We start from the raw sequence: 144,179 nt of genomic DNA, 5'->3' as shown, positions 1-144,179 counted from the left end.
GGCTGAGGGGGAAGCAGATAATTCGAAGGTGAAATACAGTTCTTGGCAGAGAATAGGCTGATGTCAGGCTTCGTGAGCCGCGCAGAGAATGAGACAAAGTTCATGGTCACAGATGCAGGCTCAGACTGGAGCTTTCAGAGGCAGAAGGCAAGAAGAGTTTGATGACAGAATCAGGGCCTACTTGCCTGGACTGCAAAATGGAGTAACTGAGCCATATAAAGCCGGTGGCCTTTCATATTTAGGAATGGAATATCCGGCCTATTCATGGCGGATCTGACAGAGGACATGTTGACGGTGGACGCACATGTGTTTGCGTCTTCATGACTGGAACTGGAGGGAACATACATGTACTTGTGACATGCACATGGAACCGTTGGGGTCCAAGATAGGGGACATAACTGACCAGAAAAATCCATATTTCCACATTCCCTCCTTGTCCCCTACTTGCCCGTTAAGAGATATCAATCTTCATTAATCCATTGATCTGTTCATATAGCATCATTTGTTCTTCTTTCTTCTTCCGTGACGAATGAAAATCTTGATGTGGAATGCACGATGTGGCACACAGACCACAGATCGCTGGTCCACATTGTAGACATAGACAGCAACTGAATAGTATGAGAAGGCCAATACCTAGGAAGGATAGAACTCTCCATCCCCAGGCTGATATCACACTCCAAAACCAACTGGACCAAGTCCAAGTGCCTGGGTTCTGGTGTATCTGGTTTACAATCTTATGAAGGCGAGTTATGGCTTTATATACTGATGGCGAATTTTCTGGTATGAATATGCAGCAGCTTGATCCGATGACCCTACAAGCTCCGCCTCTATCAGCCAGGATGACGTCAAGGACAAGACGATTTTGAAGCACAACAATCCGCATAGCAGACTGCTCTTCTGTTAAATTGCCTAGGGCGGAAATAGTTTCATTCACTACTGCTTCAAGGGTTCTAGTTAATCTACGTATCAGTTTACTATTAGTAACAGTACCTATATAGGGAAAGATGCCTTTATTGAAATCTGTGTATTTTTCCCATGCTGTTTCAGTGTAATCGACAATTGGGAGATCTCTCCGCTCTCTGTTGTGTACTAAATGAATATTTCTGTAATAATCAGGAGGAGCTAGGAAAACAGGTGGCAAAAGGAATGCAATGTAGCAGGTACCATCCCAATCTAGAGGTAGACGCATATATGCAGTCTGACCACATATAAAGTAGGAGTGGCGATAAGCTCTAAATGAAGATTTGCCTTGATCACTGAATTCTACTGTAGTAGTGCATTTACTATGGCCCATATGTATGGAACCAACCTTTCTTACACACAATTCACCTTTCGCTGGGAATACTGACATGGTGGGCAAAATTAGTTCAACTTCGGATTCGACATTCAGAATCATGAGATTAGGTGTAAAATTACCTAATCCATATACTTCATTTTCTAGATCAGTTCCTGTTCTTTTGGGGCGACCCTCCTTGTCAGGGTAGCAGACTTTGAATAAAACTAGGTTCAGGTTTCCCCACACCCACTGATCTTGGTAAACTGCCGTGTCTGAGTCTATGGAATTGATTAAACTAAACCATGCTCCACAGGAGCCATTATGTGTAAATGGGTGTGGAAAGAATGGCAGGACTCCTTCATAATTCTGATAGGGAGGGAGCCGACCACACACCCAACAATTGGTGGCATTACTAGTCTGATGGGAATGATGTAACATACTAATGAAAGTGTTATTGCGCAGCGCGAGTCTATAAGACAATTCATGCGGAGGTAAGTCACTAAAAGAATGTTCTGCGGTAACATTGTAAACGTTTCTGGCAATAGGGTAATATATGTGCAACAATATACTTGCAGTAATTATTAAAAGACTTAAGGAAAACAAGATTATTAATGTCACTATGCAATGGCTACGCAGTGATTTACAATACGCCTGTCGTTTCATCATTTTTCGCGACTGTCCATGATTCAGGTCTAGAGGATACATGTCAGAGACAAATTCAACCGCTTCACCTTGGAGAGGACTTAAACAATCAAATTGTCTGACGTTCTAGGCCTCAATTTTACTTTATAGAGTTCGGTTTTAGTCCTTTCAATCAAAGGAAGTTTTGAATCAGTCTGTGAGGGAGTGCAGGGCACAATGTCTATATCCGAGGATAGTCCATGAAATTTCTTGATATGACTTGAATGAATCCAGCCCTTGCGGCCCTCGATCTTCACGGCTGTCCTTGTGGTCAGCAGAACCAACTTGGGTGTCTTCCACCTGGGCTCCAGCTGAGTCTTTCGGTCGAAATTTCTCACAAATACGAGATCACCCGGAACTACGTCATGGGGTTTCACCTCAGTGTTGTCGGGAAAGGCTGCAGCTACCTGTGAACGACAAGATTGTAGTGCAGACATCAAGGAAGCCAAGTAATCTGTCAGCATATTACAGTCAACATCAGTTATTTTGCGTGGTACAGGCGTCCCCCACATATTTGGTGGTCTGCCGAAGATCACCTCATACGGGGATAGCCCTGTTCGAGAGTGTGCTACCATTCTCATGTAAAAGAGTGCAACTGGTAACGCTACTACCCAGTCGACACCTTTTTCTCGGCATATTTTGGACAATCTGATTTTCAGGATCTGATTATGTCTTTCTACGAGACCTGCTGCCTCGGGGTGTCGGACACAGTGGAATTTCCACTGATATCCTAACAGAAGTGAAACGTGTTTCATTAATTCGGATGAGAACGGCTGGCCGTTATCTGAGTAGACAACACGTGGTAAACCGTATCGTGGGAAGAATTCTCGAACCAACTGTTTGGCAGTAGTCGGGGCAGTGTAATCTGAAACCGGGTATGCCTCTGTCCAACGGGACAGAGCGCAGACAACTACGAGAACATATTTGAATCCTCGACATCGTTCCATCTGGATATAATCCATCTGGAGGGCTTCAAAAGGGTGATCAGGAGGATGAAATCCACCCTGTTCTACGGGAACGCTTTTTCCTGGGTTGAACTGGCAACAGATCATACAGGTACGGACTTTTTGTTTGGCTGCTGCTCGTAAATGTTTATTGAACCAAATGTGTTGAATGCTGTCTAGCATAGCTTTTTCTCCTAGATGCGCTGGACTATGTATACTGTTAATTATAACTTGGACCATTGAATCAGGAAGGAACCACACAGACTTTTCCTTCATCATCCATCCTTGGTCCGTTTGGATCCCTCCTAATTCAGTCCATTTCTTTATTTCATCTGGTGTAGCATGTGTCTGTATGTCAATTACGTCAAGAGTAGGATCTTTAACTGTCATACACTGTGTCGGTGTCAGGACTATTGTCTTTGTCATGTCGGATGTTTGAGTTTGAGCAGTCTGTTTAGCTGTTCTGTCGGCTAGATCATTGCCTTGGGAAATGATATCAGTAACCTTCGTATGAGCCTTACATTTCATAATTGATATTGCAGTGGGTAGATGTATTGCATCTAATAAGGCATGAATGAGGGGTCCGTGCTGAATGTGGGCACCGTGGGAAGTTAAATAACCTCTCTCTCGCCACAGCACGCCGAAGTCATGTACAACTCCGAATGCATAACGTGAATCAGTGTATATGTTGACTTTTTTATTCGTGGCTTGAATACAGGCTTGTGTCAGAGCGATGAGCTCTGCGGCTTGAGCTGACAAAGTATTTATACGATTAGTTTCAATGACTTCAGTATCTGTGGTGACTGCGTAAGCGGCCACTAACTCTCCTGTACTTGTTCTCATACATGAACCATCTACGTACAACGTCAGGTCTGGATCTGACAATGGGACATCTGTCAAGTCCTGTCTGGGTTTCGTCGTGATTGTAATAACTTCAATACAGTCATGAGCTAGTGGGTCTGTTCCGATTACTGGCAAAAGTGTGGCAGGATTCAATGTGTTACAGCGTCTGATTTCTATATGTGGCTGAAACAATGTAAGTTCGTACCCTGTAAGTCGCGCTATAGTCAAGTGTTGTGTTTGCGTTCTGTTTACAAGAACCTCTACTGCGTGTGGCACTTGAACTGTCAATGGATGTCCTAACACTATGGCATCGCTTTGTCTGATTGCTAAAGCTGTCGCTGCTACTGATTTTAGGCATGCAGGCAAAGCCTGAGCTACGGGATCTAATGTACTAGAAAAATAAGCACATGGTTTGTGTGCTCCTGCTTGTTCCTGTGTGAGTACTGACAAGGCAGTACCTTCGCGTTCTGTAACAAAGAGTGTAAACTGTTTTCTGTAACATGGCGTTGCTAAAACAGGTGCTTGACATAAAGCTTTCTTTAAGCTTTCAAAAGCTTGTGTATGTTCCTGAGTCCAAGGGAGAACAGTCGATGTGGCTGCCTCCTGTGTGGTTAACTGAATGAGTGGTTTTGCTAGAAATGCGTACTGAGGGATCCACTGCCTGCAATATGAAGTGAGACCTATGAAAGCCCGCACCTCCTTTTGTGTCTTGGGTGTTGGCATGTTAGCTATTAACTGAATGCGGTCCGGTGTAAGCTGCCTTCCCTCCTTGGACAGCGAGTGTCCAAGATAAACAACTCGCTGGACACAGAATTGCAACTTAGAAGGGGACACCTTGTGCCCCTTTTCGGCTAGAAATTTTAAAACTGTCAGTGATGCTTTTTCACATTCCGGTTCGCTTCTCGCGGTGATCAGCAGATCATCGACGTATTGAAGCAGAGCAGTGTTAACTGGCATGTGAATACTATCGAGTTCTCGTTTCAGTGCTTGGCTATAGATGCTGGGGCTTTCTGTAAATCCTTGAGGTGCGCGTGAGAATTTAAAGCTACGTCCATTTAAACTAAATCCGAACAAATATTGGCTCTCCGGATCTATTGGGACGCTGAAAAAAGCATTCTTGAGATCAATTACAGTAAAGAATGTTGCTTCGGAATCAATGGCTGTCAGTAATGACGAGATATCTGGGACCACAGGGAATTGTGGCACAATGCATTTGTTTAATTCGCGCAGATCAATAACCAATCGATATACTGGCGGGGCCTTTGGATCTGTTCGTTTAAGAATCGGAATTATCGGTGAATTACATACATTGGAGTCTGTTTCCACAACTACTCCTTGGGCAATGAGCTCGTCAATGATTTGTAGTAAAGCCACCACAGCATCTGGTGGTAACTTGTATTGTCGCATTCGTGGTAGCACCACTCCTGCCTTTAATGTGACTCGATATGGTGTAATATTCATGCAACCAACATCAGTAGGGCCTTGTGCCCATAGGTGTGTAGGTAAAGTCTGCAGTCGGGGATCCATGTCTCTAGACACATAGTGACCTTTAAAATCACGTAAAAACAACCTTACTCCTTCCGGAGAACAACATATTATGGCTCCTAGAGCTTTCAATGTTTTTATTCCTAGCAAGTTTTCTGGACATGATTTAGTAAGCAATAAATCTGTAGTTCGGGTCAGAGGTCCTATCGTAAGTGGAAGAGGCTGTGATACTTCATTAACAATAGGTTTTCCTGAAAAACCAAGGGAAAAATTCTGAGAGCCTGAGAGGGGTGCCCCTGGAACTTCACTACGTTTTATAGTTGTTCGACTTGCCCCTGTATCGAGTAAAAATTTTCTATCTTGGCCTAATAATTCACTATGTACATAAGGTCCTTCTTGATCTACAGGAATCTCGATAAGGGGTAAGTCAACTTCCCTCTCTAGGCTAGTTCATGCGTAACGCTGATACTCAGGATATTCATACTGGGCGGTCTGATACATTTGTCGTGTTGTTGTCTGTGTGGCAGCAACAGGCAGCGCTGGTGCAGCTGGCACAAACTGTATAGACTGTTGTGCGGCTGGCATGGCCTGGGCATGCTGCAGAGCTCCTTGTTCATACTGATCTTGTCTGAGTGGCTGTGATCTTTCTTGTGTTTTACCTATAGCGATATTATGTTTTAAAACTGGACAATCGTGTACGTAATGACCTGGCTTTTTACAATAATTGCATGTCCCTTTTACAGGTCCTGTTGAATCGGAATGTGTCATACCCTTTTTATGTCCTTCAGCTGGAACTGTCTGGGAAACTAGCATTTTCATTTTCGTGTCTTTCATGCGTCTGTGTTCATGTTCTTGTTCCTCTCTAATTCTATTGTGATGGTACTGTAACATTTGTAACATTTGTGATGGAGTGTTACCTTGCCAGGTACTCTCGAATTTTAATACTCTATTCTTTACTTGGGGCAGGGCATTTTCTACTAATTTTGTTACAAACAGATGCGGGTATGATTCGCTACTTGCTTTTATGCCGCTATTAATACCAAAACATTTTTCAAATCGGGCATAGTAATCACTAGTGTCTTCATCTTGCTTCTGTTTACAGGCTGAAATTGTACCCCAATCTTCCTTTTTCGTAGTTAATAAACGTGGCAGTACCTGTACTAATAAACCTGGTAGTGCTTTAGTTTTATCCCCAAGTCCTGCTCCTGCAGTTCGGGCCTTTTCTTCCGCTTCTAACACTGACCATTCTATCTTTTGGTCTCCTACCTCCCACTCTTTTTCCTTGAGTTTCTCATAAATACCAGCAGGCATCAATACCTTTAATATTGTCATAATGTCGGGATAGGTATACTCTCCCATGAGTAACATGTCTTTTATTTCTCGGTGAAAACCCGCTGGATCTTTGTCATGACTGGGTACCACTTTCTTCATTTGTAACAATTCTATTTTCGATATGGGCGTATATACAAATACGCGCTTAAACTCGTTGTCCTCGCCTTTTATTGGGTGCACTTCTCGTAAGGGATTCTGTCTATCCATGTGATACGTGGTTCTTTCCTTGACGGGCAATGAGACATGGTCTGAACATACAAAAAGAATATACTGCTTTCTTGATTCTAGAATTTCTTTAATTAATTTAGTACCTGAACCTCTCCATTTATTCATAAGCAATTCAGTCAATATGTCAGGTAAGGGACCAGGGTCCGAACGCTGACTCCGATATAGTATAATGAGTTGTTGAATCATATAAATCCCAACTAACCTCTGTTCATCTGGGGTGAGATTCAAAAATGTGCGTACTACTGTATCATCACTATATTTTCCGGGACTGTCCACCCAATGGACAGCTGCCCTGGCTAAATCTTGTTCATCCATAGAATCGAGAAAATGATAACCCCTTCGTTCTCGGAGTAGTTTGTCGGCGGTTTGGAACGAATGCTCGTTAGACCTTATATTAATTATAGGTATTTGGAAATTCCTGTTATTATCTGGACATATCGGACGTATCGGGTCAATAAGACATCTATTACTATTACAAGATCTTCCTCTTCCTACATAGGCTATGGTGTCTGACTGTCCTGTGGGCAGTCCTGACCCTTCTTCCTCGCTTTGTTCGAACTCGTCTACCTCTAATCTCTCTTCGTGTAGGCGTTCTATTTCTTTACGGATCTTTCGGCACATGGCTATTATACAATTTTGCTTATCATGTCTCCCTTCTGATATATTCTGGCTCCATCTGGTAAGAATTTGCATTGCTTCCGGGTTTACCCCCGGTCGGTCTTGATTTCTGATCACACAATTTATGAGGAAACGTAACAGTTCCCCCTGTATCTCTACTTTCTGGTATTCCATAGCTCTGTTAATACATTCTGGATCTCGCCCTGTTTGGACAAAATGATATATTTTATCTAGATGCGCAGTCATTCCCGGTAACTTCCCTAAATACACTGCGGCTCGTCTGATACGCAATGATGCCAGGGTCATTTCGTCCTCTTTACCGGGCACAGGGTCATATCTGCAATCTATAAGAAGTTCCTTAAGCGTACGGGCACTTATGAGTTTGGGTGTACGTGAATGTGCTGACTCTTGAAAAGTAAGTTTATTCATTCTGGGTGGCGTAGAAAAAATATTGGTAGCACTTCCCGTGGCCCCATCTGGGGTGTCGGGTGTGAAAGGATTCGTCGAACGTGACACAGCAACTACAGGTGTGGACACAGCTATAGAAGTAGCTGTAGGAGCGGATGCAGAAACAGATGTGCTTGCCGGAACTTGTGACTCGATTTGTTGCTGTAGGGATACGGGTACTGGATCTTGGCGTTGGATCTCCCTGGTATGCGGTCTATGCGGGGCGGAATTAGCATACTCGGGAGCTGCGTCATCTAAATATGAGGAAAGAAAAACATCTTCTGCGGTTCTAGGATGCCCCTTAGGATGTACCCTTATTGGGAACAATGGGGGTGGCAAGTCTTTCGGTTTTTCTGGAGTAGCCTTAGGTAATCCTTCGGCCAGAAGGGGATACATACCATTCATAAGGGCATTTCTTTGTCTGTCTACTTGTTCTGATTTCACTCGGATACCTTCCTCAATTAATAGATTTTCTCGAACTTTATTTGAACTCTCTTTATTCTTTTCTTCCTGTCTACGTGCTTTTTCTGTGCGTCTATGAGATTCTTTACGCCATAACTCAACGGCGTCTTTCTGTGACTGTCTGACTTTCCTTTTCCATAACTCTTCCTCGACTTTCATGATGCACTCCGCATCCCAGGTTCCCGCTGTGGGCCACCTCTGACTTTCTGGTAATCCCTTGGTGTAGTCTACCCATAAATCAAGAAATAATATAGCGTCTAAGCCATGTTTGTGATACATGAAGTACCCTGGAGTGTCCCTAGGAGGAATAGGAACGGCTTCTTCGAGTACCCCTTTTCTTGTAGTGATCTGTCTTAGTTTCGAAAAGAACGGCGTATTGAGAACTGACCTTATACTTGATTTTGACCAACTGACCTGATACTTGATTTTGAACAGACTTAATACAATAAACACGATAAAGAACAGTCATTCATACCACAATATGCAGGAAGTTTTTAAACACATTAAACATTAAACATTAAACCTTTAACTGAAACAACAATGATGATCGTCTGCATAACTAATCACCAAGCTTAATTCTTGACAATAACTAGATACTTCGGAATACTTGATATACTGCTAAACAGTACAGATACACTGCTAAAACAGTGCAGACCGGATTTGTGTACCCAAACCCGTCTTGACCGGCACAACCTATGTGCACGTCAGAAATGCCTCCCCAGTAATGGTACTCACCGGGTAGCTTCGGAAACGGAAGGCCTCGGTAACTTGAACTTGAACCGGACTGGACTCGACTCGACTCGTCGGAAACTGGGCTTGACTTCGAACTGGTGGGTCTCTGTATACCTCGGATCTTGCTCTCTCAGCTAGGCTCTGGTCGGGATACTTCGCACTTCTCACCGCCTCGTCTGGGTGTTGATCGCAGCCTCAGTCGCCCCCGCTTGACCGGAGGGAGATACAGGAAATCCTGCTGGTACGCGTTATTGTCCGTCCAGCTGTGGCAGGAGACCGGGCCTGCAACTCACCGCCGGCGCGTGAGATGAGAAAGTGTCCCTGTTCGGGCGCCATTCATGTGGTAAATAAAATTCCTTTACCTGGACTTAATTTGATACAGAAACATAATAAAATAGCTCAGTAAAATGAGAGGCAGAATCCGTGGTATTAGAGGTTCGGAATGGGCTTTATTCCAGTGATCGATTATAATCGGTTGCTCCAAGTTCCATCACCACGGGGGTTCAGGAAGTGAAGTACATACATTATTGACATGAAGTAACTTTTATAGTACATACATTACAATGAAGCGAATGCAGTAGGCGTAACAATTGATAAGGAAAATGACGATTTATCTGCGTAACCAAAAATGGGTGTAATAAGGAGTAAAAAGGAACGTAATTGGTTATGATGTCACATATAGGTGGATCCATAAGATAATACTTGGCATAGATGCGCGCGCAGCAGTATGACGTGTGATTGACGTGCAACTAGGGGGTGAAGGGGACTTGACATTTAGCTCTACATGTGGAGACAAAAAGTCTGGGGGGTCAAGTCAACCTAATCCCAAATCATATCTAACATCCTATGTTTAAAGAACTATGTTATCCACGAAAGAAGGACTCTCGGACAGAATCTATTCTATACTGACTGTGCGTGCGTGTACAAGCGTCTAAGTGTCTACACTAAATGCGAGGGGGTAGAAATATTCCATGGTAACAGGACTATGAATTACTTGCATGAGGACAGAGAAGCCGGGCCTTTTGCTTGGTAACTGGAAGAATGTTTACTTAAACTACTAGGCAGGAATGCATCGGCTGAGGGGGAAGCAGATAATTCGAAGGTGAAATACAGTTCTTGGCAGAGAATAGGCTGATGTCAGGCTTCGTGAGCCGCGCAGAGAATGAGACAAAGTTCATGGTCACAGATGCAGGCTCAGACTGGAGCTTTCAGAGGCAGAAGGCAAGAAGAGTTTGATGACAGAATCAGGGCCTACTTGCCTGGACTGCAAAATGGAGTAACTGAGCCATATAAAGCCGGTGGCCTATCATATTTAGGAATGGAATATCCGGCCTATTCATGGCGGATCTGACAGAGGACATGTTGACGGTGGACGCACATGTGTTTGCGTCTTCATGACTGGAACTGGAGGGAACATACATGTACTTGTGACATGCACATGGAACCGTTGGGGTCCAAGATAGGGGACATAACTGACCAGAAAAATCCATATTTCCACAGATCCCCTAGGCCTGGTTGGACTGGTCATAGAGCAACCCGCCTGGTGCTAAAAAACTGATTTTTTTTAACTGTACCGCAGTACCGTGGATGTACCATGGTACAGAGGTAAAACGGAGAATAAAGGGGTGGGCTCCCTCCCTTCTGGATTAAAAGCCCCAGGGTGGGTCAGGTCCTGGCGGGTTGGCACAGATGTTTTTATTCTTTAAAAATATTCGCCTTACCTTGTGTGCCTTATTCCTGTGTCCTAAATGTGAGAAGGAGAAGACGAGAGGGCGAGGAAAAAAAAAAGACGAGGGCTGATTGAGAGGACGAGAGAAAACGAGAGAAAACGACGATGCAGCACGATGTAGTAAGAATTACGACCTGCAACCACAACTGACGACTTGTTTTGCAACTGTTTGTGTTGAAAGTTACTTGCTGTTATGCCCCTGAGTCTGTCTCCGAGCCTGAGCCCGCATCTAGTCACCCGCCCATCTGTCCGTCTGTAAGCCATCTGTTGGCTGCCGGTCATCGTCTTTTTTGATATTTTTTTGACATGTGCCATCTACTGTCTGCTCTTTGCTGTCTATCATCTACTATCTGTTTTCCATATATTGCCTACCTGTAACTGTACTGGGATCTCAAAAAATCTCGGAGGTCGCAGAACGGTGAGATCAGTGACTGTTGAGCTTTAATACGACCACGAGGCTGACAAGATGTCAAAGATGGCAGGCCTCTAAATGTAAGACAGTCTGAGTTGCGGAGTGAGACGTTAAAAGGACAGCGGCACAGCGGAGCTACGGAACACGATTCGTGTAATTAAAACCACAGAGAAACTACGTACAGTAACTTACATTATGCAGCTGCTATAAAGGCTTGTGAAAAAAACTCTTGTGTGGAATCCTTGTGGAATCTGTGGTTCCTAGAATCTCCCGGTTTTGAGCGTGGCCGAGTATGGTTAGTGGTGTTGTGCCACTCGTATTCGCGCTGTGGTCACTCTCTTGGGCGTCATCTGCAGACTCAGAGCGTCCGCATTTATTACCGTGCAGGCTGCGTATTACGTGCTACGCGTTACGCACATTCACGAACCTGGTATTGCTTTGAGCGTTGCCAAGGGAACTCCTCGGCGTCCGAGTACTTCTGAATGCTTTTGAAAAACTTAAGGAATGGGGGAGAGATAACGAGGGAAAGAGTGGGTTTGAGACAGCAACAAGGAGCTGAACCTTTTGAACCTCTTGAACTCTCTGAGCCCTCTGAATACACAGTGATAAAAAACAGTTTCAGCAGTTTAAGTTTCCTTATAAAAAAATTACATAAAACCAACAAGCAGAAAACAAAAAGGAAAGTCTGGCTAAATTGGATAATCGATCAGATAGCCCCTAAGTCTTTCTTGCCCGTTGTGGGAGGGACCGACTCACCTACATTATTTTCAGCAAAAGTGAGAAAAAGGACAAAGAAGACAAAGAAGACAAAGGGGGCTGAGGAAATTTTAATATCAATAAGCTGTGCCAGTAAGGTACAGAACAGCAGATCCATTCGGATACAGATCAAGATACAGATAAAGACACGGTTAGTAAGAGATATGGCAGCAGCAGCAGTAGAAGAAGATGATACGAGCACTCTGACGCAATTCGAGCTCATAGAACCTGCTGAGAAACATGTCCCTGTAATGTTTACTCAAGTGATGGGCGGCGAGCAAAATTCACAAAAGAAACAAAGTGAGGTGGATACACAATTATCTGTAAATACTAAAAAAAATCTGGATAACATAGAAGATGCATATAATGTTCATGATGCACATGATGCAGGGAATTCTATGATTATTCAACCGGCGTTAATATCGCCAATAACGCAAAAAAACAATGGGCGGCTAAAGGGACCGGAAACAAGAGGGTCTAAGGCTAAAGAGAATAATGTTGAAAGAAACACAAGACATAAGGTCCAAGAAGCTCAAGAGCGAAATAAAAAGAAAGAGAAAAGTAAAGAGAAAGAAAAAAACCTACTAAAAGAAAAAGAAAATGAAAACGAAAAGGTAAAGGCGAAAATAAGACAAAAAGAATATATGGATGAGAAAAGGAAAGAGGCTAATTCCGACACGGAAATGTCGGTTAAGAAAGCACAAAGACTCCAAACAACCATAAACCTAAAAGCCGCTGCTAAAAACACTGGTCAACCGATAACCTCCCAACCTAGAATATCTACTATCTTTAGCCCTCTACCAAAGGATTGTCCTAGTAAATCTGAAGATAACGATAAACATGACAAAAATCCTAGCGATCCAAATAGCGATATGAATAGTCTCAGGGTCGAATATGTGGGATGTGCTGACACTATAGGTCTTGGACCTCTAAACCCAGAGAAAGATACTGTTCAACATCCCGCCTCTGGCAGATTAATCCCTGCACATATTCAGAAAAAAGAAGGGGCAAAGATCACAACAATGGAAAACAAAATAAGAATCAAACATCAAGTACCAAATAATAGCAACAAGGATCAGCCAACAGGATTAACAATACAGGAACTTGCCTCCGATCCTGCCTCAATTGAGATTCAAAAACAGTTAACAAATAAAGCAACCACGGAGGAAGACTCGGATTCCGATATATACGAAACTGGGTTGTCTACATCAAGCGAATCTAGTGCTATTACAGATATAAGTGATTTGAGCTCTGGATCAATTGATGATGATTTAAACTCCCTTGATTCTCGAAAATCTGGCAAAATCAATTCAGGTACAACCCCTAGGAAAAGATTAGGGAAAAAAAGATCCAAACATCAAAGAGATAAAAAAGCAATTCACGATGAAACTAACGACCCCGGCATTCATACTGACATGGCCAAAGGAAAAATAGGCTCTACATGGAAAAATTCCCTCTCACAGAGTATGGATGAAATGAAACAACAATATTCAGACCTGGAAGAGATAAAAGGGGGCTTCTTTAATTTGAAAAACTCTGGTCCAACAGCAGAACCCTCGCTTGGTGAAATTTTGAGTACAATTAATCATTTTCATAAAGATCTTAAGAAAGACAACCAAAGAAATCATGCTGCTATCGAAAAATTACAAGGTGCAATTAATAAAGTTGGTAATACATGCACTGAGATCTCAGACAGATTGGTTTCTGTAGAAACACGTACAGAAAACTTGGAAACCGATGTTATCGATCTGCGCAAAAGAGAAAAAGAACATGACGGGATCATAAAAGACCTTATGCTTAAAATCGAGGATCATAAAAATAGATCAAGAAGAAACAATCTGCGGTTTCTTGGAATTCCCGAAGGATCTGAAGGAAACGATGCAAGAGGCTTCATGATCAAACTTCTTAAATCCACCTTCCCGGAACTTGAAGGTTGGGATATGGACAAGGAAATACAGAGAGCTCATCGATTCCCCTTGATGTTATCTAAATATTCTCAGAAACCACAACAATACCCTAGAGCAATGCTAATTAACTTTGGGAACTTCCTCCTCCGTGAATCCATTTATAAATTAGCCAGACCAACATCTCAGAGGGAATACAAAGGGTTTAAATTCTTTGTTCGACCAGATTTCGCACATTCCACCATAGAGAGACGGTGGAAGATGCGGCAATTATTTACACCCTTTGAAAAAATCGGCGCGACTGTTTACCTTCAAAATCCAGCGAGACTAAAAATAATTTATAAAGGCACAACGAGAAGCTTTATAAGTGAGATTCCAGCACAAGAATATTTAAATGAAATATCTGAGTCCGGGCCAAGAAACTCTGATAATCCAATCAAGGGAAAGAAAAATACAGACAGAAAATGACATTTGTGTAATAAAGCACTATATATCTGATTGTTCAAAATACAGGAGAGACAATCTGTAGGGGGTCTGCTACTGTAAACAATCTAAGAATCTATATTACAATAGAGTATACTTAGCCAGTCGATAGAGATGATTTATTATACTTTTCGTAATTAGCTTCTCTAAGGGACACAGGAGTGGGCCACTTGGGGACTGAATCGGGTGAAACACTCAGACGCCCACACTTGGGTACCTCGGCACCTAGGATGCCTCACTTGTTGGCCTGGGGGGAGTGGGGTGGTGGGCTGGGGAGAAGGAGGCAGAGAGAGAGGGGGAGTGGGGACTCACTCCAAGGGAAGGAGAGCAGGACTCATTACTATCATCAAATATATAGTCAACATTTAGAGATAATTAAAAAAGAAAAATCCAGTAAATCCAAGCATGTCGGGAGAATAAAAAACTATAATGGCTAGACTCAACATATTATCAATGAATGTCTGTGGTCTTAACGATATAAAGAAAAGACAGAAAGTTTCAGAGGGTCTTAAAGCTACTGGGGCTACCATTGTTTGTCTCCAAGAGACTCATATCGAGGGAGCTCAACAATATTTACTCAAAACATTAGGATATCGAATTATTGCCGTACAACACAGGGGACACGCACTAAAGGGGTCACTATCTTAGCGAAGGGCGGGGGAGTACAATTCCCGCGAGTTGTAGCAGATACACTTGGACGATTTGCAATTTTCGAATGTCATCTTAATAATGGGGAAGAAAAACTAACATTATGTACAATATATGGTAACACTAGTGATGATCCAGAGGTATTGATCCAGATTTTGAATGAGTTAACGCATTGGCCTCTACCTATGATTATTTGTGGAGATTTAAACATCCATTTATCTAATGGATGGCTAACGGAACAAAGGTTTATCTATCAGGGTAGGAAACGTAAAGTTTTTAATGCTCTAAAAGAAATGTGCATGCTTCATGGTTTAATCGATGGGTGGTCAACAAAATATCCTACAGATCCTGGATATACTTTTTTTTCATTCCCTCACTCAAAACAGGTAAGACTCAATTATATACTTATGTCTAAGTCTTTGAGATCAAATTATCAAATCGACAGATTACCTAGAGTACTGTCGGATCATAATCCTCTAATGCTCAGCCTCACGATTTTTCCAATGAGATCTAAAATTAATACATGGACATTTGAAAGAGCGTTGCTCTATAATGATGCATATTCTCAACAAATGAGTACATGGATCCCGGCCTTTTTAGAAGATAATGTTGGATCTACTACAATCGACGTAGTATGGGATACATTGAAGCCTGTGTCAGGGGCGAAACTTTGAAATTCTCTTTAAAAAATAATAAAAAGGAAAAACAAAATATGCCATTGTTAGAGCAAGATCTACGAAGAGCTGAAGAGGATTTAATTAAAGCAATACAGGAAGGCAGAGCAATAGATAATGAGATGGGTAAAGTGACAATAGCTAAAAATTACATATCCGAAATACTAGTTGGAAAAGCTATCGCTCGGGATAGCGCTAATATGAAAAAAATATACGAGTTTAATGAAACAGTGGGGCACCAGCTTGCTGTTAGAACTCGAGATGAAATTTCATCCGCATTAATCAAAGAAATTAGAGATCCAGATATGGGCCTAAGATCTGAACCCGCTGAAATAAGACTGGCTTTTCAGAAGTTTTATAGGAAACTATACCATGAAGATGATAACGATAGCGGGGACCCTAAAACATACTTTGATCTGTTAACCCCAGAATGTTTGCAATCAGACGATCAGGAATTTCTAGATAGTACAATTTCTTGGGAAGAAATTTTAATGGCAATAACTGGCCTATCCAAGGGAAAAGCATCGGGCACGGATGGAATCCCTACCGAATTTTATGCTAAATTTGCCCCACAATTAAAGATCATTCTAACATTACTTTTCCAACATATCTTTCAGGGAGGGAACCAACCGAAATCTTGGACAAATGCTAAAATTATTGTCTTCCCGAAGAAAAACAAAGACGTTAAAGAAATGGGCTCTTATCGCCCGATTACTTTGATTAATGGGGATTCAAAAATGTATTCTAAAATCTTAGCAGCCCGACTGGCACCAATTATCCACAAAATTGTTTCGGATGAACAACACGGCTTTATCCCCGGGAGATCCACAACCGATCACATCCAAAGAGTTATTTCCCTTTTTGATTACACTGGTGTGACAGGAGACCCTATGTCGCTTATACTGTTGGATGCAGAAAAAGCTTTTGACAGGGTCTCCTGGAAATTCCTATGGGCAGCCATGGCAAATTGCGGGATTGGAGAAAAATATATACAGGCAATAAAACAACTCTATATAAACCCCACTGCCCATGTTTTGATCAATGGGATATTGTCTGATAGCTTCACCATTCATAGGGGTACAAGACAGGGATGCCCTTGTTCACCCCTGTTGTTTGCCATTTATATTGATGTATTTATACAAAGATTAAAATTTAAAACTTCAATACCTCCCATTAAAATACGAGATCTAGAAATAAAATGTTTGGGCTATGCAGATGACATTGCTATTGTTACAGGCGATCCCACCGAAGCGATGAAACATATAGAGCAAGAAGCATTGCATTTTGGTCGAATTTCCGGGTATAAATTGAACTCCAGCAAAACCCAGATAGTAGTAAATAATAAAATCATTATGAATGATATGAGGATTGTTGATAAAGCAATATATTTAGGGGTAAGCATTAGTGCTAAAATCGAAAATATTGTGGATGATAATATTCAGCCCCTAATAATCCAAACTAAAAAAGAATTATCTCGGCTGCACAATCTACATTTAACTATTGGTGGAAGATGCAATGTGGTTAAAATGTTATTTTTTCCTAAATTTTTATATTTTTTTAGAACCATTTGTCTTGAATTTTCACCATTAATTTTCAAAAACATCGACTCTATGTCTTCACATTTTATTTGGGGATACAATAAATCACGTAGAGCGCTTAGATGGATCAGATTACCTAGAGAACGTGGGGGATGGTCATTACCAAACCTTAAACTATATTATTGGGCCACTGTACTAAAATATAGTAATAGTCTCCTAATCGAGAACTCAATGGGTCACAATACACCCACCCCGCAAGAACTTATTCTGGGTGATGACAGTATCGGCTGCCTGTGGCGCCATATCAATGATGATTATTTAAAAAAAGTAAAATTTAAAACTATTTCTAGCATTTTCAAAGTATGGAGCAGTATAAAAAAACTAATCGGTTTAGGTCGATATTCATACTATACCCCCGTATTTCAGAATGCGGATCTTCCAGAAATATTTCATGATATATATATACAAAGATGGGCCGAACTAGGTGTTAAACGACTTGGGTGTTTTTTTTCTGGTAGGGGAATAAAATCATTTGATGAATTAAAAATTGAGTTCCATTTGACAAATCGGGATTTTTTAAAATTTCTTCAGGTAAGGGATTTCTTATGTAGGAAAATGGGTGGCCGCATTAAATTTCATCGGTGTGATATTATAGAAAAATTGAGATTAGTCAAAACCCGGAGAATTGGGGAGATATACGCAGGACTAAATGCTTTATTACCCGATGATATGAACAAACATCTGATGACATGGCAGACCAGATTGGGGGTTACATCTCAAATCCCTTGCGACGCCTATGATATGTCATTAACTCATTTAATGTCTATGAAACTTCAGGCGCAATTCTTCAAAACATTTTTTTCACTTTATTACACCCCAGAAAAAATAACAAAATGGGGGACGGGTAAGGGAACGTTATGTCCGCAATGTGCTCTTCTAGCAGCAGATATAACGATATGTTTGCTTCATGCCCCGTTTTAACCAAAGTCCTTTCTGAAATCTCCAACTTTCTATCAAGGATTTTATACTGTAAGATTAACATTGCAAATACAGAAGTATTGCTGGGTGTTTCTAACAACACTCGATCCAGTGAGCAACAGGGGCTGATTTTTGTTGGTATGGCCATCTTCAGGATGTGTGTCGCCTCAGCTTGGATAGATCCAATACCCCCTTCATTCTTTGAATGGCGAGTTCCGCTATTGGCGACTTGCAGTCTGGAGGTTGCCATTTATAAGAATAAAGGGAGGGATAAGAGGAAGAGGGGTATGAAAATTTGGGCACCATTGATTGCTTGGACACAAGGAAATTGATTGTGGAAACTGGATATTGATATTTCGTATATCGCAAAATTTTGTTTGCCTTTCATGTTTTTTTATGTATAAATAAGCTCACTGTTGGTAAAATATATGAGATACCTGTTCCCCGGGTGAGGGGGAGGGGGGGGTTGGGGGGCCAATGTGATGTTTTGAAAAAATAATAAAAAAAATATTTTAAAAAAAATATATATATTTGGGGAGGAATTGTGTGTTGTGTCCCCTCCTCAACCTTGAAAAACTCCTGGGGCCCCCAATCTCTCCGTGAGCATGACTTATATATTAAGTGGTCGCAGGATCTAAAGCACATATTACATCAATTAGGGGATGGGGTGATAATATGGCCCCTCCACTAACTTTTTTCAGCCCTTGGGGGCCCCCCATCTTCCCGGGGTGCACTCTATGTAGGCGTCCTGGGACCAGATCCCCGAGACCCCAATAAAAAAGGATGGGGGTACACCACTGCGCACTTCCCATTATGGTGTGCACTCCCGGTCCCCATCACTGGGAAAGCAGGGGCGCACCAGACTAATACTCCCTGCTCACAAAAATCAGGCAGGCAGCAGAAAAGTGATGGCTCCTGTGCAGTCATAGGCTATGCTGATCAGGCGGGGAGACAGCTCGGCAACGCGGGAGTGAGCTCCCCACTCAGCACTTCTTTATTTTTTTTATTTTTTTATGCAAAGTTCTGGGTGCACTGGTTAGGACCGTAGCAGCCCTGAAAAGAAAATATGTGTGCTTCTTTCTGGTGTTGTGACCCCATACATTAATTCACTAACTGGCACATGCATCAACCAAAAATGAAGTCGCAAAAATACCGAATCGCTAAAATTCCCCGTTAGCGAGTGCCAAAAGAAGAATCCCAATGCATCAACACAAATCGGTAAAAAATAATGAATCGCAAAATAATTCCCCGCAAAAATAAAGAATCGCTAAAAGAAGCCCCGTCAAAATAACGAATCGCAAAACACCAAAATCGCAAATACCGAAATCACTAATAGCGCCCACCAAGTGCCAATCGCAAATGACTAATCGCTAATGAATGCATCAAAAATCTCAAATACCGAAAATCCCAAAAATCGCTATTTAGCATGAGCAGATTAAGGGGAATAAGAACCTGGAGGTAAAGTTTATTTAAAAAAAATATTAAAAAAAAAAAATACTACATGTGCCACAGATGCTACCAATCAGAAAGCTATTCAAATAGGGCCAGAAGACCCTGTTTCCTTGCACAAAATGGCAGCCCTCTACGTGCTTGCAAGAAGGATGCAAATTAATGCAGCAGGACAGCGCAGGAGAAGGGTCCAGGAGAGAGTCTTCAGAGGGCGCATCACATTGCTAGGACAAAATGAAGATGAGGTTTACAACAAGTATCGTCTCAATCGTGCCATGATCATGCGCCTAATTGCAGACCTTGAACCACTACTGCAGCACCAGACATGTCGGACCAATGCAATTCCTGCGCACGTCCAGGTCCTATGCAGCCTGCACCTACTGGCCTCTGGAAGTTTCCAGGGGGTCATCGCCGTAGCTGGAGGCGTATCCCAAAGCGTACTTTCACGCTTCTTCAACAAATTCATTGATGCCATGCTGACAATGATACATACTCACATCAGCTTCCCCACAACCCCACAGCAGTTGGACCACACCAAACAGGCATTCTACCAGGTGGCCCAATTCTCCCATGTCATAGGATGCATCGACTGCATGCATGTCCCCATCTGTCCACCCTCAGCCAATGAGTACATTTTCCGCAACCGGAAGTCCTACCACTCCATCAACGTGCAGGTCGTGTGCGATGCCAAGCACATCATCACGGATCTAGTGGCCCAATTTCCAGGGAGCACACACGACTCCTACATATTCAGACACAGTGGCATCCACAGACACCTACTCAATGGAGAATTTGGAGAGGGACTCATGCTTGGTACGTATACATACCTCTTCAAAACATGAGCATCACACATGTATATTCATTACTGTTGCTAAGCCTTTGGTTCCATCTTGTAGGTGACAGTGCATATGCCCTGCGTGAATATATCCTCACCCCCTACATCAATCCAGCAACACCACAGGAGCAACGCTACAATGCGGCCCACATAAGCACCAGAAATGTGATTGAGAGGACCTTTGGGATTCTGAAGAGTCGCTTCAGAATCTTACATAAGACTGGTGGTGCCTTGCAATACAAACCAGACACCTGCTGCAGGATTGAAGCAGTATGTGCCATGCTGCACAACATCGCAACCAGAAGGGGGATACCCATAGAGGTGGACAGGAATGACGACTACCGGGATGACCAACCACCCGCACAACACCGACAGGCACACGTTCCCAGCACAGCTGAGGGCCAAAGGAGGCGGACATACATCACGCAACATCATTACTGATCCAGGTAAGAATGATCCATGACAAAATCATTTGTGGTGCTACTGTTTAATGCACAGGAGCACTGATGTATGTGCGGGCACACATTAATGCGATTTAGAGCTCCCACACACAATGAGGAACTAAACATGCCTGTTGTAGTCACGGGTGTGCAATTGTACAATTGGAGAGGACCATGGTTACCCCACCATGGTCAGGGATGGCGTACTGTATGTCTAGTGGCGCTTGCCACGAACGCCCAGCCTCCTATCACCTGTCTCCTCCACCTCACCACGGCCTGTCCCTGTGGCTGTGGAGCAGCGCGAACTGCGCCTCCTGGTGCTGGTCTCCACCACGGATACGCTGCTGACACTTGAGGCAGCCTCACTGCCGTCCTCCCCTCCCAAGGTGCTGGCACTGAAAGTTCCGCTCTGCAAGTGTTCCACTGCAGTGGTCACCTGGCCTAGGGCCTTTGCGACGTCACCACAATAATGGCCCAGGTCCACCTGCAGTGACACGGAGCGTCGGGACAATACAGCAGTGCTGTTGCATAGCCTAGTGATGGCCTTGGTTGAAGCAGTGGAACGGAGCAAGTTCTGTCTGTGCCTCCGTCGCTCACTGTGATGCCCTGCTCTGATGGCACGGGTGAGTTCCTGGAGGTCCTCACTCAGTTTTCTGTTCCCCTCTGCCACTACAGTGGTCATGTCATGTCCCGCACTGCCTCTGTCAGGGTACACATTTCTTTGCAAGGCGCGACATGTGTATGCTAATGGTCCCAATGTGTCTCCCCTGCAGGCGCTGGACACGCAGCATCTGTGCCTCGATGCCACCATATGGGGAGCTTGCCTGGTCTGCTATATCCGAAGTGTTGCGCAGGGACCTGCGCCGCTGCGTGACTCGGCCACGTGCTGATGGTGGTGCTGGCGGTGTGTCAACTGTTGGACTTTGGGGAGATGGTGTTGCAGGACTCGGGCATGCATCCATCACCTGCATGGAGGGGACTTGTGCCCTGCGTCTTCGTGGTTTGGTTGCAGTTGGCACAGCAGGTGGTGGTGGTGGTGGTGGTATGGTTGCTGGTGGAGGTGGGGATGGACCCTCCTGCGGAGTGTCGCCATCAGAATCAGCTGGTGTCTCCGAGATGACGAGGCGGCCGCTGTCATCTGTATCGCCAGGAGATGCATCTGTGTGTGAAACAGTGCATGGTTAGTGGGATTATTACGACATCAGTTTGTAAATTTTCATACATGTCCTTATATTAATTACAATATTTGAGTCTATGTTTGGCTTCTACTGCTGTTGGGACATATTTTTGCTTTTATGACTATACTTGCACACCGGGATGATATGACTATGACTCCCATGATGCACTACTGATATGAGGGAAGATGGGTGGTGCACTTCTGCCTGCACGCTGTGATCGAGCTGGGGGGATGGGAATGGGTATACGATATGCAGAGTATGGGCGCAGGCATGCATCTTACCTTGTTCAGTTGTGGCTACGCCGGAGGTGTCCATCTGCGTGACTCCCACGACCGCCTCTGGCTCGATGGTCCCCTCGACTAGCTCCTCCAGGGCAGTGTTTGCAGGCACTGTGGATGGTCCCCCTCCTGTGCCAGCTGCCTCCCTGACCCTTTCTGCGATCCTCTCCTTGGCCCTCTTCCTGAGGTCATACCACCTCTTCTTTAGTTTGTCTATGCTGCGGGGCGTCACTCCCACGGCATTGACCCTCTCCCTGATGCGCAGCCATATGCGTTGTTTTTCTGCCTCTGGCACCTTGAGAGACAGCTTTCCGAACAGCCTATCATGTTTGCTGCTCACCCCCTCGATAAGGTGCTCCAGTTCCCGGTCTGAGAACTTTCGCTTCCTCTTCCTGGCTGTTTCAGCGCTGCCTGGTGCATCCTTGTCCATCCTGGTGAGGGTAGGGTGGAAGTCTTGTGTGTCTGGATTCTGTAGCCTCAGGCTGTGTCCTGTTCCTCCTCCTGTGAGCTCCTCAGGCGAGTGAATGAGGGTGGGGCAGCTGTACTTCCTGGTAGTGATGTCATAAGCCCGTTACCATAGCGATTTTTTTGCGATTTCGCAATTACCGATTTCGCTAATACCGATTTCGGTATTATCGAAATCGCTATTACCGATTTCGCTAATACCGAAGTCGCTTTTTGCTAATCGGTGTTTGCTCTACTCGCTAATGTGGATTCGGTAAATATTAGCGATTTTTTAGGATTCGCTCATTTTTACCGAATCTGTTGATGCATTCTGAAATGCGATTCCTTAATACCGCTTCCTTATTTATCGCTATTAAGGAATCGCTTTTCACAATGTTGATGCATGTGCACCAATATCTCTAAGTTAAAGCATGTTTTTCTGACAGCAAAACTCCTTGTAATTCCGATCACTGCTGTTAAGAAAACATGCAATAACTCAGAGGTATTATGAGTTAATGTAGGCGCTCAAGTAACTAAACAGAAGCACACACAGATCCCCTCTGCATTGGCGCTGCAAAGAAAGCAGCATTATGACATGACCCCAGGTCTGTTGTGTCCTCACTGGAGTTGATTAAAAACACACAGAGCAGCTCACTCTACCGTTTGCCGCTGTGGAAACCTGGCTTAAGATACATATATTGAATGTTTGGTTCTCAGTGTCCTTGTATTTGAAGCCCATTAAGTTTTATAACTCACAAAATGTTCAATGATTGAGACTTTGAATAGATACATTTCAAGCTTTTAGGTCCTGCTGCAAGGCTATTACTCACTGCCATGATACTGCATTCCACAGCACTGTGATGCATTGCCATGAACTGCGCCCCCCTATACTCAGAGAAATGGTTTTAAGTATTTTGATGACAGCAAAAAAACCTCTATGATACTATAGATCTGCTCCACTGAAGAGCCACATCTGCAAAAACAATATTCTTTTTTGCTTTAATCATTGTGCTAACTTCAGAAATATGCTTCTTACGTTTGATTAGCATCTAGCGACTGGTTAAAGTTTTCCTATGCTTCAAAGCTCATGACCATAGTGGGCCTCTTTCCAGAAGGAGTGGTAGTTTTAGAGCTGGTAACAAATGAAAATACAGACTACATCAATATTCTGCCATTTCAGAAGGGAAAATAATGTTTGATCACCTCTAAAATACAACCAAAGGTAACATTACCACTGGTTTCAGCATTCCAGGAAAGATGACCATTTAAAATGGCAGTGTTTATCACCAACAGAAATAAAGTCTGAGCTGTAAGAACCTACCAAGGTAGGTGTGGCAACTACACACTCAGACAAATGGAATTTGTCACAAGTTCCTGTCACAGCCTCTTCAAGTCGCACTTTTATTTTAGTACAGAATCATTGTATAATGCTGCCAAAGTAAAAAAATACGGTTCATGGTAAAATATATCGCCATCTTGATTCCTGGAAGGCAGAAGGTGACAAGCACTCTGCTGGTATAGGTGCCTCTCAGTGTAATTGCCAAACAATAAATCTACCACCAGCAGGAGTTTTTTTACTGGTAGTGCCAATATGTAATGGATGTGAATGGACGTGGTAATATGTAATACAAGTGAATTACCAGGTAATACATGTGAATTTAAATGCATGTGAATTAACATGGCCTGTTAAACTACACGTAAAGAGTCACTAATATGTCAATTAGGAAAAGGCCCCCCCATTAACGTAGATTAGAGAGAGCTTTGAACGATTTGGTGTTGACCAGTTGGCTTTGATAAAATATCTTTACATGATTGAAAATCAGCAACACATAGGCCTTCATTACGAGTATGCCAGTGTTTGGTGTAGGGTACCAGAATGCTGGAAATCCTTGGATCTCCACACCAAATTCTGGTGATTAAGATTTTTCTCAATGTCATTGGAATAACTGCACTGATCTGATAATACTGGGAAGTTTTTTCATGCAGTTTTCCCTTACAAAATTTCAGAAAGTTTCTGCCTGTGCTGAGCGATGGAGGTGTCAGAGATCGAGGTTGTGTGGGACTGGGGTATGGGATTCAGGGAAGGGGGCTGGCAAATGCCTGGCTGTGATCCTATCCCCCACTCCTGGAGCTTCTAACAAAGTTCAGTGTCTATGGACCTGGAACTTGCAGATCTGTACCCAGTAAATTCAGGCCACAAAACACTGGGAATTGAAGATGCTGGAATTTCACCCAGAGTTATCACTCCTGGTAAAATTCCACCACTTGAGGGCGTTAGTATATTACCGCTGTCCTACTTTATATATATATATATATTGGACATGAGCGCCTAAGGAGGACAATTTTGATTGATTATCTTACAGTAAGAAGCAAGTAGCTATACAACAGTTCATGTTAAACTATCATAAACATAAAATGGCACGTCATATGTTTATCTGAAATGTTTATCTGAAATGTTTATCTGAAAAATGCAAATATTACAACGCTCAAATTATTTGCAAGGAACACTAATATCTCACAGTGTATCAGAGGATCCATTTACAAATATATAGGTACCCTTTGTTATCATTGTGGGTCCAGGGAAATAAGGACAAATACACATAGTGCCCCTATATAGAGCCTCATAGGCTAAGAGAGAACATATATCCACCCGATGACATTGTATAAACCAGTATTTGTGAACTCCATTTATAGATTCAAAGTCACTTACAGTCAGTGCTTAATTTGATCCAGTGGTTTCCATTGCTGGCACCAGAACTTAACTGTAGGCACCGGTACTTATGACAGTCGCCCACATGGTAGTGGTGTATGCCTAATTTTGTAATAAGCACAACAACAATTTAAGCAGTATTTAAACATTAAAAATGACTAATACCAGCCACCAAGCCATTCTTATAACTTTGGGCAGCCTGGAATAGTTCAAATTGTCACCCTTGTAGAAGTGTTATGGTCAGTAGTTGTTATGGCCAACTCAGGCAAAACAATGAATTGCCCATATACCCATAGACAATTTAATCTTCTTGCTCTTTGTGGTTAACTGATGTATTATCTATTCCATCAATATTGTTTGTTAACTTTTCAATAGTTTTGGCTAGGTCACTTATTTCTTAATTTATATCAATTTCTACAGTGCACTGATTGTTCAGTGTGTTGGTGCAGCATTTTGGTTACTCAGACATTTCATTACAACTTTTATCACAATACAATTACTTCCATCAGTTACTAACACTATGACAGGTATGTCTGGAGTTGGGTGAATACGCTGATAATTCTTCCTTTATGCGTTCAATTGGCTTTTGTTTCGACTAATGAGACCTTTTCCAGTCAATATCTATTCATATTTAGTTCTGGTGGCATTCTCAACTGTCCCTTTAAATCTTTGAGGATGCTCATGTTTTTTTAGCTTCACAGCTCAGTTTAAGATTCCTGACCTGTGTTCATCTCAGACGGGCCAAACACCTCCCTTTGTTGGATTCATCCATGCTTGCACATGGGCAAGTGCATGCGATTGTACTTATCTGAGGTCCAGTAATTGACAACCTCAAGTATGTCAAAGGGGCATCTCTCTTTTTGAGGATGTCCTGTATTTAAAGACCCTTATTTTTTGTGTCTTTAAGGGGAACCTATTATATCATGGTATTCTATCCTGAAATGGCGTTTTTTCATTTATAGCCTATGAAGGGCTTTTGTGGCAGGGTTTCTCCTCGGTTCGTCGATGTGATGTGTTTGGACTGCAGGTTAAGGAATACTGCTCAGGTCTTTCCTAGACCTGGATGGGTTCTGTTGGGGGATAATATAGACACAAATGGAAGAGTTGCCTTACTAGTGCTATGTTTGAGCAAATTCGTATAAACCTTGTATAGATCCCTTACCTCATTAAGGGCCTCATGTAGGTAGCCAAATACCGGTCGGTAACGGACGATTTTCGGTAATTATACCGTTACCGACCGGTATTTAGGCTTTTGGTATGTAGGGGGACAATTTCTGTATTCGGAATTTACCGAATCGGTAAAATTACCGAATCGGTAATTTTACCGATTCGGTAAATTCCGAATACAGAAATGAGATGTAGGGGGAGTGTGTGGGTGTTGTTATGAGTCGGTATTTACCACCAACTAATAGTTGGTGGTAAATGAAGAATGGATGTGGAAATGCATTTCAAAGCGCCTACAAGTGTGCAATGTGGCAGACATACATGCCCTTAGGGCATGTATGTGTGCCACATGTGCACACATGGCCGATTCAGGGGTGCAACAGGGTGTCAATGTGACACCCTGCCACCCTTGCATGTGTTCCCCCCATTACCGAATCGGTATTTACCGATTCGGTAATGAGGCATACCTTCCCATCAATGGGAAGGTATGCCTCATTACCGAATCGGTAAATACCGATTCGGTAATTACCGAATTTTACCGAATCTGTAAAAATTACCGACTCATTACCTACATAGCATTTACCACTTCATAAATACCGAATCGGTATGATTCGGTATTTATGAAGTGGTAAATGCAAGCCCACCTACATGAGGCCCCTAGTGCACAAACCTGAGCTTGTTGTAGCACTTTAGATCAAATTCAATGATTCTTGGTGGCAAATGGAAATTGATCATAGAAGATAACTGTAAGACATTTAGTTAATTATATTGGGGAGGGTGGAAGTCACAACTTCTCGAGCCATCATTCTTGCGTTAAAGTGGAGGATTATTTTCCAAAGAAGAACATTCTGTTTAGTCTGCATTTAATTTTAGTCAGTTTGAGCAATCCATTAAGCTAGGTCAGATTTATTTTGCTGACCTATTAGTGTGGTGCTGCACAGATGTTCAGTGATAGACAGGAGCATAGCTCTAGGGGGATGTTTGGGGTGTGACACCCCCCAAAAAAATGGATTCTGTTGTGTGTAGTTGGGTCCTGGAGCCTCCAGTCAAGCTAGCAGTGTCTCTGGTCAGGGTTTCAGTTGGATTAGCATTCCTCATGCTACAGACACACTTCTCTATTAAACTTTTCAGAGCTTGTATACAACCACCCCTTCACTTCTCTCTCACACAAAACAGACCAAGAACAAACAAAGGACTGGATGGCTCTTATCTGGTGTTGAGAAGCCTTTTAAATGTAAGATTGTTTTCATTCATCTTGTCATTTCAATGGCAGTGATTGTTAGGAAATCTCTGTTTCACACCCACCAAATCTAACAGACTAAAGGCCTCATTATGACTTTGGCAGTCCTTCTGTAGGGTCGCCACCGCTGTGCCCACAGGAGGACCACCAAGGCTGTGATGCACCTGCCCGCTGAATTCCAAGTTAAATTCAGGCGGGTGGTGTGGCAGTGGTCTCATGGCGGTGGTATGTTAGGGGCTCATAGGAGAGCCCTATATGCAGACCGCTGCAGTAAAAGTGCTGACTGCACATTCCTACATTGTGTGACATGCACCATGTCGTGCATGCCATACTGTGCAGGTATGAAGGTGCAATTGTAGGGGTGCACAACATGTGCCTCCTCGCACTCATCACCATGCCCAGATGCGGCCGGGTTCCCTGTCCGAACCACCTTACCTGCATCTCTACCATACCTTTCATGGCAGGCTCCCTGCCAGGAAAATGGCAGTAGAGAGACAAGTCGTAATATGCACGGCGGTGCTGGCATCGGCACCGCCAGCATATTACTTTCCCTGTCTGCACTGCCACCTCTGCAGGATCCTGGGTCCCGGCAGAGGTGGCGGCCCTGTGGTAGTCCAACCACCATACTCAGAATACTGCAGTTGGACCCACAGTGGTGGCAGTAATCGGTCTACCATGCTCGTAATAAGGCCCTATGATACGACCCTGGTGATAGAATCAATGAGTTGTGCATCATCTGCATATGAGATAATACTGAAACCAAATAATGGAACAATTAAAGCAAGAGGAGAGATGTAAATAACAGTGTGAGAATAAGTTAAATATCATGAGGAACTTTATGACAAAGGAGAATATTGAAAGGGGGCAAGAGAGACGATTTCGGTTCGGTCAGATAGAAATGGGAACCACAAACCAAGAACCTTTCTGCAGATACCATAGTCAGTCTGTTAAGCAGCACTGCTTGCGGCACACTATAAAAGGCAGTGGAAACAACTATACGACTAAGTTGGCTGAATCCGTGTGGTCCAAAATGTTTCTAAGATCATCCAAAAGAGACAGCAGAGCAGAGTCGGTAGGGCAGTGATCTGATCCATATAGACCTGAATTTTTGTTTGATTATATTGGAAGAAAAGGCATAGGAGCAATTAGCCTACCATTGACAAGATGGTAGCAGTCCGCAGTGTTTTTTTCTGTTAACAGAGAAATTCTAGGTTTTTTCCCATGATAGGGTAACTAGAGCTTTTTCAAAAGGAATGGTTACATATGTAAGTTTGAGTGCAGACACAATTTCGTACATTATTAGTCTGAGAATATGAGGGGGAGGGGCAAAGAGTTGACCCAGGCAAAATTTCCATTACTCTGGCGTAATCTAACGTAATTTTGTATTTCACTTGTTACACTATGTTCACAAAATAATGCTACTACCCCAAATTGTATAACTATGGGCCTTCCGCCATCGGACCGCGATTTTCCCCCCCCAAATTAGGATGGCGGGGGGAATCCGACCACGACAATGGCAGGCACAAAGACCACCCGCCACGGATCCGCCACAGGCAATCGGTCCGATTGCCTGGCGGAGCGGCCAGCATCCGTAAAATGGTGGCGTGCCTAGCAGGCACTGTCCACCAAATTACAATGCTGCATGCCCGCCAGCCGGTGTATGGTGGTGAAACTACCATTCACAGGATGGTGGGGATTGTATTTGGGGGCCCGCTGTGGGCACCCCTGGGGTGGGGGGTGAATGGGTGCACTGGGGGGTACCCATGGTACCCCCCTACATGTGCCTGCACTAAATGGCAGGCATGGCGTGGTGCCTGTCATGTAGTGCAGGGAAATGTAAACAGTGCATCTTTAACATTGCAGTGGGTGCTGCAGCTAGCAGCACCCGCCGCAATGTTAAAGATCCGTCGATGCGACCGCCAAGGTGGCTGTGGCATCGTAATACTGCTGGTGAGACTGCCGCCTTGTAGGCGGCAATCCCAGTCCCTGACATGATTGCGGACAGTCCGTCTGCCATCATAATCACCCCCTATGTGCTGCTCACAGCAATAAGTTATCATGACCACAAGAGAACAATGTGAACGAAAAGAACTGCATGACTGCTGTTTGTGGAGCTTGTGCTTTTCCCACTATTTTTAGAGCAAAATGTGTCCTTGCATTCAAAATGATCAAAAGGACGCATTTTGTGCTAAAATATATAACTAAGTGCCAGAATTGCACCTTGTGTACCTATACATAATTTTGTGTAGCTGACGGAATGGGTCATGCAATGTTTGCAAACCTATAATATTGGAGATCTCTATTCGATCATGAGGAGCACACTGCAAAATAGAGGATAGTTATCTGCCCACCAAAAAGCTGTGGGTTTGCACACTTTAGCATTTATGATTCTGGTGATTGTAAATAGTGAAAACAGCTTAAACAAAAGCAACACAATATCAAATCAATCAGTTACCATACAGTAACTGTGAGTCTCCAAGCTCCAAAAATGGACTAAAGATTTAGCATGATAAATACATTTCATAGTTTAGTGTTAATACTAGTTGTCCTTTAATTCTTAACATCTCATGACCGTTGGGGGGGGGCGGGGCTTATAGGCCCGCTTAGTAGCCACACACTCTGGTCTGGTGAGAGTCAGGGTGAAAGCTGAGAGGAAAAAGTGATAAGACAAGGGCAGGCTGCATTCTAACCCAAGGCACGGAAATAGCTTGTGGAACAAAGGTCTTTCTCAATCCAGCTGGTGTGCTAGGCCTCCGCAACAAAGTATGGTCAGGAAAAAACTAAATATATACAAGTCAATGCAGAAAGGGATGGTCCTTAACACTCAATTCATGAGCACTTTTAGCAATAGATTCATATGGAATCCCTCCTCTAATCTTCTGTCATGTATAGAAAGTGCCTGCATCTCTGTCTTCCCTCAGATGGCTAGGGGTACCAACATCAGCAATGGGATCTCTGGGGAACACATCAAACCAACTATTTTTTAAATTGTATTCTTCCACAATAATGAAAGACAAAGTCACTTTCTTCAAATAAGCGTAGTGTACACTCATAAATGCTTCATTGAGAGAAGGGATTTTCCCCTATGCTTTGAAAACTAGTCAAATCAGACACAGACCATAGACCTGAATAAATAAATAATTTATAGACCAGTAACGAATCTCCGATGGCTTGGTAAATCAATTGAGAAAACTATAGCTATTAAAATCCGGTCGGCCATTGCCAAAGAAGTACTGCTACGTAAATTCTAATCCAGATGCATGATTGACACACCATCAAGAGTCCAACGCTGACAGTCCTAAGTGATATACTGGACAGAGGAGATACAGTTTTACTTGTATAATTGGACCTATCAGCATCCTTCAATACAATAGTCCATAGTTATCTTCACAGGAAAATTGGGAGGGTTTCAGGGTCAAAGATTTAAGATGGTTCTCTTCGTCCCTGAAATACAGATAAGCAGTGATAAAAATTGAAGACAAATGCTCAGAAAAAGAGTCCATCAATATTTGGGGTACTAGAAGGAAAAACCCAATTCCCTGTTTTATTTGAACCTATGCATGGAGCCAATTGGACTCGTTACCCTACACATCATTGCACCAATGAGATATATGTATAGTGTGAAACATCTACAATAAAAGACATTACAAAATTAAGAAACTGCCTTATCCAATAGCAGAATTGAATATAATTTTTTTCTCTTTCTGGCTCCTCAAAATGTTGAATTTCTAATCATACCGAGCTCTACCAAAATGAAAACCAATCCACTGATGCACTAAACCTTATAGATTTCTCACTATCACCACCCTCCAAGCAAAATGTTTAGGTTTCACAGTGGCCTTATTATAATTCAACATATTACTAAAGTAAGCCACCAATAATCAAGTACATACAGTGAAGAAAGTCCAGATTCTTATCTTACAAAAGCATCTCAAAACTGCCATTCATGCACTGGTCATCTCCAGATTAGATTCAGATAGCAAAGGACCACTTAACACCTGTGCTGCTGGAATTACATTGGCTTTCAATCACTGCCAGATGATCTTTACATAATGATGCTTATCCCATAAAGTCATTCACAACAACATCCCATTTACTTAACATCTCTAATGGATAAAGAGGCCTGAGAAGTAGAAATGTGTTACTCCCAGAAATATTGAACTCCAAATCTGCAAATGTACAGAGAAGCAGATCCAGAGACATCTTGGAATTCCATTCCACCCAAATTGAGGACACTAACTCCACCTGAACATTTAGATAACACATACAAGCACTCCATTTTTAATCCATTCCAAACATTGATAGCAATTAACTTGAAAAACTAGTGCTAGAGAAATAACTAAAATAAAAATCTCAGCAGCAGCCTGGTAGGTTAGCTGAGCATCAGCAGGGTTTTTGTAAATCTGTGTTGAAGTTGTTCTCTGAGAGTGGGAGAGGGCCATCAGTTCATATTCCCAAGTACTGGCAATTGGGAAGAAACATACTTCCAATAGAATTAATGCATCCATTGTAGTTCAACAGCCTAGCCAATCAGGTTTGGGCAAGGCTTCACTTCTCAGCGGGGCTTCAGGCAGTGCTTAATTTGTAAAATATTACGTGCCAGGGCTCTGACCAGGAGGCCACTGCAGCTTCACCACCCATCGCCCCTGTCATCGCTGCCAAAACAACTACTAACTTGCTCTCTTGCATGTAAATGCGACAGTAAAGATTATTCCAGGTCCCCAAAGCTACAGGAATGCCTGGGAAGGCAGGTATTAGTAATTTTTTTATGTATATTGTTCCCCTAAACAGCTGTAATACTGCTCCTCTCTAAATTACATGAGCAGCGCCACCTTGTAACAGACTGCCCTAAGTGTAGTGTTAAAAATTAGGTGCCGGTGCCGAGCACCAGAAACCAATTAACTGCCGGTGCTCAGCACCGGAAAGCTCCGGCTCAAATTAAGCACTGGCTTCAGGGAAGCAAATCCATTCCTCTTTCTTCTAATAGTACTGCTTCTTGCATAGAGCTACAATTGCCCTACTTCCTGCAATCAGCTGACTATGTTCCATCTACAGTGGGATGCTTTGTTGGGAATACTTGTGTGATCACCCTCGACAAATCCTGGCGATAAATGAATAGGAGACTATGAAGGAGTAGGGGGTATGCATGGTGTTCTCATGGGCAGCGTCCATTTTCGAGCTTTCAATTGCCATTCTCACTGTAAAGGTAAGTGTAACCATAATGACAAGTGTACAGATGATGATTGCAAACTATTTCCTATTTTTATCCATTCCTAATTCTTAGGTCAATTTTTCAAACCCAATGCACATAATCACTGCAAACATTCCCACTCATGCAAAAGAAATATGTAAATAGGTATACATGATGGTTACCATCATCACCGCCAGTGTAGCAGATTTGCTGGCACAGTCCTGAATTTTAACCCTTGTTCCTGGCAAATTCAAGTCAATTTAACACATATTCCAGTTTTCAGGGAAGGTACACTCTACAAAGGGGTAGGGAACTTTTAATGTCTTTCAAGTGCTGAATTATTAAGCAGCCTTATCAGAAAAAAAAGTTAAATGAGACAGATGATACTGTGTTTAAAGGTGAATGACAAGAATATTGTCTCAAAAATATCATCAATACAAAAACATTGAGGAACAGAATGTAGAAAGAAAGAATATAATTGATAAAATGTATGTAATAATGTTTTAAAAGTATTGTTATATATTATCGTTTAGTTTAATATTGCTGTATTAACCCCTTCGCTGCTAGGCCTTTCCCCCCCCACGTGCTAAGCTTTTTTTTGGCTATTTGGGTTAGTGCGCACTTAGGCCCCTGTAACTTTTTGACCACATAAGTTATCCATGCCAAATTTGCGTCCTTTTCTTCTAACATCATGGGGATTGTAAAGGTTCCCAGGGTTTGTGGATTCCCCTGGAGGAGTGCCAGAAATTAGCCAAAATACAGCAAAATTTTGTTCTTTTTGGGAAAAATGGGCTTCAAATGAAAGCGTCTGGGTTTTTCTCTGCAAATGGGATCAAACAAGGGTTTGTGGGGCTGAAATCACCACTTTCCCAGCATTTAGGGAATGACAGACTTTTGTCAGAAAGCCAACATTTTTTACACAGTTTTGGCTTTTTTCAGTGACATAGCTTATTTTTGCTATTTTTTGTGTTTTCAACCTCCTTCCAGTTAATGGTAGAAATGGGTGTGAAAGCAAAAATGGATCCTGGAAAGCTATACATTTTGAAAAAGTAGATAAAATTCTGAAATTCTGTGTCAACGTCTTTACCTGTAACTTCTTCTAATTATGACAGCTCTTTGAAAGCAATATACCGTTACATCCGCTGGACCTTCCTGGTTGTGGAGATATATAGGACTTGTAGGTTCATCAAGAACCCGACGAACCCAGAGTCAAAAACTGAGCAGCAATTTGCAATGGTTTTTTATTATGTTCCGGGTATATAGCAATTATTGTGGGAAAATGTATACATGGAAAAATCGGTATGAAAGACACCTATGTATTTCTGAAATGGGAACAAATTATAGAGTTTACAAACAGTACATATTTGCACATTTTTTAAATTGGGAATACTCATACTAGCATGAGAATTATCGGTCATTTTTCAAAATGACTTCTTTTTTACACATGTCTTTCATTTGGAAGGCAGAAATGCATCAAAAATCAATTGGTAATAACAGCTGCTTTACAAATCTGAATTACCCTAAGTCTCCCGATAGAAATGGTACCTCACTTGGGTGGGTAGGCATAGTGCCCACAACAGGAAATAGCTCAAAACCCAACATGAACACACCACATTTTCACAATGAAAATGTACCCTTTTTTTGCGAAGTGTCTAGCTGTAGTTTTTGAACACTAGCTCTGCCGGCACCTAGGGAAACCTAGCAAACCTATACATTTTTGAAAACTAGACACCCAGGGGAATCCAGGATGGGGTGACTTGACTGCCTTCCACCAGGGTCTGTTACCCAGAATCCCTTGCAAACCTAAAAAATTGTAAAAAAAAACCACATTTTCCTCATATTTCTGTGGTGGCAAGTTCTGGAATTTGCGTGGATCCACAATTTTCCACCCACCCCGCTTTCCCCAAAGTTTTCAGAGAAAAATGGTACCTCACTTGTGTATGTCGGCCTAGTGCCCGCGACAGGAAACGGCGCAAAACGCAACGTGGTCACACCTCAATTTCGCAGTGAAAAATGACACTTATTTGGCAAAGTGCCTAGCTGTAGTTTTTTAACCCTAGCTCTGCCAGCACCTAGGGAAACCTAGCAAACCTATACATTTTTGAAAACTAGACACCCAGGGAAACCCAGGATGGGGTGACTTGACTGCCTCCCACCAGGGTCTGTTGCCCAGAATCCCTTGCAAACCTAAAAAATTGTCCAAAAAACACATTTTCTCCACACTTCTGTGGTGGAAAGTTCTGGATTCTGTTTGGATCCACAAATTTCCACACACCCCGCATTCCCCAAAGTCTTACGAGAAAAATGGTACCTCACTAGTGCGGGTCGGCCTAGTGCCTGCAACAGGAAACAGCGCAAAACCCAACGTGGTCACACCTCAATTTCGCAGTGAAAAATGACCCTTTTTTGGCAAAGTGCCTAGCAGTAGTTTGTGAACCCTAGCTCTGCCGGCACCTAGGGAAACCTAGCAAACCTATACATTTTTGAAAAATAGACATCCAGGGAAATCCAGGATGGGGTGACTTGACTGCCTCCCACCAGGTTCTGTTACCCAGAATCCCTTGTAAACCGAAAAAATTGTCAAAAAAAACACATTTTCCCCACATTTCTGTGATAGAAAGTTCTGGAATCTGTGTGGATCCACAAATTTCTACCCCCCCTGCGTTCCCCAAAGTCTTACGAGAAAAATGGTACCTCACTTGTGTGGGTTGGCCTAGTGCCCGCGCCAGGAAACGGCGCAAAACCCAACGTGGTCACACCTCAATTTCGCAGTGAAAAATTACCCTTTTTTGGCAAAGTGCCTAGCTGTAGTTTGTGAACCCTAGCTCTGCCGGCACCTAGGGAAACCTAGCAAAACTATACATTTTTGAAAACTAGACACCCAGGGGAATTCAGGATGGGGTGACTTGACTGCCTCCCATCAGGGTCTGTTACCCAGAATCCCTTGCAAACCTTAACATTTTTCCCAAAAAATACATTTTCCCCACATTTCTGTGGTAGAAAGTTCTGGAATCTGCGTGGATCCACAAATTTCTACCCACGCCGCGTTCCCCAAAGTCTTACGAGAAAAATGGCACCTCACTTGTGTGGGTTGCCCTTGTGCCCGTGACAGGAAACGTCACAAAACACAACGTGATCACACCTCAATTTCGCAGTGAAAAATTAGCCTTTTTTGGCAAAGTGCCTAGCTGTAGTTTGCGAACTCTAGCTCTGCCGGCACCTTGGGAAACATAGCAAACCTATATATTTCTGAAAACTAGACACCCGGGGGCTTCCAAGGAGGTATGGCTTGCATGGATCCCCCAAAGTTTCCTTACCCAGAATCCCCTGCAAACCTCAATTTTTGCTGAAAAAATCACTTTTTTCACACATTTTTGTGTGGGAAAGTTGTGGCATCACCGAGCTCACACAAATTTCCCACCACCCAGCGTTCCCCCATGTCTCCCGATAAAAATGGTGCCTCACTTGTGTGGGCGGCCCAAGTACCCGTGACAGGCAACGGCCCAAAACGTAGTGAAGCGACATCAAAATTGCCCATCTCAAATCCACCTGGTTTTGCAAGGGGGGTCACCTGGGTTTTTGGCCCCGTGCTCGGCGGCGATCTAGGGAAACCTACAAAACCCACACATTTCTGAAAACTAGACACCCGAGGACTTCCAGGAAGGTATGGCTTGCGTGGATCCCCCAACGTTTCCTTACCCATAATCCCCTGCAAACCTCCATTTTAGCTGAAAAAATCACTTTTTTCACACATTTTTGTGTGGGAAAGTTGTGGCATCACCGGGCTCATACAAATTTCCCACCACGCAGCATTCCCCCAGGTCTCCCGATAAAAATGGTGCCTCACTTGTGTGGGAGGCCCAAGTACCCGCGACAGGCAACGGCCCCAAAATATTTATTGATAGGCAATGTTGATGTCGCCTCACTACGTTTACCGGCTGTCTAGTTTTCATAAATGTTTGGGTTTGGTAGTTTTCCAAGATGGCCACCGAGCCCGGGGACAAAAACCCAGGTCACCCCCTTTGCAAAACCAGGTTGATTTGTGATAGGTCATTTTGATATCGCCTCAATAGGTTTTGGGCCCTTGCCTGTCTCGGGTACTTGCCCTACCCACGCGAGTGAGGTATCATTTTTATCGGAACACCTGGGGAAACGCTGGGTGTGAGGAAATTTGTGGATCCACGTAGATTCCAGAACTTTCCCACACAGAACTTTGAGAAAAAAGTGAATTTTTCTGCTAAATTTGAGGTTTGCAGGGGTTGTGGGTAGCAAAACGTTAGGGGACCCACGCAAGCCATACCTCGCTGGACTCCCCGGGTGTCTAGTTTTCAGAAATGTGAGGGTTTGGTAGGTTTCCCTATGTGCCGGCTGCGCTAGGGCCCAAAATCCACAGGTAGGCATATTGCTAAAAACAACCCTGTGCCTAGTTGGCTTTCTGCCACCCGGGAGGGTTATCGGGGGAGAGGGGGTTGCCCCGATATGTCCCCAAGGGGGGGCAGAAACACTGTGGCTATTTTTTTGGGGGGTGGGGGCATTGGTATGCCCATTCTGGGCAGCCCCCACCCCACGCATAAAAAAGCCTGCGTAATCGTTGGCGTCTAGTGGGCTTTTTGCCCCACCAGGGGGGCAAATTGAGAGCTACTGCCCCTATCTACCCCCTGGGGGGGGCAGAAAGTCCAGTCGATGCCAGGGAGTTTTTTTGGCAAATATTAATTAGGGTGGGGCGGCCCAAAAAAATCCCTGGTGTGTAGTGGGATTTTTGCCCCCCGGGGGGGCAGATTGGGGGCTACTGCCCCATCTGTCCCCCGGGGGGCAGGAAGGCTATAATTTTTGCGGGGAGGGGGTGGGGGCAAGGGCATGCCCGTTTTGGGCAACCCCCACCCTAATTCAAATTTGCCTCAAAAAAATCCCTGGCGTCTAGTGGGCTTTTTGCCCCCCTGCTATGCCCCCAGGGGAGGTAGAAAGTCCAGTAGACACCAGGGAGTTTTTGGGGCAAATTTTAATTAAGGTGGGGGCTGTCCAAAACGGGCATGCCAATGCCCCCACCCTAATTAAAATTTGCCCAAAAAACTCCCTGGCATCTAGTGGGCTTTTTGCCCCCTGGGGGGGCAGATTGGGGGCTACTGCCCTATCTGTCCCCCACAGGGGGCAGGAAGGCTGTAATTTTTGCAGGGAGGAGGTGGGGGCATGGGCATGTCCATTTTGGGCAACCCCCACCCTAACTCAAATTTTCCCCAAAATAATCCCTGGCGTCTAGTAGGCCTTTTGCCCCCCCCCCCGGCAGGGCAGATTGGGGGCTGATGCTGCCATCTGCCCCCCAGGGGAGGCAGAAAGTCCACTAGACACCAGGGAGTTTTTGGGGCAAATTTTAATTAGGGTGGGGGCTGCCCAAAACGGGCATGCCAATGCCCCCACCCTAATTAAAATGTGCCCAAAAAAATCCCTGGCGTCTAGTGGGCATTTTGCCCCCCGGGGGTTGATTGGCAGCTACGGCCCCATCTACCCCTCAGGGGGGCAGGAAGGCTGTAAATATTGCGGGGGTGGGGCCATGGGCATGCCCGTTTTGGGACCCCCCACCCTAATACAAATTTGCCCCCAGAAAATCCCTGGCATCTAGTGTGTTTTTTGTCCCCCCCCGGCGGGGCAGATTGGCGGCTAAAGCCCCCAACTGCCCCCCAGGGGGGGGCAGAAAGTCCACCAGATGTCAGGGAGTTTTTGGGGCAAATTTCTATTAGGGTGGGGGCTGCCCGAAACGGGCATGCCAATGCCCCCACCCTTATTAAAATTTGCCGAAAAAACTCCCTGGCGTCTAGTGGGCTTTTTGCCCCTCTGGGGGGGCAGATTGGGGGCTACTGCCCATCTGCCCCCAGGGGGGGCAGGAAGGCTGTTATTTTTGTGGGTGGGGTACGGGGGCATGGGCATGCCCGTTTTGGAAGCCCCCACTCTAATTCAAATTTGCCCCAAAAAAATCCCTGGTGTCTAGTGGGCATTTTACCCCCCCGGCAGGGCAGATTGGGGGCTAATGCCCCCATCTGCCCCACCGGGGGGGGGCAGAAAGTCCACTAGACGCCAAGGAGTTTTTGGGCAAATTTTAATTAGGGTAGGGGCTGCCCAAAACGGGCATGCCAATGCCCCCACCCTAATTAAAATTTGCCAAAAAAATCCCTGGCATCTAGTGGGCTTTTTGCCCCCCTGGGGGGGCATATTGGGGGCTACTGCCCCATCTGCCCCCCAGGGGGGGCAGGAAGGCTGGTATTTTTGTGGGTGGGGTATGGGGGCATGGGCATGCCCATTTTGGAAGCCCCCACCCTAATTAAAATTTGCCCCAAAAAAATCCCTGGCGTCTTGTGGGCTTTTTGCCCCCAAGGTGGGGCAGAAAGTCCACTAGATGCCAAGCAGTTTTTGGGCAAATTTTAATTAGGGTGGGGGCTGCCCAAAACGGGCATGCCAATGCCCCCACTCTAATTAAAATTAGCAAAAAAAATCCCTGCATCTAGGGGGCTTTTTGCCACCCCGGGGGGGCAGATTGGGGGCTACTGCCCCATCTGCCCCCCGAGAGGGCAGGAAGGCTGGTATTTTTGCAGGTGGGTATGGGGGCATGGGCATGCCCGTTTTGGAAGCCCCCACCCTAATTCAAATTTTCCCCCAAAAAATCCCTGGCGTCTTGTGGGCTTTTTGCCCCCAAGGTGGGGCAGATTGGGGGCTAATGCCCCCATCTGCCCCCCGGGGGGGCAGAAAGTCCACTAGATGCCAAGCAGTTTTTGGGCAAATTTTAATTACGGTGGGGGCTGCCCAAAACGGGCATGCCAATGCCCCCACCCTAATTAAAATTAGCACAAAAAATCCCTGCATCTAGGGGGCTTTTTGCCCCCCGGGGGGGCAGATTGGGGGCTACTGCCCCATCTGCCCCCCGGGGGGGCAGGAAGGCTGTTATTTTTGTGGGCAGGGGTGGGGGCATTGGCATGCCCATTTTGGGAGCCCCCACCCTAATTCAAATTTGCCCCCAAAAATCCCTGGTGTCTTGTGGGCTTTTTACCCCCCATTTGCCCGCCAGGGGGGGCAGAAAGTCCACAAGACGCCAGAGAGTTTTTTGGTAAAATTTTAATTAGGGTGGGGGATGCCCAAAACGGGCATGCCAATGCCCCCACCCAAATTAAAATTTGCCTAAAAAATCCCTGGTGTCTACTGGCCTTTTTGCCCCCTCAGGGGGGTAGATTTGGGGCTAGTGACCCCATCTGAACCCCATGGGGGGGGGTTCAGAAAGGCTGTCATTTTTGTGGGGGGTGGGTGGGGGCATGGGCATGTCCGTATTGGGCAGCCCCCACCACAACTTATAAGAAAAACAAAATCCCTGGCGTATAGTGAGCTTTAGCGGCTACTGCCCCCAACTGCCCCCTAGGGGGGGCAGAAAGGCTGTAAATTGTGCAGGGTGGGGGCATGGACATGCCTTTTATGGGCAGCCCCCACCCTAATAAATTATGCGCCCAAAAGTCAATATCCCTGGTGTCTAGTGGGCCTTTTGCCCCCCGGGGGGCAGATTGGAGGCTACTGTCCCCATCTGCCCCCCAGGGGGGGCAATAAGACTAAATCACACCCATTACATTTGGGGGGAGCAAAAACCCTTGTCCAAGGGGCCGCTCCCCCCTCCCTGGTGTCTAGTGGTGGATCCCTGCTTGGGGATCGCCCTCCTGGGGCAAGCAGGGGTCCACTGGGGAGGGGTACCATTGGAAAGGGGAGATTCTCCCCTTTCCAATGATACCTCTCCCATCTTTCTACGTGCCCGGGGGGCTGAGATAGCTCCCTGAGCACATAGAAAGTGAAACTGAAATGAGCCTAAAGGCTCCTTTCAGTTTCGGTTTCTGTGCAATGAAGACAGCGGCGCGACGTGCGCGCTGATCTTCATTGCACAGAAACCAGGGAGGGGGCCTCGGGAGCTGGGGAAGCTCTTCCCCAGCTCCCAAGGTCAAAGGGATTAAATAGAAATCCTTCTGCTGTCTGCAGCAGAGGGATTTCGTGCCCCGGGCCTCATGACGGAATGGTTCCGTCATGAGCACAGGGGCACCGATGCTCATGACGGAACCATTCCGTCATGAGCATTGAAGGGGTTAAATACATTTTTTTTAATGAATATATATTAATGATATTAAATGTAGGTGTTAGTATTTTTAATGTCATTGTTTTTTTGTATAGTATGTATTTTTTTAAGTGTAATTAAAAGTTAATTAGTAATATACAGTTTAGTAGTGGATTGCTGGGTTTGTAGGAGATTACCTGGGAAGCTCATATAAATATTAAATTATTGATTTTAATTTGAATTAATTTTTAAATAAATATTTATTGGTAAGAAATTATGTATATTATTTGATTGATTAATTGCTATTTTAGTTATTTTGGTGTATTTTGTGATTTTATTGTGTAATTTTATGTTTGTGTAGTTTACTTATCATTTAGTAGTGGGTTGTAGGGTAGGTAGGGTAATGTTGGTGGAAGGTATTTAAACAATAACATTTAGCTTTTTACTGTTTGAATAATTTTATGTTAATTGAATATATAGTTAGTACTTACTTATGTAACTTGTTTAATTTATCAATTAATATTTTAATTGTAGTAAGTGATATGCAATCTATATTTTATTTTACCATAGTTTAATTATAATGTATAATTTAGTAGTAGGTTATTGGCTTTGTAGGAAAAGAGAGTGAGGATTTGATCAAAATATCTTTCTTTTTAGAAATTATTTTTATGCTTAATAAATATTTAGTTGGTGATCATTTTTGTCAGTTATTTCACTGATTATTTGCCATGAAAATTATTTTTTGTACTTAAGTTATTTGTCAATTAATTAATAAGTGTGTTTAATAATTCACATTGAAAAATCCATTGCATATTTATGAATGGTTTTAATGTTATCCTTGCTACTTAATATTATTATTGTTTTATTTTTTATTTATTGTATTTTTAGGGAGTTGGTCGTTTTGGGGGTTGAAAGGAGGGCAGTGCATATACTTGAAATGTATTTATTTTGCTTTTGATTTATAAAGTTATATTTGTATTATTATTTTGGTGGTAATTACATGTCTTTTATTTTTTTATACAGATTTTTGTTTACTTTGAATAGGATTTAAGAATTGTACATTGTTGTGTATATGAATGTTTAAAAAAAAATAATAATTAGGATTTATAATATTCTATGTAACCCTTCCTAAATTCAAGACTGGTTTAGGAAACGGTGGAGGGTAGTGCCTTCTTAATTGATCCACGTCAATGAATAATCAACATCAAGAACATTGGTCGAAAGAAAATCGTTTGTGTTGTTTTTATTTGTATTTTTGTCACAGGAATGCAAATATCAATTGTGTAAGAAAAAGCAAGAAGCCGACACGTGTTTCGCCCTAGTGGCCCATTGGCCGTGGGCTTTTTCAAGGCTAAAGTAGTGTGAGAATAACGAATGGAGTAACATAAATTGAAGGTAAAAGTTATGTGAAATAGTGAAGGAATTATCAAGAATATGAGTTTAGGGAAAGAGGAGAACAGGATATTAGCCAAAGGAAAAACAGAGGGTGATGAGGGAAGAGGAAACCAAAGAAACCAAAGGAGCAAAGAGAAGTATCAGAGGAGGGAGAGAGGGGGAAGGAAAAGAAAGGAAAATGCCAAGGGGAAAGGAGAAAATGATTGGAAAGAAATGAGGATCCAATTTGGAAAGAAAAAGTAAAAGTAAAGGCTTATTAGCAGCGGCATTCAGTTGTTACATAAGACAATGTATGAGCGGTGAATATAATGTATATACAAGCTATATGGTCATGCATAAACACAGTATGTGAATAGACAACACAAGTAGATACAAATGGCTTGTTGAATGCATTGTGACATGGCTGATATGATAACATCATTGGATTAACAGAGACATCTTTGGCGCACCATCATAGACATGACAGAACAGACAATGCTATGCGAAAGGTGTGGTTGTACCGTTGGCCAAGGACTAGTGATGTCCTCAAAGAAAAGAAAGAGGAAATGTGTGTCATAATTGTAGAAGGCAAGAAATAAAAAGTGATTGAAAAGTGAATGAAGACATAGCCTGCGAAATTATGTTCTTAATTAGTCAAGACAAAATACGAATTCTAATTATGACACCAGAAAGAGGGCAAATAACGAATACTAGAGAAAAAAGAAAGAAAAAAAAGGAAAAAACAAACGAAATGAGGCAAACGTAATCAGCCAGTGACATAAAGGCCTCATTGGTTATGAACGTAGCATGAGGACTGCTTACCGGTTAGAAGTAATCATCAGGGTCTTCCTATGTGGGAAAGCAAAAATTCAACCGATCACTAATGAAACTTCAAGTATTAATTTAGTGATATATGGTGAGAGTAAAAGGCGGCAGAAGGGGCATGATTAAGGGCTTAGTCGAAGGGAAAAGCGCTGCAAAGCCGGGTAATAGTTAAGGAAACTGGCGCGCTATCCAACAAGGTTATGAGCATTTAAAAAGGGGTGTCAAAGGGCTAAGTTGAAGGGAAACGCGCTGAAATGCCGGGTGGTGATTTGGGAATGTGATTTAGGGAACTGGCGCGCTATGCAAACAAAGTTATGAACATTAAAAAGTGTGTCAATTACCAATGAAATAATCTGGGATTTAAGTTAGGGATGGAAACGTGAATAAAGGCTGCATGAAGCGTTAAAGTGCTTATTCCAGAGAAACGATAGTTGAGGGATTTAAGTTAAATAAGTACTGTGAGTCAAAAAATGCGCGAGGCGTTGACAAGCCAGTTAAAGATAGGGAAACTGACGCGCCCTGCTGGGGGTCAAAATAAATCATTATGCCAAAATGTGCGAGGACTTAAAAGAGCGGTTGCAAGTACGAAGGTTGCGTGTTGGCATAAAATAAGATAAATGGTCCCAGAAGGGGAAACGAGGTGCTGGGGGCCTCTCTCACCTGTGGATGTAGGAAAAACAGTCTCTGCGGTCTCGGGGAAGTCGAATGAGATGAAATTCAGATAGATTCTGACTCGGGTGGCATGACTTCAGCACAATAAAGAGTGCTGACGTACGAAGGAAGGTGGAAGCCACTGAAGAGTTACTATGTGGCTGGTATCTGTTGCTGCTGTAAATACGAGTTGAGAGTCATGAATAGAATTTTACAAAGAAAAATGCAAGAGATAATGCTAATAATAGGGGAATCAGTCTTGGTGAATATAAAGGACAATAAAAACAAAAGGGCAGCTCAAAGTTCTGGGCAGTAATTGGAAAGTTCGGTGTGGGTCTCTCTCTAGGTCAGTAATTAATACTAGTATAGGTACATAGGGTTCGAAAATTAAAAGAAAGGTATAGTGCAGAAGAAGGACACAAGAACACATCAAAGATAGGGATAGTAGATAGACGGCGATGTAGTCTCCAAATAGGAGAGAAAAGTTGTAAATGGCTTATACAAAACATCATGATTCACTTTATAAATAATGTGAGACATACTTAGCGTACGGTTAAAGGTCTTGAGTTCTCAAATGGGATACACAATATGACACGATATCTGTGAATATATTAGGGAATAGAAAAGAAACAGCATAGTATAAAAAGGATAGCCATGAAAGGCCTAGGAGCGACTGACATGCAAGGGAGTTAGTTATTATTTAAGGTCAGTATTATTATGTATATTGGGGGTTCATGAGAAACAACGGGGAAAGTTAGTACAGCCAAAAAGTTTAGCCAAAGAAAGCCTAGGAGCGACTAACATGCAAGGGAGTTAGTAATTATTTAAGGCCATGTATTGTTATGTATATTGAAGGTTCAAGAGAAACAACGGGGAAAATTAGTACAGCCAATAATGCATTTCTGCATCTTTATTGAGGCCCAGGGTTGTGGCATTAAGATGCATGATGTGTTCACTCTCTCTGCGTCTCATTGTAAGTTCACGATTTCCTCCTCGTGATGCTGGTTTAATAATCTCCAGTCCAAAGAATTTGAAAGTCTTCCGATGTGGGTGAAACTCTTGGAAATGTTCAGTTAAAGGTGGCCCTATCTCTTCTTTGTTGATGTTTCGATAGTGTTCCAAGATTCTGATTTTGAGCGGCCTAATCGTGCTCCCTATGTAGATTTTGTTGCAGGGGCAGATTATGATGTAAATTACGTATGTTGATGTACATGTGATCCAATCCTTGATTCGAATGGTGGTAATGGGGTCGTGTTTGTATTCAGTTTGCTTATTGGCTCCCAATTTGCACGCATTACAATCATGGCATGTGAAGAAACCAGTATGTTTTGTCAGAAAGTTCGTCTTGAGTTTTGACCTTTTGTCCTTAAATTCAGATTTACATAGAATTTGTTTGAGGTTCGTAGCTCTTCTGAAACCCATTTGGGGATATTCTTCCATCTGGTTGTTTAATGAGGAATTGGAGGTCAGGAGATACCAGTGTCTTTTTAGAGCTTTCCTTATGTGTTGATGTCCATTGTGGTAGTCTGTTAGGAACCTGATTGTGTTCCCTCTCTCATTGTTTGTGATGTCTTTCGGTTTGAGCAGGTCATCCCTTGACAACTTTTCACAGTCCTTGTACGTTCTGTCAAGGAGTTTCTTGGGGTATCCCCGAATCAGAAGCCTCTGAGTTAGGAGATCCGAACTTTCTTTAAAGGTATCAAGTTTACTGCAGTTCCTTCTCATGCGTTGGTATTCCCCTTTTGGGATGTGATCAATTGTTTTGTTAGGGTGACAGCTGTCTGCTCGGAGTATTGAATTGACGGAGGTTGGTTTCCGGAAAGCTTTAGTTTGTAGTTTGTTATCCTCCACATATATGGTTATGTCTAGGAAGTCTATTTGGTTAGGTGAGACATTACTGGTGGTTTGAATATTCCATCTGTTAGTGTTGATCTTGTGTATAAAATCTTTAAGTAAGTGTTCCGATCCCTGCCAGATGCACAAAATGTCATCAATATATCGTCCCCAGTAGGTTATGTGGGCGGTATATTCCGCAAAGGTGTCATCCCATAGCCAGAATTTTTCCACAAGTCCCATAAGGATGCATGCATATGGTGGTGCGTCGATTCGTCATCAAGATGGAATGGAAGCAGTACAAAAATCATTATCAACCAAATCAGTTCATTTCTTGGAATCTAATGAAATGACCCTTGAAATGCTTCACTTCTGTCTGACAAATAATGTTTTCACTTTCAATTCGAAATACTACCTACAAATCATGATGTTTTGTATAAGCCATTTACAACTTTTCTCTCCTATTTGGAGACTACATCGCCGTCTATCTACTATCCCTATCTTTGATGTGTTCTTGTGTCCTTCTTCTGCACTATACCTTTCTTTTAATTTTCGAACCCTATGTACCTATACTAGTATTAAATACTGACCTAGAGAGAGACCCACACCGAACTTTCCAATTACTGCCCAGAACTTTGAGCTGCCCTTTTGTTTTTATTGTCCTTTATATTCACCAAGACTGATTCCCCTATTATTAGCATTTTCTCTTGCATTTTTCTTTGTAAAATTCTATTCATGACTCTCAACTCGTATTTACAGCAGCAACAGATACCAGCCACATAGTAACTCTTCAGTGGCTTCCACCTTCCTTCGTACGTCAGCACTCTTTATTGTGCTGAAGTCATGCCACTCGAGTCAGAATCTATCTGACATTTTATCTCATTCGACTTCCCCGAGACCGCAGAGACTGTTTTTCCTACATCCACAGGTGAGAGAGGCCCCCAGCACCTCGTTTCCCCTTCTGGGACCATTTATCTTATTTTATGCCAATACGCAACCTTCGTACTTGCAACCGCTCTTTTAAGTCCTCGCACATTTTGGCATAATGATTTCTTTTGACCTCCAGCAGGGCGCGTCAGTTTCCCTATCTTTAACTGGCTTGTCAACGCCTCGCGCATTTTTTGACTCACAGTACTTATTTAACTTAAATCCCTCAACTATCGTTTCTCTGGAATAAGCACTTTAACGCTTCATGCAGCCGTTATTCACGTTTCCATCCCTAACTTAAATCCCAGATTATTTCATTGGTAATTGACACACTTTTTAATGTTCATAACTTTGTTTGCATAGCGCGCCAGTTCCCTAAATCACATTCCCAAATCACCACCCGGCTTTTCAGCGCGTTTCCCTTCAACTTAGCCCTTTGACACCCCTTTTTAAATGCTCATAACCTTGTTGGATAGCGCGCCAGTTTCCTTAACTATTACCCGGCTTTGCAGCGCTTTCCCCTTCGACTAAGCCCTTAATCATGCCCCTTCTGCCGCCTTTTACTCTCACCATAGATCACTAAATTAATACTTGAAGTTTCATTAGTGATCGGTTGAATTTTTGCTTTCCCTCATGCTACGTTCATAACCAATGAGGTCTTTATGTCACATGCTGATTACGTTTGCCTCATTTCGTTTGTTTTTTCCTTTTTTTTCTTTCTTTTTTGTCTTGTATTCGTTATTTGCCCTCTTTCTGGTGTCATAATTAGAATTCGTATTTTGTCTTGACTAATTAAGAACATAATTTCGCAGACTATGTCTTCATTCACTTTTCAATCACTTTTTATTTCTTGCCTTCTACAATTATGACACACATTTCCTCTTTCTTTTCTTTGAGGACATTACTAGTCCTTGGCCAACGGTACAACCACACCTTTCGCATAGCATTGTTTGTTCTGTCATGTCTATGATGGTGCGCCAAAGATGTCTCTGTTAATCCAATGATGTTATCATATCAGCCATGTCACAATGCATTCAACAAGCCATTTGTATCTACTTGTGTTGTCTATTCACATACTGTGTTTATGCATGACCATATAGCTTGTATATACATTATATTCGCCGCTCATACATTGTCTTATGTAACAACTGAATGCCGCTGCTAATAAGCCTTTACTTTTACTTTTTCTTTCCAAATTGGATCCTCATTTCTTTCCAATCATTTTCTCCTTTCCCCTTGGCATTTTCCTTTCTTTTCCTTCCCCCTCTCTCCCTCCTCTGATACTTCTCTTTGCTCCTTTGGTTTCTTTGGTTTCCTCTTCCCTCATCACCATCTGTTTTTCCTTTGGCTAATATCCTGTTCTCCTCTTTCCCTAAACTCATATTCTTGATAATTCCTTCACTATTTCACATAACTTTTACCTTCAATTTATGTTACTCCATTCTTTATTCTCACACTACTTTAGCCTTGAAAAAGCCCACGGCCAATGGGCCACTAGGGCGAAACACGTGTCGGCTTCTTGCTTTTTCTTACACAATTGATATTTGCATTCCTGTGACAAAAATACAAATAAAAACAACACAAACGATTTTCTTTCAACCAATGTTCTTGATGTTGATTATTCATTGACGTGGATCAATTAAGAAGGCACTACCCTCCACCGTTTCCTAAACCTTACCTTTTCAATGGCTCTTGGGTGTAGCCATTTACGAGTATTGTGCCACATATAAAATTGGGCCCTAACAATTGTAGCGCCGCAAGTCCAGAATTCTCCACCCATACAGCAACTCATATCCTTATCCCTCTGGCCTTTCCTGCCGTGCTACGTTGCCCTCAAACACAATATATATCATATCAAAGAAATTTGACCCTATGGCAACCTGCAGAGACCGCAGAGAACAACGCAACCGAAGAATTGATGAAATTTTCTCAACCGCAGGAACCTCGGCTCAACCGACTAAACTCAACCCTAATTCTGCGAAATCAATCTTCCAAGCTTTGGAAAAATCACTAAAGAAAGAAACCACCAAATGGTGGGAAGCTGCCAGTCTCAAAAAGTACCTTGAAGCAGAAAGAATCCCTAGAGGACTTCGGATCCTTATCTTTCCTCCAGTTGAGACCACTAAACCAGAACAGATTGTAAGATGGGAAGAGAACCTGAGGGAAGCATCAAATAATATGATACGTCAACTAATAGATATAGCAGAAGAGGAACACATTAAACACAAAAAAGAAGTAGACGAATACACAAAGAAAATAGGAGAATCCAATTGGGGTGAAATTACAACCAAAAATTACGAAATACTCAATAGAATCATTGATGAATATGAAGAAGACCTAATCCAGAGAAAAAACAGGAAATTTAGGAGAGACCAGATCGACTACCAATTAGGACGAGTTTACACTTTTGCCAAACGGTATGACAATATCCCAAAAGGCACATCAACGCCTATGACTAAACAAACATACGACACAATTACAAGCTACGAAGTTGACTCACCAGGAGTGGAAACTCCAGCCACAACATCTAAAGTAGGAGTACATTTTTTAGAGGAAGTCAGGCGACACAGACTTGGCTTTCGAAATATCACAACGCCAAGACCAGTAGCAGGAGTGATGACCAGAGCAAGGAAGAAACAAGAAACAGAACCGCAGGAACGATCAACCTAATGGTCAATACCTCGGACCATCATAACACAATTGCACAAGAGGAGATCCTCAATAGGGGTTTATCTTTTGGCCCAACGGCATTCTGGGATTTGACCAAGACCATGATAGACCTTTACAAATTCACACGAAAACTTAAGCTAATGTCTTTCTTTCATAACAGACCACTAATACAAAGGGACATGACAATACCAATCACAAGTTCCTTATCAATTAAAGATTTGGAAAACATACATTTGCTAACTTCCCTAACAGATGATCCGGGGGATCAAACAACTTCTCAGACATTGGCACAAGAATTAGGCATAGACACATCTTACCCCAACACCAGTGGGTTGACCTCGAAATCCATTTTCTGCCCCAACTACCACCGGGCAATACTATTGATCTATTCCATACAGCAGTATCCAAAGATTTAACTACTGAAAATCACAAATACCAGAAAAAGAAAAATTTCCTTCCAAGAAATTTAAGCAAAAATGAAATCAATGCACTTAAAGAACTGAAGAACCTCCCTGGAGTGGAGATCAAGGAAGCTGATAAGGGGGGCAATGTAGTCCTGTTACATACAGATGACTATAGAGCGGAAGCGCATAGACAATTAAAAGACACAACCTGCTACAAAGAATTATCCTCTAATCCGACAGTCAGAATCCAAGGAGACCTAAGAAAAAAATTAGACACGTGGTATACAAAAAATCTAATAACCCGCATGGAACGAGAGGAACTCTATATTGAACATCCAACTATGCCAACACTATATCTTCTACCTAAAATTCATAAAAATAAAACCAATCCACCAGGTAGACCAATAATTGCTGGTATTAATTCCATATGTTCTAAGTTGGGTGAATATGTTGACCATCAATTGCAACCCCTAATGAAAGACCTCCCATCATATATTCAGGACACGAAAGATATTCTTTTGAAATTAAACAACATTCCATGGAATGAGGATTGTCTCCTGGCCACGATCGATGTAGTCAGCCTTTACACCTCGATTCGTCATCAAGATGGAATGGAAGCAGTACAAAAATCATTATCAACCAAATCAGTTCATTTCTTGGAATCTAATGAAATGACCCTTGAAATGCTTCACTTCTGTCTGACAAATAATGTTTTCACTTTCAATTCGAAATACTACCTACAAATTCAAGGCAGTGCGATGGGAGCCAAATTTGCACCACCATATGCATGCATCCTTATGGGACTTGTGGAAAAATTCTGGCTATGGGATGACACCTTTGCGGAATATACCGCCCACATAACCTACTGGGGACGATATATTGATGACATTTTGTGCATCTGGCAGGGATCAGAACACTTACTTAAAGATTTTTTACACAAGATCAACACTAACAGATGGAATATTCAAACCACCAGTAATGTCTCACCTAACCAAATAGACTTCCTAGACATAACCATATATGTGGAGGATAACAAACTACAAACTAAAACTTTCCGGAAACCAACCTCCGTCAATTCAATACTCCGAGCAGACAGCTGTCACCCTAACAAAACAATTGATCACATCCCAAAAGGGGAATACCAACGCATGAGAAGGAACTGCAGCAAACTTGATACCTTTAAAGAAAGTTCGGATCTCCTAACTCAGAGGCTTCTGATTCGGGGATACCCCAAGAAACTCCTTGACAGAACGTACAAGGACTGTGAAAAGTTGTCAAGGGATGACCTGCTCAAACCTAAAGACATCACAAACAATGAGAGAGGGAACACAATCAGGTTCCTAACAGACTACCACAATGGACATCAACACATAAGGAAAGCTCTAAAAAGACACTGGTATCTCCTGACCTCCAATTCCTCATTAAACAACCAGATGGAAGAATATCCCCAAATGGGTTTCAGAAGAGCTACGAACCTCAAACAAATTCCTTGTAAATCTGAATTTAAGGACAAAAGGTCAAAACTCAAGACGAACTTTCTGACAAAACCTACTGGTTTCTACACCTGCCATGATTGCAATGCGTGCAAATTGGGAGCCAATAAGCAAACTGAATACAAACACGACCCCATTACCACCATTCGAATCAAGGATTGGATCACATGTACATCAACATACGTAATTTACATCATAATCTGCCCCTGCAACAAAATCTACATAGGGAGCACGATTAGGCCGCTCAAAATCAGAATCTTGGAACACTATCGAAACATCAACAAAGAAGAGATAGGGCCACCTTTAACTGAACATTTCCAAGAGTTTCACCCACATCGGAAGACTTTCAAATTCTTTGGACTGGAGATTATTAAACCAGCATCACGAGAAGGAAATCGTGAACTTACAATGAGACGCAGAGAGAGTGAACACATCATGCATCTTAATGCCACAACCCTGGGCCTCAATAAAGATGCAGAAATGCATTATTGGCTGTACTAATTTTCCCCGTTGTTTCTCTTGAACCTTCAATATACATAACAATACTTGGCCTTAAATAATTACTAACTCCCTTGCATGTTAGTCGCTCCTAGGCTTTCTTTGGCTAAACTTTTTGGCTGTACTAACTTTCCCCGTTGTTTCTCATGAACCCCCAATATACATAATAATACTGACCTTAAATAATAACGAACTCCCTTGCATGTCAGTCGCTCCTAGGCCTTTCATGGCTATCCTTTTTATACTATGCTGTTTCTTTTCTATTCCCTAATATATTCACAGATATCGTGTCATATTGTGTATCCCATTTGAGAACTCAAGACCTTTAACCGTACGCTATGTATGTCTCACATTATTTATAAAGTGAATCATGATGTTTTGTATTAGCCATTTACAACTTTTCTCTCCTATTTGGAGAATACATCGCCGTCTATCTACTATCCCTATCTTTGATGTGTTCTTGTGTCCTTCTTCTGCACTATACCTTTCTTTTAATTTTCGAACCCTATGTACCTATACTAGTATTAATTACTGACCTAGAGAGAGACCCACACCGAACTTTCCAATTACTGCCCAGAACTTTGAGCTGTCCTTTTGTTTTTATTGTCCTTTATATTCACCAAGACTGATTCCCCTATTATTAGCATTATCTCTTGCATTTTTCTTTGTAAAATTCTATTCATGACTCTCAACTCGTATTTACAGCAGCAACAGATACCAGCCACATAGTAACTCTTCAGTGGCTTCCACCTTCCTTCGTACGTCAGCACTCTTTATTGTGCTGAAGTCATGCCACCCGAGTCAGAATCTATCTGAATTTCATCTCATTCGACTTCCCCGAGACCGCAGAGACTGTTTTTCCTACATCCACAGGTGAGAGAGGCCCCCAGCACCTCGTTTCCCCTTCTGGGACCATTTATCTTATTTTATGCCAACACGCAACCTTCGTACTTGCAACCGCTCTTTTAAGTCCTCGCACATTTTGGCATAATGATTTCTTTTGACCTCCAGCAGGGCGCGTCAGTTTCCCTATCTTTAACTGGCTTGTCAACGCCTCGCGCATTTTTTGACTCACAGTACTTATTTAACTTAAATCCCTCAACTATCGTTTCTCTGGAATAAGCACTTTAACGCTTCATGCAGCCGTTATTCACGTTTCCATCCCTAACTTAAATCCCAGATTATTTCATCGGTAATTGACACACTTTTTAATGTTCATAACTTTGTTTGCATAGCGCGCCAGTTCCCTAAATCACATTCCCAAATTACCACCCAGCATTTCAGCGCGTTTCCCTTCAACTTAGCCCTTTGACACCCCTTTTTAAATGCTCATAACCTTGTTGGATAGCGCGCCAGTTTCCTTAACTATTACCCGGCTTTGCAGCGCTTTTCCCTTCGACTAAGCCCTTAATCATGCCCCTTCTGCCGCCTTTTACTCTCACCATAGATCACTAAATTAATACTTGAAGTTTCATTAGTGATCGGTTGAATTTTTGCTTTCCCACATAGGAAGACCCTGATGATTACTTCTAACCGGTAAGCAGTCCTCATGCTACGTTCATAACCAATGAGGCCTTTATGTCACATGCTGATTACGTTTGCCTCATTTCGTTTGTTTTTTCCTTTTTTTTCTTTCTTTTTTCTCTTGTATTCGTTATTTGCCCTCTTTTTGGTGTCATAATTAGAATTCGTATTTTGTCTTGACTAATTAAGAACATAATTTCGCAGGCTATGTCTTCATTCACTTTTCAATCACTTTTTATTTCTTGCCTTCTACAATTATGACACACATTTCCTCTTTCTTTTCTTTGAGGACATCACTAGTCCTTGGCCAACGGTACAACCACACCTTTCGCATAGCATTGTTTGTTCTGTCATGTCTATGATGGTGCGCCAAAGATGTCTCTGTTAATCCAATGATGTTATCATATCAGCCATGTCACAATGCATTCAACAAGCCATTTGTATCTACTTGTGTTGTCTATTCACATACTGTGTTTATGCATGACCATATAGCTTGTATATACATTATATTCGCCGCTCATACATTGTCTTATGTAACAACTGAATGCCGCTGCTAATAAGCCTTTACTTTTACTTTTTCTTTCCAAATTGGATCCTCATTTCTTTCCAATCATTTTCTCCTTTCCCCTTGGCATTTTCCTTTCTTTTCCTTCCCCCTCTCTCCCTCCTCTGATACTTCTCTTTGCTCCTTTGGTTTCTTTGGTTTCCTCTTCCCTCATCACCATCTGTTTTTTCCTTTGACTAATATCCTGTTCTCCTCTTTCGCTAAACTCATATTCTTGATAATTCCTTCACTATTTCACATAACTTTTACCTTCAATTTATGTTACTCCATTCTTTATTCTCACACTACTTTAGCCTTGAAAACGCCCACGGCCAATGGGCCACTAGGGCGAAACACATGTCGGCTTCTTGCTTTTTCTTACACAATTGATATTTGCATTCCTGTGACAAAAATACAAATAAAAACAACACAAACGATTTTCTTTCGACCAATGTTCTTGATGTTGATTATTCATTGACGTGGATCAATTAAGAAGGCACTACCCTCCACCGTTTCCTAAACCTTACCTTTTCAATGGCTCTTGGGTGTAGCCATTTACGAGGATTGGGCCACATATAAAATTGGGCCCTAACAATTGTAGCGCCGCAAGTCCAGAATTCTCCACCCATACAGCAACTCATATCCTAAATTCAAGACTGTCCCGGTGTTTGCTTACATCAGAGTCGGAATAGTAAATCTAACCCATCGAAAGTCCAACATGGTCCCTGTTGTTGCTTAGACTGGTGATGGTATAGTAAATCTAAACCCCCAGTACAAGAACAACACTTTCCTTCATATGTTGTTATTATGATGATGATTATTGTTTTTGTTTTGTTGTTATTATACCTATAATAATGATAATAACAACACAGTGTGTCCTTCAATCACTGCTCACATTCACTAGCAGTTCATTGACAGGCAGTTCGGAAACGTTTTATTTTCAAGTAATTTGGGTCCTCAGGAAAGGAAGCCATCAATGCTCAGCATCTTCCATGTTCAGAAGCCACACTAGGTATTTCTTGATTACAATTTCATTGAGAACTGGGTTTTTGCGAAAGATATTAAATAATTCCAATGAATTTACGGGTGAAAGTTTGTGACCTATAAGGAATTCTATTAGTTGCAATTGATTTTTCAGAACATGTGTAGTTATATTTATGGATTTTTAATAAATCTCAGGCAAATCATCCTCAGTTGAAAATGCTGACAAAACTATGTGAAATTAAGCATTTAGTTGGACGACCAGTATAAAAATGCCTGAATAAGAAAGTATGCAAAAACCAAAACACAACTAATAATAAAATGTACAGGGCTATATAAAATTGCACACTGGATGGCGGCACAGTTTAACCAAATTCATATAGAGGACCTTCATCGTCCAAAAAATGGTCACTGTGACTTGCTCTGGAAAGGAGAACGTGAAGAGCATTATGGTTGACTCCCACAAGAGCCGGCCCAAACAGCTTGCCTGCAGTGTTGGACTGGTCTACAAGGCAATCGGGCAGTGGGTTGGTCTGACAAGTCAGTGTGTAGGCCAGTTTTTTGGCTGCTTGTGGACCACTTTTATGGTCTGCTTGGCTGGTTTTTACAGTTGATTTCTCTGATGCTGTCACAGACATTGCCTGCAGCAAGCAGAAATGCATGCAGTCTTTTCTACCTTTCAAAACACCTATACGGTGCGTCTTCACAAGTTCAAAACAGGCCCATTTGCCATTTCCATTTCCAAATGTGAGACACATTTTTAGCTATTTGATTTAGTAAAAAGGACTGCTTTTATTTTGGTTCCCAGACCTACTTTCTGTCCCAGTAGGACCCTGACAACCCGTAAGCACTTCACACCACCATGCTGGTCCTGCTGCACAGATGCAACATCATAAGATGCGCTGATTCTTCCAACAACGTCCAGGTCAGAGCAAGAAGATAGTATGACAGCTGAAGGGAAAATCAAAACACATTAGTTCCAACTTTAGACCAACAGGTGGCGCCATTTTAAAAGATTGTACTGTTTTTTTAATGTCAAATCCCTCTGGCTATCTAAACTGCAATTCTCAATTTTCAACTCTTCCAAATGTCCAGTGATTGAATAATGCTCCCACCAGCTTCGGCTGTAAACTTATTTCACAAATGGATCACCATAAAACCAGTCAGACGTCCTTTGTGTGAGCAGCGCTGGTATTTTCGGTATATCAGAAGTGCTTCCAAGGGGCTTATTAGTTCAGGTTGTAACCTGTCATGAATTCACCGACTCTTTTTTTAAATTGCCCTTTCACTTCCCACTCAATTAGTCTTTGGGATTATTAATTAATCCCAGGTACAATCACAATCGCAGAGGATATTCTGTTGTGATAACATTCTGCAAGCCATAATGCCATTTCGTGCTAATTAGTAATAGATCACACCATGGTGTCAAAGGAAGCAAATGCTTCTTTTCTGATTGGAATGTCTAAAAGACAGGTCTGCCCTTTGCAAGCACAGGGATGATGGAGCACCATGTTTTTGACTGAAGAGGCACAGGTGCAGCAGATTGGAAGTATCTGTCACGGTGAAGGGGGGCTGGGGGAGCAGCTGAACAGACTAGTTTATCACCCAATAGCCTTGCAAAGTCATAAACGGATGCCACAGCCTAGCTGCCCAGTTTTTGGCGTTGACAAAATAAGAGAGGACTATAATAGACATGGGGGCAGATTTACAACCCCGTGCGCCACTTTTGCGCCGCCGTTCCGTCACTTTTGTGACGCAGCGGCGGCTAGCACCATGCTGCGACAGATTTACAACGTGACGCATCTAGGGAAATGCGTCACGTTGTAAAGCCCTGCGCCAGATGTAGGCGTTCCTGCGCAGGGGGGGGCATTCCATCGCAGGAACGCCTCCTAAAAGTGGCTGAGTGAAATCTACAAGACTTTTAGGCCCATGCTGCGTCAAAACCCTGCGCCTGCGTGAAGCAGGTGTAAGGATTGATGCAGCATTCACAAGATAGGGCCCCCCAGAGCTTTGCTGGAGCTGCGTCGTGCTTGCGATGTAACTCCAGCAATGCGCCACTTTTACGGCACAGATGCGTCACGCATCTGTGCCGTTTTTGCCCCATGGTGCGCCGCATTGTAAATGCGGCGCATCCATGGTGGCGGAGCTGTGGCGCACAATAACTGGCGCATCCCTGCTGATATGCAGGGATGCGCCAGTTATTGTAAATATGCACCATGGTCCCTCCTGCAAGCATCCAAAGAAGGGAAAGTGCATGTCACGTGAGGATTCGCCTCAACAAGGTAGGTTTGCTGAACTCTTAATGCAAAGATTGTCCATTGACACATCAAACTGTTTTTATTCTTTTTTTCCTCTATCAGGAACATATTTTTTTATTGGTGGTGGAAGCTCTTCCTCTGCACAGTCATGTCATATGGGGTATTTGGGGATCTTTTCAACACCAGTAACACACTTAAAGCAGTTTACGTGTGTAAATGTAATGGAAAACCAATTTGTAAATCTAAGGCCTAAGAGTGCGCACTGTTCTCATGATGGACACTAAGCTAACGCCATCTGCAATGCAACAAACAGGTTTCTAAGCCTACCAGATTCCCTGACTCAAGATCTACCACCTGACAACAGATTGTGTGTTTGGACCACCTACGTTTTTTTGTTGTTTTTCACTTTATTTTTCCCTTTCCACAATACAGTACATTACACATGTGTTACTCACTGCAATATATCAATATAAAAATGCCTTTTTAGTGCCATACAAAGAACAATAAAATACATAGACTTCAATCCTTGTTCAATATCCAACCAGTCCGTCTCTGACAGCAATGTGCCTTTTGATGCGATCCTGCAAGCTTCGGAATTTACCGCCGTGTCCCCATTTAAATTTGGAAAAAGCTACTAGCCTCCAATACAATAAAGTATAATTACCAGTATGTACATCAAATGTATTCATCCACAGTGTTGTACTCTACGCCACACCTGTGGGGACAATTCCATCTAACTGTTGCAATGTGGGGGAGTGTTCAATTTGTTAAAATAAGCCTTAAAGGGCCCCCATATGTCTTTTTGTGCGTGACGCAGGAGGTTGGGTATCTGCATACAGTTCACTATTCGTATTGCAATGGGCTAAGCTCTGGAGCCAGGCCTTAGATGTGGGCACAGCTTTACAACCCCATTTAAGAGCTATCTCTCTCTTTGCGAGTAAAAAAGCCATGGCAGTAAATTTACGAACACTCTTGGGGAAACCCAGCACACATCCCAAGAGAGCGGATTCAGGGGAAGGTGTTACCCCCAACTCTATCATCTTAGTTACTTAGTAGCAAACTGAATGCCAGTAAGCTCCAATCTTCACACAGTTCCAAACAAGATGTGCAAAATCAGCATGTGGAGCCCAGCATTTACGACAGGAGTGTGGTCTATCTGGGTCAATGTTGTGTATTCTTTCTGGGGACATGTAAACTCTCCATAGGAATTTAAAATGCAGTAACCTGTGTCGACTGTTTAAGGAAACTTTTTTGATTTGTGCGCAGCAAAATTCCCAATGTGAGTCTGATATTGGATGCCCTAAATCCCGCTCCCACGCCTTCCGAATCTTAGCATCTTTGCTGGGGAGTATGGCCATACTCGCTTGGGACATTTGAGCGACTAACCATTCGCCTCCAGGGATTGTAATCACTGTGGTTAATGGGCCAAAAGCAACAGGTTCAAAGGGAAACTCAGCAAACGTCGCCCTAAGCACACATCGGACCCGGTTAAGAATTAAGTGGTCCATGAATGTAGCCTCACTGAATCTACCCTCTTCAGTTGCTGAGAAAACATGGCCTTCGGTAAAGAGGTCTCCAAATTTACTTATTGAGAATTTAGTTAATGTGCGCTGCACTAGCTTTTCCTGCATGATGGGTATCCATGGGTTATTTAATATCAAGATGTCCGGAGGGTACAGTGCAGTCATAGTGGTAACTCGAACCAGCTTCCGCCATGCCCAACTGGTGGTTGATACGGTTTGAATGTCACGGGGGTCTTTTGGGAATCCCTTAGGTAATATTGTGAGTAGCATTGCAGGCAACACTAGATCTGCCTCAGGCCGGGTATAGGGAAGTCGAGCATTGGATGATACCAAGAATGTGCAAAACTGCACTGTGCTACCAAGTAATACATTTGAAGGCTAAGCACCCCAAATCCCCCTCTTTCATAAGGCAATGTCATGGCATCCCAACTGACCCTGGGCCTCTTACCGCCCCAGTTTAGTGGGATCAAGTGAGAACAGAGCGTAAGAAAAAAACTATTAGGAAGTGGGATCGGAATGTTGTTAAAAAGATACAAAAATCTCGGGAGGACTATCATTTTTATCAATTGCACTTGGCCTGCGAGGTAGAGGGGGAGGCATAGCCATCTGTCTATTTGTGACTCGAGGTTATGCATTGCAGGACCATAGTTCAATCGGACAATTTGGTCTGTGTCCATGTGAATGTGGCTGCCCAAAATCCATGTTGAGTCGGTGCACCAATCAAGAGGGAACTCGCAATCCCATTTCTTGGTGCATAGAGTGATGGGAAAGATGACTGATTTGCCCCAATTGATGCCCAGGCCGGAATACCCTCCAAAATGAATAATCTCCCTGATAAGAGGTTCTAAACTTTTCTTCTGTAGAGAGCACATAAAGGATAATATCATCCGCATAAGGGAGATGAGTAGAGGGCCCGTCCTAAACTGAAGTCCTCTATGCAAATGGCACTCTTGAAAGTGTCTAACCAGGGAGTCCATAGCTAGGATGAAGAGCAATGGAGAAAGCGGACACCCCTGTCTAGTGCCACGAGAAAGGCGAAAGGACTGCGATATTGTACCATTCAGTCGAAGTCGGGCAGTGGGCACATGATATACTATTGCGGTGAGGGCAATAAATCCATTTGGCATGCCCATTTTGTGCATCACTGCCAAGAAGAATGCCAGTCCAACTAATCGAAGGCCTTTTCAGTGTCGAGTAGTATTGTTGCTGCTGCCACCTCCAGCGATATTCTGTGTAGAACCGCAAATATTGTCCTCAAATTGAGGGCGAGCAATCTATGAGGGATAAAGCCCGATTGGGCAGGGGAGATTATCCGATCTAATAGCAGGGCTAACCGCATCGCTATCATTTTCGCCAAGATTTTATAATCAAGGTTCAGGAGTGAAAGAGGCCTACATGACCCACAAGACGTCGGTTCCATTCCAGATTTGGGAAGCAATATGATTACTGCTTCACATAATGTAGGGGGCAACTCTCCACACTCCAAGGCCTCGTTATAAACATCAAGTAAGCTCGGAGCTAACAGATCTTTGTATGCCTTGTAGAAATCCCCTGTGAAACCATCTAGTCCAGGGGCCGTGGATCCATTCATGGCGTCTATCGCACTAGAAATCTCTGCCGAAAAAGGATCCGCGAGGAACTCTTGCATTAATTTGACTAGCCAGACTAAGGCAATCTCTGATAAATAGCCCTCTTGGTCCGAACTGTTACAATCCCCCCGAGATGTGTACAGATTGGTGTAGTGTGACAAAAATGTGCCACGTATGTTGGGGGTGCTCGTAAGAAGCTGGCCTGTCGAAGAACGAATCTCAGTTATGTAAGCATGGCCTGATGGGGGTTTCATGAGACAAGCCAATGTACGCCCCGGTCTGTCACCCTCTCCGTAGCAGCGGGCGATGCTATACTTTGTTAAAAAAAGAGTTTCCCGTTCTGCGACCTCCCTAAATTCAGTCATTTAGGCCAGTCGTTTGTTATACCTAGTTGTATCAGGTCGTACAATCTGTTTATTGTCTAATGTGTCCAATCTCTGTTCAATGCCAGCTATCGTGGCTCTAAGATCTTTCAAAACCCCCGCATGCTTAGAAATGCATACGCCATGCATGTAGGCCTTCAAGGCTTCCCAAAGTGTGGCCCATCTGGCAACGGACCCAGTGTTAAGTTCAAAGTAATCTTCTATAGCCGCTCTAAGCTTTGAATGAAAGAGATTGTCCAGCAAGGTGCATCCAGGGAATCTCCACTTCCTCTCAATGCCCTCCGGACGAGGAACAGAGAGTTCCAAAACCACTGGGGAGTGGTCCGAATATGTTCTGGGAAAGAGTTTGATAGCTTTATACCAGGTGACTAAATTAGGGGTGACCAGCCTATAGTCTAATCTGGTCCAAGTGTCTTAGTGGGCTACATAATGAGAGTAGGCAGACTTGTTTGGGTGATGCTGACGCCAAACATCAATCAACCCAGTGGAGTCGCTCAGGTCCGACAGATCTCGACGTGCATGTGGCTTAGTGTCTGGGGACCTAGAGGAGCTATCTAAAGTTGTATCCATCAGCAGATTTAAGTTCCCCCATGCAAATAAACTTTCCCTCTAACTGCAAAATGTGAGAGTGTACATCATGGAAGTACTCTGGGTAATCGGTGTTAGGAGCGTATACATTCACCAAAGCTATGCAATGACCCATTAACTGCCCCGTTACCATTGTGTAGCGCCCTTCTTTGTCGTTATGCACTTTGTGTAGCTGAAATGGTATATGTTTATGTATTAAAATTGCAGTACCTCTTGCGTATGTGCTGTACTCAGCAAAATTCCTGTGTGGACCCCAACTGGTCGCAAATTCAGTAACATCAGCCCTAGGGAGTTGGATTTCTTGCAGAAACACAATATCAATCCCGTGTCTTTGTAAATAGTGTAATACATTCCTCCCTTTCTTTGCATTATTCAGCCCTCTGACATTCCAGGTGATAATGGAAATGTTGGAAAAGGTGGACAGGTTATCCAAAACTGGCATTTGTACAATAAAGTGCGTTCTGATGTGGGGCAGCGCTAGTATTGCACAATGCACAGTGAGCAAACTGTATCATCAATAACTAGAACCATATACTGAGAGAAACCCCTCCCCCCTGCCTCCACCCATCCCTGCTCAACCCCATGCAGGGAACAACCACATTGAGTATACAGTTACATCCCCTTGCAAATTATTTAACAATGAATATACTTGGAAAACGATACACACTATGAACATCTTAGACACATTACGTGCTAAACACACAGGGGGTGGCAACGCCACACCAGAGACCCAACTTTATGATTATCTAACTAGACCAACGTGCGCCCATAGGTGTTCATAGCAACGCAATAATTGTGGGAGTTTTAACTGAGACCAAGACCCTTGCATATGTGTCATTCAGAGGAAAAAAGCGCCACACTGGCAACGGAGCCACTGTGTGAGGGAGAAGATCTGGATGCATCCTTGCTTTTCTGGCTGCCGCTGCCTTTGTGGCCTCTGCAGGATACCTGCACTGCCGTGGGGGATTCAAAGATTCGGGACCTGCCCTCGATGTCTACTCGAAGCCGTGCTGGGTATAGCATCCCATATCTGAGCCCCAGATTGCATAGCATGGCCTTGACACCATTATATACGCGCCTCGCCTCTTGTACCATAGATGTTACATCAGGGTACAGGGACAACGTGGATCTCTGCCAGTTAATAGCTCCCTTCTCTCTTGCAAGGCGCAGTGCCGTGTCTCTGTCGCGAAAATTTAGGAGGCACGCAATTATAGGCCTGGGAGGACAACCTGGAATAGGACGAGGACGTAATGATCGATGAGCGCACTCAATGATTAAGTAAAGGCAGTATGCGGAGGTTGTTGCGCCTACTGCGCGCCTCCAAATCCTCGTTTTTTATTGCCACTTCTTTAAGGAATTTTTCAACTGGATCTAGACGTTGGACTTATTGAGCAGATCCATCTTCCAAGTCCGACACCCTCCCTTCTACTGTGTCTAGGCGTCTGTTATGTATGTCCAGTTTAGCACCGAGGCAGTCTAAGCGCTTGTCTTATGTGTCAAAGCGGATGTCCAGGGCCTTAAAACCAGCTCTCAACTCCTGCAAGAGGGAATTCGAGCCTGTTGGTGGGTCCACAGTAGGACCTACGTTGGAACCCCCCTCGGCCATTTCTGCGTCTGTTTCTGGGTCTGTCTCAGTAATTTTGCTGAACTGCAAGAATCACTGTTTGGGGTCCTTACGACCCATGCTGTCTAGCCCTCATCAACTGAAGAGCCACTACTGCAGCAATTCAGAATGTCGCCAGTGAGGGGACCAGGGAAGGAGAAGCTGAGGGCCTCAGTAATACTGGCAACCCAGATCCGCACACCAATACTGACGCAGGAGTGTCCCGAGGCTTGTCCAACAAATCTGCCAAGCAGTACACAAGAAACCTACTGCGCACACTGAGCTTCATAGTACAGTATGATCCTTAGCGCCAGCAAGTTGCGACAGTCTGCATGCCGCTATATCGTGGTTGGAGTTAGAGGGTCAAACAGTCCACAGTGCAGCCTGCCTAGTAAGATGTGGTGGGCCAAGCTGCAAGGCCTGGGTTCAAGGACTCAGCCCCCATGTATACGTGCCTCGCAGGCCAGATCTCGCAGTTCGCTGTGGCGCTATGGCGAGGTTTCCCAGATGGTGAGAGCCACCCCCATACGGCCCGCCCGACCGGCCGGATGACCGTGTCCCAGGCTCACCCGCGACCCCTGTTGCCGGGGGGCCTCCGGGACTCAAAAATGGGCAGGCCTCGATGGCAACAGTAGTATGCCCCTCTGTGGCAATTGTTGCAGCTATGGGGGGGGACGGGATACGTACTCTCCCACCTCGCCAGATGCTACGCGGGACAGCGAGTCTCCATGGCTGCTGTGTGGATCCGAATTTGCCACTCGGAGACCACAGCTCACGCGGTTGTTGTTGGGCCTTGATTAGGGTGACCAACCGTCCGTAAATTTCACGGACAGTCCGTAATTTCGGCCGTCTGTCCGTTGTCCGTGAAGGATTCTTTAACGGACACCATTTGTCCGTAATTTTAACCGGGCTCTGGTCGCACCACCCTAAAGCCGGCACAGCTTCCACCCACCTCCCTTCTTGACTCCGAGGCTGTACCAAAGCTCAGATCCCCAGCAGCATTGGAGAGGCCCAGCGGGACGGCAACCCTCACACCTTCAGCCCTTGATGAGCTGTTAAGAGGTGCTTGAAGGTGACTGAGAGGGAGGGGCTCCAGCTTCAGGAGCAGGGGCATCTATTCAGATGCAAACAGCCCTGAATGCCGCATGTCCCTGCAATTTAGAGGGGCCTCACACATTCCCTTTCTGCCCAGGGCCCCAAACATCCTAGAACCGGCCCCGATTGACAGCACATGGTTCTCTTCACAGAGCTGAATTACTGTTACTAAATTGTAAGCAAACCTTGGTTCTGCAAACTTGCAGTCTATAATGTAATAAAATAAAGAAATGGTACAATCGCACCCACACTGATTAACAAAGTATGGAGGACAATCAGTTAAATCAGTTCTCTTGGAGTATCTCCTTTAAGTACTGTACATCAGTGTGGGGGGATGGCAAAACTAACATTTTGGAAAGAGAGCCTGTTATCTTGTTGTCTTTGTCCAGGAGGGGTTGAGGAGCCCTTCCCCTTCACCCTGGAGGGGCCAAGATGATACCTGAATACTGCATGCCCACCCCTATGCCCACCCTGGTGGATCCTGTTCCCCCTCTTATGATGGCTCCTGCCCCCCCCCCCAGTGATGGCTCCTGTCTTCCCATGTGGGGGCTCCTGCCCCCCCCCCTGTCTGCGATGGCTCCTGTCCCCCCTGTGGTGGATCCTGTCTCCGCCCTGGGTGGCTTCTGCCCCAGTCCTGGAACGGCTCCTGCAGCGAGGGTGAAGTTCTTGATGGGCCTCTTCTCAAAAAGGCTCAGCTCAAAATTAATATGGAAAGGTGGTCGAGTGAGTAAGTGAAGGGATGGGTGGATGGCTGGATGAATTAGTGAAAGGGTGAATGCGTGAATGAAAGATTGAATAGATGGAGAATGAGAGAGGATGGATGGATTGATGAGTGAGTGGAAGGATGGATGAGAGAAAAGGTAAATAGCTGGATGTATGGGTGGAAGGGTAGCTGGATGGGTAAAAGGGTGGATGGATGAGTGAAAGGAAGGATGAGTGAAAGGATGGATGATGAGTGAGTGAGTGAGTGGGTGAATGGATGAGTGAAATGATGGATGGATTCATGAATTGATAAGTGCAAGGGTGAATGGATGGACGAATGAGTGAAAGGGTGGATGTAAGGATGGATGAGTGAGTGAAAGGGAGGGTAGATGGACAAAAGGATGAATAGATGAGTGAAGGAGTGAAAGGATAGATGGATGAGAGAAAGGATGGATGAGTGATAGGGTCAATGGATGGATTCATGAGTGGATGAGTAGATGGATGGGTGGGTGGATGGAAGGAAGGAAGGATGGCTAAGTGAAAGGGTCGATGGAGAGAGAAAGGGACAATGGATGGATGACTGAAAGGGTGGATGGGTGGGTGGAAGGATGAGTGACTGGGTGGATGGATGAGTAAGTGAAAGGATGGCTGGATGGGTAAAAGGGTAAATGGCTGGATGGCTGATTGAATGGATGGATGGATAGAAGAGTGGATGGATGAGTGTACAGATGGATAGGGTGAAAGGGTGGATGGATGAGTGAAAGGATGGATGAAGGGATGGATGAGTGAAATGATAGATGGAAGGAAACATGATAGATAGGTTTGCAAATGGTTGAATATGTGGGCTTACTTATATACTATTGCGCGACCTCCTCTGATGTGTCTGTAAAACGTATCTATTGTCCTGAAGTTTTGTCCTGAATTTTGACCTCCTGTCCTGAATTTGTGTCCTGAATTTTGACCCTTTGTCCTGAATTTTTACACTCTCCGTCCTGAATTTGCACCAATGCCAGTTGGTCACCCTAGCCTTGATCGGGGGCCCAGCACCTTATCTGTGGCTGGCTCCGCCCAGTTATTTTTCACAACCCGAAACGGGACGATTGTCTCGTGTTTGGCAGCACATCTTTGGATCCCCAGATCGCTGTTCTTTTTAACTGCTCCGCTGCAACGTTCAGGGTGACATTAGACCAAATCACGGGAGTTTGTCAGGGTGCTCCGGCGGAGCTTCAGTGCCACACGGCCATCTTGATCATCAGCCTGGCCATGCCCCCTTGGACCACCTAAGTTGGATTTAGGTGCACAACATAAAGTTGGGAATTTTGTCCTCGGCGAAAAGCAGGACCTAACGCATACAAGATGACCTCATAAGACCTAAAATTGTTTTGTGCAATTGAATACATTTCAGGAACTCCACTGCAGATATAGGCACACAACATTTTGAGTTAACACTTGAATGGCTGTTATGAGGATAACGGGTAAGGTCAAGGAATAGCAGGGTGCTTTTTTTACAACTTTAACCATGAACATGTTGGGGTAATTTATTTTGTGCAGCCCATTAAACGATACCTCCTGCATTCAAACCTTAGTGTCAAACCAAGTTGCCACTCAAAATCACAGTGTTTCAAATTAATTAAAACGAATCAAATACTTTGTTTAAACAACAGCAAACAGATATAGTTGTTCTAATCGGTTTGCTTTTCCTTTGTTTGCTTTGCCTTTAATTTTGTGTCGGAATTGTGATGGTATAGCGCATTGGAGGATGTTCTTCTTTGATGTTGAAGGCCACTGTTCCATTGAGCCAAAGCACAGAAACTATTATATACGCAGGGATTAATGTACAATGGACACAAGGACACACATCTTTAAGGAATATACCTCAGGTAACAGTAAAAAGAAGCATTGCCAAAGAAAACAGAAATGGTCTTTGCAAGATGGTGCAACAGTTATGTATTTATTTTTCTTTGTAATTAAATGCACAACAATAAGAAGGGAAAAATGCTGCCAGCTAACTGTGCTGGCCATATATTTGCATCCTCGTGGGGAAGTGTAATAATTGTTGGTACAGACACACTCTTTAGTTTTGTTGCTCATTACAGGAAATTGTCAAATATTATAAGGGCAAAGAAAAGGTTCTGTTGGCTTTGTAATATTTTGACCTGAAGACTTACATTAAACGCCTAATGGATGAATAAAAAAGGATAAAGTTAAGTAAAAAGCATTGCTCAAGTAAAGTATTGGCCCACCAATCTTGACTGAAATGGGGCTTCTTTTTGAGCGAATGTGACATGCATGTGTCAGGCTAATGCCATTACTCACACTGCATGAGAGCCAGTAGCTGAAGTGGGCAAATCCGTTGCCCCATGCAGAATGATACAGGCAGCAGTGGGTGGAAGCAAAATCTATTTGACAGGCAAACAGACCAAAGGATGAAGATGCTGGCCCAAAGCCCTGGGAGCATGTATGTATGAATTGTTTTTTTCATACATGAAGTTGGAGATAAATTGAAACCGTCACTAGGCCAGACCTAAATATTCTTGTCCACATCACAAAACCACATACCACCTGAAGATATTGGCAGTGTTTTAAAGGATTAGGCAAGGACAGAGTAGGATAAGCAATTGGCCCACCGTACAATGTGATGCACCCATTGCAGGTTCTGACTGCGGGTGAACACACTGATCATTGCAAGAACATTCGCCATGATTATTGAACTATGCTAAAAATATTCACATCCATGGCTAAAAATAGTGAACCAAAAAAACAGCCACATATTGCTTTTCACACACAGACAGTGTCTCCATAGAGGTTATAGCTTCTAAATCATTCTTGACCTCTCCTTTACTTTTTATCTAGTTCATCCCAGAGAAGGCTAACAGATTTATGAGCTGGAAACTTCAGTGACTGTGATAAATTAGCAGATGAGATGCTGCAGCAGAACTAGTGCTATTATTATATCCAGTCCTACAAATGCACCTGCTATTCCGTAAAACATGTTTCTCACATTTAAAACATTTTTCGGTCTGGATTTTTCTTCTAATAATAATTCATAGAAAATGATCCTTCCAACTACACATCTTCAGGTGAGACATGACATTGACATCATTAATTAGGATTTCTTACTAGGCTAAACGTGATGTGCAGACACAATCCCACTGCACTCCCAGATGCGTCCTGGCTGATGCTGACTTTGCACACATGGGTGCCGATCACGATCCGGTAAAAAAAATCCCCGTACGACTCGTATCCGGTCTTTTTACCGTACGAATCGCACAAGTGCCGTACAAACTGCCAATTACGATTCGCATGGTAAAAAGTCCATACGAATCGCATTGGGAAGTATTCCCCACACGTCCTCGGGTCGGAAAATGTGTCCGACACGTCCACGGACGATTTACCGTACAAATGTGAAAAGTGAAGTCCGACCGAGGAATTACGATCCATCCCGTGCGTCCGATGTTACAACCGTATGGAAAAAACACCGTCCGCACCGAACTCCCATAGCAACCATGAAGACATGTGCCCGCATACGCGCCGACCCCCCCCAGCCCCCGCACGTTCGAGTCGTACCCCCCCAGCCCCCGTACGTTCGAGTCGTACCCCCCCCAGCCCCCGTACGTTCGAGTCGTACTCCCCCGTGTATGTACACCCGTGTACGTGTCGAACCCCCCCGTGTATGTACACCCGTGTACGTGTCGAACCCCCCGTGTATGTACACCCATGTACGTTCGAGTCGTACCCCCTGTGTATGTACACCCGTGTACGTGTCGAACCCCCCGTGTATGTCACCCGTGTACGTTCGAGTCGTACCCCCCGTGTATGTACACCCGTGTACGTGTCGAACCCCCCGTGTATGTACACCCGTGTACGTGTTGAACCCCCTCGTGTATGTACACCCGTGTACGTTCGAGTTGTACCCCCGTGTATGTACACCCGTGTACGTGTCGAACCCCCCCGTGTATGTACACCCGTGTACGTGTCGAACCTCCCGTGTATGTACACCCGTGTACGTTCGAGTCGTACCCCCCGTGTATGTTCACCCGTGTACGTGTCGAACCCCCCGTGTATGTACACCCGTGTACGTGTCGAACCCCCCCGTGTATGTACACCCGTGTACGTTCGAGTCGTACCCCCACCCATGTATGTACGGTGCGTACCCCCAGCGCTACGGGTTCGACACGTACACGGGTGTACATACACGGGGGGGTTCGACACGTACAAGGGTTTACATACACGGGGGTTCGACACGTACACGGGTGTACATACACGGGGGGGTTCGACACGTACACGGGTGTACATACACGGGGGGTACGACTCGAACGTACGGGGGCTGGGGGGGTTGGCGCGTACGTACGGGGGCTGGGGGGGGCTGGGGGGGTCGACGCATACGTACGGGGGCTGGGGAGGGGGTACGGCGCGTACCGGGCCACCTACTCTGGTCGTTTCGCGACGTACTTCGCTTTTCCGGCACTTTTTTGGTTCCGTGAAAATATTGCCGTCCGGACTGCTGTCGGTTCGAATCGTGGTTCCTGGGTCGTGAAACGCTGCCTGACAGCGTCCCGACGTCACGTCGCAGCATTCCCGGAGCACATTCGTATGTATATTTTCGTCAATCGGTGTTTTTTACGATTCGTACGGAAATTGTGTTTCCGTGCGAATCGTAATTCCATGTTTGTGAAGTTTTACGACCGGGTACGAGTCGGACGGAGAAAACGCTCCGACCGACGGTTCGTACCCAGTTTTTGCCGGATCGTAATCGGCACCATGGTGTGGCATTGTCCAGGAATCATTAAATAGTTTCATTCGAACTTCCAAGGGAGCAGAAATTGCCTGGAAGAAACTTTGCTAAAATAAATCTGGAGAAGTCATAGCCTTTCAAGACTTCCAGCTGTACCGCTGGGCTTTTAAATTAAAGAATATAAGGTTATTGCTAACGGATGGCTTCCAACAGATTCCCCCTCTATTCCAAGCTCTGAGTAGAAATTTTACCTAGGAGGGAGACCATTTCTTATTTAAATTTGGTCAAAACTTTTTCATAAATATCAAACTAAAGATTTTGAGTGCTTAAGCTCTGGGCCCAGATCAGACGATGCTCGGAATATCATATATAGCCACTTAGCCCCAATATGGAATACACCTGGAACGTTGACTTGTTTGCAGGACAATTTAGCTAGACCTTTAAAAGAAGCTGGTGTTGAAAAATGAGGCCAGATGGTTGAGAGGGGTCGCTTGGTGCTGTGGGGAATGCTAGCTCAGATCACAGACAATAGATCTCTCCAAAGTTAAGTTCTGCAAGTTGGCTAGCTGGTACCAGATCTCTCCGAAGTTATGTTCTACCAGTTGGCTAGCTGGGCACGTGAACTGATCACAGACGTTGAAGGAAATACAAAATGGGAAATAAGAGATATCAAAATGGTATTGGATGATGGTGCAAGGTATTGGAGGAGCCTTTACGTTGTCGAACGAGATATAAAGGAAGGACCTGCCAGCTCTGGATTCAACATACCAATGGCAAGTATCTATGTCTACTCTTTGGGCCTCAGCAAAGTCTGCACCTCTCAGGAGAAATCATTTATTTACAGTTTCCAGAGTGTACTGGACCTTGAAGAAGCTATCCAAGCTGCGAGACCAAGAGAAGAAGTCTTGTCCTATGTTTGGTTTGGAGAAGGCAGACAATATACCCCTGAAGCTATTGGCAGTGTGTTAAAGAATTAGGCAGGGACAGAGAATGATAAGCAATTGGTCCACCGTACAATGTGATGCACCCATTGCAGGCTCTGACTGCGGGTGCACGCACTGATCATTGCCAGAACATTCACCATGATTATTGAAATCTGCTAAAAATATTCACATCCATGGCCAAAAACAGCAAACAAAAAATACAGACACATGGTTTTTCATGCACAGAAGTTGCCTCCATAGATGATATAGCTTCTAAATCATTCTTGACCTCTCCTTCACTTTTATCTAGTTCATCCCAGAGAATGCTAACAGATTCATGAGCTGGAAACTTGTGTGACTGTGATAAATTAGCAGATGAGATGCTGCAGCAGAACTAGTGCTATTATTATATCTAGTGCTAGAAATGCACCTGCTATTCAGAACAATATGTTTCTTCTCAGATGTAAACTACTTTTTCACTCCAGATTTTCTTTCTATTGATATTTCATAGAAAAAGATCCCTCCAACTACACAGCTTCAGGTGGGAAATGACAATGACATCATGAAGTATGAGTTCTTAATAGGCTAAACGTGATGCTGTATACAGAATCCCACTGCTATCCAAGATGTGCCCTGGCCGATGCTGACTTTGCACATGTGGTGTGGTACTACTCAGGAATCATCCGCTTCTGGCAGGAGGTGGTGGAGAACCTGTAGAGGACCCTGGACAAATGTGATATGTGCACACTTAGGATCTGCCTGCTCGGCCTTTATGCCAGACAGCGGGAGTGGAAGGCTGAACACAGGTTTGTGGAACTTACTCTCAGCCTTACCCCTAGGAACATAGCACAACACTGAAGACCCCAGAGGGCTCACCACATAACTGGTGGAAGACACAGGGGACAATTTGGTTGGTGGTGGAGTGTGTAATACTTCGGATGGAGAAGGCTGCGGCCTTCGCAGAAAGTGCCTGGCAGACCAATGGCTGGAGGTACTGATGTAATTTCTCACGCTGGTGGGACAGGATGCTCCACTCTTGCCTCTCCCACCCTGGAGGCATAACATGATTGAGACGCTACAGAAAAACGGTGCCTTCACCCCAGACAATCTGGAGACACTCTACATGGTGCTTCTGACACCACCCTAGTTTGCCGAGACTGTAATATGCCCAGAAGTTATGGAGGCCCACAGCGATCAGCAAATTGTTCAGTGAGGACCGGATCTGTTCAATGTTCACTATAAGTTTTAAAGTTAGTTATATTCCTGCATTGAACCATTGGCATTATTACGCTAGCACACAATGAAATGTAATGTCTTTTATTCTACATGCTGAGATTGACATGCTATGCGCACATCACCATCACTGGCTAGCGCAACTGACAACTGTATATTGAAGGGCAATTATGTCCGCAGTGATGTACTTGTTTCTTTTGAAAAACAGAATACTCAATGAAAATCTATATTTTTTTTAAAGTATGAGTTCTTAAGGTGTTCTATAAGTTCTTGTTGTCCCAAAGGTGTTTTCCCAAATTTCACAATAAAATTATTCTGTATGATACAAACAATAAAACTGACTCTGTTCTAAACACTCTTTTCCTTTAACACTGCCCCCTCCAATTAAAATTCATACCAATTTAACATTCAAAATGAACTTGTCAATTTGACTTAAATTAATCAGGTCAAAATGACTTTTCTGTTTACTTTCCTGGCAGCTTATATGGATTTGTAATTCCATAGTGCACAACTCCCTCTTTGATGCTGCACACCAGTTTTTGATTGGCTACTAAATTGTCAATGACTCTTACTAGTCCTGGCCCCTTGATATACCTCCACCCAAAAACTATTGTCCAGAGATTTTCATTTTTGATTTGTGTTTTAGTATTATTAGAGAAGTAATTTAGCTAGGGTAGACATTGCTAATCCAGGCCGTACCAAATTTTTCTGGATGACATTTTTAAAAATGGTGAATGTGTCACAGTGAACCATGATACCTATATACTTCATTTGGTGTCAAAACATGGGTTTTGGGGGTCAAGTAGTGTTATAGAGACAGGAAATAACTCCCCAGAGCAACCCTTCTGCCGTTTTCCAAAATGGCGGCTCTATCATTATGTGTTATAGCCATCAGATTGGTAATTTATTTTAATATTGTTTTTGTTTCAGGTTTTCCGTTGATTCAAATTTATAAACATGAGCGAAGCAGGTGGTAGCAGAGGATCTTTACCTCCTGACAGAGTGTTGCTAACTACAAAATGGGAGGACTCCTTCAACAAAGAAAAATGTTTCCTATGCCAAACTAATCCAAAAGAAAAGCTAACATTAATTGTGGCTGGACAGAAGAGAGTTTGAGATGCTGCAGAAATAAGGCAAGACGAAGTTCACAAAAGAATGAAACTGATGCTTGAAGAGGATCAAATATTGTATCTTAGTAACAACAAGTACTAAAAGTCGCATACAATGGAAAAAAGCCTGGCAAAAATTAGTAAAAAAATTGCAGAAACCAGTGAATCACAACAAGAAGCTGAGTCTTCTCAGAAAGCGACAACAACTAAACCCAATGCCCATCCCCTTAGAAGATCGATGGCTACCCCTTGTCCACCTCCAACAACTGATCCGAAAGCAGAGGCTCTTCAATGTGTTATCTGTGGTTTAGTCAGAACAAGGGCCAAAGGGATTGATGAAAGAACAAAGTGCAGAGTATGTGAGTCTTAAAGGGCAAACATGTTTTTATCTGCAGCTAGTTTCCTCCAAGATGAAGCTTCAGCCGAGAAGCTGATTCAAACAGCGAGGTTAATGTATTTGCAGCGGATTTGTATACCCACCTGAACATGCGTGCATTTGAAAATATGAATGTACAATGAGCTCCCAGCAGCAACGTAACTGAAAGCCTTCAGTTAAGTTTGCACTCTTTGAAAAAGCAAATGAAGTTTTAAAGCCACTCTTGAATCCTGGCTACAGGTTCATGCTCAGTGAGATCAAAGAAATAATGGTCAACATTGATGAAACTGTATTGATCCATAATTATGATATTAAGTTTTTTCTGGTGAGAATGTACGATGACAGAATTAGTTTTTGTCAGTTTAACAAAAAGAATGAGCCACTTATGATGTTCTCAGCTGATTTGACTCATGAAGTTCTTGCTGCCAAAATAGGATCACAGGATGCAGTAAAATCATCAGGGACCATTTTAAGAAATGTCCTGAAAAAATTAGATTTTGGACTTAATGCCAAATTTTGTGATACCCCTGACCTCCACAAATCATGAGAGTCAACAAGAATGCCTGATGTTGTCTTAACATTTTTTACGTCATAGTTTAATATTAGCAGAGCAAACTGTTACAAACTAAAGTTCTTGAGTTCGGAACAGAAGCCAACAACATTGATGATGGCTTTGAAGATATAAGCAAAGAAGTGGAAGAAAATTCCATGAACAAACAGACTTATTCTGTGCAAATGTGCTGTCTGTTCCACATCATGTTTTATGAATTACATCACAGCAAAAAGAAAACTCCAGACATATCCAGCTTTCTCTGGCCTAATAAGGGGGCGAGGATCTCTTGGAGGAAGTTGCGAAGCACAAAGTTGGATGGGGGTATAGCAAGCTCCAATTTTCGCTTCTATTGTTGAGCCTTTCAACTAAAAAAATGTAAGATCTCTCTTTCTTGAATCTTCTTGTTTTCCTCGCTTCTTTCAGGCCATGTCGAGAAATATCCCCTTGGGTGGAGATGGGTTTTGGCCATCCCAAATATAAAAAAAAAAAAGTCAAACTGAAGGTAATGAGATCAGCCTGTGAGCCCTGGTAGCAGGTTAGGAAAATTCTTAAGATTCCGTACTACAGTGCTAGCGCCCCTATCTGGAACTCTCCAGGTACGCTTGTGTGTCTTAAGGATAGTCTGTCGGCCCTATTATTGGAAGAAGGCATTAAGAAATGGGGTCAACTTTTGCAAAACAATAATCTATTTTCTTGGGACTTCCTTAGTAACATCACGAACCAGATGTTATCCAGATTCAAATCCTACCAACTATCTAGCTGGGCTGCTAAACTTGGTAAGGATGGGGATGGAAACGAGGAACATGCAAATACCTTCTTGGGTCTGCTCTATCAATGTAAATACGTTTCCAAATGGTACTGGCTGCTACTGAAAGGGGAGCCCCCACCAACGCCAATGGAGGAGCCCTGGAGAAGAGACCTGCCCTCGGCCGACATAGCATCTTTATTGCAAGTTTCGATGCGCACTTTATGGAGTGTTGTCAAAGCTGCTTCCCTTAGAAGAAATCATTTGTTTACACTCCACAGGGCCTACTGGACTCCTAAGAGACTGACAAAGCTGGGAGGTGTGGTATAGGAAATGCGGACGATCTGCACATGTTTCAGCAGTGCTCCCAGATTCAGAGCTTTTAGAACGATGTTGGTAAGACCCTGTCAGACGTTCTGAGGCAAGAAATTAAGGTAAGCCTGGTCTTGGTTATTTTTGGAGTTCTCCTAGAGGAGAGTACTAGTTGTAAGCTTTCTAAACTCCAAGCCTCATTGCTATTTATCTTGATTCTTCTGGCAAGGAGAGAAATCTGCTTAAAATGGGTTTCGTCTCAGCCCCCGGTATCTCTGGATTGGGTTGCCTCAGTTAAAAGGGTTTATAAGTTGGATCATCTTTGTTCTTCGAGAAAAAGAACCAGGTTTTGGGTGGTCTGGGAGGAGTGGGTTACCAAGCTTCATAATGCATCATCACAATAAAAAAAGAAAAAAAAAAGAAAACTCCGCTGCACATGATGACTGCCCAAACAATCTATGACAAGTGCAAAAATAGAGAGCTAATCACTTAAATTAATAGGATTGTTGTTTCAACAAGTTTTAATGACATCGTAAGGAGCACAAACTTGTTAGCAGCTAATAGTGTGAAATCTGGTGAATCCGACAGCAGACCACTTCCAAGTCACCAAGGATTAACAATTGCTGCTCTTGATAATTTTGATTTTGAAGACCCCTCTTCTTTGTCTGGAACATTCAGCACACATGATACTGCCATGGTACTTTTTCAAGACTGTGCCGATGAAGTTGCTGCTGTAAAATAAACCGTGTCAGCTGTAGGCACAAACAAATGAAGCTGCAAACCTATAACCCAACTGCCTTGCCAACATTTGCAAAAATACTATAAACTATCAAAATGTCCCAGTCTACCAGAAAGTTTCAAAGTGGCTGAGGAAATCGATCTTCTTCTACCTGATGCTGCGGTGCGCAAAGCTGATTTAACTAAATTTATCATATCGCTTATTCAGTGCAGACTGAAGGATGAAGAAAAGCCAGTTCCTCCATGGGCTCAAATTCTTGCTCTGATCTCTCAGAATACCATCTCACTGAAGAAGGTTGAGTTTTTACCAGTAATTCCATCTTCAGTCACAAACTATGCAACAGTATACACAGCTCTAAAAAATGTCCAATTTGTGCGTGCTCAGCTTGAAGACCAGCCTATCCTGCCAAGTTTCTGTGATGAAGGTGTTTTCCGTATTGTAGCTGACATATCTATGAACAATCCAGGAGAATTTGATGATCTTTATTGGATGATGGGTATTTTCCACATGGCAAACGTTGTGTTGCAGTGTGCAGGAAGTTATCTCAGTGGATGTACCTTGCCGATGCTCTTGTTGAGGCTGAAATCTTTGGAAGCAAAACTGTCCAGTCAGTATTGAGAAGAACTCATTATGTTTGTTCGTTACAAGGTATGCTCATTATATCTGAGGCTATAGAAACATTGCTTTGGAATGCTTTCTGGAAGGAGAATGACAAATTAGGTTTTGCATATCTTATCTCGGAAGTGAACAAGGCACAGGGTTCACTTCATTCAAAAGACTTAATGCAACGGCAGGCAATGTTCAATACACTCAGTTTTGAATAAGAAAACCTGAAAACCAATTTCGTAGAGTGTGTCAAAGAATGTGAAGAAAAATCAGAATTTTTCAGGTACTGGCAAAATGTTTTACACATTATAGCTCTAGTGAAAAACTAGATACATACATGATGATTGGTAAGGGGCTCAGGTGCTGCAAGTGGAGACTGTGGAGTCACCGATTACTGTGTTTTGTGGATTTGATTACATAAACTACCTGAGATATGGGTCCTGGTATTTGGAAAGAGCAAAGAAGCTAGACGTGGCAAAATCCATACCTCTACAGAAAATTCATCTAAAGACATTTTATGGTTCAATGCTGTGGCTCCAAATATGAAACTGGAACAGATGATCCAGAGATCACAGAAAGGGAATTGTTGGTCAGACACGTAAAAGTGAATATGTTGCTCAATGGCAGCTAGCTTACCATGAAGTCCTTTCTATGTGCAATGTTTTCAGACAGATGACAAATTCAAAATGAACGGACCATCGTGAAACTATTCCTCACCACAAACGTGTGGGAAAGAGAGGGGGATTTTTAATAAACGTTGACAGACTTCTTCATTTCATGCACCAGCAAGGAAACCCCTTTGAAATGACTTAGCCTATGTGACTACACAACTTCATGACCAAACAATATGTGGATAAGAAAATAAAGACACATCTACTAGATCTCCTGGAACATAGATTGAAACTATAAGCAGAACGGAAGCAGAAGAGAATTGCATTGAAAGATAAAAATCTGCTTGACATAGTCACTAAAAATAATGTTCCACACTGTAATTACCATAGTAAGAGTTTCATCCAACCAGCCACTGCAAAACAGGTTACGAAAAACAACTTCTGCAAGCACATGCAGAGATGGATATAGTAAGAAAAAGGGGTGAATTTTTAAAGAACATTCTGTTGCATGACCTTCTTCCAACAAACACATTATTTGATGGAGATGCTGCAACCAAACCAGTGAAGCACAAACTCATACAAAAGCTCGAAAAAACATTTCACCTGAAGAATTTCAATTTAAAAGGTGTCCTCATTGAAAACTGCTGTTGTTGTGGGCTATATGTCACAATTGCAAATGGTCAAGATTCCATCCTTGCAAAACTTTGGAGAGATTGTTCAAACTGTTCTACAGGTATCAAAGTCAGTGTGCACATTGCAAGACGTGCACATTGTCTTTGACAGTTATCTTGAACAATCTGTCAAAGAATGTGAGAGGATCAGACGAATGTTTACAAGTGGAACAATTGACCTTGCTTGCATCAAAGATTTGACACCTATACCTGTGCAGCTTGACAAATTCTAGTAATCAACATCAAACAAAATTAACTTGGAAATATTAACTTGCCGAAACATTGCTGATGCATCAGTGAACACTGATTTCCAATTATTACAAGTGGAATGACTGTCAATGAGGAGCTGGTACCTGAAAATATATATTCTAAAGGTACAGGCCATTTTGTTCACAAACCTAACAGCAAATTGGTGGAGGCTGACCTTCAAGTTGTGCCACATGCTGAGAGGGCTGTTCCAAGCAAGTAATTGTACTGTCGAATGACACAGATGTTAATGTGCTACTCAGATTTGTTGCAATGTTCATAAGGCAAGGGTTGTCAGAGTTATGGAAACATTATGGGACAGGCGAGAAAAGACACTCAATTCCGCTTCATATTCTGTACAAAAAACTTGACCCAGAGATGTCCAGTGTTCTTATCAAGGAACATATTCTGCGGGTTATGACACTCAGCAAAATTGGAACACAGCTTGGAGCTGTAACTGCAGAACCTGTGAAGTTTCTAGAAGGATTTGCTGAGACAAAGAAGAAGGTGACTTTAAATACATAGAAAAATACCTTGTACTTGTGTGGAAATTAAGTTCTGACTGTCAAACATTTGACGATCTTCTGTACAATAAATTCAAGAGATCAGTCCTACTATGTGACCTTCCACCGACGTCATATTCTGCGCATGGGTACATGAAAAGAGTGTTCTACATGTTCAGAAGATGTGTAAATGTTTTGGATCCATGTGAATTTGGTTGGGAAGATAATGATGGAGTGCTGAAACCTACAACATTTCTTAAGCTTTTACCTACAGAACTTACACATACATGTACTTGCGCAACCTTTGCTACAAAAAGACGTCCCTGTTGATATGCTCTTCTCAAATGTTCACCATTCTGCAAATGTACCACAAGCAATTGCTGACACAAATAATAAAATGAACTATGAAAATGTCTCTAAAACAGGAGTGATAAACATTAATAATTTTCATATCCAGATCTTAAACATTGTTTGGTGTATATATAAAAGAAATAAAACCCATTATTATATGTTTCATTTCTATATATGTCTCTCCTTTCTCTGTTATGGCCGTCATTTTGGAAAATGGCAGAAGGGTTGTTCTGAGGAGTTATTTACTGTATCTATAAGACTACTTGGCATCAAAACCTATGGGACCCGTAGGGAATTGCAGCGCCGGCCCTACGAGGAGCAACTGCCCGATGATGAAACATGACATCCTTCGGGTGTGAGAGGGCAACAGAGGACACAAAGTGGTCTTCCCTTTCATTTGTGGGTCCCTTCACCTAGGAATTCTGTTTCTTTTTCTTATTCCCCTTTTTTAACACACGGTGACTTTTTGCACCTTAATGCATAGGTGACTTTTTGCACCTTGCTTTAGGAACAGTGTCCTTTTTGATATTATTGACACCAAAATGTAGCATATAGGTCTCATGGTTCCTAAAACAAATTACATCATTACTGCAACACATCCGCCATTTTGAAAAATGTCACTCAGAAAAATTCGGCCCGGATTATCATTGTCTACTTAAAGTAAATTTCTTCTCTAATGATCCAAAAACACAAATCAATAATAAAAATCTCTGCAAAACCATTTTTTTACGAAGGTATATCAGGGGGCCGGAATTATATCAAAGCGATAGCAACGGCTAGAAGAGAATGCTATGTCATCGGTATAAACAAAGAGAAAATGGCTAATTTATTAAAGGCACAGATGCAAATATCATGCAGCTTTACTCCTTACTCAAAATCCCAGCAAATTCCATGACCTCCATCCATATGCTTTGCAAAACAAACCTTGATTTCAAAAGAAAACATAACCTGGGATCATACAAACACTCCACAGGTGATGTCCCTCCCAGGAAATTAGATGGCCACGTTTATCTTATCCTGAAACATTACACTACTATATACTGAACTATAAAAGGGCTCGCACAGTAAGAAAATATATGTACCAGTTTTTTTTCACAAACAGTTCTGAAACTCAAAAATATACTGAAAGACCAGAGACTCTATTGCCATCCTTTTAATCTTGCACACAAACCGCATAGTGTGATTCTCTAATTATGTAAGTCATAAAAACTCCATCTCAAGACCAATTAACAATCTTTAAAGTAGACCGAATGTAGGAAAGTGGCTCTGTATATACTGTTCCCAAATAGGTACAGTGTGTACAGAGTCCACAGTCCCCAGAGGTTTGGCAGAGGCTAAAGTTAGATATAACCGTACTCTCTAAAGTGGTAGCTTGGTCGAGCAGTAAGGCAGTATCAGAGGACAGTGTAAAGCATTTGTTGTACACACTCAGTCAGCAAATGGTCTCAAACACTCATGAACTGAACTCTTGTATAAAAATATGTAGTTGTTTTATTTTAGAACCAACAGTAGGTATCAAAATATACTTTCTCCGATTGAGAGGCTTTAGATAAATACTTTCCAATAGGCAGTAGACTTTGGATGCAATAGATACAGTTGTTGCAATATACAACACAATTTCAAACACAATTATACATTGAGCTCAATGGGAATTTCTAGTAAAAAGCAATAGATTACTTTTTGGATTACTTTTCTTACCATAAGACTGGATCCAAGATTCAGTCCTGGGACAGTACCTGCAAACAGTTGAGTAAAAGCGTTTTGGGTAAAGTAGTGATTTTTAAGGAATATTATTGTATTTTAAAAGTTGACAGAAACTTTTTCAGCAAAAATCACCAATGTTATCCTATGGGACGAAATTCACATAGCAGGTAAGTGGGGTTATAGTTACTTTTTCTAACTACGCAAAGCTCCGCGAAACGGTAAAAATCTCCGCGAACACGTGGAAATTCAGCGAACACGTGGAAATTCCGCGAACACGCGGAATTGCTTGTTCGCAATGCTTTTTTCCTGTTCGCGATCGCTGTTTGCGTGCTCGGGGAGAAATATCCAGCACTGGGATCTCTCCTGATAGCAGGTGAGTATTTTAGTTTTCATTACTCGGTTGATTTTAGGTGACTATTTTAAAGTTTAGAAACTCCACACTTGGAAGAATATCCAAGTGAAACCAGTCAATGTTACGCTATGGAAGAAAAGTGAGTTATGGGCTTTTGGGGAAGTACTCGACTGGCAGAGTTACGGTTCTGGGCATAGACTCAGGGGTCTCTCAGGGTCAGGTAAGTACAGTTGTTACACCCTCAGCGGCACAGGGGCAGCCTGGTGCAGAGTGAGTTAGGCCAAATGTTATCCTATCGGAGGCAGGGTGCCGTGGGTTGGTGGCTGCTGGCTAGCAGGTCATGCGGTTGTGGGAGCTGGGCTCCTGGTCACTTGCTCAGGGCAAATGGGAAAGTGGGTTAGGGTAAAAGTTGCACTGCCAGGGCCACTCGGGCGGCTGGGTGCAGGGTGCTTTTGAGCCGTCGGGCGCGCAATGGAGAAGCTCAAGAACAAACAAAGGCTGAAAGTTCCGGGACGAAGATTCTTCAGGTGCGACCACCACTTCGAGAGGTAAGTTGGGTAGTTGGAGGATAGGTAGGCACCCAGGAGTTGGGCACAGGGGGCCGAAGGGCGCCGGGTGCAGGGGTGCCTTTTGGCATCAGGAAATCTTACCCTCTGCTGGTCGCGGTTGGAAGGGTCCCTGGTTCTGAGGCTGCAGGCATCGTCAGGAGCGTCGGGTGGGTCCTTGGGTGCTGGATTTGGGGTCACAGTTGCGGGGGGACGTCCTCAGGGTCTTTGTTCACTCCAGCACAGTCCAGGCTTGGCGGGTGCAGAGTGTGCAGGGTTAGTGGTTCCTGGCTGATGCCAAGGGTCAGTTACTTACTTTGAGCAGTACCACTGCTCGTGGGAGTCCCAGTTACTTAGAGTCACAACGTAGCCAGGTCCTCCCGGGGTTGTGAGGTTGCTTGGCCACGGGAGATGCTGGAATTTTGCAGGAGCAGGTTCAAGGGTCGACAGGCCGGTAGGGCTGGGGCCAAAGCAGTTGGTGTCTTCCTCTTGTGAGCTGCTGCACGGCAGGTCTTCTTGTCTCTTGATCTTCTTTGCTGTTTCGGAATCTGGATCTAAGGAAGAATGGTTCAGGGTGCCCCTAAATACTAAATTTAGGGGTGTCACAGGTAGGTAAAGGGCAGGGAACACCCCCTATCCTGCCACTCTCCTGTGGGAGGGGGACAGTGACCTAGTCCTGATTGGGCAAGGCTCCCCATCTTCAAGATGGTGAGAGCCCGGAGATGTGCTTCACCTCGTCTCCCCCACCTGAGGGGTGGGGTTGGCAGAGGCTGGCACACCCCCTGTCCTTCCTTGGGGTTTCTGGCCAGTCTTCCCGCAAGAGTGGGGGTTTAGAACCGGTAGGGGCCAGTTGCTGAGTACAGCAAGTGGCCTGGAGAAGCTCACAAAGGCGGTATGCCTTTGAAGCTTCCCCTGCCCATCCTGAGGGAGGAGGCCTAGCAACTCGCCCAGGATGTGCATTGTTGCAGGCCCAGGAGAGCGGATGTCTCTCTACCAAGGGGTCCAGCAACATGTCTGCTGTGTGGCAGCCTAGGCAGCCCCTCAGACAAGACGTGGATTGTAGGTTAGGTTCAGGGGGCATCTCTAAGATGCCCTCTGTTATGCATTGTACGTTAAATCCTGCACTGGCATCAGTGCGGGTTTAATGTGCTGAGATGTTTGATACCAAACTTCTCAGTCTACAGTGGGGGCATTATGGTGCTGTGGAATCGTGTTGACCATCTCCCAGCACCATATACTCTTAAATGGCAGCACTGCACTTACAATGCCCAGGAATGGACCTGGGTACTGTAGGGGCATAGGGCTCATGCACCTGTACCCACGCCACTGGCATAGGGCACCCAGCTAGAGAGGTGGCTGATGTATGCCAGGGCAGTGTGTGCTGTGGGCATGACACACAGGGAGGTGTGCCATGTCGACTCTCTGTTTTGTTCTGTACCCAGACACTCAGCCTGCAAGGGCAGTGTGTGTGTGTCAGGGTACAGGGCCTCTAAGGGTGGCACAATAAGTGCTGCAGCCCTTAGGGGCCTTCCCTGGTCACAAGGCCCTGGGTACCTAGTGTACCATGTGGCCAGGGTTTGCCAATTTGGGTTTAGGTTTCAGCACAGTTTTTAGGGAGGAAACGTAGGCCCTGGGTACCTGATTGGCAGGAGCCCAGGACACACTCAGTCAAAGTACATTCAGCAATTCAGCAAGAAGTGGGGGCATACCATGCAAGAAAGATGGCACTTTCTCACACTGAACCCTTTCACCTCAACTAAGGGGCGATCATGAGTGTACTGGAAAACAGCCCAATAATTCACCCACTGTCGTTACCGATGCCAGAGGCATCAGTAACCCAGAGGAGGTGGAATTATTCTTCATTACAGATTTTTGGTGAATAACATGAAGGAATCAGCATTTGTGCACCAGTTTCCGCATGTTTTATGAGCTGAAGTCTTTGGGGAAAAATGGGGCATATGCATCAACATTGGCATTTGCGATTCCTTATTAGCGAAAAATAAGGATTCGCTAATAAGGAATAGCAAAAGGCTATGCATGTAGGAATCGCTATTCAAATAGCGATTCCTTAACTTTCCTTAATTGCTACTAGCAAATTGCGAGTAGCAATTAAGGAATGCCGTCCCAATCATTCCTATGGGCCTCCAGGCCCATAGGAATGAATTGGAGATTGCATGAGCAAATTGCGAGTACCAGTAGGTTCTCGCAAATTGCTCATGCAATTTCAAGGGTGCAAGGGTGTCAAAATGACACCCTATTGCACCCCCGAAATTGATATGTGCACATATGTTGCACACACACATGCTCTAAGGGCATGTGTGTGCGCAACATGAAACTTTGAAAAATGCACAAAAGTGCATTTTTCAAACTTTTAGCAAATTACCATGCAGTTCATCTTCATGGTAATTTGCTCCCCCTATTAGCGAATTCGCTAATTTTTTAACTTTCATGCATTGCATTTAAGGAATCCCAAATTGAGATTCCTAAAATTAAGGAATCTCAATTTGGGATTCCTTAAATGCTATCGCTATTTAAGGAATCGCTATTTAAGGATTCCTTAAATAGCGATTTTTGCTTTTGGGTTGATGCATTGGGATTGGGTATTTTTGACTCAATACCGGGAGCTATTAGCGAATCGGTATTTTACCGACTGGATTTTGGCTTGATGCATGAGGCTGTAAATCCTTGACACACGGATCTTTTAATCTTCATGTGGCCGATAAATCTTGTTGTCTCCTAGCTGGATTACTGGGGCACTTATAATTAAGGCTGGGCGCAGTGCTACGCTCCAGACGCGGAGTGTACGTAGCTTTGCCTACTTTGCGATCCGCGAAATAGGCATAGGGCAGGCAGGCTACGCACACCCACGGCGGAGCGAATTGCCCGCCACCCGCCTCCCTCCCGCCCGCTTTTAAAATTCAGTAAGAATGATCCTAAACTTTTAAAAAACAAGCTTAAAGTAATTTAAATAACTTACCTGAGCTGCGGCGTCCCGGGGCTCCCTCTTCCTTCTCTCGCTGACTTCTTCCTCACAAATGCGCATGCGTGGCTGCCCGTGCATGCGCATTTGTCGCGACAAGCGGATTTCAATCAATGAAGGGATACGTCACTTGGTTGCAGTCACCAGCGAGGATAAAATTGTCATCAAAACACAAGGAAATGTGCTGAGACAAAGAGCTCCAAAACAAGGGATCTCCATTAGTGGGAGCATAAACGTTGAGCAAAGATGCAGTAACTCCGCCAATTTGCAATTTAGTATATAACCATCTACCCTCCTCATCAGATTGTTGAGAGAGCAAATTAATATTTAACTATTTATGACAGAGGATAATAACTCCGTTATGTTTACCATCACCTGGAGAGAAGAAAACATTCCCAATCCATCACTTTTTCAACTTCAAGGATTCTAAAGCATTCAGATGAGATTCCTGCAAGAAAACAGCATCTGCTCCCAGCCTGGATAAATGCGTTAAAATATGCTGTTGTTTCATGGGAGAATTTAGACCTCTGACATTCCATGATATGAATTTCAAGGACATAAGAACAACAATAAAGTGACGAGAAAATGAAGGCATACATTGGCCCTGAAGAGCAAGGATTAAGATATGTAACATTCCACCCAGAGAAGCAGAAAATATCATAATAGAGAGAAATTAAGAACAATAGATATAAAAGTGAGCATGGGATGAGAAAGTAAGAAGAGTAAAAAATGTGAGACTGAAATAGAAAAGCTGAAAAAATCATGAAGAAAAAAGGAAAAAAGAAAAGAAAGAATGGGATAAAGAATCAAGAAAGTAGGAAAAACTATTAAAAAAGGAACTGAGCAATGTAAATACGCATGTGAGAACATATCATTGAGCCAAAAGATGGAGGAAGAGAAAAAAGAAGAAGAAGAAGAAGTAGAAGTAGTACAGGGATAGAAAACGAGAGGAAAAGTAGAAGAAGGGAAATAAGAGAATGACAATGAAAAAGATACAACATACCTAATTTATAAGACATCAAAAAGGAGTGGGGAGAGGTGAAAACATGAATGACGATTGGAGCATCCAGACCCAACAAAACGGGTGACGAGAACAAACCACAGGAATTCAAATAGGGTGAGGGTACAAAGCAAATGCAGACATCAAGGAACCTGTAAAGAAGGGGGAAGAGAAAAAAAGACAAATATTTAACAGAAGAAACAAAAAATGACAACAGAACCGTGGAATAAGCCAACTAGACGAATGGCAAAAAACAACAACAAACAAATAGCGTGAATTGAATTATTAGACATTAAAACCTAGAAACAATAAAACCAAGAAGAGAAATCAGTGCATTAAAAGAAAGAACCAGTTTAAGCGATTCGGGAGGATGAAGCTCCAGACAAGTCCATAGAATCAGTTTTACTAAAATTGATGAAACTTTGCAATTTGACAGGGAATAATGTAGAACTGGACCAAGAAATTCATTCGATATATTTAGCTGCTGACAGCACCTTGAGAAGATCCGTGTACTCGAGCAAATACATCATGTCCCCCCTTGGTCTCCGAGAAGAGGTGGTATCCGTACGTTGATGACCAAGTCTATGGGCACGCTGGATATTGAGTGTAGTTCCTTCAGGTAGATGCAACAACTTAGGAAGAAAAGATTTGAAGAAAGATAAGGGGTCTGACCCCTCTGAACCTTCCGGTAGACCATAAATGCGAATATTATTTCTTCTGTTTCTATTTTCTAAATCTTCGACCTGCCGTTGCAGCGCTGTAATTTGAGATTGAAGAATATTAACCTTCTTATGTGTGTGAGTGAAGGAAGAGACACTCTGCTCCACCGTAGTAAGTCGCTAATTCATCTGAGACCAATTTTCTGTTAAGAATTGCAACTTGGTAGAAGTATCTTCCATAAAGGTACGAAGTGCCCTTATCTCTTCCATTAATACTTCCAATGATACAGGTGAGGAAACTTTTGAAGGAGAAGGCGGGTCTTTTTTCAGTCTTTTGGTGGTGACTTTGCCATCTGTAGAAGTACCTGCATTGAAAGAAGAAGAAGTCTTGGAAACCGATGCCAACAAATCTTCCATCTTGGAAAATTCAGAGAAGATTTTAGAATTTTTGATAAACGTATGCGCGGTACGTGGCGCAGAGGAGCCCAGCTTTTTCAATCTTCCCATAAGAGAGACACAGAGATGAAGCGTTGAGACTTAGTATTACGATGCTCCAGGGAAACCAAAATCACCCTTTATGAAGAGGTATTATTGAGTGAGTAGTACTGGAAGTCAGCTCCAGCCACGTAAACAATAAAAGAATGACAGGAAATGAGGAGGGATCTGTAGATAGGCTGTCAAAACTGTTTCCAACCTGCAAAAGACTAAGGCAGGCACTCCTATTTTGATGAGCGTCAGTATTTAAAGTATATCTGTTTATAGTGAGTAACTTCTCGCTGGTAGAATGTCGGATACGAATTGACGTCTGCACGGAAGACTTTATCAAATATATTTTATTTGTCAAAGTAGAGAGAGCCTGCAAGGGATCAGGAAACAAAGCAGCTGAGCATACTACGCTTCAGGCAGTCACCAGAACCACTATTTCTCTCAGGCACAGCAACAAGAGAGTGAAGCAAAAAACATTGTCTATCAAAAATAAACCGCAAGAAACATTATCTCCAAGCCCAAAGGGTTTAGGTAATCCAGTTTCTGCTGCAGGTTACCAGTTAGAACATATTTGACAGGAAGAGAGTGGGAAATAACAATATGTGGCAATATGTATAATGTCATAGGCGAATATTAGTCATCTGAAGACTCCACAAGTATTGAGGCCTCATTGTAAAAGGTGCATAAGGAGACAATAAGAGAGAGACGCCATGAGCAGAAGCACGCCACAAATCTCTCACCGGAGCGTCTCCTCACATGCAGAGCAACAGAACTAAAATGGTGGTCGCGGTCAGCGTTCCTGAAGCACCGAGCACGACACGCTGGATTTACTTTGAAATAGGCAGCATGGAGTCACGAAAAACAGACGATTCAGGTCCTCACATCGTCCGACGGCGAATACCGCTCACCAACTGCAGTCTGCAAGCCATAAAGTGTGGAAGCCTCGGCCTGTTCCGCAGAGCGCTACGTGAATGCCGCCATTCGTATTGGGTGCCAAGCCACACCCCCAGCCTCTCATGTCTTGACCTCATCGCTGTCCTGTGAGTGCCGCTCATGCCTTGAGCTCATTGCTGCTCTGCATGAGCCTCTCATGCCTTGAGCTCATCAATGCTCTGCGGAGCCTCTCGTTTCTTGAGCTCATCGCTGCTATGCAATCATGGGAAACTGATAGGTCAAGGGCAATCAGAATTTCTAGTTGCCTGGCTTCATGCAATGAGCGCAGCACCCAACTAATGTCAGACATTTTGGATTCGGTGCCCTTTTATTCTTGAAAGTGGCTCTGGATGTATTGAATAACTGGGTTATAATGGCACGTTTATAGGTCTTGGAAATAGCAGGCAACAAAGAGGCATATGAAGCATCACTGCCATTTCAGGTCAAGTAACCCTTTGAATTTTTTCAGACTCCTTTAGAACTAATGTGATGTCAAGCAATGACAATGCAGATAAGATTTTGAGAGGTGAAATGCCAAAGTATGGGTAGTTTCGTCCGATGATTGCCTGGACATTTTATATTTTCTCATCAAGACTATCAGGTTTTTCACAATATTCATGGGCGGCGTAACTAGTACTTTTAATTGCTTTAATTTCTGTCTTTTCTTGAAAGATTCAAAAGAATAGGCTCTCACATTTGAACTGTGTAAGTGGCCATCAATGCAGAATAGATTTCCTAATGCTTGAGGTATGAAGTAGGCTTTATCAGAAGAGGTCATGGCGTTCTTTTCCATTATTGCACTAGATGAGTGATACTCACAGTACGGCCCGGGGGCCACTTGCGGCCCTCCTGAACTTCACATGTGGCTCCCTGGTCAAAAGTAGCGCTGGGCTGGTGTTTACTTTACTGAGCACTAACATTCAGTATGATGTTGAATAAACTGGCAAGCATTCATGTACAGGTTACCTGCAGTAAAAGAAAGTAGAGTAACTGAGGTGTTTAGAACCGCTTCACTTTAGAAACTCCTTCATTTTTAAAGATATCTTAGAATGAACGTGTAAAAATAAGATAAAGTGTCTTTAAAATATGTATTTCATGTTAAGCGTCTCATCTTAGTAAATCAGATCGCATTGCTGCAGTGAGAGTTTTTCTTTTTTTTAAATGATGGTTTTTAAACATGTATTTAGAATGCTTCCACCCACCCAGACATCAATGCTAATAGTGAAGTAAGGGGCAAATCATTTGTCATTTGAATCCCATTGGTGGCCTGGGTTGCTATTAAACATGGACAACATTATGATATAATAAATCAAACTCAAGAGAAGGTTTTGTACTGCATACGTCAGGAACTCCTGTACTTTGAGGTTCTCTTATATGTGATAAGGAAGAAAAGGAGGCAAAGTGAAAAATATATTTGCCCTGAATCACACAAGTTGGTTGAGTGGGAAAGCCGCGATTGATCCCGGGATTTCTGATTTAACATTGTGCAATTCAGCCACTAGATGGACATGCTTTGCTTCCCCTGCACCCACCTTGCACACATTCCTCACCCGACCTACACCTTGCTGACTTCATTGCGGACCTCAGTCACTTCGTGGGCCATACTTTGTGGCCCCCCAGGTTAATGTTTGTGAGTACCCATGCTCTAGATTGTGCATGGTCTTCTCATGTATATCAGATCGTTTGTTGCTTGCTTTATTGGCTGACTTTATGTGCATTCTCTGCTGAAGAACGCTAAACACGTCCTTGAACCTGGTCAGAATGTCCTCCGCTGTCCACCCCACCACACAGTATGTCGGTAACTGTGATGACAGAGGTTCCTACAGTATTCACTTATAATACATAGGCTCACATTGCAAGGCAGATGAAATAGAAATCAATTTGATGGAAAGAAGATGTTCAGCATTATTAGAACATGCAGTTTTATGGGGCAAATGTTTCAGGCTAGACTTCAAGGAATGTGTCCAAAGAATAGTACCCCGCTGAAGGCAGCACAAGAACACACATTTCTGCAAGATATTGCCTATTGGGGATAAAATAAATTCACTTCACACACTGCAAGAGCACAAAACAGGGACTGGGCTCTGCTCTGAGCCAGCAGAGCCCATCACGATGGGACCACAGATGTCAACAAATGCTAATATGTTTTCGCTTCTGTTCCAGTCAAAAATTCTAAAGTATTCCTTGTAATTTGCACACGTTCGAGTTTTTGCACTGAACTGCTCCCCTAGGAAGGCACATTTACTATCCTATCTCCAGTCTGAGACTATGTGGAAAAATACAACTTTCCCCAAAATATTGCAGAAAGCTTATTTAGTATTCTAACTCAAGTCAATGAATGTATTGTGTTTTAATGATACATGGTTCTGCTTTGAGGGAGCCACTGAAGGTAAAAAAGAAGGAAAATGTCATTTCCGCAGAAGAATTTAAGAAAATAGCAATTAGCAGTGTCATTTTACATGCTTCCCAAGATTGTACAAATGTGTGAGTGATCTTGTATTTATGGCTGCTCGATAGAAAGGGACCAATTTGCAGGCAAAACACATCTGAATGGTTAATTGTTGTTATTGCTGTTAGATAGAAAGGAAGCAAGTGGCAGGTGAAGCACATCTAAATGCTTAATTGCAGTAGATTAGAAGTCTGGTGATTGCTATACTTTATTAGGCAGACCCATTCTTCACTGCTGGCATGTGTTTATGGGCGCATGCCCCCACGACAACAGCAAGGCAAGGATGGTGCAGATTACTCATTACAATATATTTCTAATTCCATGTCTCTTCGTCAGGTTAACAAAGACAAAGAGCACGTGTCACCCGAGCAGATGCAGCTGGATGCCCATGGAATCAATTTCCCAGTGAGGAATAGCGCGCGCTTTTGCCTTCTGCAGAACTACTGATGTTCATTGACAAGAAAAGGCAAAACATTGCTGCATATTAGAACACAGAAGATGCTACTAACATAAAAAGACTGGAGGGGCATATCAGCAAGTAGGCGATAAAAGATTATCGCCGCTTTTGCATCAGTTTTCGGACGAAAAGCGGCGATAATTTTATCGCCTTATAAGCAAGGTCACGCTATCGCATGAAACCTTGCCTTATCGCCATTCACCTTAACGCCCATCTTTGCATCTCTAATGAGATGCAAAGTGGGCGTTCCTTCCCAGGATAACGGGAGAAATGTCGCCAAGCGACATTTCTCCTATTATCAAGCCTCACGCAAAGCAGCATAGCGACAAGAAAAGTAGCGATAACCCCTGTTATCGCTACTTTTCTTACGCCTGCTTCAGGACTGACTTAGCCATGATATCCTATGGAAGGTGGATATCATGGCTAAGTATGTGAGGCCCTAACAGCAAGCTATAGCCAAAAGTTGGGTGATTATCGCTGAATTTCCAGCGATAATCACACATTTGGCAGTTTCCGCTCTGAATTTTATCGCTTTGGAGATAAACGTTGCTAATAGCACGCTATCTCTGCGATAAAATTCAGAGTTGGCCGGCTATAATTATCCTCACGCTAAGAGCGCTGAGCGATAAATATCGCCGGCCCTTTCTGATATTCCCCTGGGTTATCTGACTCCAGTGCAAACGGATTGACCGTTTCTCTATGGGAAAAGGAAGAGTTACCAATTTAGGCCCTTATTGTAGCAGGCCATTAATGGAGATTCAGGGGCAAATACTGAAGATTTCAAGAAGTCAGAAAATACCCAACTGTTTTCCAGCACACATTTGAACCAGCAAAACCTGGCAGAATTAGTGCAGGCAAACAACACACCAGGCAGAGTTTCACTTCTCTGAACGTGGGTACATGTGCGGATTTACTACAGTGGTTCCTCATTGTCAACTGTGGAACTTGGAATGGGGAGGTAATGCCGTACCTAATAATATATGTTAAGCATCAAAGGGGTGACCCTGTGTTCCTCAGAAAATGGGTATCGTTTAGTATATAAACACTCATGCTTGTCAAATTAATTCATATAGGGAAAAAAATACCCCCCCCAAAAAAAACTGAATAACTCAATGCATCACATGTATTTTGTAAAAATTCAATAACACTAGGTTATATTGTTCAAAAAAAGGTGGTCCACAGGTGGCAGGTGAAAACGTGCCCGTCCAGTGCAACAGGAACATAGTGATTGTGCCTATGCAAAGAACACATTTAAATTATTTGATAAGCCTGCCAAGATTATACAAGTTTAAATTCTCTCATGGATGGGCTCATTTTACCTGTCCTTGGACGTCCAGAAAAAGGATTCTCATACAGGCAGCATATAACATCGTTGATGTTTCAACCCTCTTATAAAGCCTGTGCTTCTAATGCATCTAAACAGGTCTTCATTGGAACTGGGTGTGGAACAAGCTGGATTTGAAGAAAGACTATGAACGACCTTCTTTCACCCAAAAGTATGCGTCCCAAATGTACCCGACAGGTAATTCCTTTCTATGCCGCTGATGACGGCTCAATTTCCTTGTCAAATAAATGAGACCCATCATGCATGTAGAATTATGATTTCGTCATATCCCGATCTGTATTACTGTTTCCTGATCGACCTTCTCCTGCTTAGTGCATTATTATCTTACTAAGCGGGAGAAGCAGGCATGGCCGGCACTGGTAACAGTGGAGGGGGGGTGGAGAGGGGTAGAAGTGGGGCGGGGCTTAAGTGGACAGATAACATGATAGGGTAGGTAAAATTGTTAAAAAACGAAAAACAATTACCTTGCACTCGTCGAGCTGGCAATGCGGCGAGCGCAAGGTAAGTGTTTTTATTTTTTTTATTTTACTTTCCCTATCACGTCATCTGTCCACTTCCCCCACCACATCCCCCCCATCACCTCACTGCTATTACCTGTGCCAGCCGCGGTTAGGGTGGAGTAATAGAAAACAGGATGCGATTAAATAATAATTCTACATGCATTTTTCAGAGACTTGGGATTCATTCTTATCGGGGGCTCATTTGTTTGAAATGAAAGAAGGGAAGTCCGGGAAAAGATCCAAAGCTATCTGCTCGCTGATCCGCCCAAGGTGCATTGACGGTCGGCTCAACTTCATTGCAGCTCCCTCTACCTTCTTCTTCACAGCAGCAATTTCTATTCAGCACTTCCTCTCTGGACTGGTATATAGTCTTCTGGGAGCCCTCATTGGATACAGCCTGAAGCTTTGTCCTGCTAGAGATTTTCGACTTCCCCCCAAAAAACGATGGGCCTGATTACAATCTTGGTGAATGGGATACACCATCCGCAATATTACAATTCCATTATGTCCTACGGAACTTATAATACGGCGGGCAGTATATTTGTCAAGTTTGTGCTGGAGTATCCCATCTGCCAAGATCGTAATCAGTCCGTAAGCCTGTACATAGAAATCTTCACCACTACTTCATCCAGCTACTCCCAATGACGATGCCTCCTCCTTGTACTTTACACATTTAGGGGTCGATTCCGATCTCGCTCGGAAGGCCTACGAATCGGATTTGGCTTTTACGGATCCGATTCGTAGCCCTTTTTTACGACCGAATTGCACACAGGTCCAAACAACCAAGTACAATGCAAAGATCGCATATGCGCTAACTGAATCGTCTCCCAACCCGATCCCATCGGTACAACTCGTACGCAGATGCTTCGTACAGCTCAATGGACTCTATTTTCAAGTGAGCAAGTACGATGCACAATTCGGACAGCCTTCACGATTCGGTATGTCCGGGTCAAAAAGGCTGCCGGAATTGTACTTTTGAGGCCAATAGCACGCCCCCCATCATCTGGAGCCCTCCAATTCAGACCCGTGGGGCTACCCATGGGTCCCCCCTTCTCATGCATGCAGAGTGTGGCAGCACCATGGGGTGCCCGCCACAGGGTGTACGCTTTTCCCCACCCACCCCTTTTTGCTATTGGAACCTGTCTACGCGTCCAGTATACAGGCTCCCATAAAGTTTGATGGGAGTCCAAGCGAACCGAGTCTGTAAGCATGTAAATGCATCATAATCGCTTGCTCGGACTCCAGGCCCAAGATGCGCTCGTAAAGCCCTATGGATCCATATGGGTTGGAAGACTTTCCGAGCGAGATCAGAATCAGGCCCTTAGTGTCAAATAGAAGTGAAAGATTGATGTGGGATCTCTAGATTAAATGGGTGTCTCACAAATTGCAGAAGTTTCCACCTGTCGTCTTCAAAAACCATGCACAGGCAAGTAGAGGTAAGAAAGAGCCAGGTAAGGAAGAACCAGTGATGCTGTGATCCCTGTTAGGAGCTTGTGGCTGCACCCAATCCCACACTGGACTTGTACTTCCAGACTAACTTAGATTTTTTTCCAGACTTTGGTATGAGTTCTTGACTCTCTCACAGGTGTAATGGAAAGTGGACCTTTTTGAGGGGGCACTGTTTGCTCCTATTGTGACTTGACCTACTGTGGTGCTCAGAAATCTGTCCACTGTGGCCTATGGCTGTTGTGCAAGAGGCTATAAGGCTCCATAGCTGGGGAGTGGGGCATGGAGTGTGGTCTGCCGTGGAGTGCCTGTGTGGTGATACTGAGGAGAATATGTGCCCCAGGTCAGGGGATCAACAGGTCTGGGTAGGAGGGCAGGCCGATCCCCTTACAGGTAAAGCTGCTGTTGCCAGCAGAACAGAGTAGTGGTGCCAGAGGCTGTGAGAGGTCAAACTAATCCATGAGCCAGTAGTGTTGGCTTTAAGGCTGCCCCAGGGAGCAGAATGCTACAAATCCCGCACAAATTGATGAAACGGAAACTGAGAAATATTGAATTAATTGTGCCATTTATGTGCAGAAGTTCTACCTCCTCATTTGGGTGAGCTGGGCCTGTGAGCATTCGTCATCACCATGAGTTCTCCAGTGCAACCACTTGCGAGCAGGAACAGACCCTTGGAACTGGGTCAGCAGAAGAATAGATTGACTATGACCTTTCGTGACTTTCCTCTGTTAGAAGTTGTTCCCTGTATAAAGACAAACTAGTTCACCACCCAAAGAGAACTATGCAGCATTATCAGCATGGTTCTGCAGCAGTGGGGCCCACTGAGGGCACTGGCACCACTGTCCACCTCACTCCCTCTCTATGCAAGAAGAGAAAAATAACAGGAAGAAAGGAAAGTGGGAGCAGCTGACTCTCGATTGTCACTGTCAGGAAAGGGAAGATGGTAGCAGGACTGCATGGTTCAAGTAACGCTGTGAGTGTAGGGCAAGATGGAGAGGTGTGATGGGTACCCCACTTGGTTGGGGCATCTGAGTAGAATTAAAAACCCACTGAGGTAGCTGTGTTTCTGGTGGTATAAAAACAAATGTAAGACTGAAAGAGGGTAGTGGTGCTAGTCTATGTCACCTAATCATGATGGTTGAGGTGAAAGCAAGCAGGAGAGCCCAAGTAAGAAATTATGTTTGACTGTATATTTGCAAAGTCTCCCTACTGAGAAACCTTATGCTCATATTAGAACATTAGAATGTTGGAAACTCCATTGAAGACAAAGGAGTGCTCCCTGCTTCCTCAGGCCGGTAAAGGCCCGGGGAGCAACATTCCAAAGTTTTACAAAGGCCTCTCGGAGCTCAAGGGGATTTAAATCCCCTCAAGCTTCGAGAGGTCTTTGTTTTATTTGTTAGAACATTCTGCCGTCTAGTGGCAGAATGTTCTAATAGCCTTATAGCCCTTTGTAGCAAGGCTATACTGGCTATTAAAGTCACGTTCATATAAAGTCTCTCGCCTTCGGCTCTGGCCTTTAATCCAGGAGTGGGCCTTTAATAGCCGGTATAGCCCGCTACGGCGGGCTATAAGGCTATATTATAGATGATTTTATGTTTTACCAAATGTAATGTTTATGTATCCAGCAGGAGTCTTCGTGTTACTGTTGTGATGGGTGTGCTTCTTTCAGGTTTTTATGTTAAGGCCTGTATGCACAGAAAACTGTAATTTGGAATCTCATAAATAACATAATACTCATGATTCATGGGGTTATTCATCCGCTGTGGTAAATCTTTAGGGATGGTGCTCCGAAACCTGGTTACTCTTGCGAATCACCTTCAGAACTAGGGAAGAGGTGTGGTGCCGCGGCCAGGGCGACTGACTCCGGAATCTGGGGATCACGGTTCGATCCCCGGCGCCAGCGGCAGATTAGCCCAGCACCAAGTGAATTTGGGGAAAAGCTTGCTAAATCTTCCCGACGGCCCCCAGCGCCTTGAGACCCTTACGGGTGATTGTTCGCACTTTACAAATATGGATTATTATTATTATAGAATTTGTTCTAAAGTGATATTCCCAATGAAATACTGCGTATATTTTTAATTTTTACCTAGTCTTTAGGTATGAGTATAAAGTACTCATCCCTTTTTATGATAAAAAAACTTTCTAGCTCGCAGTGCCTTCACTAGTCAGCCTTGGACTGTTACCTTTCTAACATGAGATTCAAGTGATAAAAACGGGTATTTGGCCCCCAGCTTGAGGTTTTGTGGTATGGGCACAATATACAAAAATGGAATACAAACACATGCAGAAGTAATATGGTGGTTGCAGTAGGGATGGTTTTGTAGATATGCATGTCATTTCCTATTCATGTGCCATCTCGATACCAGATCTTTTTAAAGCTGTCACTTTGAGGAATTGAATGTCGGTGACCTGTTACAGCTTGGAGGTGTTGTTCTATGAGGATCAGTACTATACCCTGCAATCACAAAAGTGAGAGTTTAGAAAATAGAAAACCCTCTCTCCATGTAATTTAGTGGATTATTATAAAGTTTTCCACTGTCATTCCAATGTATTTTAAGTATCTTGCTCATTGGTTTATGGATGAATGAAATTTCTTTGAACATTTTCAGAAGTCTTGGTAGGTAATTTATTTAACATCTTGTGTTCTTTTAGGAAAGTAAAAGCACATATATAGATTGGCAAACAGGTCAATTAAATTGGGCATTTATGCTTTGCAGTTACTCACATTAGTAATCATAGATTGATTTTTTTTCTAGATCAAAAAGAATGGAGGTGCTCAGAAATTGTCAATCCTGTGGATGTATTCTTGGGCAAACCAAAGCAGAATAACATTTCAGTTATGGTGACAATTTGTTTTGCAGAGGACAACAAAATCAACATCTCCTCTGAAGTGTTCTGACTACATGTCAAGTATTGCAAAATTACTTCAGTTCTCTCTACAGCCGCTTTCCTGATGTTACGCCTCTCATGTGCAAACTTTATCGATTGAAGATGTGTGTTGAGTACATATTTGCTGTGTTTGCTCCATATTGCATGCAAAGGCTACTGGAAAACAGTGGAGATGCTATATGATGAGGTGAGTGGACGCTACTCCTGGAGAGACTGTTCCGCAGAGCCAAGCAGTCCACCTTCAACCACGAGCTGGCCTGATATGCTGGTTCAGCGTACTAAAAAGCTCCAGAGGTCCAACTTCCAGAGTTTGACCCGGAGATCCCTGAAAAGCAAGCCGGCAAACCCTCACTGAATCTGGTCTGGTGAAGAGCATAGAGGCACAAGGGGTATCTGAGCAGGGCCCCATCGCTGTCAGCCTGAAAATTTGACTTTGTCCTGGTCAAGAATGAACAGATGTCCCAGAGTGAAGCTTTAGGTTTCTAAGTGCTATAAGTGTTACATGTTTACAAATTCATAGCTCCACTTCCCTACATAGGATGTTTGTCCTTTGGTGTCATTTTAAAGATAAAAACATTTCCTATTTTTATAAATTGGTGTTTGTCTCAATTATTTACTGATTTGGTGTTTTTAAATGCTTTACATACCTGTCTCCTAAATTAAGCCTGCTTGCTCGCAGCCAAACCACCAAGGATTGAGCATGGGAATAATTTACAGAGATCTATAATGAGCCCTAGACTGTGTTAGTGGCCTTATTGCCAGTGGTAGATGCATATATACCACTATTAATAACCCCCTTTCCAACAGAACTGCTGCCTTTCTGTGCTGACCTGCTGCCTGCTGCCCTTCTTGCCTGGGTGAGAGGGACTAGACCTGCATCACTTGACCCCCAGAACCCAGAGTGACTCCAATGGCTAGCTGGCTGGCCTCCTGATTTGAAGTCTCAGGGACATAAAGGACTTCCAACTATCCTGCATCTGCGTCTGGACTCTGCCATCTGTGAGTCTGCTCTGCCAAATGGTGCCACCCTAGTCCTCTACCCTTGGAAGTGGACTTAATGCACTTACTCCAGCGGAACCAATGCATCACTGCTGCTGCAGAGACATGAACTGGCACATCACCACCACGGTATGGGTAAGCATTGATGCATTGTCGCTGCTGCGCGGATTGGAACCAACGCATTGCCCCGTTGCATGGATCAGAACCGGTGCATTGCTACTCTTGCGTAGCTCGGAGTTGATGCATCTTCGGAACCACCACTGTGAAACACTCTATTTGGGGCAATTTTCTCGCATCCACGTCGACGCTGAAACTCCACATCGCAGCAAACCACTCATCGGAGCTGATGCACCGCTGCGAGACCAGGACCAGTGCATCGCCACGTGCATCGTCACAGGTGCTTTGCCTTGTCTCCACTCAGCATCCTCACTGCAACTGGATCATCGACGCAACCTGGACTAAGGTACTTTTACTCAGCAGATTAAGCCTGGTTCCTGTAGCTGGCCTGCACTCAATCACAGTCGGCCTGAAATTTCGACTTTTTCTGATCCAGCACGACCAGATCTCCCTTGTTGACGCTTTGTGCTTTTTAGTGTTATTTTCACTTAAATCTTTAAAAATCGATATCTCCGGTTTTACTCATTATTTTTTGCTGTTCTGGTGTCAAATAATTTATCAACATATAATCTATTGTTCTAAATTGGTTTATAATTTTTCTTGTGCGGTATATTTATTTTATTGCTGTTTGTGTGTTGGCTAAATACTTTGTGCATTGCCTCTAAGTTAAGCCTGACTGCTTTGTGTTGCAAGCTACCCAGGGCTAAGCACAGGTTAATTTTGTGATTTTTTTGTGGTTCATCCTTCAAGGGCTTGTGGCCGTTGCTTGACCAGGGCTCAAACCCTAGTCAACCAACAACCCAATTTCTCACATAGTGCCATCAATAGAATATTGCATAGTGTACATCCGAGGAGTTACTCTGTCTCCCCTGTCTAGAGGAATGAATCCCACCACATCTCTGTAGATTGGAGCATCACCTTGCAACCAAAATTATTTTCATGGGCAAGTAAGAGCAAATTTAGTTTTTTGATATTAGATCTTCTTTGTCAATAGGCCAATAATCAGAGAACTAATTTTGCCTCTAAATGATGAAGAGAGTGCACAGATAACAAAATAAAATAAACAGTGGGTGGCATGATTTCAACACATTTCCGTAAGGCTTATGAAAGTGACAGGAATTTGCAGTCTGGGCACAGTGTTGTTGGCTATTGAATATGGCTGTGCTGCGTTATATAAGCATGTTCAAGGCAGGCCCTTTATGTGACAACAACACTTGTTACATGCAAGACATTCCAGACAGCATGTCAACATAACCAAATGTAATATTAGAGAATGCATCATTGCTGTGGGGCCAAGAAAAGTAGACAACAAATGTGTGCTTGATCACCATACTTTCTAGAAACTCCATTTTTATTTTACAGGAGTTAAAATTAGTAGGGCAGAGAAGGGAACCTTCCAACTTCTCTGGTGCATGCAGTTGCAGGGAAACATGATCTTGTAGAGCTCCCTCTTGGAAGGAGGAAGGAAGAAGTAGCATTAACTTTCACATCTTCTGTATGTATCTGCAAAGGGGTACTGTTTGCACAGTTTTTTAGCAAAGGAGGAGCTATACACAAGTGATCCACCCATGCTCTATTAGGGTCCTATAGCAATAAGGTGAAATGAGAGTCAGGGGCAGGGGAGGGGAGATTCTGTCAGTGACAGCATAAGGCAGGTAGGGAAACTATACATGGCTAGGCATAATGAAGGTTTAGTTAGCTAATATATCCATATTAGTTAGATGGCTGACAGCATTTAGACATTTTAGGTAGGTTAAAGATGTGTGATAAAATATGATGGGGCATATCAAACATCCGCCTGGATTTGCATATTATCTGTGGAGTTTTTTTGCATAGTTATCATAATTTTGCTGATATCCATGATTTGTAGAAAAATAATGCTGAATAAATAATCATAGTAGTAAACAATAATCATTGAGTGAGCATAGTGGTTTTTGGGATAAGGCGTAGATAACGGATCCTCTGGCTGTCCTGTCTGATTCCTAATACTCATAATCTAACACAGTTTAGTTCACTGGGATGGAACTGAGAGACACCTGCCAGCTCTGTTTTCTCTGAAAATTGGGTATTTCTTTTTGGGGTTAAGGGGATCCACTATGTGTGATCCTAATAATGGTGGGGTGACTATGACATGTCAATAACTATAGTACATTCTATATGGTTATAAGCGCACATCAGAATAACCAAACCATTATTTCTCAGATTTTAATTTTTCCTCATCTGTATTTCACCGTCTATTTCTCATTTCAAGTCCATCGCCTCTTACTTTCTTTTTTAATCACTGTTGTGTTGTTTTTACTGTATCCCTGCAATAACAGAAAGCCATTGACATTCATTCCCTGAGCATGTTTTTAATATAGATGTTGCCTAAAGACCTTGAGTTGGAGGTCAATTAGAGACGGTTGTCATCAATTAGAGTGTGTGACGTGATCAGATTGTGTTAGGACTGGAGCGCTGTTATGTGTTTGTGCACAACCTTATGCCAACATGCACATTTGCATATCTTTGTACTTGAAGCGTGCATGTCCATGTGTGTGTCACCGGTCCTCCCTTTGATGTGCACTGGGGCTAGCAGACAGCTGACTGTGAGCCCCAGCAGGTCTCAATTAACAGCTTTGGAACAGCAACACATGCCTGACTCATCCACCAGCACCAAACACGTGCAGTAAGTGAAAAAGAGACGTCATGTTTCAGTCTGCCAAGGATCAGCGGGAGGGTTACACATAGGTTTCACCTAAGACTTGCAGACAATTAATGGCGGTTACAGAAATCACACATGGTGCGGGGTAGAATTTATTCCATCTAAGCAGGGTCTTTAAACTACAAAACCTTTACAGTGAGTTTGTGAAAAAGACCAAATCCCTTCTTCAAGATTATTTTCAGGCATCTTTGTCATATAAAAAGCATCTAATAAAATATGCAAAACCAATATGTTTTAATGACATTTTAGAAAAATGTGATAGCTTGTTTCCCGTTTGGCAAACTAATCGTATTATATAAGTGTTACTGTTGAAATAAATATTTAAATAACTCAAACTTTCCCAGCATGCAGCAGACCCAAAAGCAGCATCAAGACATGTCGCCATGCAAGCTCCTTTCACACCAACTGCCTCCCTGATCATGCCATTGACCCAGGGGATCACACTCACAAAGAGTGAGGGGCAGAGTGTTCTCTCAGTAGGGTTGCAGTCAGGGCATTTGAGAGGCTGGAGATGTCCAAAAAGTCACCTTAACAGTGAGAGAGGTTTGGCCCTTATTATGGTACAGACAGTGCTGGTGGTAAAACATTACGAGGATTGTACTACTGAACAGCGACACCAACAATATCCTGGCATACTGATATCGAGGACAAAATATCAAAAGGTGAGCACTTGTAGGGAAGGTATAGATTTAATATTCCTAACTCATCATCTATGTACCTTGAAGATATATGTACCACATGGGTACATTTATAAGGCGTTAGGTATAGAAAATCTAGACTTATTTACCTGTCAGTATTTTTTTGTTGATATTGTGTCCTCGATATCCTGTCCCATCAATATTATTGAGTCGATAATTAGGGGGCGCACACATTACAAATGACCTGCAAATTCAGATGGGCCTAAGCCTGGTCACAGGAGTTCTTCAGAATGATAAATTCTGGGCCTGATTTACAAAGGGCCTCCGCACTCGTAGTAGAGGCGCCGCAGTCATGGCGGGACCTCCGCAATGAGTAACTGCAGTGCGGAGGTCGAGCCACGAGTGTGAGTCCTCTGCCACCACTGCTGGGCCTCCGACACAAGTGCCAAGGCCCTATGTGAATTGGGTCATATGTGTGTTTCACATGAAGGTTTCTGCTGCTTAAAGGAGTGAAAATCTGAATGTTATCAACTTGGAGTGGAGGGGCATGCGACAATAATATTTGTGTGTATAACAGCAGAGAGGCTGCAGTTGAGGTACAGCATTAGCTCCCCGCCATGTTACAACAGCACACCACAGTAATGGTGATACAGCATGGTAACACAACAACACAGTAGCTTTCAACACAAGTATATAGTACAATGCTCCCAACAAAATACAGTACAATGGCACAATGACAACAAAATGCCATCATAAGAAACACATCTCAACAATACTGCACTAAACAATTTAAAAGCTAGCATTCCATTCCAACGCAACAACATAAAAATGCAACACAATAACACATCAACATAAAACAACAGCACACATTGTGATTTTTGATGATGATGATGGAATAATGGGCGTAATTGTCACCTAATGGAGTATGTTAGGTGGTGCCTTGTTGTTGTCACATTGTATTTTTAGATTGTGGTGTTCTATATTATTGTGGTTTGCTGTTTTGTGCTATATTGTTATATTTTGATATGTTGATAGGATAGTGCTGTGTTGTGTTGTTTTTTGTCTTTCTGAGCTGCACTAATGCATTGAGTTGCTGTGTTGTATCTGATGTGTTCAGTTTTCATTGTTTTGTTGTGTTGGGTCATATTTTATTTTTATGTTTTGTGATGTTCTATGCAGTTACCTTAGAGACGTCGACAATTTCTGTTATGTTTCCAGGCTAAAGCAGCAATTTCTGTAAAGAGTCAATTATATGCAAACATTAATCTCCGTCTAAGCTTGTAATATATTTGCAGTAGCAGCTTGTCATTAAGAGCGGCGGGGCCATGCCCACCACCTTTTTCCAAAATCAAGAATATCTGTCAAGCTGACTAAAGGTCACTCTTAATGTTCACATCAGGCATCCAGGCACTGTAAATGTGCTAACTGCACAGGCAACTGACTACGTGAGGCAAAATTTGCCAGACTGAAGATTTCACAGGACCTCCTCTGACCAGCAAAGTCTTCTGTGAGCCTTCACTCATGATGAGAGGGAGCATCATTGATAGACTCGGACCTTGGTGCTTCAGTTTTAAGCCCTGCTGTGCCAGGGCCTAGTGTACATCAGTGATGCTCAGTCACAAACTGGGGTGTGGTCACAGAGTAAGGTGAAGTCAGTAACGTTCATTGACTCCATCCCGCACCTTGTGACGAATAAGGGACTACCACCTCTTCTCATTGGTTAAAGGTCATTAACCACCTGAGGCTTCCCCCCTACCACCCAAGATGTGGCCCGGTACTTTTTTCTTGTAAAGTTGGTTGCTTGTGTGTGTGAGTATGAATGAATGTTTGTATATTTGTGCATGCATGTTTTAAATGGGTATGTGCATATACTGGGTGTGAGTATGTGTGTGAAAGAGAGAGAGAGAGTGTGTGTGTGTGCATGTGTGTGTATGTCTGTGTGTGTTGGTGCCCGCCCATACCCCTGCTGCACATTATGGGTCACCAGTGCATATCTGAGCTACAATTATGGGGGTGTGGCCAACACAAGCTGGCCGATTAGATGCATCCTAGCGGACCTCCCGTCCTGGTCAGCCTTATCCCACCGCATCCTGACGGAGCTGATGTGTATCACCACTCATATATAGAGGAATGGAGCGATTGGAGGGTCTGGGGTCTGTTTATGTCCCTTTCAGGTGACTGTAGCCTGTGAATACGGCAAGCACCTCATGCAGAGGCCGGGACTACTAGACCTGCTGTGCTGCTGTGCTGCTGTGCTGCTGTGCCTGTGAGGAGCTACTCCCAGGGGGTATTGTGAGTGGAGCTGTGACCGCATTGGACTGAAGCAGATCCTGCAGCTGGGCAGGAGATGAGACCCCCACTACCGAACTGATGTATGTTAAAGTGCACAACATCCCCTTAAAAATGGAGCTGGCCACCTGGGCCATGCATAAAATGGTGGCTCTGCAACAAAGGCCTGAGAAGCCGGGGCTTTGCTGGTGTCGATTGTGGTGAGTGAATGCCTTGGGGGGGGGTCACAAGGCCCCTGCTTCTACCCCTGCAGGTGGATATAGTGCTGTGAATCTGCTGCACTATTTTGTGCCCTGCAATTGGAGAATTGCCTGACAGTGAGACCCTGCTGGGAGGAGGTCCCTCTGCTGACCTGTGAGATCTGAGATAATGGTGCGCCCCTCGGGCTGCTACCTGGGAATTGGACCTCGGCTGCCTCCTCTCAGCCACATTTTTGGACAGCGCACCAGTGAGTAGGATCTGCTTATTACTGCTGCTCGTACTCCTGCATGGATTGCAAGATGGTTAAGGACAAACCCCACAAGGGGATGCAGTCCAGTAAAAATAGTTCAATACCCTGTCCCAAACCCCTGGACCTAGCTAGCAGGAGTTGGGTGCTGTGTCAAACTCAGAGGTGGTGGACTGCCTCCAGGGCATGGTTGAAATCCTAGAAGTCATACAGGGCTTCTGGATGGCACTTAAAGCCAACATTGACACAGTGGCCATGAACTTCAACCATCTAAGAATGGAACTTCGGAAGTTGGGTGTCAGGGTCACAAGTACAGAGGAGAAAGTTGCCATGCTCTGTAAAAATGTTCATGAATTACAGGTGACTGTGGCAGACTTGCAGTCCAGCAGGTCACAGATGGAGGACAGACTGGAGGACTTTGAAGGGAGATCCAAGAGGAATAATCTAAAGTTTCATGGATTTCCTGAGCAAGTGGAGGGGCCCTATGCAGAGTTGCTCCTTGAGGATTGGATTACTGCCGCGCTAAAGCCTAAACTTCTCTCTAAATTCTTTATGATCGAATGTGCTCATTGGGTGCTGGGGCCTGTGCCCCGTCATGGTGCACCTACTAGAGGGCACATAGCCTGCCTATTTAATTATAGAGACAGAGACACTATCCTTCAACATATATGGGCTCACAGTCCACCTCTCTGTGAGGACTAAATGACCGAAATCCATCCTGATTACACAAGAAAGGTCCAAATTCTCCACAAAAGCTTTTTGGAGGTAAAACGTCAGATGTGGGAACACAACATTAAGTATAATGTAAAGTTCACGGCTAGACTCTGAGGTCAATATGATGGCAGAGTGTACTTTTATGATGCGCTGCAAGAGGCGATGGGCTTCATAGACTCCCTGGGCCTATGGAACATGGCACAGAATCGTGAGTGGTGAGTGGCAAGAACAGAGGCACTATGGACCGTGGCGTTTGGCATGGATTTGTGGGGTGTCGCAGGCCAGCAAAGACCAACCTGTCATGCAGAGGGAGGAACCGTATCCTAGTCTGACTGGATGGCACACTGCAAGCTGCGGCAGAGCCCAGTGAGATATAGAACTCCTTCACACCACTGTGCCTTGACCAGGAGACCCAAAGTGATGGCACTGCGACGAGTTGAACACTTTCCTGGTAAACTCTGCCTGAAATGGAACACTGGGTAGGGCAGAGAAGGAAAGTGGATGATACACCCATCTTATGTTATTTGCAGCTTTATTTCCTCTCTCTTCTCCTTTTCTCTCCTTTCCCTTTTTTTCTTCTCTGATTGTGGCTCTCCTGTAGATCCAGAGAATGATTTATTGGGTATGGCATTGGTAGTTTTCTCCTAGTCACTGACCTGCACAGCCTAGTTGTTGTAAATTGAAACAACGATGTGATTAAGCATTTACTAAAGACATTAATTCCCTTACTTAGATCATGTTTTCTCTGTTATGTTGACCGAAGTTCGGACTCCATTTTGTATTGTCATGCTTCCACGTGTTCCCCACGAGAAGAGTCCAACCTCTGTGTTGGTTGCTCTTGTAATCTGCCTAGTAACAGTCTATAAATAGCTCCTTTGTCCATCTGGCGCATGCCCAGAACTGACCACATCTGTTGTCAGTTAGCCTTGCTTGACCATGTTTTCGCGGGCTCAAGGAGTGTGTTAGCTCCGCCCGCATATTGATTCAGTATCGAAAATGACCATAAATGGTAATGTTCTTCGGCCTCATGTTGTATCCACCCACTTATGAGCCCCTCTATTGTGTATAATAGGGGACCATGTACGTAAGTTCTTTGTGCTACTCTATGCAATACTGAAGAGTGTTGTGTGGATTGTAGGACCACCCTTAAGGGTTAATAAATGCTGTCTTTGTACTTTGCAGTTTCCGTGCCAACTTCCTTATAGATTCCATTACAGGAGAGCGAACCCTTGTGTCCTGTGGGCCTAGCTGGGGCCTGTATTCATCAATTGGCGCCCGTCACGTGGGGCTCATCGGCGACTCGGATGCTCAAAAGACTGGTCGCGACGAAGGTGAGGAATTTGGCCAGGGACGTGATCACTGCCAGCGGCGTCTTAGCCCTGGCATCCCGAGGTTTTTTCTTCCTTCCCTTCCGAGCTGACCGTCTGGGTGGCGCCGGTCCTCGACTGAGACCTCTTCTGTCGGTCCTGCCGTGAAAGCCGTTTGGGCGATTTTGGAGCTTGGCAGTTGGAATCTGGACTCTTGATTGGTAAGAACCGTTGTACGGTACTTGCTCCGAGTTTTTGAAGCCTGGTCTGGCTATTTGAGTTTGATTTGTGATGACTAGTCATATTTTGTATTTGTCTTTGTGAAAATATATGCGTTGCAACACATATAGGCAGGTAATGTGGAGAGATTTCTCCGGAGCTGTGTAACCTTGAACGGCGCAACGATTAAGTGCCATTTCTTTATAATATTGCATATTTTGCATTATTTCTGAGCATGCCTGCTTTTAGCCCACTCCGTAAGTGGTGTTGCTGCTTTGGAAACCGGTTGAACCTCGAGGAATCTGCTCCGGCTCCCCCAGAGGGGACTCCTAATAGGGATATGTATGTGAAGCATTGTCTTTCTTCCATAATGTACAGCACAGTATGGAGGAAATATACTAAAAAAGATCCTGAGTTGCGATGGCCTTTGTATGGATCGTTTGATATACGTAAGATTGAGTATGTGGAACAGTGTATGTGTAAACGGCGTGCTCGGCAGGATATGTTTGAGTGTGTGCGGTTGTGGGTGAAGGAAGTGCGTGAGCGAGAGAAGCGTGAGAAAGCGCTGTTTGATAAAGAACAACGGAAGAATGATCATGTGCGAGCACAGGAAGCGAGGCGTCGGGAGGAAAGAGAACAGACGGAGAAGCAAGAGAAAGAACATAGGTTACAAGTCTCGGGTCAATATGCTGTTCGTCAGCCACTCTATCCTGTCCTTAATAATCATGACGATGATTTTTATTTATTAGATCGTTCTCCGCCTCCTTATGTCGGCGCGTCTGCCCCGAGGCCACAAGATTCTGGATCGGGTTTGAGTAAGGAAGACACGCGGTCCATGTTATCGGCCGAGCGAATGGGTGAGCTTCGACAGTTTTCCTATCGTGCATGTAAGGGCAAGTTATCCCTTGATGAACTGTTGGCTTCTTGGGAGTCGTGGCAGGATAGGGAAAGGTTGTATTTCTTGGGACACTTTTCTGATGAAGTGATTACTGCCTTTCGGAAATATTCCAGTGTCTTTGAACCTGCTGATGTGGTATCAGATTCTAAAGCATTGCGTAATGGTGTTTTCTCTCCCTCTAAGGCGCCTGAGGCGGTTCGACGACTGTTTGCGTTGCGGGATGAGGCAGCAGACCTTAAAGAGAAAGCGCGCCAACATCTTGAGGAGGAAAAGCGGTCGGATTCGCGTACTGGAGGCGGCCATTCATCCACCTCTCAATCAGATAAGAGCGATCCAGTGCATGCTAAGCCAATGCGCGAGGCGGCGCCTTTGTATATTCCTCCTAAAGGAGCGGGGACTAGCTCGGATATTACCTCCGCCGATGCTAAGGGATATTTTGTGTATAATTGGGTTTATACTCCCTGGCACAGGGCTGACGTCATGGCATTAAAGAATGCGTTGCCTGATCCCCGCAAGAATCCAGCGGCCTTCTACGAAGAAGTCGAGGGGGCCTTGAATTCTTGCGTTATGACCTTAGCAGATATAGACCTGTTCTTTGGCCTTATTCTACCACCGGATATGTGGCGATCTGTCCGAAAGGTAGATGATATAGTTGCCTTTAAGGCTCGGTGGTCTGACCTTGAGGATGAGGATAGGGAACGGAAGCCCGCGCAGAAACCACCCCAGAGTATCTTAGACCTCCCTACTGCTATTCTGACTAAGTTGAAGACAATTATCCCCCCTAAAAAGATTGATTGGAATATGTTAGCTTCATGTAAACAGAAAGTTGACGAGTCGGTTGCGGACTTCTTTACGCGTTTTGAGGAGACGTTTCATGATTTTAGTGGCCAGTCGCTTACTGATGATACGGGTCGCCACCTCTTTGCGGATAAATATGTGGCTAATCTGCTGCCGGCAGTTGCGGCCCGTTTAAAAGCGAGCGAAAGTTCTTGGTCTTCCGCAACACCGACGGCCCTCCTGACTATCGCCCAGTATTATGAGCGTCAGGAGCAAGAAGCAAAGGGCCAGGAGGAAAAGAAATTGAAAGATTTAAAAACAAAGGTGATGTTGGCACAAGTCTATGGCCCGCCCCGACGGGGTAGTAATAGAGGTAGGGGAGGATCTTATGGTCCTCCCTCGGGCCGATCTGATTTGAATAGGAACCAATGTGCGTATTGTAAGCAATCGGGTCATTGGGTTAGGGACTTCCCGGTGTTGCATGCATCGCGTCAGGGGCATACCCAGGGTGGCCCGCGAGGTAGAGGGGGTTTCTCGAACTTTAGAGGGAATTCTAACGAACAGGCTCGTTTTGACTCTGCTGGGCAGCACCGAGATAGATCAAATGTTTTCGATCGCCAGCATCAGTATCAAGTGTCGGGGATTGACCGATCGGGGTACCATGACTCTCAGCATGCATAGGAATGCGTTGGATGGGGGTTAGAATCAGTTGAGGTGCCGGTCGATCAGAAGGGTCCTTATGTATCGGCTGAGGTTTTGGGCTCTACTGATCAGTTCCTAGTGGATACAGGAGCGACACGTAGTGCGCTGTCTAAGCAATTGGTTCCGGGGGCTCCCCCATCCGGCTTAATGGTCACATCGGTAGGGTTTGACGGTACACTCTCCCGAAGCCCTCTTTCGCAGCCCCTCATGTTTAAGGTTGATTCTTTTTCTGCACCCTGTCCGTTTCTGCTTGCCCCGTACACACCGGACAACATTATGGGCCTTGATATGTTAAAACATTTTAGGGCTACGATCCGCTGCTCCCCTGCTGGTGTGCGGGTAATATTAAATGACAATTACCCCCGGTCTGAACGGATGTGTGCGATGTCAGAGGATGCGCTGTTAGCTACCCTCCCTCGTGCTTTGTGGGCAACGTCGGATACTGATGTGGGACAAATGGTGATTCCACCGGTCCACATTAGTGTCCAGGAGGGGGCGGTGTTACCACGCCTCCCACAGTACCGTATTTCCCAGGAGGGCGAGGAGGCTCTCATGCAGATAGTGCAGGATTTGATGGCGGTAGGGGTAGTGGAGGAAGTCCCCTACAACATTTGTAACAGTCCGATCCTTCCCATACTGAAAAAGGATACGGATGCCAGAGTTTATCGGTTTATAATTGATTTGAGAGAAGTAAACAAGATCGTGATACCTCAGTACCCAGTGGTTTCCGATATCACGACGTTGCTTACTTTGGTACCACCTACGGCGACTATGTTCTCAGTGATCGATTTGAAGAATGCCTTCTTTTCCATTCCCATTCACCCTGATAGCCGATATCTTTTTGGGTTTACATTAAATAATAGATCTTATCGTTTTTGTAGGATCCCCCAGGGCTACACAGAAAGCCCTAGCATTTACAGTCAGGCTTTGAAAAGACAATTGGATTCCTTTGTTCTGCTCGAGGGGGTCGCCCTCATTCAATATGTCGATGACATCTTGCTGGCGGCTGACACCCTGGAGTTGTGTGAAAAAAGTACGTTATCCTTACTTTCCTTTTTAGCATCCCACAATCATAAGGTATCTAGGAAGAAATTGCAATTCTGTAGACCAAAGGTGACTTATTTGGGTCACCTTTTGTCTAAGGAGGGACGTGCACTCACACCGGATCGTATCCAAGTAATTTTGGACACACCGAGACCGTCCACACAGAAGGATGTGCGTGCATTTTTGGGCCTTGTTTCTTTTTGTAGACAGTGGATATTGGGGTTTTCACACATAGCTAAGCCATTGTTAGCCCTCTTGACAAAGGACACGCCTATCCCAATCCCTTGGTCAGATGAGTGTGATACTGCTTTTCAGCAACTACGACAGGCCCTTTGTTCAGCACCAGTGTTAGGGACCCCTGATTATGCAAAACCCTTTTCGTTGTATGTGCATGAGAAAGATGGATGTGCATTGTCAGTTTTAGTGCAGATGCACGGCGATAAGCAGCGCCCTTGTGCATATTTTTCGGCTGTACTTGATCCTGTCGCCCGAGCATTACCAGGGTGTTTTCGCTCGGTTGCGGCGACAGCTGTGTCAATACGCCAAAGTGAGGGAATTGTGTTATCTCATAAGTTGTTGGTATTAGTCCCCCATGCTGTCGATGCCCTGCTTAATCAAACAAAGACGCAGCATTTGACCAGTGCCCGTTTAACGGGATATGAATTGACGCTTTTGGCTCCTCATATTACGTTGAAAAGGTGCGTAACGTTAAACCCGGCAACATTGTTGCCATACCCCGAAACCCAGCCTGAGGCGCGGAGAGTACATGATTGTATTCTCGTGACTGAGGAACAAACAAAGGGTCGTATTGATCTCCAGGATACGCCCTTTCCAGATGTAGATGGAGAACTGTGGGTGGACGGATCATGTCTGAAGCTACCAGATGGTACGACTTCAGCAGCGTATGCAATTACCACGTTGCAAACGATAGTGGAGACTGCACGCATACCACAGAAATCAGCTCAAGCAGCGGAACTGATAGCATTAACACGAGCATGTGAGCTCAGTACAGGATTATGTGTGAATGTTTATACAGATAGCCGCTATGCCTTCGGAGTAGCGCATGACTTCGGCCTACTCTGGAAGGAGAGAGGGTTTTTAACGTCGCATGGAGTACAAATAATGCATGGGGAGTTAGTTCAAAATCTTTTAACTGCATTGACATATCCAAAGAAAATTGCCATTGTTAAATGTGGCGCCCATAAGAAAGTAGTTGATAAAATTGGAGAAGGGAATGCGTTAGCAGACCGAGTGGCGCGGGAGACTGCGATGCAGCCCGGTACTACTGCCATGTATGTAGTGAAGTCACAAGTAGAAAGATGGCATGATGCGAAGGAAGTAGTGCGAGAGATACAGAGGACCGCCTCTGACAAAGAACGGGAGCAATGGTCCAGTGAGGGAGAATTGGATGATGAGGGTTGCTGGAGAAATAAGCAGATGGATCGATGGAAATTACCCACAGCTTTTGTACAACCTATGGTTCAGATGGCACATGGGCTAGCACATGTTGGAGCTTCCGCAATTGTAAAATTGCTTACCCAAGTCTGGGAGCATCCAGAGATTGCTAGCACGGCAAAGAGGGTGGTGCAGACTTGTATGATCTGCTTGAGGTATAACCCAGGAAAGGGTACTCGAACTCCAGCAGGAGGATTCGTGACACCTACTGCACCCTTTGAGGTTTTGCAGATGGATTACATCCAGCTCGAGCGTTGTAACAATTTGAAGTATGTCCTAGTAGTGGTGTGTGCCTTTAGTAAATGGGTTGAGGCCTACCCTACGAAAGACAATACTGCAATGACTACTGCGAAGTTGCTGCTGAAAGAGTTCTTCCCTCGATATGGCGTCTGTAGACTTCTGTGGAGTGATAATGGGCCACACTTTGTAGCGGATGTTATAAAGTATGTCTTGAAGGGCCTGGGCATCACCCAGAAGTTTCACACGGTATTCCACCCTCAGTCTGCGGGACTAGTCGAGAAGTATAATGGTACACTGAAGCTCAAGATCGCTAAAATTCAAGCTTCGACGTCTTTGACTTGGCCAGATGCTCTACCGCTGGCGCTATTGTCAATAAGATCGGTACCACACTCTCGAACTGGCCTTACACCGTATGAGATTGTCTTTGGACGGCCAATGAATATTTGGGGTCCACCAAAACCTAAAGCTGTGTATGATGTACCGTGTGTAATGATGAACGATTATCTGGCACAGTTAACGGATAACTTGGTTTCTATTCATCAACAGGTCCGAGAGGCGCTCCCTGATCGGTCCACCGGTGAAGGACATGGTCTCCGACCTGGTGACCACGTGATGGTGAAAATCTTTGACAGAACAAACAGCTTGGAACCGAGATGGGTGGGTCCTGAGCAGGTCCTCCTCGCAACGAGGACGGCTGTGCGAGTCTCCAACAGAAAGAATTGGATCCATTCCCTGCACTGTAGGAAGGTGCCGCCCGGATTGGTGGAACCTACCGTGCTGACCGATCAACGAGAAATCTTGGCTGCAGAGACAGGCCGTGCTGCGGAGCCAAACGCCACTGAGGAGCTCTTTCCGGACCACGCGATTCCTGGAGGAAGGCGATATCATCTTCGACCAAGGAAGTGAGTTCTCCAGTACCGGGACATACTGTCAGAACGGCCCTTGGGTTAGTGAAACGGAGAGCCGATGAGGCAAGTGGGGGGGATCAGCCCTGCATTAGTGTAGCGACACCCGTCTTGGCCCGCTGGTGAAGAAATCGACCGCTGCCCAAGGGGAAGAGTTCTGACAGACTTTTAGTTTCAGGAAGATATTGGGTTTTTACTTTGACATGGAGAAAAAGAAAATCCTTTGTGCATTAGGGTTCATGTTGACAGTAGCCATTGTTGGGATAACCACATGGTTCGTGGAGGATGTAACTCCCGCTCGGAAAATTCTTGTGTTGACAACTCCGGTGCCTGAGGAGCACTACTTTTATACATTACCGTATCAAGAGTTGAAGCATCGACAGTCTTACTTGAACAACACTTTCATCCAGATGCTGCATCATACCCACGTTGCTACGAACGCTACGAACTGTTGGATATGTGGGATGATGCCAGCTCATCAGAAGAAAGGAGGAACGCCATTTATACCACTTCCTTGCTCTCATAATGGCTCTTGTAGAGCATGGTATACTTTGCTTTTTGCCACTCGGAAACCGACAGTGGGACGATTGCTCTTCAGACTCAATAAAGAATGCCATCAAGATAAAAATGGGTATCCACAAGCGAATGGGACAATTTGGGAGTGGGAAGAGTACCGACCAGACAATGAATCCATTCCCTACATCTTCACGAACACAAGAGACACTGTGGGAAAGGACAAATTTGTGATTCAAGTAGCGCAAGCTCAAGCGGATCTGTGTGTCCAGAGTGTGGGTTTTATTCCTGTTGGTGTTAGTGATTGTATTACTGTTCTGAACATTGATGGGTTGAACAATAGTACCTTTTTAGCCTCCCATAATACGTACTTTGTGTGTGGAAATAAAGGTTATTACCGTCTGCCGGCTGGGTGGTCTGGGGTATGCTATGTATCATTCCTATTACCTCCTGTATTCCTAGCACCCGCATCTTATCATAAGGATCTGAAATTATTGAATAATGTGACTGTAAATAGGTATAAACGTACTTTATCAATTGATGATGTAGATCAGACTGATACCAGTCTGCAACAGTATATTGATTTTAACTTAGGACTGTTTTTCTTTGTTGGAGCTGCTCTGAACAGTAGGAAGATCCGAAGATTAACAAGAGTGGTAGAGGCTGTGACAAATCAGACTGCTGCTGCTCTTGGGAATCTTACGGAGGAATTGCAAATTACTAGAATTGTTGCATTGCAGAATCGTATGGTATTAGACGTTATGCTAGCTGACAGAGGAGGAGTGTTGGACAGGCCACACGAAGGGCTTGCTCCCTCCCCGCACGACAGGGCCCAAGCTCCGGCCCGCCAGGCGTGACCCACGAAAAGCACCTGCACCCCGTCTCCCGACGGAACTTCTGCCCTCGGACCTCCATGCATCACGGGCCCCAGCCCCACCGGCTTCCCCGGCCGGGTCAAGCCGCCATCTTGGGCCCTGCACCACGAGGCCGCGTGGCCTCCCCCCGACCCTAACCCTGGGCCTGGCCGGCCCCGACATCCTGGCACCACCATCCACCCAGGAGGTGAGCGGACCACTTGGCAGGTCAATGGGAGAACGAAGCGTCAAGAGCTCTTCCCCCGCCAGGTGCCGATCGCCTCCAGCTCCCCCAGGCGCTGGCTCCACCCCCTGCTGGGTGTCTGGACACCTTCATCCCGGACCCTCCGACCTCCGAGTGCGAGGGCCCGGACATCAAAGGGCGCCTGCCCTATAACTGGAGCAGCTCCGGAGCAGGAAGGCAGTTGTATCCTGGAGTCGAGAGACACCGAGAGAACTCAGCCTTGACGGACTACTGGCGCTGCCGTAGCCCTATCTTGCGAACTATCGTCCTGCCTGCTGGCGCTGCCGCGGCCTTCTGCAACATCCATCCTCGTCGGGACCTGCTGGCGCTGCCGCGGCCCGTTGTAACGACCATCCTCACCGGGACCTGCTGGCGCTGCCGCGGACCGTACATCGACCATCTTCACGGGGACCTGCTGGCGCTGCCGCGGACCGTGTATCGACCATCTCTACCGGGACCCACTGGCGCTGCCGCGGCCCGTTCCAGCTACACCACCAAGCTCGAGGATTGTGAGCTAACCATCATCTCATCCGAACTACCTGACTGGTAAACAGACTGTCCCGCTACCCCTTCCCTATCCTAAGAGACCTAAATCGAGGGGACCCCTGAGTCCAGACCTCCTTGTACTATTTCATCGTACCTTAAGAAGTGCATATAAAGAACGCTAAATCTTATCCTTGTGTGGTGTCTGTCTGTGGGGGGGAAGTTACTTGTCTGTACGATCGCTGGAGACGGCTCTCCCCGGAGACCTCTCCCCCTGACCTCGGCCGACCCTCCCGGTCCGTCTAACATTGGTGGCCAGCGGCGCGATCCGAATCAACGCGTAATCGTACAGAGAGTAGCTCACCCCACGACAAAACCACGATGTCAGCCAAAGATAGCGGTTCCACTGAGAAATTCCAAATGGATAAGTTAGAAGAATACAGCGACCGCGAACTGAAACAATTCTGCATGGAACTAGGCATTGCTACCACCGGCCTGAGTACCAAAGATGATTTGAAGCACGCCCTTGAGTCGTGGACAGAAACTGGGATCGCCGGTAGGCCTGGGCAAAAATTTCGTTCCGTTCGCGGAAATTGCGATAATTTGACATTTTTGCGTTCCGCGGAGAGCGCGAAAATGTCAAAAATTCCGGTTTCCGCAGCTTGGCGATAATTTGTTTCTTGCTCGCGCTGTAAAATGATACATTCTTGCGCGCGCGCGATCGCCTTACCTGAATCCCTGCGTTCGCCGACAAGTTTTCTTGATCCGGTCGCGTTCTCCATGAGATGTTGTATTGTTTTTAGCCATTTGCGCTGTCTCGCGACAGTTCGCGCCCGCAGTGACGTCATGCGTCGCGCGATCACGTCTTTCTTCTCGCGATCATGCACCACGAGAACAACTCAAAACAAGATGGCCGCGCCCGCAAGCAACCACATGGGTAAGTTGGCGACCCGCAACCATGCAGAAAATCTCGCGAACATGCCGGAAAAAAACTTCCGCATCTTCGCGATATTTCTGCTTGTTTGCGATAATTTTAAACATTCTCGCGATAATTTGCGAAGGTTAATTCCGCAAATTCCGCCCACCCCTAATCGCCGGGCCCTCCGACCGAAACAGTGTCGCACCAGAGGGGAACGCCACGGCTCCCGAGGAGCGGGGAACGGGCCTCTCGCAGGAGGAGATCCAGGAAAGAGAAAGAACCAGATTACACGAGTTGGAAATGGCACGGCTCAAGATGGACGGTGAACTCAAGTTAGCCGAGCAGAAACTAAATCTAGAGCATATGCGGCTCCGAGAAGAACGAGAAGAAAAGCAGAGACAGAGAGAGCTTGAGGAAAAAAAAATAACACTCGAACACGAGCGCAAACTGGCGGAAATAGAACTTCGGAAACAGAATAAAGAACTGGGGGTGCCTGAGCGACCGCACACCCCGGGGCCAACCGAGAAAAAAGTACACATCCCCAAGGATGTTGTCCGCGAGTATGTCCGAGAAGACGACATACAACAGTGGTTCAAAGCCTACGAGATCGCCATGACCTCCCACCGGATCGACCGGAGTGATTGGGGAGCCGGACTATGGGGGAGGTTCGTCAACGAAGGTCGCGATGCCCTGCTACAGCTCCCAGATCACCAAATGTCGTCCTACGACCACATGAAGGCTGCCCTCCTCACCCGCTACGGCCTCACACCCGAGATGTACCGCCAGAGGTTCAGAGATTGCACCCGGATCCCGGGCACAACTTGGGTGGAGTACGTTAACTATTTCAGCCGTGCCTTCGAGGGTTGGATCAAGGGGAGCCATGTCACGACCTACGAGCAACTCTTTAACCTTATGGTATGGGAGCAGCTGTCGAACAACTGTTTCGTCGAGCTCAGGCAGCACCTCCTCGACAGCAAGCTGACTGACCCCCGGCAGCTCGCCGCCGAAGCTGACCGATGGGAAAGCACCCGAGTGGGCCGGAGAGGGCCACACGAGCAGAACCGAAGCACCCAAGGCCAGCACCGTCCTCGGGAGGAGGAGGAGGCCAGGGGCGAGGGAGAGACGCCTTGCCGGCAACACCCGTGGCCAGCACCCCGCCTCCGGCCGGCCGGGGCAACCCCCCGATGCGTCCTGGGTTCCGAGCCAACGTCACGTGCCACCGATGCCAGCGAGTCGGCCACTATGCCAATGACCCGAGCTGCCCGCAGAACCAAACACCCAAGCCCCGCCAGGTAGCTGCCGCCGCCCTGGGGGAAGAGCGATTATCAGAGGAACAGGAAGAGTATGAGCCGGCCCAGCAAGAGTGGGAACCGGCCGCCATGGTCCTGGCGTGCCTAGGGGGAAGAGACATGGTCCCGCGGGCTCCCCTACCCGCTAACACCAGGAAATACGGTCAGTGGGTGACCATTAATGGACATCGGGCCGAGGCCTTGCGTGACACAGGCGCCAGTGTGACGGCCGTCCGCTGTCACCTGGTGAAGCCCGAGCAGATCCTGCCGAACATTCTCTGCCCCGTCCGCTCAGCCGACAATTCTGAAAGTATGTGTCAAATGGCCTGCGTCCCATTCGAATGGGGAGGGGTCTCCGGCCTGTTGAAGGTGACGGTCCGGGACGATGCCCCCGTGGACTGCCTCCTGGGGAATGACCTCGAAAGTTCCCCGTGGGCCACCGTCGAGAGAAGAGAGCACCTGGGGATGCTGGGCCTCCCGGACTGGGCCTGCATAACCACCCGGTCCATGGCTGCCCATGCCGTCCCCCGATCAGAAGAACCGGAATGGCCAGCACCTCCGCCCCCGGTCGCCCCAGTAGAAGACAACGACGAGGCCAGCCCCCCAGAACCAACGACCGAAGGGGACGCGCAACCCCAGGACTTTCCCGGCCTGGCTCAGTGGCGTCAAGAAGGGGGGCCCACCCAAGAACAGTTCCGCCAGGAACAAAAGACCTGCCCCTCCCTCGAGGGACTCCGCCAACAAGCCAGCGCCCAGAACGCAGGGGACTCCACCGGATCTCACTGGGTCTACTGGGATAACGACCTGCTATACAGCGAACAAAGAATCGCAGAGCTAGGGGCCGGTCGAGTGCTGGTGGTACCTCTCCGCTTCAGAGACTTCCTACTCAATCTGGCCCACGATGTCCCCCTGGCTGGACACCTGGGCCAGGACAAAACTTACAGCCGCCTAGTGACCCACTTTTTCTGGCCGAAAATGAGGAACGACGTCCTGAACCACTGCCGGTCCTGCCCCACATGCCAAGCCAGCGGGAAGAGTGGTCGGAAGCTGAAAGCCCCTCTGCAACCCTTCCCTGTGGTCACCACCCCGTTCGAAAGGGTAGGAATAGACATTGTGGGACCTCTGGACCCCCGCACGGCACAAGGACACAGGCTCATCCTGGTACTGGTGGACCATGCCACCCGCTACCCCGAGGCGGTGCCCCTACGGACCGTGACAGCTCCGGTGGTTGGCCGGGCCCTAATGGGGATCTTCTCCCGGGTGGGCTTCCCCCGAGAAGTCATCAGCGACCGAGGCACGAACTTTATCTCCAAATACATGAAGTCCCTCTGGCAACAATGCGGGGTCACCTACAGATTCACGACCCCCTATCACCCCCAAGGGAACGGACTAGTGGAGCGTTTTAACCGCACTCTCAAGGGGATGATTGGGGGATTGGAAGAGCCCCTCCGTAGCCAGTGGGATGTACTACTCCCGTGCCTCCTCTTCGCCTACCGAGAAGTCCCCCAGAAGTCCCTCGGCTTTAGCCCTTTCGACCTCCTGTACGGGCACCCTGTGCGAGGGCCCCTCAGCCTAGTCAAGGAAGGTTGGGAGATGGCCCCCCTAAAGACCCCTCCAGACGTCTTCAAATACCTCCTGGCCCTACGCAATCAGACCCGGCGCTTCAGAGAGATGGCCAAGGCGAACCTCGAGGCCAGCCAGGAGGACATGAAGAGATGGTATGATCACAATGCCTCCTCCGTTGAGTTCGAGCCTGGTCAACAAGTGTGGGTGATGTCCCCCACCGAACCATGTGCCTTGCAAGATAAGTGGACGGGGCCCTTCAAAGTGGTCGAGCGCAAAAGCCCCGTCACTTACCTCATCGACATGGGGACCTCCCGAAACCCCCTTCGGGTCCTCCACACCAACCGACTCAAACCACACTTTGTGCGCTCAGAACTCAGCCTCCTGATGGCTACGGACAGTGGGGCAGAGGAAGACTCCGAACCCCTCCCGGATCTCCTGAAGACTCAGGAGAATGACGGCTCCGTGGACGGGGTCCGGCTCTCTGACGCCCTCACCTCGGAGCAACGCCAGGGCTGCCGAAACCTCCTGCTGCGGTTCGCTGCACTGTTCTCCCTCACCCCCGGGGTCACCCCTTGGTGTTTGCACGACGTGGACACCGGGGACAGTCCCCCTATTCGACACCGGGCCTACCGCGTACCAGATCGGGTACGGGCCTGCATACAGGAGGAAGTGGCCAAAATGCTCACGATCGGGGTCATCGAGCCCTCGGACAGTCCCTGGGCCAGCCCGGTTGTATTGGTTCCCAAAGCCGCTGCCCCCGGCACCACACCTGAACTGAGATTCTGCGTCGACTACCGGGGCTTGAACGCTGTCACCCGGACCGACGCTCATCCGATCCCCCGAGCGGACGAACTGATCGACCGGCTGGGGGCCGCCCGCTACCTCAGTATCTTCGACCTAACAGCGGGCTACTGGCAGATCGGTCTCACACCCCGGGCTCAGGAACGGTCAGCCTTCTCTACCCCCGATGGCCACTACCAATTCAAGGTCATGCCCTTCGGCATGAAGAATGCCCCCGCCACGTTTCAACGCCTTGTGAACCAGGTCTTGGCGGGGCTCGAAGAGTTCAGCGCTGCCTACCTGGACGATATCGCTGTATACAGCCGCCACTGGTCCGACCACCTCCTCCACCTCCAAGAGGTCCTACAGGCCCTCCAGCGGGCCGGCCTCACAATTAAGGCCGGCAAATGCCAAATTGGCCAAGGGTCCGTGACCTACCTTGGGCACCAAGTGGGAAGCAGGCTGGTGGCCCCGCTGCAACTTAAGATTGCTGCCATCCAGTCCTGGCAGCCCCCCGTCACCCTGACCGAGGTCCTAGCCTTCTTGGGGCTCACCGGCTACTACCGGCGGTTCGTGAAGGACTACGGCAGCATCGTGGGGCCCCTCACGGGTCTCACATCCAAGAACCAACCAAAGCGGATTAACTGGACCCCCGATTGTCAAGCGGCCTTCGAGAAGCTGAAGGCCGCCCTGTGCACCGCCCCTGTGCTCCAGGCCCCCGATTACAGTCGGGAATTCGTGGTACAGACAGACGCCTCCGACCACGGCATCGGGGCCGTTCTTTCTCAATTAAACCCCGAGGGTCATGACCAGCCGGTGGCCTTCATCAGTCGACGTCTCCTGGCCCGAGAACAGCGCTGGAGCACCATCGAGAGGGAGGCCTTCACAGTAGTATGGGCCCTCAAAAAGCTCCGGCCCTATCTCTTCGGTACCCACTTCCGGGTACAAACCGACCATCGACCCCTGCAGTGGCTGATGCAGATGCGGGGGGAGAACCCAAAACTATTGCGCTGGTCCATTTCCCTGCAGGGAATGGACTTCACCGTGGAGCACCGACCGGGCCAAGACCACGCCAACGCGGATGGCCTGTCACGATTTCTCCGCCTCGACGAGGAGAGTCCCCAAGAAGATGGGTGACTCTCCCCGCCTTCAGCTGGGGGGGACGCATGTTGGACAGGCCACACGAAGGGCTTGCTCCCTCCCCGCACGACAGGGCCCAAGCTCTGGCCCGCCAGGCGTGACCCACGAAAAGCACCTGCACCCCGTCTCCCGACGGAACTTCTGCCCTCGGACCTCCATGCATCACGGGCCCCAGCCCCACCGGCTTCCCCAGCCGAGTCAAGCCGCCATCTTGGGCCCTGCACCACGAGGCCGCGTGGCCTCCCCCCGACCCTAACCCTGGGCCTGGCCGGCCCCGACATCCCGGCACCACCATCCACCCAGGAGGTGAGCGGACCACTTGGCAGGTCAATGGGAGAACGAAGCGTCAAGAGCTCTTCCCCCGCCAGGTGCCGATCGCCTCCAGCTCCCCCAGGCGCTGGCTCCACCCCCTGCTGGGTGTCTGGACACCTTCATCCCGGACCCTCCGACCTCCGAGTGCGAGGGCCCGGACATCAAAGGGCGCCTGCCCTATAACTGGAGCAGCTCCGGAGCAGGAAGGCAGTTGTATCCTGGAGTCGAGAGACACCGAGAGAACTCAGCCTTGACGGACTACTGGCGCTGCCGTAGCCCTATCTTGCGAACTATCATCCTGCCTGCTGGCGCTGCCGCGGCCTTCTGCAACATCCATCCTCGTCGGGACCTGCTGGCGCTGCCGCGGCCCGTTGTAACGACCATCCTCACCGGGACCTGCTGGCGCTGCCGCGGACCGTACATCGACCATCTTCACGGGGACCTGCTGGCGCTGCCGCGGACCGCGTATCGACCATCTCTACCGGGACCTGCTGGCGCTGCCGCGGCCCGTTCCAGCTACACCACCAAGCTCGAGGATTGTGAGCTAACCATCATCTCATCCGAACTACCTGACTGGTAAACAGACTGTCCCGCTACCCCTTCCCTATCCTAAGAGACCTAAATCGAGGGGACCCCTGAGTCCAGACCTCCTTGTACTATTTCATCGTACCTTAAGAAGTGCATATAAAGAACGCTAAATCTTATCCTTGTGTGGTGTCTGTCTGTGGGGGGGGAAGTTACTTGTCTGTACGATCGCTGGAGACGGCTCTCCCCGGAGACCTCTCCCCCTGACCTCGGCCGACCCTCCCGGTCCGTCTAACGTCCGTCTAACAAGGAGCATGTAAAATTATTGGAAGTAGCTGTTGTGTGTTTATCCCTGATCATACGCCATCAGTTTATAATGCCATCAATAAACTGCATAAAATTGCAGCTGAGATCCATACAGAAAACGGCACTTGGTCCTTTTCTGGATGGTTTTGGGCGTTAATTACTGCCTGGGGATGGAAGGTTTTAACTGGTCTCTGTATTATTGTAGCAGTTCTGTTCTCGTGCTGTATCTGTGTTCAGTGTGGTCCCTTGCTCTGTTCTGTATGTGTATCATTTTGTATCCCCGATAAGAAAGCTATTGCCAATGTGGCTCATCAGAAACGTTTAGCTAAAGAAGTCGAAGAAATGATGACAATTGACATATATGATGATTACCCTAACAAACCGGATGTCTTCAGTAAATGCTGAAAGGGTCGTCTGTTGTAAATTGAAACAACGATGTGATTAAGCATTTACTAAAGACATTAATTCCCTTACTTAGATCATGTTTTCTCTGTTATGTTGACCGAAGTTCGGACTCCATTTTGTATTGTCATGCTTCCACGTGTTCCCCACGAGAAGAGTCCAACCTCTGTGTTGGTTGCTCTTGTAATCTGCCTAGTAACAGTCTATAAATAGCTCCTTTGTCCATCTGGCGCATGCCCAGAACTGACCACATCTGTTATCAGTTAGCCTTGCTTGACCATGTTTTCGCGGGCTCAAGGAGTGTGTTAGCTCCGCCCGCATATTGATTCAGTATCGAAAATGACCATAAATGGTAATGTTCTTCGGCCTCATGTTGTATCCACCCACTTATGAGCCCCTCTATTGTGTATAAAAGGGGACCATGTACGTAAGTTCTTTGTGCTACTCTATGCAATACTGAAGAGTGTTGTGTGGATTGTAGGACCACCCTTAAGGGTTAATAAATGCTGTCTTTGTACTTTGCAGTTTCCGTGCCAACTTCCTTATAGATTCCATTACAGGAGAGCGAACCCTTGTGTCCTGTGGGCCTAGCTGGGGCCTGTATTCATCATAGTCACTTCTCCGACGTAGATTGGAAAGCCCTCTTGGAGGTTCACATCTAACAGAGGACTTGGAAGTCTGGACAAATAGTTAGGCTACAAGTTGGGGTAGGTAGCTATAGGGGGATTATGGGGCAGGGTTTACTGCCCTCTCAACAGCTAGCTTAGTCAGAAGGGATTAGTGTCTTCTGTATATGGATGGAGAACAGTAGATGTGTGTTATCTTTTATTCACTAGTTTTACAGGTCCCTATTATATTTTATTTGACTATGAAGGGTGGAGAAGCTTTCAGAGTACAAATGCTTTTAATGTGTTTTTATCTGTTGTTGCCTAGTGCGGCTGATGACAGGTTGCACCCTATGATCTTGCTCTGGAGACTGTGGGAACCAAATACAAGTTTGTGAAATGGGACGTTAGGGGTCTGAACAATCCCACTAAGCGCAATAGGGTGTATGCATACCTGTAATGGTACAGCTTTTCTGTGGCGATCTTCAAGAGGCCTACCTATGGGGGATTGCATAAAGTATCCCAGGAGGAAGTGACATGGCCAAATACTCATCACATCCACCTCGGGTTATGCCCGAGGTTCACAGATTTGGGTGGCCCTGGGGTTCCATTCAAATCAACAAGGGGATGTTTAGACCCGGAAGACCATTAGGATATTCTAAAGGGTGCGTTGGATGAGTCTGATAAGCGTTTTATTGATGTCTATGCCACAAATACTGCCAATGATGAGTTTCTGTGTGAGGTGTTACGAGCTGCACTGGTATCCCCTGAGGTGGAGGTTATACTAGCGGATGATTTGAATTGCGTCTTGGTTGCCGATCTTGATAGATCCCCCCCGACATGGGTGTCAAGCCCCATGCCACTGTCGCTCTCAAGCTAGTGCAGACTGGCCTGGAGTAGGTGGATATTTGGCACCAGCGCAATCCTTCAACGTGCACTTATTCCTGCTATACCCCCGCCACGTATAGTCAACTGGAATATTTCTTTATTCACACAGCAGCAGTCCATAGATTAGTGGATGTCCACTACTGGCACTGTATCTCTTGGACCATTCCCTACATTAACTCACATATTCTGTGCACAGACATGCACTGAAAAATCCACTATGGAGACTCAATACTGAGACATTGACTGACCCGGCCTTTATGGGGACGGTAGTGGAGGCAGTAACAGACTATTTTGACCACAATTAGGAGACAGCGGGTAATAGGGCAATAGGACACAATGAAGGTAGTGGTCCATGGGATGTGCCTTACATCCACAGTTTGGATACAGCATACCCTAGAGGGTGACTTTTCATGGCAGGAAGCTGAACAAACAAAATTGGAGATGTTGCTACCTATAGACGCGATATTAATAGAAGACTGAGCGAGTCAGCGGAGTAGAGTATGTGAAATGTGGGACCAACTGGACAAATATTGCAGGGAAGGGGCCCAGAGTTGATGGTTTTTGGAGGATTATAATATGGGGTGGTTGTTGGCATGCCTGATACGGTCTGAAACCATGACCCAGCCCATTTTGGCGATTAAAGGCCCGGGAGGTAAAGTGGTTTATCCTCAACAGGAGATAAATGCTGTGTTTGAGGAGCATCTGCTGCCAGTGTACACGGCAGTGCAAAGTGTAAGGGGGACGTCGGAGGTGTCTGCACATCAGGGAGAGATGCCGCTCCCATGGCTCACCCTAAATAACCAGGAGACATTAGGGGACCCGTTGAGTAAACAGGAGTTGCTGGCGGCAGTGAGGGCCTTGAAAACTGCTAAATTGCCGGGAGCTGATGGCCTCCACACAGAATTTTATAAATTGCTCCCAGACGCCATGATAGATAATTATTGGTGGTATTTAATGAAGCATTGGAGAAGCGTGAACTGCCGCAGTCCATGAGGGAGGCTTTGATAGTGGTAGTGCCTAAGCCAGGAGAAGTCTTCACGGTGACGGATCATACAGACCCCTCCCTGTGTTAAATGTAGACCTTAAACTCCTTAGTCATGTGTTGGCGACATGGCAGTTGCCCTTTCTCCCTCAGTTAATACATGAGGACCAGTCAGGCTTCATCCCCCAACAGGAATATGCTGCATAATACCAGGTGACTTTCACCCATTATGCAATCCCCAGATTTGAGGGTGGATCCATATACACAGTCCTTCTTGGATATTGAAAGGGCCTTTGACTCTGTAGGTTGGGATTATCTCTGGCAGGTGCTTTATCGGATGAGACTGGGCTCCCAATATATCAGCTGTGTTAAACTAATCTATTCTAAACTGCTGGTGAGGGTACGCACAGGCGTTATGTCTCACTGGAGATCACCCTCTGTCGTGGCACCAGGAAGGGATGCCCATTATCCCCCTTGTTGTTCACCATCACCAGGGAGCCACTGGCCTGACATTTGAGGCACACCCTCAGGAGATGGGGTATACAAATAGGTGCCACAGAACATAGTAGTGTCACTGTAGGAAGGTGATGCCATGGTGTATCTCAGACAACCAGACATTTCGGCCTCCATCATGCTTAATGTGCTGTCAGAGTTAGTTTACCGGACTATGGATAAATTGAGCTAAATCTTTACTTTTCCCACTGGGTCAGCTTGCAGGCTTGCCATTGGAGTTGCTACCGAGTTTGGACCTCCCTTAGACAGTTGAGAAAGTCCATTAGTTGGGGCTCTATGTTACTCCAGATGAACAGTGGTTTTATGAGCATTACATGGGGAGAGTTCTGTGGGGTCTGCAACGTTCCATCCACTTTTGGAATACGTTGCATTTTTCTCTGATGGGCGAGATAACGCTCATTAAGATGATGGTATTGCTGCAAACTTTGTACATGATGCACTGGACCTTTTATGAAATTCCCAGGAAGGTGTTCAGTGAGCAGAACTTGCTCTTGATAAAGCTCCTTTGAATGGAGTACGATGCAGGGTGGGCCTTTCCAAGTTGAAGAGGGATTGGCACCAAGGGGGTATGGCAGCTCCTGACCTGGAACTCTATTATTTGGCAGCCCAATTACAGCATGCTGTGCATTGGCTGGATGGTAGGCCCTAATGAACGGTACACATAGAGAGCATCAACCTTGATTTGTGGCAGGAGCTGCCTCACGATTTCTCCTACATGGTCCGTCTCATGTCCAAACTCTGGGAACAGGCGGTGCAGCAAATGTATGATGTTACAATGCAAACATTTACAATGCATGCCTTTACAACGCAGTTTTTACAACGCAACATCCATTACAATGCATGATTTTACATCGCATGCCATCACAACGCATTTTTAGAAACTACATTTACAACGCATTCCATTACATCGCATTATACCTTTACAACACATACCATTACAACGCATACCATTACATTGCATTTAAGGTAAGTGTTGGACAGTGTGGGGGTAAAAATGACTATTACCACTCTAGTGAGTGCAACAGTAGGGTAAGTGTTGGATAGCGTAAGGGTAAAAACTATGCGTTGTAATGGTATGCATTGTAATTGTATGCGTTGTAGTGACATGCGTTGTAATGATACCCGTTGTAGTGACATGCGATGTAATGGCTGCCTTGTAATGGCATGCGATGTAAAGGATGTTGCGTTGCAATGACTGCATTGTAAATGTAGTGTGATGTAATGTCTGCGTTGTAAAGATTGTTTCTCGATGCAGCAGGTAATGCGACAAACACCCTAAGTGCCTGATTTAGATATCTGGATTATTCATCCCTTCTCATAAATTGCCTGTTATATCACAGTAGAAAAGTGGCAGGAGAGGGGGTGTTTAATGCTGTCTGTCCTTTGCCACCTTACAAAAGGCCATGGAAATATTTGCAGTGGGAGTTGGTTGATTCCTTCAATATGCAAAGATCACTGCTACAAGATGCCAGCTGTGGCCAGTGTTCCCTAACGCCCCTGAGATCACGCATAAACTTGCCACTGTGTTGTAGATGACTTAGGTCGCAAAATTATAATGCACCTGTATCCAGCGTTGCAAATGGATAGACCGCTTAATTTACTGCTTATAGAGGAGACACGACAGTGCTATAGCGATGAACCACTGTCCCCTAAAGATTGGTCCAAGATTCATGCGGGGGTCCAGTAGGCCTCAGTATGGGCTAGTTTCAAACAAATCCAGTACAATATTGTACATATGACCTACCTTATCCCCCAAACGGCAGCACGCTATATATGTATCAAGAGATCACTGCTGTCCCAGATGCAGGGAGTAGGAGGCTGACTTTCTGCACATGGCTGGGCATTGCCCTGTGGTGGTCACCTACTGGTCTGAAATATTGGCCCAGATTAAGCAGGTGACAGGATGGGATGTTCCATGCACAATTCCTAAATGTGTGTTGGGCCTTCCTCCTGACGACTCAAAGTGGCGTCTGAGAAGGTGCTACACAGTACTAGGGTTAACAATGGCAAAAAGAAGGATAGCCATACATTGGGTGGGTCATCAGCCCGTGACCAGAGAAAACTGGGTAAAGGACATGCTGGAATGGGCAGGGGCCGAGGGGGAATATGTGAGAAGGGCCAGAAAAGATGAGAAAGCATAGGATGCCTTGCTTACATGGGCCACACTCATAACAGAAGCGGACAGCTTGATTCTTAGCCCGCCTTCATGATTATGCGCATACAGGCCCTTACCAAGGCGGCCCCCAGCGCGGAATACTTTCCATCTCACTGCTCTGATCAACCAAGAATATTTACACATGCCCTGAAGAAGTTCATTTCATGAACGAAACGCGTTGGCTGTCAACCTCTTTTTGGAAAATAAAGAATTACTAAAGACTTACTAAACATCAAGGCTCATTGACTAATTGACTACTACTGTCACAATAACGAGCAATGCACCACTCCACCAATCCCAACCGGTCCCAGGATGCTTGTTTCCGGTCAGGGGAGGACCTGGTCTAGCAGTTCAGGCTGGACTGTTCCCATGAGGAGCAGGGTCAAAACTGATTTGCATACGGCTGGGTCCAAACAGGGGTAGCATAGTGAGCAAAAGAATGATAGATTAAACTCAGATCGTTGACTGGGGGTGAGTGGTTGAAAAGTGTCAGCAACCCGTCCATCATCTTGTGGTGTTTGCCCCTTTTTTTTCTTCCTACCCTGTAAAAGGATTCTTCTCTTAACAGGAGTAAAAATCTGACATTTAGCCCCAGGAGAGTTTTGGGTAATTGAGCACTCGATAAATATATTTAACATAACATAACATCTCCTTGGTGGGAAAGTGCCAGGAAATGTTTTGTAAATACCCATCTATAAGTACATATTTTTAGCTCACAAACATTTAGAGTGACTTGGAACAGCCTTTTTGCATCGATAGGAAAGGATTTATTTATGCTGCACTATTCCTTTGAGTAAATACTTTTCTGAGTACCAAAGTAGTTTCTGTGAATTAGAGAAGTTGTTTTGTACTCAAAGAAAGGCTATTTAAGAATGTAAGTGAGATATATGACAGCATATAGCTTTGTGCCTTCACTGCCACTAGTTATTCTGTTCTGATAAAAAAACAATAAGGGGATCATTAGGATGGCGGGCAGATCACCACCGCTGGCCCGGCGGTGGCGATTCGCATGCCATCCCAACCTGATTTAACCCCCACCATATTATCATGGCACGGGGTATCGCAGTGGACGCAAAGTGCGTCTGCCGCTTTTCTGCCAGTCAGCAATCGTTCGGATTGCTGGCCGGGTGGAATTGGGCCTCAAATTTCGTGGCAGTGTCTAGCAGGCACCGCCATCCATATTAGGATAGGTGGGAATCAAGGCCTTTCCATGGCGGCGATGCTGCCATGGAAAGGCTGGCGGGGATTCACTTTGGGGGCCCATTGCGCGCCCCCGGGGGCTGGGGGCCACACTAGGGGGGTACCTATGGTACCCCCATACATTGCCATGCACAAAGTGGCAGACACTAGACAGTGCCTGCCACATTGTGCATGGCAATGCACAACATGCCATTTCACCATTGTGGCGGGTGCTGCTTACAGCAGCACCCGCTGCAATGTTCGCAATGCGGAATGTGACCACCAGGATGGCGGTCACATCCTAAATAGCGGTGTGGGACTGCCTCACGTCTGGCGGCCAGTCCCAGCACCGCAAGGGTGGCGGGCGGACTAAAGTCTGTCCGCCAATCTAATCAGCCCCTAAGTGTCAAATTTCAGAATTAGGCTCCAGGTTATGTATCATCCTTTAAGAGGAGTTAAACTGCATGGTAAAGAAGAGTGCTAATAGGGGTTTATTTGCACAGGCTACTACCTGCACACCATGCAAATGTGTATTAAACTATGAGTTAATAGGCTACCTCAGGTGAAAGAAGATATGATTGGATAAATGGATCACAAGAGTATGGGATGGTTCTTTAGGATGAAAAGCTAGAATGAGTTACCAAAATCATTTAAAAAAACTATTATTAGATCTGTTGCAATTGTTGAAGTACCAACCACTTAAAGCTTCCAATCCAGATAAAGTCACGAAACCACTGTCCTCAAAACATCTGCAGAAGCATGTGGATCTCCATGAACGGCCAGACAAATATCAAGCTTTGGCCCTGAAATCATTGTACTACTCACTTTGTTGGGCATCAGCAATATCTATTGTAAAACACAGCCCACCAAACTGTTGGGAATAAAAAGGAGAAAAAGCAGCCTAATTTACATTGATTTTTGGAGCATCCATATAAAATTGAGACTGGATGATCCAAGGGGCCAGATTTGCAGCTACTGTTCTAATATGGCAGGAAAAAAGAACGTGCCCATTATCTCTGTGGGCTTTATAAGCAAAGCTTTGGCATACGGGATACATTGAGCATTTCCGAAATGATCAGAGTGAAAGTTGCAGGGCTGCACCCCCCACATTAACCTGGACACTTTGTTTTGCATCACTTGGAGTCATTAAAAATTATTACCAGGAAGAAGCAAAATGAAGTATTGGTTTACCTCAATCAAGATGAAATGATGACCTCAACCTTCATTGTACAAGCATTGAAAGGAAGTAAGAGCAACATCCCTTCAAGGATTCAAAAGGGAAAATGCCAAAAAGAAGCAACTGATTCATTCTGAGCAGCATGTGCAGGAGCTGGATCTCTATTAAACCTTATGTTAAGATCTTTGGCCATCGGAGTAGGAGGATGCTCCATAGAAGCTGACCAAAATACTGAGCTCCTGATAAAAGATGTTCCACTCAAGTACTCAGTCTAAAGTTTTTCTCCATCATTAGTTTTCAATGAGTTAAATATCATCTACAATCCTATGGCTCAAACACATTGTTGAATTATCTGGTTTTGCAGCCTTCTTACCCTCTCTGGAGACTTGGTGTGACACCACAATGGAGTAGGTGTATCTCACCGATGTTCTTCTGGAGGGAAGAGGTCATCAACAGTGAAACTGGATGCCAGGCAACATAAATGGGGCACAATGTAGTGGATGGACATTCACCATTCAGAACTCAAAGGTTCTTTTCTCTAGAGTGCCACACATTATGGAAGCTCTGTGTTTGAAGTGACTCTGGTTTTGAAAGCTCCAGTTTTACTCAACAGTTGACTAAAACTTAATTTTCTGAATACAGCCAAAGGGTTTGTGAGTCAAAAACCAAGGAGTTGCTAGCTTGTTGCGGGTACTCTGATTGGTTGGAGTTGTGTTGGTCACGAATAATATGTGGGGGAGGTTGACTCTCTCCAGGGATTATCACCTTGAGTTCAATACTTTAGATAGAGTACTGTCTTGAGTCCCTTTCTCTGCCTTTAGTAGGCCTGTGTGGTGTGTGTGATCCATATTTGGGGAACACTGCATGTATAGATATCTGTAAAGAGACTAATGCCTGACTTAAAATTTAGTGGACAGGATACTCCATTGCAGCATCACTATAGGGACACGGTAACACTAATTTTCTGCATGTCCCCTTTTTGAAATATACTGCATCATACTGTGTGGGCCACAACCCTTACATAGGGCTGACTTACTAACACTTAAAAGGGAGGTTTTACCTGTTTTAATAGATTAGTTTTAAATGCTTTCACTGGAGGTTTCACACTGACGCAGTTAGGCTACAATGGTGGGACTGAACCCATATTTTTCTTTTGTCACACTAGTGGATGGCACAAGACGTGCTGCAGTCTACAAGTGACAGTTGGCTTTTCATGCCATCGGTGTATTTCCACACCAAGTAGTATGGCCTTATGGAAAACTTAGATTAGCCAATCAAGGATAAGCCAGTTACCACTTGTTTTAGGGATCAGAGAACACACACTGTGCACAAGACAACAGCACCCCAGGGTTGTATGACGTTACTACGCATACTAATACCACATGTGCCATTACAACATGAGTATTACTACGCTAGTACGCTTACAACAACTTACCATTACAATGCATTCTTTCACCATGCTTATGCTTTTACCATGCATGCCATTACAACGCAAAGGCATGCGTGGTAAATTCAGACACTTGGTAAAAGTGTGTAAGGTAAGTAACACTACCCTGCCCTACCCTAAACCCTAGAACACTACCCCTGCATGACCCCCGACCCCCAGTCCTCTCCCTACACTAAACCACTATCCTAGCATGACCCTGACCCCCTCTCCTCTCCCTCCCCTAAACTCTAAAACACTACGCCTGCACGACACTCACCCAACCCCCAGTCCTTTCCCTACCCTAAAACACTATCCTGCATGACCATCCCGACCCCCAGTCCTCTCCCTACCCTAAAACACTAGCCTGCACAGCCTCACCGAACCCCAATCCTTTTCCTACCCTGAACCATAAATCACTACCCCTGCAGGGCTACCGATCCCAATCCTTTCCCTACCCTAAACCATATAACACTACCCCTGCCCGACCCCCCATCCCCCAGTTCTCTCCCTACAATAAAACCCCAAAACACTATCCCTCCACGAACCCCAACCCCATATCTTTCCCTACCCTAAACCCTAGAACACTACCCCTGCATGACCCCCTGGCCCCCAGTCCTCTCCCTACCCTAAACCTTAAAACACTACCCCTGCACGACCCTTCCCCAACCCCTAGTCCTCTCCCTACCTTAAAACACTACCCTGCATGACTTCCCCGACCCCAGTCCTCTCCCTACCCTAAAACACTACTCTGCACAACCCCTCCAACCTCCAATCATTTCCCTACCCTAAACCCTAAATCACTACTCCTGCAGGACCCCCGATCCCAATTCTTTCTCTACCCTAAACCATAGAACACTACCCCTGCATGACCCCTCACTCCCCAGTTCTCTCCCTACCCTAAACCCTCAAACACTACCCCTACACGACCCTCCACCCCCTTTTATCCTAAAATAGTAACCCCCACCCTAGGCCCAATCCCTCTTACCTCTCTCTCCTCGTGGTCCTCTCTCTCTTCATGGTTCCAGGTTTCTGCAGATGTCTGAGGGACGGTGCACGTCATTGTGAGCGGAATAGCCTGTTTCCTCACAACGACGTGGATCGCCTATATTTTTTACAATGTAAGTGCTTTTACCATACATACCCTTACAACGAAATTTGTTGGAAAGGCATGCGTGGTAAAAGCACATGCAGTGTAAAAAAATGCATAGTAGAGACTACACGTTGTTACAATGCATGCGTGGTAACACTTGCGTTGTAATGGCATGCAGGGTAACAGCCGCGATGTAATGGCTGTTCCCTACATCCCAGTTTGTAGTGTTTAAAAACCAGCAAGAAAATCTAGCCCAATAATGGGGGTGGCCATGCAAAGAGGAGCATTTTCTCGCAATTGCCTAACCCTACTGGGTATTGTACATAAAACCCTACTGAGTATTGTACATAAACATAATACATTTTAGCAGGAAAACCCAAGTAAAGATTGCCCCAGAATTGCTATGCAGTATTTTGCATAATATTTTCAGGTGAATTAACAAGTGAAATCCAATCATATTGGCTGTAATAATTGAAGTCTGGCACTCAGATAATTAAGCCGTTTTGCATTTAGGAAGCTCCTGTCAGAAGTGACATCCATTCCCCAGCGTTCCCTGTGAAGAACATCAGGGGCCAGTGTTAATTATTTTTCTTGCCATGGGACATAGTGCACTTGCAATAAGGTGAAAGAATATCAGTCAGGTTTGTGATAGGGTATCCCGTCCTCCAAACTCTAACGCAGACCCTAAATCCAAATACATTTAACCTGACAATAGGGTTGATATCAGTTGCACACTGATCGGGCTTGCTAAGTAAAAGTAGATGTTAGTTTATGAAAGTCCTTAACAAGCATTGCTTCTGTCCAAGTCCTGGAGTAAGACAGAACTATTTGATATCCGTTACTGGTGTGTCAGGCAGAGGAATGTATTCACTGCCTAACAAGCAAATCTTCAAATGATGTTCCTGTGCTGCCAGGAACCAAAACATTTGAAAGAAACAATCCTCCTAAAGGGACGCTGTTCGATTGATACGAGGTAATCTGTTTTTATGGCCATTGGAGCTTTACTCACAGTTGACATACAAAGTGCACTGGTTAATTTGTGCTGGTGGTTCCAGGTGGTGCGCGCTAGTTTTCATATTTGAGAATCTGGAATATTAGTTGATCAACAGACTAGGACACCTGTAACGAGGGCTGGGAGATTGTGGCCGGGCCTCGCTCCGCCAGACGCCACTTACCGCTGGGGTTCTGCTCTGCTCTGCTGCCTCCCACGCCGGCCGGGCCTGGCTCCGCCGAGGCGTGTGGGGGAAACTACAATTCCCATCATCCTGAGCTCCCGTCATTTCCAGCGTGCCAGGAGGCGCATAAAGGCTCACCTGGGACTAAGGAGGGTGTGAAACCTGTAACGAGGACTGGGAGATTGTGGCCGGGCCTCGCTCCGCCAGACGCCACTTACCACTGGGGTTCTGCTCTGCTCTGCTGCCTCCCACACCGTCCGGGCTTGGCTCCGCCGAGGCATGTGGGGGAAACTACAATTCCCATCATCCCGAGCTCCCGTCATTTCCAGCACGCCAGGAGGCGCATAAAGGCTCATCTGGGACTAAGGAGGGTGTGAAACCTGTAACGAGGGCTGGGAGATTGTGGCCGGGCCTCGCTCCGCCAGATGCCACTTACTGCTGGGGTTCTGCTCTGCTCTGCTGCCTCCCACACCGGCCGGGCCTGGCTCCACCGAGGCGTGTGGCGGAAACTACAATTCCCATCATCCCGAGCTCCCGTCATTTCCAGCGCGCCAGGAGGCGCATAAAGGCTCACCTGGATTTTCGTCCCGCGAGAACACACGCGGGACCGCGCCGGGCTAAGCCCGGGCAAAGGGCGGGCAGTCGGTGGCCGTCCGGGGCTGGGCTGGGCCCCCCCTCTTGGTTCCTTGGTCCAGGACACACGTTTGCTGACAAGAGGGTGCCAACTGGTGACTCGGGACATGGGGCTAAGGAGAAGAAGGACCACTGATTCGAACATTGGGCAACCAGAGAATAACAGTAAGCCACCTCTGGAGGGATTGTGAGGGCCTATGGATATTGTCTTTTAGTTGGCTGGATCCACTGTTCCAAGCGCGCTAGTGTGTGGGCTAGTCAACCGCAGGACGATTGAGCATGGCAACTAAAGTAAAAACCGGTGCCGCTAAGGCCAAATCAAACATCCCTCTGTCACCGAAGATTGTAGTCCAGGAACCTAAACCCCAGCCCCCCCTAAATTTGCAACCTACTGCAATTGATCGTATGTTGAGGAAAGCACTAGGGGTAGTCTCGGATGAAATAGAGCACACAGAGAGAAGGCTGTCATTAACTCCAGTGATTGCCCCTCCCTCCCTACCTCAGGAAATCGGCACAGAGAACATGGTGACCCCCTTATGTTTGAGTTCCGAGCTTTCCACACAGGATATTTCATATGCACAGTTGCCAATTAGCAAAACTCAGATATTTCCCCTGTTAAATAAGAAAGCCTCCACAAGGAAGAGAAGAAGTGCACCCAAGAAGGCCTTAGGCACTAAGAAAATTCAATTTAGATCAAGTATTCGCCGAGTAGTACAGCCAGCAGCTGAAGTCCTTGAACCCCAAGTGGCCTGCCAGCTAGTACCCCCAAGTTGGATGGCCCGGGTGATTCTAGAGTTACAATCTTCTCTAGAAACCTTTATAGCGAGTCAGATTAAACCGCTAGTCAGCAGGCTGGATAAAATCATAAATGAATTACATAAGAAGGGAAGGGCATTGGGTACTCTTGTAACAAGTGATCCTACAGGTAATAGTCGAAATATAGACACCACTGAGACTACCCAGGCAGATATAGTTTTAGCTGGTAATAGTAGAACCCCGTTGATGTCAAGGCATGACTCGCCACCTGCAGACTTAACAATTCACTCTAACAGGGGCCCAGACCCGGGCCCAGACCCGGTGGGAGGTACATCTATGTTAGGCAGAGGGATTAGTACATCTACAGCACAACTACAAAATAAGAATGTAACAGCTACCAAACCACCTGAGACACAACAGTTAACCTCTGCTAAGAAACCATTATTACCCATCCCTTTACCAAACATTAACCTCCCACCTGAGGCATGTCCTTACGTAGTGGTATTGGGGGGAGTGCCAGAGTTGAAGCAAGATCAGAAAGAATCTTATCTTGAACTTAAAAACAAGACAATAGGCTGGCTGAATAAGCACAGACCATTGTCAGGGAACAATTGTGGAGAAATTCTGTTTGTTAGAAGGGTGAACTGGATTGGCAGATCAACGAAAAATCTGGAGGGCAACTGTGTAATTTTCAACTTTAGGGACATGAGCTCGGTCGAGGACATATTAACAGGTGGGTGGCCACAGTCGGAAAGCAGTATAAGATCGTTACCATTAGGTTATTTTTATCCCGTGCAACGTTTTTTTGCCTGATTCTAGGCAATATCAGGGGAGACTAGAGACGGGATTAACCACATATAGGGATCGAACCGTGTGCACGAATACTTCGATGGCTAATTTTCAGGAAGACCCCTTCTGGGCAAATAGATTTCGACCCCTCATGACCCTAGAAGATAACGATTGACCACGAATTCTAATGCATCAAGTAGTGGTGACAACTGGGGGTGAGGCCACTAAAACAAGTTGCCCTAGTGGGGTAGAGATAGAGAGGTGGGCAACAAAACCTACAGTTGTGCCACAACCGCAAGCGCACCCCGCACCATCAACATCAGTATGTCACACCAGGAATTTATTTTTGGAGGCTGAAATTCAACCCAGTCCCCAGTTATAGGGAGAAAGGAAGTAGTGTTGAGGCCTTCGGAAATTGTAACATCAATACAGAGCCATGGGTTACAAATTGGTCCCTTAAGGACAGAGGTTGGGGGGAGGGCGCAAAGATAGGGAGGTGGCAACCCAAATGAGGCATCGCACGCGAAGGGAGAATTAAAGTTTATTTCTTGGAACATTGCGGGGCTGAACGGGAACATTTCCAATTCCGAATGGAGACAGTATATTTGTGGGTTTCAAATCATCTGTTTACAAGAGACCTGGGCGGTGGATAGTAAGCTCCTCCATATGGCAGGATATAAATGTTTTTTTGTACCAGCCCAAAAAACTAGCTCAGGAAGAGCGCGGGGTGGGTTGGCAACATATGTCGATTTAAATTTGGAAGGAGAATGGAGCAGTGCATCATGGTTTTCAAATAACATCCAAGTGATACACTTTAGCAGCTTTGGTCGTCGGTGGACTCTGTACAACCTGTATAATGCGGGGTCCACTGAAGGTATTAGCCCTACAATAAAGGAATTCAGACTTTCCCAGGAATTAGATAATAGAAATGGGGCGTTAGAATCTGCTACATTATTAATGGGCGATTTGAATTGTCATTTGTGTCGAACCTTGTTCCCCCTCAATGCAGATTGGTCTCGGTGTCCTACCGAGAAAGGTCCTCATTTTGAACACACAACAGAGGGTACAGCCCTGAGTAATCTCTTGAGAAGTTATGATCTGGTACACACGATTGATTTGGTCTCCCTGGAGCATAATGGGTCACTTACTCCGACTTTCAAGGGGAGAGGATGTCATTCTTACATAGACTACATGATAGCGTCCAGACAGGGAAAAAACTGGATTGGCTCTGTAGGGATTCATTGGAATGCTTTTAGTGACCATAATCCCCTAACCTTGGATCTAGTAAAGTACTGTCGATCTAGGATGCACCCCCAGGTGGACTGTGTGATGAAGGTAACTGACCAGGGAAGGCGGATCAGATGGTCTAAAATCGATGGTGTAGCCTTTTACAAAGAATTAATGGCAAAAGGGAAAGTACAGCTAGACGAGTGTTTAGACCCTAAGATTGAGGGGAGTACCCTGGTTACGACTTTTGGTTCATTGACTGAAATAATTGACGGTCTTTTAAAAACCAAAGCTCAGTCGAGGAATAATACACAACCAAGATGGTTCGACACCAAGGTGCCGATTCCGATCCGGTAAAAATAATTTGCGTACGACCCGTATCCGTATTTTTTTACGTACGAGTCGTACAAGTACCGTACAAACTGCCAAGTACGATTTGTCCGTGAAAAATAACTACGAATAGCGTCGGGAAAAGTCTACGAGAGATTGCGTCGGAAAGTGTTCATGTCCGAATATCGTCGGGAAAAGTGTACGAAAGTGAGCCGGACATTTTTACGTGCAAATCGTAAAACACAAGTCCGAGCGCGCAAGTACGATCCCGACCGTCCGTCCGAATACACAATCGCACGTAAAAAGGCCCGTACGGAGCTGTTAGACCTGGCATCATTGGCATGAGTCTCTCCTCCATTTTTTTCTGTTGGCCTCCTCTGTTTACGATGTTTTTGCTGGAATATTGCTTTGGGCACTGTGCCACTGCTGATCAGTGCCACAGTGCAAGTGCTCCCTATGTTAAATTGATACATTGATTGGTGTTACCATGATTGGCTTGGTTGACTTCCTGTTCAGACCCTAGTCTAGTGCACCGCGTGTGTCAAGGGCATGTAAGTTAACTGCTGCTGGTGGGCTTGCAGCACTGGTTGTGCCACCCACAGAAGCAGCTTATAAAATGTGTCCCAGGCCTGCCATTGCAGAGCCTGCGTGCAGTCCCTGACTGCCAAGTCGACTTGGCAAGGAAACCTACTTGCCAGTCTCTAAAACCTTCACTTTGCCACATTTTAGACACCTCTATGGTAGGCCCTAGGGCTGGGTGCATTGTTGGTAAAAGGTAGGTCATGCCCTGGTGTGTGTGGCATGACCTAATAGTGAATTACAGCCATTTACGTTTTTCACTATTGAAGGGCTACCTGCCTCCAATAGGCCAGAATGGGCAGACTGATTATTAACTCCATTATAATCTATCTGACTCAGGGAGCATGGTAGCAGGTCGAGTTTAGTATCCCTGACCTCAGAATTTAATAACACATCCTTTAGGATGGATGGTTTTTAAATTCTGTGTTTGAAAATAGCCCTTTTAGAAAGTGGCTATTTTCTTGTCCAACTATCCACCGGTCTCTGCTGGTTTGGTGTGTGTGTCAGGGGCTGGGTGGCTCCAGAGGTCTGAATGAGTCAGTGTGGGGTGAATGAGGCATCTACACTTAGAGTGGGGGAAGAGTAGTCCCTGATAGCCTGCCCTGCCTGACACAATGCTGGCTCCACCTCCTGCCGGGCGACTGATAGCCCTGCTCCTGCCAGTGACAATACTGGCTCCGCCTCCTGCTGTGCGGCTGAGGACCCTGCCCTGCTCAGTGAATAGGCCAGGTGCCTTGGCCTGGCAACACCCACAACAAACCCAGGAGGGGGGAATTTCCCTGCTTGGACAAAGGGAACAAAGCAGAAAAAGGGTATAAGAGAAGGACCCCTGAACCAAAGAACTTAGATCACTTCTGACAAGGAAACCTCTACCAAGGACAAGAAGCCTGCTGATCCAAGGACTTGCCTCCCCCTTCTGCTAGTGTGCTGTTTTCTGGGGGGAACCTGAAGCTGGTTCTTTATTTTTGCTAAGGAACAAGGAGAGAGGAACTTGGTGTGTACTCTCAAAAGCTTGCTAGAAAATCTCCAAGGGCTGGAAGAGTGCCAGCCTCCTGGTGAAGTCACAGGGCCAAAGGACTTCACCCTCTACTGAATTGCTGGTTGCTGGAAAGTGTTATTTCCAGTCACAGGGGAAATCTGCAGTCTCGACGCTGCCGACGCCGCCGAATCCAGCTCGACATCGTGAGTAACGGCTCCAGTGTTCCGAGTCTTCTACGCCGGCCGCCGGGCCCGATCGACGCCAGTAGCGACGCCAGGAGTAGTGAGTATCGGCTCCAGCTCCAAGTGACCCCGTCTTGACGCCGGTATCGACGCCACCGACTAGTGAGTATCGGCTCCAGCTCTAAGCGACCCTGTCTCGACGCCGTTGCTGATCGCATCGACTCGACACCCTTCTCGACGCCGTGAGCGCTGCTCCGGCCCGACACCTCTCGACACCGCTGCGGATCGACCCGAATCCGAGTCACGATCGACGACGACCTCGACGCCGACATCTCGACGCTGTGGATCATCATTTTCTTCATTTCCAAAGGTACTGTGTTTGTGGGTTCTGTTGCAACTCCAGGCTCGACGTAGCGCTCCTCGCGGTCGACGCCGAACCTTGGGAATATCGTAAACTCGATGTCGTGTGACTCCTGTGGGGGTCACATTGTTGCCAAGACCTGTGTTTCAGAAGAATACTTACTTTTGTTGCTAAAGAACTATTTCCTAAGAAGAAACTTTACCTGAACTATTATTTTTCCTTCCAAAGAGTATTTATTAAGATTGTGGTATATTTTTGTCGTTATTTGGTCTTGTGCTAAGCCTTATATAAAATTATTATTTTTATAATAACTCCTGTGTTGTGTCCATTTGTAGTGTATTCACTTTATTACTGTATGTGGTCATAAATGCTTAACACACTGCCTCTGAGATAAGCCTGTCTGCTCTGCCAAGCTACCAAGGGGGTAAGCAGGGGTTATCTGAGTGTGTAATCCCCTTGCCCTGACTAGAGAAGGTGGGTCCCTATTTGTCAGAAGTGTATACCTCTGCCAACTAGACCGGCGTGACACCAGAGGCATCAACCAGGTTGTGTCAAGACTCTCTGAGATGCAGGGGACCCTCGATGACATTAAGAACCAGCAGGTCGAGCATCATGCCAGTCATCAACAACACCAAGGACGGATGGAGGCAAGACTGGCTGAGCTCCTGGCGGTGCACAGGGACGTGAGCCAATCACTCCGTCAGATCGCCCAAAGCCTGGCAAACCCTCCCTGTGCCACCAGGCGTAGACCAGCACCAGACACAGGGAGGGAGGAGGAGGAGGATTCATCTGATGGAGCGTCCCCAGCATCGTCAAGGCCTGCATCTGAGGGTCCCCGGAGGAAGGTGGGTTGTCCACGGAAAAGACCGTGAGAGTCAGCGGACCATCCCCATCTCCCAGTTCACCAGGCCTGCAACCTGGCCCTCCGGCGCAACAGCAGCACCTCATCCAATGACATTCTCTGCCACATGGACTTGCTGGTCGCAGTCTGACCAATGATGACCAACACTGTGGTCTGGACTCTGATGACTTCCAATGCCAAGAATACCATCTCCCCCTGTGAACTTTGGATTCTATTCCCCCGGTACAGCACCCAATTGCATCTACCAAACCACTCACCCCACCGTAAATAAATATTTCTCTTTGGACATGAGACGTTCCTGTCATTTTGCATCATTCAATGACATATGTGTGTGGAAATGTCAAACTATGGCTGAGTGTTGAACCAACTCCAGCCATCCATACCCTGGGATCAGAGTCTGGTACAGGACACACATGGGTCACAAGGTATCATTCAATGTAGGCATGGAGCACAACACTCACCTGTGATGGCCTCTGGCTGCTGAGGGGGGGCTTGCTAAACTGTGCGTAGAGACCTATTTGGGAGATCATCATCAAGGCGTAGAGGTCATGGCTCATGTGGAGGTTCCCAGGGAGGGAGTCCCATGTATGTGTGGCCAGGTGGGAGAACAATGTCCTGTATGCTGGAGTACGGTGGATGTGAAGAACGGTGGCCAGGGCAAGGTTGGATGCACGGAGATGGCCCAACGGGATCTAGGATGACAGACGTACAAGGTTGGTTGGGGTCGGGGTTGTGGACTGCCTCCTGAGTGTGGGTGGGGAGTGTGGAGGTCACCCTGCAGCAGACAGTGATCCATTGCAGCTATCCATGGTGGACGGTGAGGTGGCTGGGGCGCAGGGTGTTGAATCTGAGGTGTGCAGATGCCCCCTGGAAGTGGACCAGTTTCCTGGGAGTTTGGATGTACTTGCTCCGTAGAGGGCTGTGCAGTATTTGACATGGATGTTGTCATGGACCTGGGTGATGGTCTGTCTTTTCTTGGAGTGGATCTATCTGTGGATCATGTGCATAATGCAGAGGGCGTTGCAGCATGAGGTACAGATGCTGTGGACTAGCATGGCATATGTGAGCGAGCCAAACATGATGCACACCATCTTGTGTGTGTGGTACTGGGTGCTTGTGCAGGGCTCTTGCGGGTGGGACACAGGCACTTGAACCAGCTGGAAGGGGACAATCCTCAGATGTTCACCTCAGTACTGTACAAGTCCAGCCTCAGGTGGCTCGTGTGCAGCCATCCATCAATAGATCTCACGCATACTTGAATGATGGAACTGCCAATGTCTGTGTCTTTGTTGAGGGTGAGGAGCACCTGGCTGTCAATGGCATAAGAGCTGATGATGAGGTGCTGTGCGCATGTGATGGTGGAGAGGGGGGTCCTGGACACTCTGTAGATTGACATGCTGAGAGATGATACCTGTGCCATGTCCCAGACGATGACACCATACTACATGCTGAAGCCTTGAGTCCCACTCCCATGAGCTTGCTGGGCTACAGAGCCGGTGGGGAGTCTTAGGGACGTGACCTGGTTGGTGTGACAGGGCCTGGAAGGCGGGGCAGTGCAGTGTAGGCAGTTGGAGTTGCACACTCAGCATGCAAAGGTGTCGTGTGTGTGCCCAGGGTATGTCTGACAGCAGGCGTTAGATATGCGGATGGACATAGCTCGGAGTGTGGCTGATACATCAGACTGTAGTGTGATGTGGGTAATGCAAGGACAGGATGGTGGTGCAATGTGCACCTTGCATGTGCTGATGGTCCAGCCTTTGGCACCGCGTGACGGCAACAGTGGCATAGACAAGCTGAGGACAGCAAAATGAATGGGTGGAGGGAGGAAGTGAGGAGCATCCTGGAGGCGTGTGTGTTGCCAAATCTGGATACTCTGTTGGCCCTTGCTGCAGGGGCCGCAGCAGCAGGCGGCAACTCCTTGCAAAATGACAGAATTTGCACACATAGACTAGGATGTCAGAAGGACAACTGCAACAGGCGCGTGTGTAAAGTAAGGAGTGTCCAGTGTCACATGGCACACCCAGAGACAATGCATGCACAATCACCAAAGAAGCATGACACCGGATCAGGAAACTGAAGGCTGACCTGCGCACAGGAGGCACACCCTCAGCAGCTGTTGGTGGCCCATTGTGCGGACCAACATGCCAAAAAACATACACGACCATGTACTTCATGCCCAATAGGGAGCCTAACCCATGAGCAACTGCATGCATGTTGCTAAACTACACATGGACTCCTATGCATAATCTTCCACAACTATGCCAGATATGCCGCATGCAAAGTGGAAAGAGACCTGCATTGACAGAGATGAGGCACCTTGGAGTGTGACAAACACCTTTATTACTCAGCCGCACACTAAGGGAAATGCATCAATTGGAACAGACTCACAGGTCATTTGGCTGACCATGTGTGACCTACACTGGACACCCCCTTCAACACACAGATGTGTAAATCCTACTGAGCTGGCACACAAGTGAAGGGGTTGAGCCTAACACCCCTTGATGCACACGGAGAGTCTACAATTCCCCATTGAGCCTAATATGGGGATGTCCCACACTATGTCCACCATTAGCATCCCGTATGTTCCTTGGAGCCGTTATACACACATTGATGCCTTCATCAGAATCCACACACCATTACAGATGACTGTCAGCAAGGGTGACCATCAATTCATGGGAGCCATGCAACACATCATGTGGCCCATGGTGAGTCGACATGTATGCATGGTAACACAACATGCACAGGAGCAGTCGCCACATATCGCAAACACGTACCACCCACAAATTGCCTTGCTGCACTCCTTACCCCAAATGACTTGTCACCATGTCTGTGCTTGTAACTCTGATCCAGCACACGTTACAATACTCATGAGGAATAGCAGGAGGGCAATGATGACATGAGCAGACGACAGCTGCAAGAACCTGGGGAGGACAGACACACAACAAGTCAGTGAAGAGCTAGTAATCCGCAGACATGTACATGTACTCTACAGGAATAATGTTGTCACCATGCCCTTAACAAATTTAGTGTCCCAGCTAATATGTGTGGAATGACATCATCACTTGAATGACATATCAGAACACACCTCCAAGTCACTTAGCACACAGTCAGCTCGACACACACATTGCAACACATGCCACACAAGGCTCAAAGCGTGCACACTCAGACACAGGGACTCACCATCATGAGAAGAAGTTGCGGATAAGATGACTCCGGATGTCCTCATCCTCATCCTCATCCTCACTTGCCCCGTGCCCGAGCCCTTCATCCTCCACGGGTGGATGATCCTGCTCATCCGGATCAAGGATGAGTGGCACGGCCTTCTCCACTGCCATGTTGTGCAGCATGCAGCACACAATGAAGATTTTGCAGACCTTCACCGTGGCATATGGGAGGGCGCCGCCGGTCTTGTGGAGGCACCGGAATCTGCTCTTCAGGAGTCCAAACGTCCTCTCAATCACGCGCCTCGTCTGCCCATGGGTGTCGTTGTACCGGTGTTCTGCGGCTGTTCTGGGGTTGCAAAGAGGCGTCATCAGCCATGGCATGTTGGGATAGCCAGAGTCCCCTACATGGAAACATCATGTGAAGAAGTGGGTCAGGAGATGCCGTAAGATACAAAGATAGCGCTGAACACAGGACTAACAGAGTATACCCACCAACAAGACATGCTCGTTCCGCGTGCAGCTGCAGCATCATTTCTGGCACCCTGCTATGCCTCATGATGTATGCATCGTGTGCGGACCCTGGAAAACGTGCACAGACATGGGAAATCAGCATGTTAGCAAGACACACCACAAGGGCATTAATGGAGTGGTAATGTTTACGGTTACGGAAGGCTACCTCCTGTGCCTGTGGTGGTACCAAAGCCACATGTGTCCCATCAATGGCCCCAATTACATGAGGCATCCCTCCCAGGGCATAGAACTCACCCTTGACACCTGTCCACTGCTCACGAGTGGGAAAATGGATGAATTCATCCAGGTGCAACAACATGGCTTCTATAAAATCATGCAGGACACGGCTGAACATAGTCTGGGACATGCCACCGACATCAGCTATGGTCAATTGAAATGTGCCGGTGGCAAAAAAATGTAGGGCTGCCATCACCTTCACCTTGGGGGTCAGAGCTGTAGGATACCTGTGTTGTGGTTGGAGGTGTGGTGCAAGCCGGCGGGTCAAGTCCTCTATCAACTCTTGCGAGAATCTGTATCTGCGTATGCAGTCATGTTCACGCATGGCATCCAGGTCTGGCATTCGTCTGGGGAGAGGCGGTGCCGGGCAGAGATTTGGAAGGAATAACGAAGAGTGAGTACATTACCACACCAATGTCACTGAGGTGAGCACATGTTCAACAGCTAATACACATCTGCTTAATACAGAGTCTGTGCTGTGCAATACATCCAGGACACGTGGGCCAGCCAGGTGATACTCCTACGAAGAGCCAGCCACAATAGTTGCATGGCAATGTTGACGGGACATGCCATGAAATAGCTGTTGGCCAGTGTAAGTGACAAGCCAGAGACATTACATGAGGGACAGACATCCACATATCAGCATTAGCATTAGAAGGATGTCATCTCATACAGACAGCTGGCGGGAGTCTAGACGCACAGGTCACATGTTATCTGGAAATGGACAGATGACACACATTTCCATTAAGGGGTCCATGTCAAAAACCGATGTCACAGACATTGAGACAACGCAGACATTGCCTCATGTCAGGAAGTCATCTTCGAACCATCATGACACATGTAACGTGTGAGTCCACATGTGGCATGGTGTGCGTATATGTGTGTCATGCACAAATACACACATACACATGTTGGATGCTGCAACAGCAGATGGAGTTGAAGGAACACCAACGGAAAGCTCATGGGAACACATGACACACACATGACATAGTCACATCGTGGCACACTGGGAGTCACATGTGAGGTGTAATTATCTGTGTACCTGCATCAGGGGACAGTTGCGGGTGTTGCTGACTGTGCCATACCAGTGATGCAGTGCTTGACATGTGTGTCGCACATGCACACACGTGCAAAGTGTGAAGGGGAAGTGTGCTACATAGTGCCCCATCACACATGACATGTGTAAACAGCTCATCACACATCTATTGTGCCACAACATGAGGAGACATGTGCCACATCACTGCCTGACACACCTAGGCCCTGCATATGAAGGACTGCACTGACAATGACTTGATGTACAGCCTTGTGCGAGTCTGACACCTCCATTCCTTTCGTGTGCACCTCCTATCACCAGTGTAAGCAGTGAAACGCAGTACACACGCTCTGAGGGCGTGTGTAGGGCCCGAACTCATGCGTTTACGGGCCGTACACGCGTGAGTACGTGCCTATCACTATGGTTGGGGGTACCGTAGGGCCTAGTGATACGGCACGTACTCAC

The sequence above is a fragment of the Triturus cristatus genome, chromosome 10 (genome assembly GCF_964204655.1).
Source record: "Triturus cristatus chromosome 10, aTriCri1.1, whole genome shotgun sequence".
Classification (NCBI taxonomy): domain Eukaryota; kingdom Metazoa; phylum Chordata; class Amphibia; order Caudata; family Salamandridae; genus Triturus; species Triturus cristatus.
The sequence above is the reverse complement of the archived record's forward strand: the minus strand, read 5'-3'. Positions refer to the sequence as shown.